This window comes from Hetaerina americana, unplaced genomic scaffold, assembly GCF_022747635.1.
Source record: "Hetaerina americana unplaced genomic scaffold, ioHetAmer1.1.p SCAF_7, whole genome shotgun sequence".
NCBI lineage: Eukaryota > Metazoa > Arthropoda > Insecta > Odonata > Calopterygidae > Hetaerina > Hetaerina americana.
Genome location: NW_027287316.1, coordinates 52,150,126 through 52,294,304, shown reverse-complemented (window position 1 = coordinate 52,294,304; position 144,179 = coordinate 52,150,126). Strand labels below are relative to the sequence as shown.

General features: G+C 35.7%; 4 protein-coding genes across 6 annotated transcripts; all 4 read right to left on the bottom strand.

Moving 5' to 3' along the window:
* Positions 1-25,550: 25,550 nt before the first annotated feature.
* On the bottom strand, positions 25,551-41,416 carry LOC139696465 (FAD synthase-like). Of its 2 annotated transcripts, XM_071595248.1 has the most exons (6): positions 40,149-41,416; positions 39,865-40,073; positions 33,819-33,960; positions 32,627-32,748; positions 30,381-30,519; positions 29,649-29,756 (listed from the first exon to the last, which is right to left on the bottom strand). In XM_071595248.1, the coding sequence occupies exons 1-5, from the start codon at positions 41,070-41,072 to the stop codon at positions 30,384-30,386; spliced, it is 1,533 nt and encodes a 510-aa protein (XP_071451349.1). In that variant the 5' UTR covers positions 41,073-41,416; the 3' UTR covers positions 29,649-29,756; positions 30,381-30,383. The 2 variants fall into 2 exon arrangements, with proteins under 2 accessions (XP_071451348.1, XP_071451349.1); XM_071595247.1 differs by lacking the exons at positions 33,819-33,960; positions 39,865-40,073; positions 40,149-41,416 and having other exon boundaries at positions 25,551-29,756; positions 32,627-32,736.
* A 4,325-nt stretch (positions 41,417-45,741) lies between these two features.
* Positions 45,742-57,894, bottom strand: LOC139696268 (tRNA (guanine(37)-N(1))-methyltransferase-like). The gene is made up of 3 exons (XM_071594961.1): positions 56,506-57,894; positions 51,385-51,561; positions 45,742-46,706 (listed from the first exon to the last, which is right to left on the bottom strand). Exons 1-2 carry the CDS (start codon positions 57,857-57,859, stop codon positions 51,437-51,439), a joined length of 1,479 nt encoding a protein of 492 aa, XP_071451062.1. The 5' UTR covers positions 57,860-57,894; the 3' UTR covers positions 45,742-46,706; positions 51,385-51,436.
* Positions 57,895-61,752: 3,858 nt separating this feature from the next.
* Positions 61,753-64,506, bottom strand: LOC139696774 (glucose-fructose oxidoreductase domain-containing protein 2). 2 transcript variants are annotated; one of them, XM_071595609.1, is made up of 3 exons: positions 64,276-64,506; positions 63,034-64,186; positions 61,753-61,816 (listed from the first exon to the last, which is right to left on the bottom strand). In XM_071595609.1, the coding sequence occupies exons 2-3, from the start codon at positions 64,156-64,158 to the stop codon at positions 61,796-61,798; spliced, it is 1,146 nt and encodes a 381-aa protein (XP_071451710.1). In that variant the 5' UTR covers positions 64,159-64,186; positions 64,276-64,506; the 3' UTR covers positions 61,753-61,795. The 2 variants fall into 2 exon arrangements, with proteins under 2 accessions (XP_071451710.1, XP_071451709.1); XM_071595608.1 differs by having other exon boundaries at positions 61,761-64,186.
* A 5,340-nt stretch (positions 64,507-69,846) lies between these two features.
* mgl (low-density lipoprotein receptor-related protein megalin) lies at positions 69,847-141,711 on the bottom strand. Its single transcript, XM_071595610.1, has 60 exons — positions 141,586-141,711; positions 139,950-140,081; positions 137,822-138,082; positions 136,503-136,757; positions 135,806-135,922; positions 134,754-135,159; positions 133,319-133,549; positions 132,698-132,903; positions 132,320-132,511; positions 131,718-131,864; positions 131,137-131,346; positions 130,639-130,834; positions 129,888-130,141; positions 129,142-129,422; positions 128,665-128,875; positions 125,217-125,476; positions 123,706-123,919; positions 123,473-123,612; positions 123,228-123,364; positions 122,764-122,944; positions 116,013-116,202; positions 115,450-115,652; positions 114,727-114,911; positions 113,454-113,986; positions 112,523-112,713; positions 111,922-112,202; positions 105,203-105,374; positions 104,266-104,491; positions 102,962-103,183; positions 101,127-101,445; positions 100,422-100,721; positions 99,187-99,433; positions 98,214-98,414; positions 97,263-97,567; positions 96,899-97,109; positions 96,550-96,810; positions 95,963-96,146; positions 95,643-95,824; positions 94,637-94,860; positions 94,065-94,288; positions 93,443-93,654; positions 91,905-92,088; positions 90,861-91,083; positions 89,984-90,578; positions 89,077-89,424; positions 88,429-88,706; positions 87,304-87,596; positions 85,895-86,021; positions 85,040-85,225; positions 83,468-83,672; positions 81,065-81,302; positions 80,208-80,462; positions 79,984-80,118; positions 78,549-78,971; positions 77,855-78,081; positions 77,063-77,246; positions 75,639-75,791; positions 74,701-75,166; positions 74,452-74,569; positions 69,847-72,711 (listed from the first exon to the last, which is right to left on the bottom strand). Exons 1-60 carry the CDS (start codon positions 141,680-141,682, stop codon positions 72,376-72,378), a joined length of 14,175 nt encoding a protein of 4,724 aa, XP_071451711.1. The 5' UTR covers positions 141,683-141,711; the 3' UTR covers positions 69,847-72,375.
* Positions 141,712-144,179: the final 2,468 nt, after the last annotated feature.

Genomic DNA, 144,179 nt, shown 5'->3' with positions numbered 1-144,179 from the left:
ATATATATATATATATATATATATATATATATATATATATATATATATATATATATATATATATATATATATATATACATATATATATATATATGTGTGTGTGTGTGTGTTATTATTATAATATTATAAATATCAAGAATCTTTCCAGGTGAACGGCGTTTCACCACTTTCGCACCACCTATCATAACGTGCATTATACCAAAAAATGAATTCTGTATTTCAGAGGCTAAATACATCAGTATTATTATCATATATCACGCAGGGATAGCGTCGGCATAAAATAATATCCCCCAATAGTCATTTGTTGAGTGATGTTTTAAATTCTCTCTGCCCTAGGAGCACGCTTCAGTTACTCGACTTCACTGGTCAGTTTATGGCCCCTAATACTTAAAATTGAACAGAGTAGAGGAGCTATTATGCAAATGGATTTTCCGGAAATTAATTTTACCCAATGCCTCGGTAATAACACTGTTTTCATGCAGGTCGTTCTATGAAATATGTTATACGAGAAAGTGTAGCTTAGTAATGTAGTCAGTAATGATCAATAAATCTTCAGTTAGCCAATTTCTACTATGTTGATGAACGTTTATAATTATTTCTCGTTAATATTGGTTTAAAATCTTATCTTAATTTTTCCTGCGAAAAACTCATTTTTTTCTCCAACGTTACGAATTATCATAGTTTATTGTGCTGAATGTTAACACAAGTAGCCCTTCTGTAATTTGTAAAAAAAACTTTTATACTACTTGAAAGATGGCCAGCACTATCAACAACAAGAAATGATAGTACTTTCTTCGAAACCTCTCAGTTGGCTAAACGGCCATTTTAAGGTAAATTAAAAGATGAACAACTGTGTCACCGACCGTTGCCGCACAGAAGAATGAAAAATTCTCTAAATATATCGTTTTCTGGAAAGTTCTTCAATTGGATTTTTCTTTCTCAATTTTCACTTCCAAAAAAAAAATTAATTTTTTTCGAGATGACGATTGTAAAGCATAGAAAGCTAACCTCACGCGTAGAAGAAAACTTTTATTATAATTACATCCTTTGATGTTTAATATATTCACCAATTTTATTTTAAAATGTAATAATGTAACGGGGTCAATGTCAGCAATATATCCTCTTTGTAGAGTTTGCTCATTTTTAAATCTCTGTTATAATGCCCACCCTTCCGCTCATTGGAAAATATATTCTGTAACCTTTTCCCCAGTGAAATACAGATTTTTTAGCAACTGTCGAGCTTAGACTATAGTTTTTTTCCCTTCGGATTTAGCATTAGGGGCTTCTTAGAGCATATAGGTGTACCTAGATCGAGTGTTGCTATCAAAATAATAATGGATAAATCATTCACTACCATCTAACCTTTGTCCTTTACACCTTTGTTCGTCTCTGCCATCACTAGTTCTCCTGAATACCACAGTTGCGGGAGTGCACTTATCATTTCCCCATCGTCGCTGACAATTACGCAGGAGAAGAAATTTGTTATTTATTCCTTCAAAAGCCACAAAAAACGGAACAAAGAGGTTTTTATTCACTTGCTCCATAATAAATAATATTCAATATTGATGACTGACAAATTAAAATGCATTAAATAATGAAAATACAAATTAACAAGGAAACCTTCACGCGTGGGCTCATTGACTAAATGGCGTTTAAGAAGGGAGCTGAAAAAAGCAGGTGAAAATAAGATATACATGGATGGCAATTGTGTGGCCAAGGAGTATGGTTCATTTGGAGCCGGAAAGTAATTATTATAAAAGCATATGACGATGGTCCCCAGAATATCTGACGGCAACTAAAATCAAGACGCTTAAATAAGTAAACCTGACACTTATAGAAATCATTGCATCCTAAAAAAAGAGGGCAAGCGAGGTATTTAAAGTAACGGAACTTCAGCCCTAATAAAAAGAGCATCAAGGTAAATATACAAAAATAAATACTCACCCACCACCCAAAAGATTTCTTCAATGTACATTTAAAAAAGGATATCAGTAGTTGCTCTTGAGGCTATCATTCCCATTTTTAATTGAGAATAGCGATTTGAGTTGATATCACAGCATTCCTTCTCGAAGTGCATTTCTTTCACACTATCAGTTAATTACGTGCTCCACTGTGTGTGCTCAGTGGAGCAGAAGCCAGGGAAAGAGGAGAAATTACCACCCCACCCCATAATACGGGTTCGCCGAGGGACGGGCGTAGGGAGCGAATGAACTATTTGCTACCTTTCCCAATATTATGAACTGCAGAAAATGAAAATTGGCAATGATTATCATAATTGTCTCACGATTCATATTACGACGTGTACATGAACACAATTGTTAATTGGGAGGCCAACAAACTACAAATTCTGGGCGAGGTAATGAAGCCCTTTATAATAACCAAAGTGTTTTGTATTAGCGATCGCATGTTTCACAAAGCTTCGAGCGAGCTGCAATCCTGTCACTGTCGCAAGTCCACAAACTAATGTTGGAAGTGAGTCATTTCTGTGGCTAATGAATGATTATTCTCTTACCTCAAAAGTCTGCATGCAACATGAAAAAAGTTACATGTAAAGGATTTTGGGGTTTTGTGTATGTATATGAGTATATACTCGTATTTATAAAAGTTAGCACTAGTGGGCCCAGACAAAAACACAGAACTGTCCTGTCCCTCTCTTCCTTGCGAAAGTTGTCTGTGACCACCGACAACCTGGGTGAACATTGGAAACCTAGCGAGTTTATTTTTTTTGTGTTTTATTGTGTGTTACTTGTGTGTGTGTGTATATATATATATATATATATATATATATATATATATATATATATATATATATATATATATATATATATAAGATGCAAGACAGTTCACCCAGATGATAAATTATAGGAGTTCCTCAACTGCCCTGGAACGCCTAGCCATCTTTATGAGAAAGGAGACTTTGATATAAAGGAATCACAGCGAAACCTTTTGAAGCAATGTAGAACAACTATTGTGTCTAATAGGCCAAAAAAGGACACCATGATACATACATATTGTGACAGTGCTACGGGGAATGAACAAAGTAAACTATATATAACATTATCAATAAATATACAAAGGAAAATATGCCTATTAATTAATGTAATTATAAGTACATGTTTACACCAATTAAGATTTTTTATAAAGTCAAACAAATGAACCCACGGAAGTAATTAATTGATTATATACATATAATATATATTATCATATAACCGGCACAGGGAAAGAAACTGGCCCCCCATGCAGTCGAGCTTAGGCCTGGGTGAACTCTACCATCACCTACCAAACCGACCTTCGGGTTGATTTCTGTGTTTTTATATATATATATATATATATATATATATATATATATATATATATATATATACACGCGACACGAAAACCGGCAAATGGCGAACATATACTCATTCACATGGAAATAAATATAAGGAAAAGGGATAGGAACATATAAAAGATGACTACAGGAGAGGTGAGGAAGGAGGTGTGTGTGTGTTTATATATATATATATATATATATATATATATATATATATATATATATATATATGAATCCATTTCAATAGGTTTGAATTATATGATGAATTCCACTTTTTCGCAAGCTAGTCACGTTCATAAAGTGCGCCTCCTGCAGGATACCTTAAGCAGACAGACTCAACGTTTGGGAAAATCTTGTGACCCTAGGCGACACCCGAGTTTTTTGGGGGGAGGGAAGCCAGCTATACGCTCTCCGTCTACCGAAGCAACGCTTGAAAAAACAATAGGGATTAATCTTTTATGGAACCCATTGGCCATATCGTAACTCTTCGCCGATGCCCCTGGAATGCATACTCTTCGTCGGTCAGCAAGTCCCTGGACACGGGCGTCGGAGTTCAATAGGGTTACGGTGGTAATCAATAAGATTTCAAGAGGGGGTGGTGATAGGGAAGCCGTTCACAGGAAGTATAGATTGAGTCGCAGAAGGGAGGATGCGCGACGGCAAGGTATTGGAAGGCAGAGGCTGAACTGTCAGGGTCATCATAGCCATTTCTAAACTTGCTAGGTTTTATTGTGTTTGACCTCATTTTCTTGAGAGCGGAAATGTGTACAGGCTATAGTCAACCAGCGCAGATGCTTGATTGTGGGATACAGCTACAAATGTTGTACCCACCTTAAATCCCAAACAAATTAATATTAAAAACATTAAACATTATATATGTTCTTATTATGCAACATACTTTTCTGCTGAAACGACCTTCGTTTTTCAGGGCATCTAAAAAAATTATAAAATTAACACCCATTGTATAAAATGAACAGGCCGCCCGAAAGATCTCTGTAGATTTATTTTTATCACTGTAATATTACAAGTCCACGAAGTAGCGCTGATTTCTAAACATTTTATTTTCAACCTCTTACGTCATTTTTTTCGCCATCACTTCTCTACGTCGCTACCGCTTCGCTTATCATGAGTGAAAATGCAACTTTTTTTAAAACCAATAATTCCTTAATTGATAACTGCAAATATTAACCATTTTAAATTTTCTTTAGCTTGATGTGATTGTATTATATCAAAAATATAAAAAACAAACATTTCATGCATAAAATTGCCGAATGGATAATAATAATTTTGTTCAGTAATGTTGTGGAAATTCTGCGATCGAGACGTAATATACCAATGTTATTTTAGCTACGTGGAATCAAAAATATAGACATGGGACATAACTTGGCATATTATAATTTTATTATATCTTTCGTATATATTTCCCACCCTACCTATCTTAGCGCTCATCGTAAGTCAAAGTATTGTACAAAGTGCTGTAGTCATGAAAGCCACAAGTAAGGGACCTAATATTATCCATAGAAGATAACCATTAATGAGTCTAATTACCAAACGTATGCCCTAAATTTTATATTTGTAAAATAATAAATATTTCTGAATGAAGAAGTTACTATTTTAACTAGTTTTCTTTGATGAGCAAAACTCTCCACGTAAAATGAGAGAGTCGTAAAAAGCACAACTGTATGACGCTCTTTAAAAAAATACTTTAGAAATAGTGATGAAAAAAACTGGGTGTATGGAATGGACGTAGAAGGCCTCAGAAGAGTCAGTAAAAATAAATATAATACGGAAAAGACAGACAAATAGACAACTAACGCAGGCATTCTAAGAAATAATTATTGAATGAAGACGGTAACAGAAGGAAAAAGAGAGTCTGAACCTAAAAAATAATGGACATTTACCTAGCTCTCTCTCGTATTAAAATTGTACTGGTCAAATGCAGATATAATTTGGAATTTTAAAAGGTATTTTAAACAATAAAGCTATATTTTGGACGTGTCCTAATTACTATTTACTTAGTAAATATATATTTCCTTCTAACTGTCACGAGGGTTTCCTATTTGACCAACTTTATCATATTTCTAGATTCTTCATCGCTTCTGCCTGTTTTAATACTGCCTATAAAGTCTACTCCCTTTCTTCCTCTACCCTGCTAATCTAAAATTTTCCATTCTATCACGCCCTTCAACAACCATACCTTTCAGTGTTTCCTCCATCCACTTTCCTTGTCTTTTTCGGATATCTACCAGTAATAACTCCTCTACGTCCACTGTTTAAAACTCAATCGTTTGTCTCCATCTCTGTTTAATTTCTTTTCTCCAGCCTCCCCACCCACATGTCCTGATCCTCTTGTCGCAAAGGCTAGGTTTTAGATCTGTTACGCACTACGCACCCTATCTTTATTGATATTTTCTTAGCCTCTATACTTAGTGTGTCTGTCATCCATTCTCTTCTTCGTGAAAATTGTTTGCTAATGCAATACTTCTCCTAATATCCCCATAATTATGACCGTTTCTCTCCAAAATATTGCCCAAGTACATGTTAAGCTCAGCTTTCCTACTTCTCGAGAAAATCATTATTTTTATTTTATTGGGGTTTATCTTCATCCCATACCTCTCTCCTAATTCTTAATAATAATTCAACAATAACTGCACCATCGCTGGGTCATCTGCAAACCTGATTTAATAAACTCATCACACACTTTTTATTCCCAGTTCAAGCCCTTCCCATGCTAACCTTAATAATTCCTCAGCATATATTTTGAAATGTACGGGCAGCTCTGCCTCATTCCCCTGCCAATCACTGACCACTGCTATTCCCCCTTACAAGCGCCGTCAGATGCATAGTGTGAAAGTTGACTTGTTTAATTGTATTATTATCATGAACATTAAAAATTTTTACAAATGATACCTGAGACGATATCTTACATTATTTTACCGAGACATCTACATCGATTTTTCTTTGGGAAGGATGGAGGAATTTCATTTCTTAAAGTTCAATAGCAATTAAATGTTTTTCTTAGTAGCATAACTTATGGTAGTCGCCTCTTCAGTTATATAATTGTATTCTCTGTGCCCCAAAAATTGTGTTTTTGTTATTTTGTGCCTTCCCTTGAGTTGGATTTTAAAATACTTCATTTTTCACATAAATAATTAATTTCCATTAATGCCTTATCACAATGGGATCATTTGAACAAGATAATAAATAAATGCTGCGTTCACTAAACCATCGGCTGTACAAGCAAAAATCAATCTAAGTAGGCCAGTATTAGTTGCAGCTTGAATTCGAGGAAAAGTTTTACCACAGTAAAAATCCGTTAAAAATCCAAAGGTATATTTATTCACAATCAAGTATTTTTGAGATAAACTTCGTAAAAACTAGTCAGAAATTGTTTTCTATAACCAATCATAGTTTAATTTTCAGAATACTATCAAGAATTCAATATATCCCATTGCTGCACTACCTACAACAAAATACTCGAATATACGTATGAATAGTAAACATTTTCACTGCCTAAAGTTTGTCCCTGAATTGTCCATATACGCCGTATGGGAGAGGATAAAAATTTCATCCGCGAAAGAGCAGCATCAGTCAAAAATATTTGTGAACTAATGACCGGCAAAATAGTCTACAATTTAGGAAATGATGTTGCAACAGATTCATTTTACCTTTCCTTATTTCCTTTCAATCACTATCATTGACAAGAACAGTCTCCTTGATAACTTCTACTCGACGGTTAGAATGAAGTCTTAGCAGATTTTTCACTTAGTCAAGAGTATCTACTACCGTAGCTACCGGGTAACTACGTCGGTAGCTGACAGCTTTACCCGGTGAAAAACCCATCAAGACTTCACCGAAATATTGCGCGGAGAAAAACCGATTCTTGCAAACTCTAAGACTACTATGACCTTTAGAAAGATCATAAATAAAATGAGTATTTCTGAAGCCCAATAATCCCCGTGGACGTATGTTACCCGTTGTACACATGTTCGTTATGTGCGACGCAGTAGAGCAATACTTAATTTATTTTTTCATTTATTTTAGTGCCTTGCAAGCCGCCGCTAGGGTGTGTGAGAGGGGGTGAATACACACCAGAATAATTTTTACCCGAATATGACCCTACCGCGGTCGAACAATGTTATTATGATCCCTTATCGTTCGTGGAAAAAAATTATCTTAAATCTATCTGTTCTACACTTACGTAATCTTTCTAATTTTACTGACATGATCTCTCCTATCGTAGTACGATGGGGGTAATAATACATTTTCACCATCACTGCTAAAGAGACGTCCTCCCCATTTATGCGAAGGCTTCTATCTGTAATCTTCAATCTGTAAATCTTCAGCCTAGCTGCTCGGCTATATTGGATACGCTACTAAATTTATCATAACAGCGTTTTACAAATCTAACTCCTCTACGCTACAAGCGATCCAAAACGGCAATCAATCCGACTTCGTGAGGATCCCATATACTTGCAGCATATTCTAAATGAGGTCTAAACAGCAAAAGAAAACCTTTCTCTTCGACCTTTTCATCACATTTACCCAGTACTCTTCTATTAAATCCTAATTTTTTGTTAGCTTGTCCTGTGATTCACCCAGGAGAGGTCGTGAGTGAGGGTAACGCATAAGTAGTTCATTGAGTCTTCGCATTCCATTTCGGTGTTCCCGATGCAGTAGACGTTCGGGAGGGAATTGCTCTTTATCCATAAATTTATCAGTGCGCAATTTTTTAAGTTTAATTCTATCGTAATTGCCAAGAGGCACACCAGCGTTGTATAGCATTAAGGTCATCTGATAAAGCTGCTGTACCCTCATGATCACGGATATCACGGTAAACCACTTCACCGTCGGCAACTAGACGTATATTACTGGTGACTACGGAGTCAATGTCGTTAATGTAAAGTAGGACTAGGAGTGGTCCTTCCCTGGGGAACACCTGAAGTAACTTCTACTGCATTTGAGCTAACTCCATCCCGACCCGACCATTCAAAAGGTCTTTAATCCAACTCCGGACATTTTTATCTATGCCATATGTTTCTAGCTTTGCAAGTAGTTTACTACGAGGTACTTTGTCGAAGACTTTCTTAAAATGTTTAAAATTCGCGTCCACTGGAACATTGCTCTCTCCTGAAGTAAAAATATCATGCTCAAGAAGTGCAAGTTGTGTCTCGCAGGATCTACCTTTCCGGAAACTAACGTTTCATTAAAAATTCCTGATTATGGAGGTGTCTCACGATCGAACTAGCAACTATATTTTCCATAACCTTTCACGAAATGGATGTGAGGAAAACAGGTCTGTAATGGCACGGTTGCTCCTTATCTCCGTTTTTAAATATTAGTTATACGTTAGCCGTTTTCCAATCTCTAGGAATCTGGTGATCTTTCAGCGACTTATAAAATATAATTTCTAAATACGACGTAATTTCCAAAGCTAGATCCTTAAATATACGAGCGGGCATTTCATCGGGCCCGGAGGATTTATTAAGTTGGAGATAGTTCGGCAAACGTTCCATACCATTATATGATATCTTAATTTTGGGCATTGGTTGACCGGCACGTTTGGTAAGCTATCGGAGCCATTCGGTGAGATGTTGGTAAAGACGCTTTGGAAGAAGGAATTTAATAAGTTAGTCTTTTCCAAACTGCTGGTAACTCTTTCGCCTATATCATTTTTGAGTGAATAAACAGTTGACTCATTTCCCTGAACCTCTCTTGACGCACGACCAAAATGCTTTCGAATTCTCTTTCAAATATTCAGCTAACCTTTTCCTTTTTAATTCGCTTAACGCTTCTCGAAATTCATTCTTGGCATTCGCCTTAGATGTCTTATAAGCGTAAGTGATCTCGATTCTTTTGTCACTAGAGAGATCATCCCTCATCTTTTTCATCTTGGCGTGGCATAGCCTTTGATGTCGCAATACTTGTCTAACATTCGCGTTGTACCATCTAGATTCCGTGTTATCTTTTATCAATTTACTGGGAATGATCTTGCTGACTGCTAAGCGCGTGATCTCAAGAAAGTGATTCCTTATATCCTCAGTATAATAGAGAAGGGGCTACGACGGGGCTCAAATAATCAAGTGAATCTGTTAACAGAAAGCAATATTTCGCAAAAGAAATACTGGATATTATTATTCACAGAAGCCTACTGGTTAAGATAACTTCTGATGAACTCAAGTTATCCAGCACTATTATATTTATAACCCCAACCTAACATGACACTAAACACGTACTACAGGGATGTAGCTAATTTCTTTTCCTGAAAGCGATGAGGGGTTCAACTGTCCTTAAGCTATAGCTTATCTTATTGTATATGTTTATCTAGATGGAAATTTAAATGAACTATTGCCCATATATTCATCCTTGATCTTGATACACATGTATGCTTTTCGTTGGCACTCTTACCATTTTAAATATTTAAATACACGTACATGACCTCGCGAAGGAAGGGAAAAGTTTTCCCAGTTGGTCTCCTCTGGAGAAATGACTATTTTTGATGAAATGAAAATTTGAACAAAATTATGCGAATTGCCTGGTCATATGCTAAGTATTTAATGTCACATTGTTAATTTACAAGATTAGCCTGTAGGCATGTGATGTGTGTATGTATAGCGCTCCATTTTTATGCCATTTTAAAAAATTCTGCTATGCTTGGTTTTGAGATTCCACCTTTTTTGAAATGCTTATATATGATATTGTGGAAATGATGCATTATTAGTGATATAATCTGATATTTGGCCTCTTGACAACGATAGCATTTTGCACAGGAATAAAAAATATGGAGTATTGGAAGGGAAATATTGGGAAACGATGGATTCAAAATGGAGAACCGCCTCCAAAGAAGGCAAAGATCGTTTCATCTGCAGACAAGGTCATGACGTCGGTTGTTCGCAATACGCGTGGAATAATTTTCATTGACTCTCATAAAAAAGGAAAAACTATCAACGCCCAGTATTATGCGAACTTAATGCAACGTTTGAGCGAAGAAATCAAGCAAAAGCTGCCGCATTTGGCTAAGAAGAAAGTGTTGTTTAATCATGACAATGCACCAGCTCACAAATCCGTTATTGCAATGGCCAAAATTCATGAATTAAAGTTTATATTGCTACCTCATGGACCCTATTCGCCAGATTTAGCTCCCTCAGATTATTTTCTGCCCTCAAACTTGAAAAAATGGGTCGGTGGTCAAAGATTTTCCGATGAAGAAGTGAAGTCGGCAGTTAATTGCTATTTTGACGAGCAAGACAGTTCTTATTATAAAAAGGGTATCGAATTTATTTAACATCGCTGGGAAAAGTTTAAAGAGCTAAAAGGATATTATGCTGAAAAATAAATGCTTTTTTTTCGAAAATTTTTTGTTTGCTTTCTTGGGTCGGGTACTTCTGGGACCACCCTCGTATTTCAGATTCATGTATCTGTATGCTTTGTCCATGCAGCTAATTACGGCTTTTGCCTAATGAATTTGGAAATCCTCAGAATGGGTCTGTCAAGAATGGAAATCATGATGAGACTTGACCAGAGCTCCCAACTCAAAATATCGAATACCCTAGATATTTACACTACGAGTACATTTTCAGCAGATCTCTGCGTTGGGAGAGTATTTATTAATCTTGTTATTACAATTAAAAAAATATATGACGGAATATACTTTTAAAATAGACCTACATAGATTCCACACCAATTAAATCTTTTGATAGCGAAACGTGAGGGATAAACATCAATGATGACTAAATATAGCTATACAACTTTTTATGAAAATTACACATTGGGTTTCAAAAAAACCTTAGGCGATAGAGGAATGAAAAACCGCAAAAGCGAACACCAATTTAGAATGGCATTACTCACTCTGCTGCAATTCTGCAAATGTGACACGAAAAGGATCGAAAATAGCATTGATTTCTTACCTGATTTTACACTAAGTAGAGAAGTGGAGAGAGCAACTCAAGAGGGACAAGGGGAAAATTCTCGCCGATGCCTTCAGAGGACGACGTGTCAGTGAACTTTCCACTCCAATCCTCCTTGATACTTATGTGCTCAGAGGGGTCGCCCTGAGCCTTCGAAAACGCCGGTAACTTTCATTCCCTCTCCTTGAACCCCCTCTATAGACTCCCTTCACCCCACCTACTTCGCCAATGTTATTACTTAGCCACGCGTGAGGAGAGACCGGCTAGCCGTGTGTAACACTCAAGCATTAGATTTTCGTCTCGGTAAACGTAACCGAGCTATAATTTAGTAATGCATTTATCGATGAGTTGGCAAGACAGGCTCCTTGACTGCTTACTCGAAGACCAAGGATTTAAATCCTACCTCATGCATGGCTGTGTTGGTTAGAAAATGATGGAAATACTTTGTGCTTTGTTCCACTTCATAGTTTCATTGATTTCTCGTCATTATCACATCAAAAAATACACATATCTAAAAGGTCTTCCCCAAAAGTAGTAGGACTGAGTCCGAGACGAGAGATACACCCACTCAAGTCATCGAGGCAGCTCCCTTGTGCTTCGATACACCGCTGCCAGCGGGTTTTCCACACCTTTAAAGATCTCTGGAAGGTGGCGTCCGGAATGTTCCCTCGTCACGCCCTGCTGTAACGCTTCCACTGAGCCGTGCTCACTTAATTTCCGCACGGCTTAGAGGCGGGGAAGAGTAAGAAGTCTGGTGAGGCATTATCATAAACATTTGGATCCTCACTCACAAGGTCGAGAAGCTTGAAGAAACGGAGCGCAGCAGGGTCACGTTATAGAGGTTTCGCAAACGATAGATTCGCACTCCGCAAAGGCTGGGAGCCAACTACCACCGGTCTTTAGCCTTTCCTGAGACTCCCCTCCCTCCAACCCAGCCAGAAAAACTGCCGCCCGTCCGTTCATCTATTCGGGAAAAAATGGGTCATACAACTTATGGGACAGACCTTTTATTTACAACGCTTACCCATTTTGTAACTTATAAGCGACGAGCATTGGCTGACAAGTGTCGAAATAATAAGGTGTATAAAAATGAAATTCCAATTTTATCCTAGATGACACGGTACCAACATACTGTACATTTATCCTCCAGATTCATAGCTATCATGTCGATGTCTCTAATTGGGTTTAATTCATGACATTACATGGTCCTAGACCCCAGAGACCAGTATTACTCATTTCGCTAGTGCTCGAACATTATGGCAGTTTTCATGAAATGCTACTTCACCATTTCTTATTGGGTAAATAACACATTTTGACCTGACCAACAATTTTATTTGGAAACATTTATTTTCCTAAGTCAAACCTGATTTAAATAATCCAAAGCAATTCAATTACATTTTTTTAAACTAATGCTAAAGCAAATTCCTTCAAAACTCGTCGAATCTTTTCTCGAATCTAAATATTAAAAAAATGGCGGATTTTTTTCTGAAACGAAATCATAATGTACATATTTTGGTGATAAATGTAATAAGTACTAAACTTCAGTTTCCATTCTAGGCTTTGTGAGATTGTTATCATAAAACTTGAAATGGAAACAATGAAGATGCCAAAACTGTAGATTAACATAGCAATTAATAGAAAACAGCAGGGGATCACACATTAAATGATTAGCAAGAAATTAGTAGTAAGACACATCAGAACCATCGGGCAAAAATGCTGACTCTGTATCAACGATACCCTGAGAGAAATGGAAAAAACAGTCGGCAATCTATAGCAATCTTTCAAGCTCTAAATTCGCAAATTATGAAGCAACACTCCAAAATTACTCTTTAAAAAATTACCTACCCCAATTAAAGAGTTAGATATGGGCTTCATAAATTTTGCATTATTGAAACATACCCGTAATCTAATTAAAATTCGAATATTAATATAACTCTTTAACATTGGGCATTGTAAACGTGAGCAGACTAATTTACCACGTTACTGTGGTCTTAAATGTTAGACATCGGCTCAATCTTCAAGAACTAGTATTCTAAAATTAATTTACCTCAGTGAAGGCGTTTTTCGGTGGGAAAACTTCTCCGAGTTCAAAGTAAAATATTTCAATTTCTTCATTATAAATAAATAAATATATATATATATATAAATAATTATATATATATATATACATATATATATATATATATATATATATACTACCTTGATCAAAAAGTTCCCGGAATAACCACCGTGTGGCGCTCCCATCGTTCCGATTTGAGTTCTGTTTTTTTTTGTTAAATTGGTACATCTGTTGTTGATATTCCCTTTAAATCTTAGTGTCATAACTTGACATTTGCAAAAGTTACGTAGCCAAGAGTACATCTATCTCTGTGTGTGTTGGCGATTTTTTACAATTGCAGAAATGGATTTAAATTTGCAACAACGAACTTGTATTAAATTTTGCGTAAAAAACGGATTTAGTGGCGCACGGACGTTGGAAATGTTGGAAAAGTGTTTCGGCAACGATTCTCTAAAAAAAACGGTCGTTTACCAGTGGCACGAGCGGTTCAGAAGTGGTCGTGAGTCAATCGAAGATGATGAACGCAGTGGCAGACCATCGACATCGAAAGTCGGTGAAAAAATTGATAAAGTAAAAGAAATGTTGGTCAATAACCGCAAATTAACCATCAGAGAAATAGCGGAGGACTTGAACATTGCCTATGGATCCGCCCAAGACATTGTGGTTAATGATTTGGGTTAGCAGCAAAGTTGGTGCCAAAAGACCTCAATTTCATGCAAAAAAGAGACCGTGTTGACGTCGCAAAAGACATGATTTGCGAGGCTGAATCCGATCCCACATTCATCAAAAGGATCATTACTGGAGACAAAGACCATCACAAAGACCAAGAACAAATACCATCCAACAGCCACCGAATTCACCTGATTTGGCTCCCTGTGACTTCTTTCTGTTCAATCGAGTTAAAAAACCATTACGGGGAACGCGTTTTAGCAGCCGAGAGGAAGTAATGGAAAAATCGCAGGAAGCACTGATGGACATACCGAAAACCGACCGTAACTTTTGCAAATGTCAAGTTATGACACTAAGATTTAAAGGGAATATCAACAACAGATGTACCAATTTAACAAAAAAAACAGAACTCAAATCGGAACGATGGGAGCGCCACACGGTGGTTATTCCGGGAACTTTTTGATCAAGGTAGTATATATATATGATGAGTTCATTAAAATAATGTACTGTGCCCATATAAAGTTGTTAAAACTCCCTTCATCAAAAGTTTATTTTTCACTTTTGAAGTAATATAAAATTTTGGAATCAAATTGGGTGAAAAATGAAATTTGACCTTCCCATATCTCCCTATTACGTTTCTTTTGGAAGATCAATGTCCAAATCTTTGTCCATACATTCGCCGTCGTCTTACAAATATCTGACACATTTTATTACACTTTCGTTATCACGTCAACTTAATTTACTTTGTACTCGAAAATATTCACTACACAAAAAACCACGTGTGCACTCAGAAAATTGCTAGGGAAATAATACTAAATAATCCTAAGTACATTAAATACACCATCACCGAAATATTACCAATCACCATTCAAGGTGACTTTTCAATGCAAGCTTCATTGCTCACATTTCTGAAATGTGGTTCTTCATTACTTTCCCCGGTTCAAATAAACATGAATACTTTCGAATTTGGCTGGATAGATTTGAAAGAGCTAACTACCAAACTAAAAAAATCAAAACTGACAAATTTTAACATTAACCACTCTTAAATACGACGTCAAAACGAGGTACAACCAGTGGGTATAAGCAAAGCCTCGTTTATTATTCCGCGGAGTGAGGCGGTGGGTGCTCTAACGCTATCGGGAAATGGATACTAATTTCTCTGTGGGTAAAGCCGAAGTTTCTGCTAGGTCAACCTTTCGAGTGGGGATTTGACTCCAAAGGGGTTGAGGCCAATTACGAAGACTTACGTCTCTAATCCGTCCGCGTACGAATGACAAACATTTCTCTTCAACTTCTACCCTCCAGGGATGAAACTCAATCTTGTTAGTATCGAAGGGGATACCGTCACGAGTCAGGGCCCACAGTCGGCGACACAGTGACACAGTCGCGTGGTGGATTTTCTGCACATGCAGTTTATTGTGACCGTGTTCATTATCTAGGAATTATGAAAATGTGGTTTATCGATGTAGAAAGTATTTCGTGAGCATGACTGGGAATTTGAATCTCCAAATTATATTAGTAACATCTTAAAAGAAAATCAACTTCGGAAAATTCCGGATGAAACATTAACAACATTCGAAATTGCGTGGCTGACTTTCCTGTCATTACGAGCTTAGAATTAATCTCCTATTGCGCATTTCAAAAAAATGGCTGTCGACCGATTGACCGACCACCGAAGTGATCAACCGTAATGGTATCGCATTCCATATTACTATCACCTCAATTTCCATTATAATAATTTTATTACACGAAGGGAGCATGAGATAAAATTATTAGCATATTAACTACGCACTAACACCACAATACGTGATCCAATTCACACTCATTTGTTTGCTGACGCTTGATTGAACCGATCAAGTGGACGTAATGAACGTACATTAAAATGTAAAATATACAAATTAGAGAATATCATGACAACAAATCTGACTCGTGGGATTAGGTTCCGAAATTTTGAGTCCTGTGCGAAGATACGTGAAGGAGTCAATGTCCGACGACTACAAACTGCTGAAAGGCAAGCTTTTGGACTTTTTAAAGAACATTCCAAGGGTCTTGAGGATTTAAGCATGCGAAACCTTTTTAAAACGACTTGTTGGCACTACCAGGACGCTTTAGAAAGCCTCTAAAGTGACGATTAAAACAGGCGGATTTTCCAACAAACTAAGACTGTGAAATTCACGCCCACATGCGCTTTTTACGGACGGGTAGCTTCTATTAAAAGGGGGGATGTATTTACACCTGAAAATACAAGCTCGTTCATCAATTAAAATCTATGCAGACTCAGAGAGGCCATCACATCCATTCTAAATTATCATTGGTCAAAGTGAACCGTTTATCCTTTATTGTACATTGCTCACGGAGGAAGTGATTTAAATGTAGGTAAAAGAGGATGGATTGTACTTCGTTCTGAATTATTCAGTTGAAAATAGTGATCTTATACTTTTTATACGGGATTTTGCATACTCTTTTTTGACGTGAATATTCGTTTGACTTTAATGTAAGTCTGTTGGTGTAGTGAAATGAGATTTGGAATGAGAAATGAGGTGGTAACGAATCTAGTATCACTGATTCAGTAGGTATATTGGTTCATCGAACGGTTTCTTACCCAAAATAAAAATTTATATGACCCTCTCCATTGGTCAGATCTACACCTGCTTCATACTCTGAGCCGCCAGAAGCAGTTGGCGTTTGGTAGTGTCACCGGCCTTTTAATGACGTAATTTTAGAGAATTGGGGATGTTTATCTAGCGTTAGTACGCACCCAATTAAAACGACAATCATTTCAAAATATATATCCTCTCTTTATTCAAATTTATTTTGTCAGGTTTAAAAAAGCTCTGGGAACTATCATGGGAACATCTATATTATGATGTATTGCTACATATACTCCCAAAGAATTTTGGGCGCAAAAACTATGTATATGTATAGATGTAACCCTAAACGGAATACGCGACTTTATTTTGTTAATCCAATAAATATCTAACGAGATGGTAAGGTCTAAGGGGGATGATGTAAATACCCTCCGGGGATTGACGATCGCCCAGGGTAGATAGACTGTCTCTCGGGTGTTCAAATTTCGGAGTGCTAAAACGGCAAATATCGAATGGATAATGTACATTCAAATCGATTATATATAGAGACACTAATTTTTTATGAAGACGTTTATGAAAGATAAATGTATGGCAAAACTACAAATGAAGACATCGGTCGAACAAGGTGCATGGAACTGACAGTAACAGACGAATGCAAGCGAAAATAAGGGAACGAAGAGATTAGCCGACATTATCTGTGAGTAAAGCTGCGACATACTGAACTTAGAAATTAATGAGGAAATATGATAACAAACAATCGGCTTCGTGGAGAGGATGGTGCGCTTATTTCAGCTAATTGCATCCACTTGGAGGAGGCTCAAAAGCAGATGTTTGAATGATTACGACAACAAAACTTAACTTGATCAACCTTTTAAAAAATATCTTTCGAGCAGTAAGCTACATCGGATTAAGTAATTCCGATACGACAACCGATATTTTCACATATTCCACGTGATTTGATTGCAACGACGTGGCTTTGCAATCGAAATAAATCATTCGAAATGACAGGTAATTGAATTACTAACATATATACAAAATCCAGCAGCTAACAGCGATCAGTTGCTTTGACAACGTAATTTAGCGTTTTATATTGCATACATTGACGGGTTCTCAAAAGAAAAATATAACTGTGTTTTGGGCAGGAATGCTTATAAGACACTCCAGATATTGAATTCTAAAATAGGAACCGCGAAAAGAGATGCCAACGATGATTTTCCTTTTCAATGGAATGGCAAGTTTCTTCTATCGCTGGGGGCGAAGACTTACAAGAAAAGTTACCGCGCCGTGTATTGTTAACTCTACAAGAACCCAAGCAATTTCGCTTTCCATTCTCTCGATCTAATCTTCTTTTCGTAGGGATTCCGAATGGGGAACTTAAATAGCTAACAAGCGGGGGAAATTTGTCGCGTGTTCGGCCATTCGTAAAATTCAACTTAAAGAGTAACAACAGGGGTCTTAAGGCATGGGAAAATTACTAATAATCTGGGACGCTACAAACCAAAATGATGGAAATGTAAAAACAAATCAGGAATTTGTGAACAATTACAGAAGAAAAATGCATGATGTTTAAACATATAGCAAACTTGAACCAATCAGAATGTGAAGATTATATACAGGTTATATACACACAGAACATGGCTTAAAATAATCCCATTTTCTTTGGAATCTAGATTATTCAAAAACTCTTCAAAAGAGGAGACAACAGGAAGTCATATCATGAATTGTACAGTAAAGATTTAAACATAATTACATTAATTAAATACTCTGGATTGGAAATTTTAAATAAATTATCTCTAGAGATGATGTGCCATTGTATTCCTGCATGTAAATCATCAATAGATAAACATCTATTCTAGAATTGGAATAACTCAATCAGCAAATTAAAAAGAAATATAGGCATAAAATTTTTAAGAAAATAAGTCTGGCAAATTACCAATGTAAGTACAGTACTTTAAGATTAGAAGACAAACTATTTGTTTCCAATATATAATTGAAAGAAAGTAAGCATTATAATTGATAGTGGAGACTAAAATAGCGTCTGCAAATTTGTGAAAGCTAACAAATCAATATCATGTACTCCAGAACTAAAAAAAATAAAAGAGCATTGGATTGGATCTCAAAAAAAGATTGCTAATGAGGTCAAAGAATACTTTATGCCCACATATGAAAATGAAGAAAATTCCTTCAAAACACAGCTTGTGAGAGATGTGATCTCATTAAGTATTACAAATATCATCATGAATCATGCCAATCTTGATTAAGTACTCAAGGCAATTTAAGGTTTTAAAAAAAAGTCTATAGTTATAATATCATCCCTTTCTAAATAGTAAATTACTTAAGGATCATCGGTTCAATGTATCTTTGAAAAGGAGTATTTCCTACAAACTGAAAACTTCCAAGATATGATCATATATCTTTGGTTTTTAAACAGGAAAAACAAAGTGATGTATACAATTATCATACTGTGAGCACTCTGCCAGTTTCTAAAGAAAATTTTTCGAGTATTATTATTAAATTAAAATTCAGGACATCATTATATTATTCAAAAGATTAATGTAAACAAAACTAAGGTTACGTGGTTTTTGAGAAAGAATAACTTGAATATTAAAATAGGAGTTCATAAACTGAAGGAGGTGAAAAGGTTTAACTACCTTGGAAGTGTTCTGGACCTAAATGCTCATAGTATAGTATAGTAAGAATTGCATTAGGCAAAGAAGCTTTCACAAGCAGGAGTGAATTGATGAAATGGATGTTGCATAAGAATGCTAAGAGAAAGATTTTTAAAACTTTGATATGGTGCGTAGTTTTGTAAGGTACAGAAAAATGGTCACTGAAGCAGGATGTTAGGCATTGATTAGAGGCTGTTGTATGGTAGGAGAGGAGAGACGATTATTGGAAGAAATCCAAACGAGGCAGGAAAGATGGATGCAAACCATTTTGATTTGCAATGGGATGTGGAGGACTGTGATACAGAGGAGAATGTTAGGCAAAGGAGGAAGGGTTAGGAATAGAATAAAGATATTGGGTAGAATGAAGGGAGGAATGTATTATGTGGGATTGAAGAGGGGCTTATTGCAGTGTTGGATGTCAGGTTGCATTTTGTTTGGAGTCAAGGTAATCAATTGTTGTTGTCCCATTGTGTACCTTGTATCCATCCAAAATCTTACTTAACTGGGAGATTACCAATAATATTAAGAAAACATGCCAACTGCAATTTAAAGAATCAACTTCATGACTTTTAACAATGCTTAGTGTCAAATAGATCTGTAACATCTAACTTGACTACAGGGTCCGTACAATAAGTATTTTGACTGGTTCGCTGTAGCCTCAACGGAGAGGTGGATGGGTATCCAACCGGTCGGCTCGGTAGAGGGGTCCCCTTTCACACAGGCGCACCTTAGTTCAGTCGCCTCCGGGCATGCATTGAGACAGGAGGTGGATTTTTGTAACGAGTGATTGCTTGTGGTGTCGTCGTGCCTGTATCTTCACAGATTACACTGATACTAATATGGAAAATGGTTGAAAGGATGATACTATTTTTATTATACATTTTAAAAGACCTTTGGATACTGTCAATCACTTTATTTCAATACGGAAAATTAAAAAAAATAGTATTACTGGTTCCTTGCTAAATTTATAACATTGGTAAAATTTGGTATACAGACATGCATTGGGCATGGATTCCGAAGAAAAATCAGTATATTCCAATGAACCACTGGGCTCAAATTCTTTTTTAAATATTTAATATTGATTTGCCAGAATGTATTCATGAGTAAAAGTATTTAATGCTAGCTAATAATATGCAAGCACACTAAAAAGTAAGTAAGATAAACTTTCACAAATCCAAACAGAGCACAGCTGTGTACTGTGGATGGCTTATTTAGAGGTTATGCAAAGCAGCACTGCTCAGCTTGACCGAAATATACAGTTATCTCGTAAGTTTCTACAAATAGGCTTGAAAATAATTGCAATCTTTCAATAAATATTCTAGCGATACATTTGAGATTATGAATTACTATTGCTACAGGAAATACAATTCTAATGTTCATCTAAACACCAAATCTTTTGCAGGTGCGACACATATTTAAAATAAATAGCTAATTTTTTCCATGCCATTTTGTGAACCTCCATCTACCTAGATATTTATTGATCATTGGATATTTTGGAAGAAAACCTACAGTAACTCTTTACAACATCCCTAAAGAAGAGATGAAGTAAAAGAAAATGCAACTTTGAGCATTAAGCAACCTGAAGTTTCTATAGAAAGTGGATATGGATGATTTTTCAGGGAGATTGGTAAGTAATGTACACAAAATAGTATTGCAACATCACAGAACATCGGCTATAATATTCTTAAATATTTTAGCATTAACAGCCACTTATATCATAGAACATATTTGGATACAAGCTGCTAAAATTTAAGGATGCTGGAGAACAGCAGAGACCGCACATTACATCATTACAACTAAAACATTACAAAGGAAAATTAGTGACATTTTTGGAATATAAGCTCTCCTTTAATTAAATAAAAACTTGATCAAAAAGTTATCTCAAATCTTCAAATAAATCCAATAAATGAAATAATTCCGTTAAGCACTCTTTATCATTGTATTTTTCAAAGATCCTTATAATTTACTACTGACTTCATTTTAAGAGAAAACCAGCGATATAGATTAATTAAAGAAGTTTATTTTCAATTTTTATAGGATCTTCAATAATTTCGGTCTATATTGCATCATATGGCATCCTTAGAAGTCAATGGCAATCAACCATTAATAGAATTTGAAGGTGAAAAAATTCCATCGGCTTACAGACATTAAAAAATGCCTTTACAAAATCTATGAAACAGACAAATACTTCCCATTTGTATGCTATATTCCACTCTATTAGTGACCTCATTACTGCTATGGTGTTCCCCATTCTGAAACTTAACCGGTCGTCATCTAAGTACACATTTGTTTGCCCTCCTCTTTTGATGATCCTGAGAACCGCTTAAGTATGTTGGAAATAAAACTTATGGCTCTATAGTCGTCACATATTGCTGACTTTCCCTTTTTTGGGATAGGAACTAATACTGATCTGACAAAATCTTCTGGTCAAAATTCTCACCCCATAAATGTTATGAATTAGTTCATAAAAATTCTTACTCCAATGTTTTCCTAAACCTTAACGAAGTTTCACAGGAATATTCTGTACCCCCACAGCCTTATTTGATTTCAATTCCATTAATGCTTGTTTTATCTCACCATCAAGTAGGTCTGGACCTAATCTATCCTCATCTGACATATTCTCTTTTCATGTCAATCCTTACCTGGCTAATGTCTTTACCAAATGATTCCTTTACAATTTCCACCCATCTCTCTTGAAACTTTCCGGGTTAAAGTAAAATTTTCTTGATTTATCTTTGACTGTTTGCATAGGTTCTCCCTTCTTATTTCTTGACAGTGCTTCTACCTTCCATTATAGTGCATCAATTGCACTCTTCCTTCGTTAACTTTCCATATCCTCACTATTCATTCCACCATATTTCTTTCGCTCTATTTCTTTTCTGCCTCAATTTATTATTTAAATATTAGTATTTATACAGTCCTTAAACCTTCATATGCTTCTCTGGATTACCACCTTAACATAGTGGAAGGGCTTATGTGTTCCATTGAACCCTAGAGCTGTGCTGGTAGGAGCAATGACAATTGCTCCTGGTAGGGACACCCATGCCAAATAGGTCAAAGGATAGGAGCCAGTCGAAAGATAAGTCTGCGCAACTTCTGTTCCTCAGTGAGGTGGCTGAAAAGGCATCTCACTCCATCTGGCCCCTGATATAAATCCATTTCTGCTACCAGGAATCTTAAAATTAATGGTTCTTTACCTAAATCTGTGCCAAACCATAAAATACCTGATAACTTTATTGAATCCCCAGGGATTTTCCATTTTACCCTTCATCCTACACCTACTCTGGTGTCTTAAACAAGTGCTCCTATGATTAACCCTTTTCTACTGCAGATCTCTTCTCTCCACAGTAATTCTGTGTTCCTAAACCACAGTCCCCTACCTCACGACCATTTCTTCCTTCGTCCACACTCGCATTCCAATCCTGACCGTAATATACAGTATATAGCAGGCAAAAACCACAAAATTATTTCAGACCTGAATAAGCTCACTGAAATGACGGTGGAATTGTAATCCACCAGAATGGATCAACATGGAATTCATAGTTAGTAGACATTGTGCGCTTGTAAATATGTTAGTTTTTACACTTAAGCTTGAAATATTTTGCTTTTGAAAATGAATTTTAATCTTATCTTCTTTGTATGCTAGAAGCAAGCTAGAACATCCTTCAGCCAGGAATCTATTTTATAAAAAGTGTCGCCTTGACTGAAAAAATATTTTTAAGCAATGGCACTTTTTATGCCCAACCATTTGAAAACTACGTTGAATACGACATTATATTTGTTAACATGGGAAAGGTGAATTATTAAGTAGAATTAACAGGCCAGGCCACAATCTTAAATGCAGGCTGCAAGTTTTTTGTTATGATGAATTAATTAACTTTAATTGTAAAAATCACCAATCAACAGAATTAGTTTAACAGATAACAATTATTGAATGGACGTGGACTTGCCTAAAAAAATAATTTTTTGTGAAGAAGCCTGGGGAAAATCTTAAATGCTAACCATATGTACAAGTAAAACAGCTAGATGGATATTGTTGATGTATTGTGCTTAATTTCTGTTCACCTTGTAAGTGTAATTTTGTAGGAAGTATTTTAAAAGCAATTAATAAATAATGTTAACTGTATTGACAGCTGATTTAAAAAATCTTACTAGGAAGGACAATACTGCTACAATGAACATGGTCTTTAAAAATTCGACTCCATTATCAGGTTTCAGTCACCATAGCTTGGATTCAAATGTGGGAAGCTGATGATTTGGACATGAAAATCTGATTACTAGATCATCTGGTAAATATAAAAGCCTCAATTTTCAAAAGAAAAAATGTTTCATCATGAAATGGTCTCTACACTTAATGTATTAAATTCATGTATCAGTTTAAGAGACAAATTTTCTTTGGCACTATTGAACATATGATCAAGTCATGCAATCAATACTGCTACAAGGGAAATTCAATAAAATTTTTGCTTAAAAAAATGTGTGAGGTACAACATCCAATACCTTTTTAAAAATTTTTACAGTGCATTTCCAGATTTTCCTTGAATATATGTTTACATACTATCGTGATGATTCATTAATAAATTTTGAAAATAAAATCATTACCTAATGAGCAATAAAGACATTAATACTACTTTGCCACATAAATAAGTAGCACACAGAATGAAGAAAATTCAGTTTAAAAAATCATGATTAAAGTTACGTAAAAAGAGATACAAATTCCATGACATCCTCCGAATGGCGTCATCCTCAAATTTACTTTTAAAAAAACACTGCACCTATTTACATTCATTTCGTAAATAACCAGTTTTGTTTTAATTAGGCTTCATTCCATGATGAAAGAAACCACCACTGAAAAGCTACAAATTCAATGAAATTACGGTAGAGTGTATTGTAGATATGTTGCTTGTTACTTAGCTAGGTATGGACTTGGTGAAAGTGTGTGAACTTTTGGTTTTAACAAAATATAAAGATGAATTCACTTTAACTGCAATGAACACATACAAGTTGCAGTAGTTGTTTTCCATAGTAATATTACCATTTATTTCATGGAGAACAGTATATCTCATCTTTCTGAAGAAATCCTAAGGTAATATTAATGGACAGGATAAGAAAGTATTCTTCAGACAGGTTATAAAAGGTGAGGAGGCAAAGTATTGTTATTTACCCAATGACAATTCAATGCATTCCAAGTTCAACTGATAACATAACAATAAAGCAGCACAATTGGGTATTTTTCTAAGATGGTTTACTTACTGAGAATACTATTTTACCTTGTAAATAAAAGTAACAATTTAGGAAATAGAAGAGATTAGCAGAAATATTAAACGTTGTATTTTCTCCAGAAATGTGTTAATTAAAAAAAACAAAGTTTCGGCTTTTTGCATTAAAACTCACCTATCACCATTAAATGATCTAAAGGTATCATACCTGGTATCACTGCTGCATTTTTCCAAAATCCAGACAAATTTCTGACACCTAATTCTCCAAATAAACTGAGATTTTCCACAAAATTAGGCTAGATTTCCAAGTGCTCCACTACACTCTCATCTTTAGTTAGTAATTTCAGGCTGCAGGTATTGCAATAAAAATAGAAAAAATTCAGTTTACAGTCAAACGCGATTTTAAAATTGACAAAAATTATATGGAAACAGTATAATAGAAATAAAAGTACCTCCAGTTAAATCCATTTTTTCCTTTTCATTTTAGCAAAAAAACTTCATATAATGTGCGCTAAAACATGAAATTTGATAACATTTCCTTACATTTAAATTTTGGTCCTGATTTTTTAGAAAACATAGACTCCATCGGCTAAGGTAAGCCTTCAATTTATACCAGAGGAAGATGATTCAATCTAGCAAGGCCAGTAGAGAAATGCAAGCACATTCTATTATATATAATTATATTACTCCAAACGATACATGATAATAAAAAAAAATATTGAAATACTTACCATCATCAAGTCTATAGAGTTTGAACTTTTCAAGAAGTCCAATTCAAAACTGCCAATATATTCACATGTGCTCAAGATGCATGAATGCATAGAACTTAAAGTGGAATTGCTACTTCACTGGTACTACTAATAAGTCCATTATATTGGGCCAGCATTGGAAATTGACCGTCTGGCCTGCGAAAAGATGCTCAAATGAGGGTCCTTCACTTAACCTCCCATTGTGCAATAAATATATTTGAGGACTTGATAGGAGGATAAGAAAGGCTTCCAACAAAAATCTTCCTATGCAGCAGTAGAAACTTGCTTCTATTGATAAAAGAATAGTAAATAATAACACTTTTTCAATTGAAGGCACATTTTATCTTCTTCATAAAAGGCTAAATACATATCTCTTATACATTGCAGAACAATAAATATTTATTATTTTAAGATGATAAAAAATATTTTCAATAATTCCTTAATAGTCAGCACATTTTTTCAATTCCAAAGGACAATCTAGCATAAAAAATGTCTTCTTATGTAGCATTAACACCCGTTTATCATTTCAGAGATTCTATTAAACAAAAACCACAGCCAGAAACAAGGAATCTTTGGATAAAAGCTAATTACTAAGTTGAATGTACATCGAAAAATTTGTTAACAAATCATTAAAGTAACTCTCAATGGTATGAATTAGAAGTGCTAAATATTTAAAACAACCGAGCTTCAACATAATAGAACTGAAAAAGTCAACAAAAAGTTTTGATGACAAGAGTGACCTTCAAAAATATTTTAAATTAAACTACTAATCTAGGTGGAATCTTTAACATACAATATATACTATTCACCACAGCTATGCACCTAATTAATGAAAGGGATATTCTAATACTTGATAAAATAAAATATAATCATGTGATATCCAAAATTGGTACACATTTGACTCAGGAAGTATTTTTGCCAACATTTGACAAGCTGCAAAGTTTTTATCACAATTTCATTGGGGTTTCCCGTAACCAGTGCATACTTAAGTACACTTGAAAATGCATCCACATTTTAATGCCTTTAGTGCACATTATATCACTTGGACTTCAATTACAGGGTCCAAAATACTTAAATGATGAAGTATTACGCAGTTAGCATCATTAGTTTTTTAATACAATTCATCATTTCTATTATATAACATCTTAATTTTTTCTTAGCATCAATTAATTAGTTCAGTAATAAATGGAAAACAGGGGTGCAAACAGTAATGCCAATCACTTGAATGTGGTTCCATCCCATCATGTATGAGGGACTAATTGGTGCGGGTGCCCATTGAATCCTCACTTGCCACAAGGTTGCAGAGGGAAGCTCTAATATGTTGAGCATCTCCACTCACGTAAGCAGAATTACCCTCATGAGTGCTAGTAGTTGTATACTAGTACACATTAAGACTTTCATTCTTTTGTGCAATCTATATATTATTTATGCTTTTTGCTTTTCAGTTAATTTCTCAGTGGTCACATGTTTCATTTGAAAAACAATACAGATTAAAATATAAATGTATACAAAATTAACTGAATCAAAATAATTACTTACTAGAATATAGGTACTGCAATGTTATCAAATTTATAAGATGGTTTGGATAGCTGATGATGCGATTGAAAAATGGACTGAAATACATAAAAGGGAACTTTTGTGACTCTGTTCACTGCAGAAAATGGGATTGGGGGGGATTATGTATGTATGTACAATAAAAACTCCATAGATGCCATAGAACACCTTTGTCCATCTACATGCAAAAAATGTTTGACTTCTGAGCTATTCATGACAAGGCCTATGTATGATCACACAATACATTATGTGTATTTGTTTCTCATGACTTAAGTTTTCATTTTATCAAAAGTGCTTATTAGTTCTGGCATACAATTGCTTTGCATCTTTCTCTCTCAAGCATCATCATTCGTCCTAACCATAAATACCATAAATTATTAATATCTTTTATACTAATATTTTTATATTAATACCCAAGGAGATTTTTTCCCCTGACTGTACAACAGAACAGGCATCCAAAATAAAATATATAGGAACATCTATTAATTTCACAAATTGGAAAACAGACATTATATTGGGAAAATCAGAAAATATATATATAATCCAAATCATACCGATAGGTTTATGATCTATTTCAAAATGCATTATAGCATTTTTCCTTAAAAATGAACGGTAATTACCCAAAAATCATGACAAAAAATTCCCCGAAACAAATTGAAATGGTAAATTTTGGAAAACTGAGACAAAATCACTATAAGTACATAAATTCATGTGCATTTTTAAGTATTTACTTTGACAGGAAAAAAAATTGCAATAAATGTCCAGTTTGGGCATTTGAATACATAATGTTCATTTTATCAGCAAAATTTGGACTATATACGTAATAAACAACAGGAAATTAACATTTTATACAACAACAATCAAGATGTGGCTGCCCTAAAGTATATATCCAGTTGCTATACACAAGATAACGTAGTGATGGTGTATATCAGTCTCAAATATGCTAACTAAAATCTTCATGAGAAGGATTTAAGTAGCAAGTGCATTTAGATATGAAAATAGATGCATATTGCCTAAACAGGTGAAACTTCTTTGCATTTCTCACCCAAATGTTTTATATTATTACCTAAACTTGAAACAAACACTAATCATCATCATCATCATCATCACTACTTAGATTTTGGCTTGAACTTAAATTCATTCTTGAAGCAGATTTAGAGATTACCATCACATCAGAAATATTACTAAGTGAAAATGCCACAGATACTGCAAGCTGAACAATTCTCAATCTGTGAGCAATCAGCTCCTTTGATTTACTACTGAAATTCAAAGTAAGAGGTTGACGAGGGTACCTTAACAGCTTGCCTTTGGTTGATAAGGAAATAGGTACTGTAAGTATAGCACGTGTTATTGCTTTTGTAACTTCTCTGTCAATGTATTCGCCACCACCATTTGAAGGTGTCAGCCACCATGCAATCACCATGTCATGCAGGTATATTTCGGCCAACCCTCCAGCGGCTACCACACTCTCCAATGCAGTATGTGACATATGGTTTGGAAGAAGTTTCTCAAAACACAAAGTGGGGTTCAAAGGTAAAATATTTGCAGAATCTGTAGGCTTACTACACTTTTGTGCGGCGATTTGACTTTTACCCCCATTCAATGAATAATTTGAGGCCTCACCTCTGGAACTTGGGTTTGAACTTGGGGCATTTTGGGGAGCAAACAGTTTGATATTTTCGGTGCACCTGTGCCTAAAATGAATGCTGAATTGGTGAATGAGCGAGAGGGCATTTTGACATGAGCGTTTAAGTCCATCCTTCATTCCCATCACTGGAACACTCAACATCAATGACCTTACCCGAGGAACTCCTAACCATACAAGGCCTGAATTCCTTGAGGGGCTTGCTGGCCATGCCCTCACCCAATTCACAAAAAAACAATCAACAACCGTCAGGTGAGAGGATTTCTGGTCATGCATTAGATACCGCAAGAAGTCAACATCATCTGAAGGAACTGAGTGGATGAGTGAGATGTAAGCCAACTGGCCAATTTTAAATTTAATAAAATCTGATGGAGTACATGATGTCACATATAAACAATTGGGTTTGAATTCAAATTGGTCCTGCTTAATTTCAAATGCACTGGTTACTTCATGCTCTGTGATTATCTCTACATTGATACTAATACAGCCATCACAACCGTCGTTACCCCTTTGCCTATTTTCTCCACTGGTACCACAACTATGAATTGAATGCCTACAGGTTTCTTTATGGAAATAATCACTTTTGGATGTAAAAAGATATCCAATCCCATATCCTTGCACCAACACACCGTCCAATACAAAGCAATGGTCCATTGGAAAACCCACATTTACATGACAAAGAGGACTAAAATTATCAACCATAAAATTCAGGTCCCGGCTATCCTTTTCCACACTTTTTATCCAATCACAAAGCAAATTTGGGACAACCTCAACAACATGGGCAGGGAATCGAGTATTAAAGAACATTTTCAGTAGAGTAAGCACTTCAGGATAATGGGCGGAAATAAATTGGGAACTATTTTTCATTAATGCTTCACAGTCCATGGTATTTACATTAAATTCCTCATCAGTTAACTGAGAAAGCTTCTCTTGACATTGCTTACCATCAGCAGGAATTGTTGAACCATATAGATGACATATATCTGAGAATTCACAACTCTTACTCAGGTAATCTAAGGCCTTTCCCAATTCCTTCCTCAACCACCCAGGTCTCCCTACACATTCCAATGCGGAACATTGTCTAAGGAGTTCTGAAGCTATCAACACAAGGCTCTTTACACCATCACCCCACTCATGCTCAAGTATCCTGCATGAGTCTACTAGTGATTTCAATAAGGGATGAATGCTTTTGGCTGAGTTTCTTAACACTAGTATTTCCATCATCTGCAATCCTGTGCGAGATATAATTGGAGATGTCCCAGTGCTGTTTGCAGATGAGCTTTCTCGAGTAAAAAGGACTGCTAACCCATTTGGGCCAAAAGCAGGTGCTATAACCTCTGCCAAGGCAGATGTTAATTCTGCGGCTTGATTAAGTACCGCAGACCTAAAACGACAAGTTTTGAGTTATTTGTTAGCTTACTGTATATGACTTATGAAAAACTCAAACTGACATGAAATAATGATATAGAAGAAATATTACAACAATATATATTTTAAAAAACACAATACAAGGTGCTGGTGACCCTTCAATCAACAACTGATGCAACACTTCAATTCTATAATCAGTTGAGTATTATAATTATGTATTTTATAAAAGTGCATCCCTAACTTAAAATATGAAGTTGATCAACAATTGTAAAATATTTCATTATTCACAATTTCATCCTTTACCTTGCAGAATAATTTGTCAAAATTATTAATACTTTCAAAGAAAAGTATTAAATTCAGCCAAGATTGAAAAAATTTTGTAAAGCGAATTTAGTACAGGGATCCAATGTGTGGGCACAATGAAGTGAGGTAGAATGAATGCAAAGTTGAAGAACAGTTTCCAGTGGTGAGGGGTTTCAGGTTGTGCCTTGTTAGGCACAGATAAGAAATGTAGCAGGGTTCACTCTCCATCCATCCAAAACCTCTTAAACCGTCCATCTTCAATGTTTAACTACTAAATAGTAAAAATCTTGGGCCTCTTTTAAAATATATAAATGATTGAAAATGGAATTATAATTACCTTTTATTGACGGCCACACCTTTCAACAGTTTCATCCTTAAGCATGTAGGCGGGATGGTATTTTGTTTCTCCATCATTTGCTTCCCACCTGAGGGCTGGATTAGGAAATGTATTTTTCTGGTCACCTAATGATGTATACCTATTGAATGAACACAATTCATCAAATAAATAAATGCATCTGCATTGAATTCAACAATTTTTAAGTTACATAAATCAATTACAATAAACTGTAATTGTGACTCTACAGAGGACAATGAGCTCAAAGAACTAATTCCAGCTGTTTTACATTCTTTTGCCAATATTATTCCACTGCAACACAAAAAATAACAAAGCAAGATTTTGGAAAGAGGAACATGCATAAAACAATAAATTGTGAAAAAAATGCCAATATGAATGGTATTAGTGACAAATTAAAAGCTTCGCTATCAGAAACAGTAAATAGAAAAGGAGTGCATTGATTAAATTTTATTTGGCCTTACTTAATGTGATTGTTACTCAAGAGACCTTTTACCTTCATTAGTGGGTATTATGGTGTGTAAAACTCTCCCTTTCCCCGAGGTAATAGGTGCATTTTATGGATTAAAGCTAATACAGATTAAACATACATAATTTTCCCACCAGTTTGTGTACACCTTAATGTGTCCCATAATTACTAACAAAATCCAAGAGATAGCACTCATTGTATCGGAAAAGATACAGTGTTAGTAAGCCTCATTTCTCACTAGATTCCTGTTCAAGTTTCAGCCATATACATTTTGTGATTTAATATTCATAGTCCATTGAAGCAACTTTTGCTATTCATAAAAATTGATACAATATGGTTTTTAATGATCAACAAATCAAAGTTCGCGAAATAGTTGAGGTCACAGACATATCACAAGGTACAGTGTTTTCAATATCGCATGAATAAATGTATGTGAAAAACATATCCGCAAGATGGATGCCGTGCTTGCTTTCAATGGAGAATAAATGCAATCATGTAGCCCATATGGTGGCTTGTTTCAAGCATTTCCGTCGCAATCCAGACAAGTTTCTGTGTCAATGCATAAATGTCGATTGAATATGAACACACACTCCATTCCACTACTACACTCCAGAGGCAAAGGAACAGTGGAAACGGTGGGTTTCTAAAGGTGATCTGGCTCTGAAGGAGGTGAAGACTGTGCAATCAGCCACGAGGTGATGGCCATGGCATTTTGGGATGCCTGTGGATGCATCTCCATTGATTATGTGCAATTGGACAAATGACAAATAGAGAGTAATAGGTATCATTACTACACCGGTCAAGGGAAGGAATCTAAAAAAAAATTCCTCGTTTGGCAAAGTGAATTCTATTCCAACAAGACAATGCATGGGTATACACCTGTACAGTTTTAATGGCAAAAATAATGCAAATAAAGTTTCATTAAAGCATCTACCTTTTTCACCAGATTTGGCCCTCAGTGACTTTTTTTATTTCCAAACTTGAAAAAAATGGCTCAGCAGAAAATGATATATGTCGAATGAAGAGGTCTCACCAACACAGATACCTATTTTAAGAACCTTCTGAAATCTTACTTTTTGGATGGCTTATTAAGCTGGAGAAGTGCTGGGAAAAGCATACCAAGCTAACAGGATATTATGTTAAAAGCTAAAAAAAAATCTATCGAAAACAAATTTTTCCTAAGGACTTATTGAGTGGCTCAAGTACACCCTATCTTAACTTAGTAATAAAAATGTACATGTTTTTTTAACCTTTTCAGTCCACCTTTGAAATCCTCTTTTGATTAAATTTCATTGTGGTGATAGCTACATTGCCAAAAAATTCTTTTTATTAATCACTTTACCACTTAACAACCTCTTTAGCACTTCAAATTTTGTGTCAAATAATTTTAAATACAAGGTTTGTAGCAAGAAATTGGGGAAAGTTGGATCCATTCACAATACCTAATTACTGCAAGCATGTGTCCAGTATGTTTACAAACCCAAGCAGTTTAAAGTTTAAATAATTCTTACACCAATTCATTATCTTACACTGTCCTTGGCATCACAGTTTTTAGACCCAGACAATATGAACGTATTTGAAACTCACATCAATCAGAAACTTGATTTATCAGTGAAAATATATTTTCACTTATCCTTTTATCAAAAGATATTAAAAAAAACTAATTTCATGATATTAAGTTATATAGATCACTCAGGCATGATAACAACTCAATCAGATAAGCAACAAACTAAGCAGCATAACAATATAACATTAAAATTACCCTTTATCATAAAGAGAACAATAAGGAACTGATAGTTGACGTAGAAATGTCCAAACATTTTCATAACTCCAGTCAAGAAGAGGACTGACTCTCATTATCTTTGGCCAATCACCATCAGTCATCTGGGTAAAAAGTAGAGAAAAACAATAATTATAATAATCGTTTAATTGCCCAGTGGATAATTTTTCATACATAAGGCATGTCATACACAAACAGAAAATTGGCAAATACATAAAAAATAGATCATAGGGGCAGCATATTATAAATATTCAAACACAACCTTGGGATCCAGTGCAGTCTTCTTTGTATGAATGCATGTGATATGCATGTCCCTCTCTCAGATCATACCAAGACTATGAATGCTGGAATTCCTTAAATATTCCTGAAGGTTTACACACCCCGTTTACTTGTCCACACATTTTAAACAAATTTTGCTACTGTAAAAGAGATCTATTCGCTCTCATGCTAATACACACCACTATGTAATTTAAGCAAGCCTTTTTTTTATCAGGTATGGAATCATAACTGTACTTAGTTAATATTTCTTCTAAGGCTCTGATTCATGCGAAAGGTAATCAAGAAACTTACCAATTAAGATTTCACATCCATAACTACACCACAAGGGATAAAGCGAATCTAAATAATACTTATCATAGATTGTCATCAACTTACAACGCATTTCATAATGTGAACATTTGACTGTATAACTATCTGCCTACTCAGTTGAAATTGGACTGTATCCACAGTTTCAATGATAGAGTATATACCTGGTAACTTGCTCACCCACTTTACTCATTTGATGAATTCTTTTGTGACAATATTTATCACATTTAAAAACTTATGTTTACATACAAAGTAATATTTATATTGACGACATTCAATATGGTTGCACCATTTTTTAAAGTAAAAAAAGTATTATTATTAAATCAAATATGGCTCTGAGAATAGAAAATATTGCAGCCAAACTACTGAAGGCTTTAGGCAATCATGAAAGGAAGATTTTTTAGTCCAATTCATGGCAGCTATGAGGCAGATGTATGACCAGACGATTTTTCAGATCAGAGTTACTTCCCATCCCATTAAAAGGGAAAGGCAACTGTATATGATAGATACGGAACAACCAACTTTTTGCCAAAATGAAATCCCAATATCCTCTTCCATTCAGTAATGGCTGCTTTAATGAAATTTTTACCTGAAATGGTTGAAGTGATATAGATCTTGGATCTGTGCGTCGAGTCCCAATGAACACTGCTTTCATATCACCATGTTCACTGATAAATCTCGTCAATGCTTCCTTTAGGGGTCCTGATTGAACATGTAGCTGTATATTATACCTATATGGAATAACAAGGTGTCAAGTGTTATAAAGAAATATATAATGATAAGTTGTACAGTAGTCTCCAAATCAGGGATACTCTTTAATAGCCTATTCATTGAGTTATAAATGCCACCATCAGAGTAATAGTGGAATGAGGTCTCTGGATAGATGATGGGGGAAGTTAAAGGTGAGCAATCAGAAGTCAAAGAATGGGTTATCCTGTACTTTGATACAAAATTGTAGAAAGTTAACTGATCGTCCATCAACAGTCTCCTTAGTAAATCCATGTATCTGAGTGAAGGAAGGGGAAGTAATTGAGCATGGAACGGGAAGAATAAGATGAGGAAATGTAAAGAGTTCCATTGAACATGTGGTTAATGTGAGGACTTTATGAGTATTTTCACACCTCTCTTACAATAGTTTAAGAATTATCACAAATAAGGACAACATATAATTAATAATATTGCACTTGAAAAAGCCTATATTCTTTAAATTAACTAAATTTTAATTTCCTGAACTTTATTTTTCTCGCACACGATTGTACTGTTGACTCATAGGTCATATTTTGACCAGACAATATTCAAATGAAGTTTTACAAATGAATTTTCCTAATGCATGACATTAGGAATTAGAAATTATTATGATGTGAAATATTTTGCATAAATGAGACTGCTCAAAAAACAAATGTGATAATGTTACAAATTTAAAAAAAACATTCGTACTAAATATTGGAAAATGATTGCAATACTTTAATCAGAGGAAAAGTATTCTGATACTGATAGCTCCTCTGTTCATTCAGCAGCAATATAGTAGGGATACTCCTGGACTCCTTACTCAAACCAAATCTCTAAGTGAGAATTCATGGTCCCTCTTTCTGAGGGACAAGCAAAGCCCAACACTCCAAGGAAACTAAAGATGGTCTCAGAGAACCACAGGAAAGAACTGACTTGAGTTTAATGGAGCAGATGAAGGGGGTGGGAGGAGTCCTAGTCACAGCCCGAGGAAAATTGGGAAAGGAAGATATTTTTGAGGCAAAAGATATGCTTAGTGCCAAAAATGGTAGACTTGTGCCCAAATTATGGTTTTAATATTCAAGCGCATCAATTACCATTATTTTTATGAGTGAAAAAAGGATTGGTAATCTAAATACATACATGCATGTACTCATGTATGTGTGCTGTACATGTATGTACTATGTGCATACATGTACAGCAAATTTCTCAGTCTACTTACAAGCTTAGCTATTCCCTACACATAGGACTCTTATTCGCTATATTTTCCATCATTATATTCTTGACAATAATAATTGGGGTGGTTTCCGGTTGCCTTCCTCAATAGTGTTTTTAACGTGACGCCATCACTCAATGGCCGTCCCTCTGGGGTCAGACGCCTTTGCAGTCACCTCACTGAGGAGCAGATGCTGCATGGACTACCTTTCGTCTGGCTCTTAACCTTCGACCTATCATGACATCGACATGGGTGACCCTACGAGGAGCAATTATCATTGCTCCCACCAGCACAGCTCTAGGGGTCATCGGAACACACAAGTTCTTCCACCACATCAAGGTTCTAGTCCATGGGAGGGTCCCAGGAAGATATGGTACCCAAAAAATCATATACCTTGGGTGCAGCTGAGGGTGCCCAAAGGCATGCCCAAGAATAGAACCTGGGCTCTTGGATCAGTAGTCCAGTGCTCAACCCCCTGGTCTATCACATACCCACTAGCTAATTTAAGCCACTCAATTCAACCACTTAAATGCGGTATTGAAACAGGATAGAGACGTAAAACACGGCAATAATAGATAAATTATAATCAAATGACATATTTCAGTAATAAAAATGGGTATGAGTAATTATTCAAACAAAATATTCTCTAAAAGCAGCCATTATGTTGTACAACTCCAAGTTTTGCATATCCATCAAATGAAAGAGAGAACGTACTTTTCCACAAAATTTATCTGGTTTGGTAAAATGCATTTCACAATTATACGACATCATTGGGAACAAATTTATCATAAGATTAACGTGGTATATACACAGACACAGTGGATGGGTGGCGGGAGTAAGTTGGGAGCTCAAAAAGAACTAGTTATTTCATGGGAAACAGTAATCGATAGGAAGTAAATTTTAGTAATTCTGAGAGAGGGATGGGAGTGGGGGGACAACAAGAAATCAGGGGGGAAGTAAAACATGGGGAAAGGGGTCGTGATCAATGAGGGGTGGTGGGATAATGAGAAGATTGCAGAGGAGGGGTGATGAAAGGGAAGTGGTAGTTTTTATTGGATTCAAATGAGAAAAGAGTTATGGCAAAAATAGTGCGGAAAAATGTGTTTGTTGCAGAGTTTTATTCATGAGTTTGGATGAAGCTCTTACAATTTCAAACTGTTTGACAGCATACAATTTCAGACCTTCGGTCACTCTACGCCACACTTCTGGAACTGAGTCATTGTTGTGATTGCATTCTTTTAAATAATGCTAAGCAAAGAGGTAGGTGGAGCCAGAATTGTAAAAGCAAGTGAAAAATTCCCTTGAGTCCACTTTTGGATGTTTCTGCCGGCATGACCAATATATATTGTATTGATGTTGTTTCATTTTAATTTATAAACTCATGGTTTTAACAATTTGTCCTGAGCATCTTTACTAATACAGAGAAGTTTGATAAAGGTCAGAGGTGTATAAAAGGGAGATTGGGAAGCAATTTGACAATTTGAAAGAGATGTAGTCAAGAAATGCAAGGGGACACCTTTTATTATCAGTAGGTTTTAGTATGTGAGAGTGGGAGATTTCATTGATGGCTATTTACCTTAGTTTTCTCCTTAATTAATTTTCAGTCAAACTGTCTAACCCTTGTTTGAAACTATGGCTTTTAAGCTTTCATTTTCTATGTTGTAATTATTGGGGGTGAGTGGAAAGTTTAGGAGACAATGGATCATCAAGTGGAGGATGAGAGATGTATTGGAAAAGTGATGGGAGGAGTCATTCGGGATAATATGAACAGTGTAGGTAGATTTTCTGCAAATACCAAATACATATTTTTCTTTAATTAATTGTATTCTTAAATCTAAAAAGTTAATCATGTGTGGTTGATATTTCTCCAAAGAAAAGGAAAAGTTAGGGCTTAAGGAAGGAATCTTGTCAGTTCGTGCCGCTCCAAAGACAAAGAATATCATCTACATATCCAAACCAATAGTCTACACATATAAAGAGTTGAGTACCTGAGTTGAATAATATTTCTTCAAGAGAATGGATGAAGACGCTGGCTAAGGGCCTGAATGACGATAAATGAGATTATTGAAAATAAAATAACTTCACATCACATTGTGTCCATATATATATATCTATATGGACACAATGTGATGTGAAGTTATTTTATTTTCATATATATATATATATATATATATATATATATATATATATATATATATATATATATATATCTATATAATAATATATATCTATATAATAATATCTATATGGACACAATGTGATGTGAAGTTATTTTATTTTCATATATATATATATATATATATATATATATATATATATATATATATATATATATATATGAAAATAAAATAACTTCACATCACATTGTGTCCATATAGATATATATATATATCACACGTATCTTATTACAAATTTTTACCTAATAATGCCATTTTATGGTAAAACTCCTTGTACCTTACCAAATAAATTCTGTAGAAAAGTCCATTCTCCTTTTCATTTGATGTATGTACAAAACTTCCCATGAAGTAAAGCCTGACTCTGTACAGGATTAAGACACTAAAGACTGAAACTGATACCATAAGAGATTAATCCAGAGCTACAGAGAACCAGAAAGTGTGTCAATGATTGGCATAATAGTTGGGTGGGGTAAGAAAGTGGGCTAAATGCAATTTGCAGTGAAAATGATCCAATGAAGATGATATAGGTCGAAGAGGGGCTAGGAGGGTATTCAAAATTAGGAAGGATGAAAACTACAAGCATAGATTTTATATAAAGTAAAGGTACTTATGAGCAATCCATTCTAATTTCGGCTCACAAACTTTAGTTTTATGAGATCAATGGATGAATGGTAGTGCTTAGGGGAGGCGACGAACGGCTGAGGTCATTTACGCCATAGGGGATGGACAGGAAAGAATGAAGGGTGGAGAGAAACCCGGCGTAGGCATTGGCCTGTTCTTTAAGGAAGGCGCCAAGGGGTCCGCAGCTTAACCTCCCATCCGACGGATGGCGTACTCACTCAAAGTGCCTTCTACAAAGCACCTCAAGTAGGGATCGAGATATCACTGAAAGATATTCAACACCATCGGGATTTGAACCCGGGCCTTCTGGGCGAGAAGCCAGTATGATAGCCACCTCACCATCTCGATCCCCCTGGATAAATGTCATAAATGTATCATTGTATTAAGGGAAGGGGAATAAGATGGAATGTAAGCATTACGACGCAATAATCCTTTGGAGTACATCAGGGGAAATGTTAAAGGAAAGAGTCTGGAAGGTAACATTGGACAAAACTGGGGGAGTGCATGTGTTTTAATTCTTGGATGGGGATGCACGGATAATCTTTTAGGTCTTCAGCTAGTAAACCTTTATGGATGTGGATAGGTTATTATGGAATTTGTAATTTGCGTAAGGTATATGTCAGGGTAAATCAAAGAAAATTTTGAAAGGTTTAAGACAATAATAGCAGTTAGGAACACAATAAAAGGGATTCTGATTGTCCCCAACCTTTCTACCTATTACTTCGACCTGACAGACCTCACCAGGGCCATACAACTCTGTGGAGAAACATGTGGCTGCCCAACCTCTTGAGGAGGGAGGATGTAATTGGAAAATGAATTGGAAGGGAAAGAAAAGCCCACACGGAGGAATTAAATAAAGGAATTAAAAATTAAGTTGGCGACATGGTAGATGATTTGAATTCATTGGGTAGGGTGGCCACTAAACTCTGAATTTTCAAGAGAGGCATTGAGCTTCTATAAAAATGTATTTTGTCAGCTAAAACACTGAAAATGGCTAAGTTTTTACTTCTAATCATCTAAAAACCACAAATATAATGAACAAAAATATATTAATAAATCAATAAAAATATATGAACAACAAGAAAACTATGAGCATCATAAATAAATACCTAAGAATATTTGACCGTGAAAAGATACAGTACTCCAAAGTAAACTTGAGTTTTCTAGCAAAACAGCCAACTCCATGCAGTATTTTTGTTTAATTAATAATGTTCACAGTGAATTGTTTATAAATTTTTACTAACTGGACGTATGCCAAGGAGTGATTAAATACATTAAATTAATCCCTCAAGATCAATCATCCACTCTCATAACACTAAGGGTTATGGTAAACTTAATGTGCTCCAATACAGATCAAAGAAGACACATACTCAATTGGGAAATTTAGGTATTCAATTCTTTTTGGCAAGATACCAGAAAAAGCCAAACAACTAGTGTAACTTGATTAAAAAACACAATTCCTTCTGGCTGGTATCTGACCCAGTACACACCATTGAAGAATATTTTGAATGTAACTTCAAGGAAATATTGTTCTGTGGTTTGTCTTATTTGCTTGTAACAATTGCTTTGCGTTTTGATTGTGTAATTTGATGCATGTAACTATGTGTTTATCCATATCTTGGCGACATATGTATTGTGGCTTTGCCATTAAACTGTTGACAGTTATATAATAATATTAATTAGAATTCTTTGCCTGAACTTCTAAATGGACATCAACAGACAAAAAAATAATTCAAATAAGGAAGCATGCATGGATTTTCAATCAAATGAATCCTGATGATTTGAAACTACAATCAGTAAAATGAAAAAGTATCATGCAGAAGCTTCTTGGTAGCCTCTACCTATTACAATGGCTACACATACCACACATTAAATGTTGCCTTCAAAACCCTCACCTTAATGCCGCTTCACGTACAAACTCTTCTAGTTCCGGAAATGGATCAATAGTTTTTATGTAAAGTGCTGTCAGCGGCGGTCCTTTGGGATAGCATTTTGTGTAGAGTGCAAATATTAAATGTAGGAGCACTGTACAATCCTTTCCTCCATTGAAAGAAATAAAGGCACCAGTTCCAGCTCGATAGCGACCAAAACACTCTTCCACAGTCTAAACAATTAAAAAAACCCATGACTCCACAGAAATTAATATATCGACACGGATTACTCCAAGTTAAAAAGTTACCTTTATTGCTTTGTTTAAGGGTTCCAGAAGTGACTTGGGGGTAGTATGGTTTTCTAATAACTGAAAAACTCGCTTACTAACTTCTCGAGAAACAACATAATAATCAATTTTTTCTTCTATCTGATCATCAGATACCTCTTCTGGAAGGGGACGAACTTCTATACCATCTGGCATTTCATTTTTTAAATGCAAATGAGCTCTGGCTGCGAGCAGCTCATCAGGGGAATCGACCACAATTACAGTCTCGTAGGATTTATCAAGAACGGGATAACAACCAAAGCTAACACTTTTTCCAAATAAACCAACTGCCTTATTAAGAGTTTCGATTAACCTATTTTCATTTACTTTATAATAAAGTTTATGGCAATGAAACTTGGAAGCTGGCGCTGATGAATTAGAAGAATCAGTAGGAAATAAATCGGTTGGATTAAGTTCGGAGAGCGCCTTCTCCAAGAGTTGTGGTATTCCGGGAAATATCACGACGTTATGAACGACTACAATAGGATCGCTGAATACATGAGCACTATTACCCTGCAGTATCTTTGCAGACGTCGGCAGATTTGCCATTTTCAGCGAAGGATTTGTAGAAACTGTTGGCCCACCTGGATAAAACGCGAGAATATATTTAGCCATTTCTTGGTTCAATTTTAACTTCTCGCCAAATGCCTTCGCAACACCTTCATATGTCACATCATCATGGGTTGGCCCAATTCCTCCACTGGTGAGAACTAGATCATAATTTTTAGAGAATTCGGAAATTTCGGCAGCTATGGTATCCACTTCGTCTGGGATAACAGAAATCTTTTTCAATTTTATGCCCATTGAATATAATTTTTTACTCATAAATGATGAATTGGTATCCCTTGTCATTCCTTTCAAAATCTCATCCCCAATAACAATAATTCCAGCAGTGCGAGGAGACATGGTTCATGCTTTCAAAGTGCTTGACGTGCAGTTTTGTTTAAAAGTAAAAAGGATTAAAACTCAAACGAAGTTATACATTTAATTTAAACGATAGAAATATACCTGACAAGGTGAAAACAATAGCTACCGCACCCAAATGCTATAAAGGCACAATGGAGCAATCAAATACGTTAATCCAATAGGTACAAACACACGAACATGAATTGAAACAGAAGCACAAACATTTCAAAATAAACTGCGAAATATGATGTTTGCTTTTTCCAAGAACTACCGGATTTTGCCTGTGACCACGGTGGCGCAAGTGTACGTAAGCCCTTCCCACATGGCAGATTAGCCTGGGCCGAATTCACGAAAATAGACCATATTCATAAGGAAAACTGGTAACCGGAACTAAAGGAAATACACCCAGCCAATCACAGACCGGCATATAAGGCTGTTGGTGTTTGAAAGAGATCTTGAATCTCTGGTAGTGTGAAACGAAGAAATCAATGTGCTCGGATACGAAAACTTTAGTTGGGATAGCTAGGAAATAATTTTTCGTACAAAGAGGTAATTAAATCAAATTTGGACCGGTCTGTAACGTCCGTCAATAGATTATCGGCACAAATGACATCTCGGTCGCCCCCCCGAATAACTAATGCCAGCGGCGCTGGAGTTCACATATGAATGTTGTCATTAGGATATTATAAAAGGCGCTATTTCTACTGATGAAATTTAGTAATTAATCCCTGCAGAGCGCCCAAGGCCCACTTAATTTGCATTCTTTAACAATCATCTTAATTATGGCCTCTAAGCCTGGGGTTATGTTCATGATATAGAATCAATCTTCGTTCTAAAAAAGCCACGAATTTAGTTACTCTGCGACGGAACCTTGTCGACGATTAATTATAAGTTTGAATATTCTTACTGTGAATTGCATTTACAAGCATTGAAATATGTTAAACATTACTTACATTGGTTTCCCACAAGACGTGAAGTACATGATTATAACTCCAAAATAAAATAGTCACCTCTCCACGGTGAGGTGCACTCGAATAACTTTAAATTTTGGAATAAAATCATTTAATCAAATGTCGCAGACTGCCAGTAAAACGAGCTCTGCCAAATTAAAAAAAAACTGATTTCATGATTAGCCTCTTAAGCTCAGAACTTGGCGAATGAATTTTTAATTAAAATAAAAGATGTTATTTTCTAATGTGTGTTATGACCCACATGCTGTTTTGTGCGTGTCATACGTCCAATGTGTTGCTTGATGAGGTCTAATGTATACCTACCTTATGACGAATCAAATAATAATCTTGTGCTGTTCCCAACTGATACACTGGAATGGAATGGCTAAGTTCATGAGTCTAACCAAAGGGGGAGAGGGAAAAGAAATAGCCCACAAACAGTCCAGCTATTCTATTGAATGGCTAATGTACTTTTAGTAGGGTGTCCTCTCTCCTCTAACTAAAAAAAATGAAAATGTCTACCGTTAATGGAAACTATCCACAAGGATTCTTACGTAATATTGGCACAATAATCTTGCTCCATTATCTGTCTTCCAACAACCTAGTGATGCATCAATCTTCTAGCTTTAATTTATTACTGACAACAGCACTGGTGGCCTCTATAATTTTTATATTTTCTAATACTTACCAGATATTACTCATTGTGACCATACCAGTTCTATCTAGCATTAACTAAATTGAATGCAAGAGACAGTAGTCGAATTTAGAGACAAATTCAAGAAATAGCTGCAATTTACATGATCATATTGTTTAGTCTGGTTTTCACAAAAATGATGAATGCATTTTTTTGCTTTCGCTTTTGCAAAACTGAGGTACATTTTTAGATTAATGTTTTTAAGTGTGATGATGTTGCCACTCATCCCCTTAGTTCCCCCACTTCCCACCCACAATACCCTCCCCATTGGCTAAGTTCCATCCCAATCCAGCATGGCATACTGCCTGATCCATTTTTTACTGTCCTTCATCAAAATACTTATCCCAAAAATGCACTTCTCTCTCTCGCTTCCATTTACCTTCTCCCCTCCTCTTCAATAACTTAATAATTTCCACCACAGTCAAATTTGTGCACAGTGGAACATATGTAGAATAGATAATATGACAAGTGGACACCCTGGCTGCTTAACCTTGAAATGGTGGATGATAGCGGTAGAAAGCACTAGTGATACATAATAGAATAGTTGATCCCCTCATATGCCAGTACCATGACTCAGTAAATATTTATAATACACAAAATCATGGCAAACAGTGATGAAAGCTGAGAGAATAAAGAGTAGGAAATTTTAATGAGAGGCAGATAACGACAGGAGATAATATTACCTCAGGACTTACAAACTGTTGTCACTTAATCGATTTTTCATATTACAGGGAATTCTTGTAAAACATAGGGATCTCTTTTGGAAACAGTATGGACATAGGGGTAGTTTACTAATTAGGGTCCAAGTGGCAGACCTAGTCAGAAGACAATAACTAAGGAAATAAGGCCAAAGGATGACACAAATATCTTGTCCAAAAGTGTTCTAATGCTTCAGAACCTACGAAAGGATTGGCCCAATTCCATGTGGAGATCCAAATTTAGGAAGGTGCATGAAACATAAGTCATGACATACAACACCAAAAAAACAATTTAAAAAAATATCACTCAATATTTTAAAGCATCACAATAATTAATTGGGTGAGACATGGGCATGCATGTAGAACAGATGCATGATGACATTTCAATTAGTCCAAGAGTCTGGTTATTTCATGGCTTGGTTGAAGTTACAGAGTGATCTGATAACTTGGTAAGGCAATGATTAAAGAGCATCAACATGCATTGGGGAAATAAGTACAGCTTCTGAGAGTACAAAACAGGTAAGTTTCACTGTATATTTTATACTAGGGTAGACTGTCTCCAGTGTAACTTTATTGGACTTGCTACTACTCATTTTGAATAAAACCTAATAATTTGTACATTTCCACAATAATTTTTTATATACTTACAAGACCATGGTTTCGACCATTAACATCCTCTTCACCTGAGGATGCTAATTGTCAAATCCATGGTCGTGTCAGAATTTGAAAGTTATTGTGGAAATATATGAAGTACTAAGTTTTATTCAAAATGAATTCTACTTATTATGCTTTGTGTTTCTTCCAAATATTGCCAAAATATTTGCCTTACTGAGAGCAAGCAAGTTACACGACTAAAATTCATGTGGAATTAGTTTAAATTCACATTTGATGGATAAAATAAACCACATTGAAATAACTTAATAGGCCTCACTTTCACGTGTGGTCCAAAACCAAATGCCCTACTTCTTGACAGGTATATAGTACTTCTTCAGATTGATGGTAATTCCATAATGCCATAAATCAAATGGCAATGTTTTATAATTGACATTTTATACCTTTTCCAATTGGTAACTTTCAGAGAATGAGGTCTGAAATCATGGAGTATTAGACTTTGAAATCGCTTTCTCATTCTGGATTATCTCCCCGGTATTAAGTCCCAAGGTATAGGTAATTGGCAATCAAATTAGGAAGTGTCAGCTCCTTTCCCTCTGTTCTCTTGTGTTTTTCCAGGAAGATCCAGAACCTGAAATATCACACAGCCTGATTATTGCCGAGGATATCCAGAAAGATTTGATCCTGGGTCTAGCAGCCAGAAGCTATATAATTACCCTTAAGGCTCCTGAGTCCTACAAGTAATATGAATGTAATCAAAAAAGGAAGGTCTCCAATTTTTTTAGAAATAGAAAGAAAACAAATTTTCAATTATGGATGCGTCATTTTAAAACTCTAGCATTACTCCATTTTTCTACGTAAAGAGTCATTTTGGTTGATGCATTTTTGTAGGTGCTGGAGCAGTTTCTGTTTGCCCATGCATACCAGCTCACTGCCATGTCGTTTGGGAAACTTCGGACCTTATCTTTTCCCTTGTCAATGTCACTTGTTATAGGTGACAAAACCTGGATGTCCCACTTCATCACTAGTCCAAACAGTAAACAAGTGAGCGTTGGCATTCAACTTTGCCTAAGCCATGGAAATTCTAACAAACACAAGTATGTTGACGAAATCACAGCAACTTTGTTTTGGGATTGAAACTGGATATTGCTGGTCGACTTTATGGCTCCTGGGACCTCAATAAACGCTGGCAATTATTGTGAGACAAACAATTCAGAACTGGAGAGGAAAAGTCTTGAGCATGGAGTAAGCCTTCTTTCTCTGAGATAACACTAGCACCCATTTTACCTGTCAAACCATTGCTCCCATGCACTGTATTTTGGATAGGACATCATCACCCACCAATGCTATAGTCCAGACTTGGCACCCAGTGACTAACACTCATTTCCTAAGTTGAAATAATGTTCAGCCAGAAGGCACATCAGTGTTAATGGCATGGTAAAAGATGAGGTTCAATGCTACCACAATGACCTGATGGTGAGCTGGCATGTACTGGCAACAAAAACTACCCCAGCAATAAAAAATGATTCAATCAAAATGATGACTATGTAGATAAGTAAGTTCAAGCTTTAAAATTATCTATCAATTATTGAAAACAAACGTTTCTATCTATTTCTATAAACATTGAGGACCTTCCTTTGAAATTACCCTCTTACATTTTAGATATGTAATGAGAATTATCATATTCTGTTGTTAATTCAGGAAAATGATTAAGATAATTTTGCACATTGGGTTTACTGTTATTAAAACCACATATAGCCTTGATGAAGCAATCAAAATTACATGCACAATTGGATAACATATATAAACACAACACACTACTTTGACCATTTTAATCATATACAATTATGGAGTTACCTCAAATACACAACAGTCGCAGCAATGGTAAAATAACCAAAACTGAAAACAGAACAAATGATTCCCCGTTCCATGGAAATGCATACATTCAAATAATTTTTTTTGAATCCGCTACATGTTAACTATTTTTTTTAGATTATGTCCTATAAAAACAGTAGAGATCTTGTTAACAAAAAAGGAAAATTGTATATGCTCTCAAAAATTACCATTATCATTTTTAATAGGAAAGTAAGATACTATACCAAGGTGATTATCACCTTTGAGAAAATAATTGGGTAAACATGTCCATATAATGATAAAAGAGAAAAATCTTGAAAACATTTCACAGCATATATCAAACGTTATGTCATTTGGGAACTAATATGTTGTTTTGTTGGAAAATGTAACAACCATAAAAACAATCTCAAAAAATAAATATCTGAAAAAATTCTCACCAAAGACAAATAAATCTGAGAAATACACTATGACATACAATCACCTGCCATTTGTTGTCCAAAACATAATATGCATTTTTGATAAGTGATTTTGTGTCACATACGAAAAAACAACTATCAAAAGTTTTTTACAACACTTAGCCAGCTCATACACTAAATTTCCCGCCATATGATCATAATTCCATGACATCCAGTTTTTGAGCTGTTTCTGCTGTATCACTCTCTTTTAATGGGGGAAGAGGCTCATTTGCTGGCTTCGTTGCGTCTTTCGGACTTTCTCCAGAAGAATTGTTCTCCGTTTTGTTTGAATCACTCTGGAAAAGTTGTTCTTGCAGCAATGACAGCTGTTCATCAACCTCAGCCACCTGATTACGCACAGCTTCATTCAGCTGAAAAAATCAGTGAAGCATATTCAGAGTTTTTTAATACCAATTCAAATAAACTACAGAGTTTTCATATTCAGAAGGAAAAAAAAACTTATTCCTGCCATTTTAATTTTAAATTACCTTTAACCTCCTGTTCATACTCTTGAGAATCCTCATCGTCACATCACACTTACCCAGTGCAAATTTTCCATTCTTTTTCATGAATGATTGTTTTTTTAATAGAAGGTATGCATACTTATTAGCACACAATGACAAGGACAAAGTTACCAAAGCCACTTTAAAAAATGTTGATTTCATTAGCAAGTGTTGTCAAACTTGATAGGTGGGCATGAAATACCAGCTCAGATATTACTCGTATATCATATTCGACTGGTTACATTTAGAATTTGACATACTTGGGACCCATTAGATACATGCTAATAATGGAATATGATCAAGTTCAAAGAAGAACCACTAGATTTGTAAACAAATGTTATAAAAATATATCATGTGCCACTAGGATGTTGGAATATGATCTAGGAGAGAATCCCCTACAGTAATGAAGAGAATAAGGTAGACTTAATGCAATTAAAGAGGTGCCAGGAGTTATAATCCAAAAACTTTGTTTGAAGAGATTTAACATGCAATAGAAATCATGCAGATTTCATCTCAATTATAGATATTCAGTGTTTGTTCTAGGTCATATACAGATGCTTAAATCCGGACAAATTTCAATTTGAATTTCCCGCCATGTTGTAGTTCCACTGGAGGTCGCGACTGATGTTCTTGAAAGCAATAGGCATCTAGTAAACAGTCATAACCTCAAAATGGTTGAGATGTTACGTACAAGTACGGAGTGCAATCGAAGAGCTGCTATTATCGAAAGTGTTCGCACTGGGCTTTATATTTTGATATAGTTCGATTCTGCTGGCACCCCAGATCAACTGTTTACGATGTTATGGCTAAGTATAAGCTTTGGAGAAGGTTTGGGGAAGGTCTGGGGAAGGTTTCCCTAACCAGGTGAGGAAATCTCATTCCAGGATACACGTGCTCTTCTGGATTTAAGAGCCGCACCTTGTACATTACATGGCATAGGTGGCTTACTAAAGTAAGCAAGGAAAAACCTTTGTCTCATGTGTTTTCTTTTTCTCCCATGATATTTGTTGGTATTACCTAGCAGTTATGCTAATTACAATCAGTATCTATTATTATTGGAACAATTAATAATTAGTTTGACAAACAGAAAAATAATTAGAAGTTAGAACATACTTCTATCTGTTTACAAATCTGTTTTGCATACAAATGATATACTGATTGGCTTCTTTTAATATCCTCCTATCATATTTTTCTACCTTCTTCGAAATGTAAACTGTGGCCAAGCTATTTTTAACTATCTTTAACTCAGTAAAATGTTGAAAATTACGACTAATATTTTTGAAAATACCCAAAGCATGATGCAGAAACTCTCCGTAAGTGTAAATGGATTGATTCTTCTGATCTCTATGCTAACAACTGTGGCTATCTCTCTTTTAAATGATAAATGCAGAGAGCTAAAAGTTTAGTATGGCGCAGGGTCAGATCAGAATAAATATGCTCTACATGATGAAAAAGCTGTTTAATAACCTATTATTTAAACTAAAACAACAAAAATGATAATGAGTATAGAGTGACCAACCTTATCCTTATCTAGTTTTTCTACTAGCTTTCTCACTCAACACTTTTGGCCATCATTTTTTTAAATATGTAAGGAACCTGGGTATTTAAACATATTAGTTGCTTCAGATGGCACCTTCATTGTGTTTCGAAATATGTATATACTTCCAGTACCCTGATTTTTTCCATTCATCCTAATGAGCCTTTTTTTGTCATCAGATCCCTCCAGAGTCTTGAACAATCCTAAACTCGTGATAGGAATTGAACACAATATTATGAACAGCGAAAGAATGTAGTGAACAGATTAACCATATTCCATTAATTATTGCCCATTTGCACATGAAGTACTTTCCCTACATTTTCTGTTTGATAATTACGAAAAAAATATTATTAGAAATAGATTATGCATTTTGGAACTTGAGAAACAACCATTTTGCAGTTTCACGAATTTCATTACTTTCAGTTTTTTTCTAAATACGTATCTGCGCATGGAAGTAATGATGTTTTATTGAGCACACCAAGCAGCAAATGTTACCTCAACAGGTAAAAAAGAAACAAATTTCACTTGATTTATAGGAAGCATACAGAAATAAAGATGTGCGATTAAAAGAGTATCAGATTTTGACGAAAATTGGCAGAAAGAAAAATAATTCTAAACTATAGATTTAGGAATAACCGCTTTTAGTGGTTGTTAAACCGATAGTTAAATCAAATTACACCTTTCATTAAATACCACATGAAAAATGATCTTTGAGATGATTGCTAGTAAAAATCATAAATTTGAGTCATCTTGAGTTCAGCTAAGTTGAGACATAGTTGTAGCAGTCATTAGAGGAGGTGATGGAGAGCTGAGGTATTTTGAACCATTAGAAATAGGTGGGTAATTTGAAGGAGGAAGAATTTTCAGGGAATAGGAAAATGGTAGAGAGAAATCCAGCATTAGCCTGATCTTCACAAGGGGTCCACAATTTCATTTCCCATCCAATGGCGGATGTACTTCCCTTGAAGAGCTCTCTATATAGCCCCCCAAATATAGTTTGGGATACCACTGAGAAATCCTATGACCACTGGACATTGTACGCTAGCCACCAAATTTCCATTCAGATATCTGGAGTTCAGAACTAGAGGGTTGCCCTAATAGATTTAAGCAATTTTTCTACACCGGTTACTTTTCTTTGCCTTTATTTCCAAACATTTTCCATTACTTTATGGATTTTACTTTAATATTGAAAAAAGATTTCTATAACACTAAAATTTTGAAGAAATCATTTTACTTTTTTCTTGGAATGGCTCAGACACCTGGCAAAGAGCTCCAAGCAAGCAAGAAATGGCTCCGACAACCAAAGTTACATTACACCACAGGTGAGATACAGCAATTTCACCAGAAGGTACTGATGGCACAGATCAAGAAGATAGATTTTATGTCAGCTGTCTCAGCCATGGGATAATATTGAAATATTCCATATGTAAAATAGTCCCCAAATGGGATCACTGGTTGGGAACTACTGGGAGGGGAAAATCAATCTAAATGGCTACATGGTTGGGATGGCTACAATACATGGTTGGGACAATAAATATGAGAACGTTGGAAGATTGAAAATGCAATCATGAAGGAGGTTTGGTAGGAGTATATTAGGAATTTATAAAGCAAGTGGGCCGGGACAAATTACTCCAGAAGTAGGAATCATGCTGAAGAAAGATATGGGGACAAGAGAGAAAAAAGACTGTTAGTTTGCAATGAGAGGATCCCTGATGTTGAATATAAAAAGCAAGCCTATGGATATAGTGGTGGCAGAGGTCTACTACATGCCAAAGTGCAGTCACACAGAAAAAGAAGAGATGTATGAACAACCAAAAGATGTCTCCAGGGTACTGAAAGCAGCCATTAGGGGGAAGTAGCATAGACAAATTTAGACCCGGAAAACTAAACTAAATGCCAAAGAAGAAAGTCTAGTGAAGATCACATTAGGAAAGATTGGGAAAAGTATTCAAAACGGCAACAAGCGGCCAAACTTTTTGTAGCAGTTACACCAACAGGTTTTATGAAAAGTAGACAGCTATAGCCATACCTACTACAATAAAGTAGCTACTACAGTATTGCATTACTTGTACTTGCAGCAACTATCAAACTATGGATTAAGTATTATTTTATATTTTAAGTATTTGATAAGTGAGAAATAATTTTCCAACAACAATTACAACAATTATTGCCACATTTGTGTCAAGCCGTGTTATGCAAGTAAATAAAATAGGCCTTACAACCAACAGCTAAATAATACTTTCCTTGCGAGCAAGTATGTCTTGAAGCATATGAAAGTTCATTTCAATGGGAAAAAACATGTCACATCAACTAAATAGCAACAAAATTTCTGCATTCTGAGAAATGAATGAAACAGCAAAGTCTCATCCACAAACAAATTGCAGATGAACTTCATGGATCACCACAGGAAATCACCATGCATAAGTGCAACATTTTCCTAGTCCATCTCTAAGCATCTAAGTCTCTCTGAAACCTTGTGCATTTACTTCAACAGAGAAACTGGAGACCTATTTGAATAACCAATTAATAAAATTATGAAATGGAAAAATTGCTTCAAAAACAACATTTAACATAAAAAGGAGGATTTGTAATTGAAATCTTGGCATTTATAAAACCAAATTTTCTTACTAAAATGATGATTGATTTCAAGAAGATACACTGCATGGTTCATCAGGTGGACAAATATTAGTGGCATAAAGTTGAATATTTTCCCAAAGTTATCAGCTAATCAATTTCAGAATCATGCATTTGAAGCCATTGCTGGTTCTCATTAAATCAAAAGTGAAAATAAACTGTGACAATTTTATTCTTCCAACATGCACATCACCAATTTTCACAAAGTGATACCTGTTACCCTCAGTTATACCTCAAAAACCCTGATAATTGAATTAACATGGTTCAATTACTATTTTTTTGATGTGAAATTTGAACGAAAATTGAAAGGAAAGGGGAGTTTCTATGAGATAATTGATGGGATGAGTTTTTGGACCACATACTAGGTTTTCTCACCTTTTTCAACTCGCCTGCCACAGCTTTAGCCTTGGCTCTTGCTTTAAGACTTTTAGCTCCAGCTACTTTGAACACTCCTGGGATTTTGTTGTTCGCTGTTTGCTTCAACTGTTGCTTCATTTTTTGCTTCTTCGTTTTTTGCTTCCCCATGTTTTTCTGATTCTGGCTCTGGAGTCACTGTAAATATGCATCATTAAAGCGTTAGTACAATTTGACTTCAGATCCTTCAATGACTAAGATTATATCATAACATACAAGACACCAGGACACTACAGTTCGTGAAAAACTCATGGAATTCACCAAGAGCAAAATACTTTTGTGAGCCCTTGAGCGTGTAATTATTTACTGCACCAACTTATTCCCCTGATATGGGTTCATGAGGCCAAATGTGAGAGTTCCCACAACCCATTACACTAATAAACCTTGCTTAGAAGAAATAGGAATTCATGGCCTTTGTGAAAGTAGACAGTACAGCAAAAGCCTTTCTACCTGTATCAAGACTGATTATTGCTAAAGCTATGTATTTAATCACAAGTTTCAAGAAACAAAGATTCAAGAATTAAGACAGATATTAAGAACCCTTGAACATTTGAACATGTTTTGAGACATTTCCCCATGCAATCTTTTATCCATATTTAGTTGACTCAATGTATGAGGGTGGCCAGAAAAGTTTCCGACCTAACAAAGATTCAAGACATTTTTTCTGAAATTTTTGAGGCCGGGAACTTTTCAAACCACCCATGTATTTTCTTAAAATAAAACTTAAAAACGAGCCTTCTCAATCTTCATAACCTGAAACATTTAAATTAAAAAGAGACTGTGCTTCTGAAAGATTAGCAAAAAAATTACATGTTAATGTCTCTAAACCTTTTTATATGAATATGTACACATAACCTCATATTATACTGATATAAAACAAAGATATTAGTCTGCCAATGAAGATAGGTAGATAGCTTTAACATCAAGCTAGGGAAGAATATTTGAGCAATTAGTAGAATTTTGTTATCTGAACTGCAGGATCACAAGTGATTTAAGAGACATAAGACAGATTGTAAGCAGATTTACCCATGAATAAAATGTGTTCAACCAGAAGAAACAACTAAAAATAGCATAAACCTTTAGACCAGGCATCTGAAAATGATCCATGAAAACATACATACATAGTTTGAAAGTCAATGGCTTAGACACTCTCATAATAGTAACAACTGAGAGAATGGTACGACTGATGGAAATGTGGTGCCACTGAAGAAGGATGCAAATGAAATGGATGGAATAAATAATTACTATGGAAATTCATTGAAGGGTGGAGAAATGAAGATCCAACAGAGAACTTGACCGGAAAATCAGGAAATAAATTGGATGCAAACTGACTCACAATGGGCTACAACCTTGGCATGGAGGAAAGGTTTACACATTTCTATGGCACAGGAAGTTTTGCTGGCAGGAGGAATGCTAATTGCTCTTTGTTATGGTCGCCCACTCTGTCATTAGGGCCACCCATGCCAGATAGGTCAAAGGGTAGGAGCTATATGAAAGGTAGTTCAAGGTAGATCAGTGATATTGTCAAATAAAAAACACTATTGAGGAAGGAGGCATTTGGAAACCACCTTAATTATTTATCCCAAGGAAATATGATGGAACCAAATATAAAAATGAGTCCTAGCAACTACCTGACTTGGCCCACAGAGCTGAGCGTTTCACTCAACAGTGGAAGACGCAAGGCCTCCGCAATCATCAACTCACAAAATCCTTGCTCTGTCAAGCAGATAGCACCAGAAAAGAAGATACAGAAGAGGAATGCTACCATGAAAATACTGACTTAGAATGTTAGGATGTTGAGGACAGGACGGTTAAAATATATGAAGTAAGAGATGGAGGATAGACATGTTTGGCAGGGTGAGATAGAAAAATAGCAGGGATTATTGGAGCAATAATTATTGATAAATATGTAACAGAGGGGAGCAAGTACCCTTGAGGTAGCCATATTACTGAATAGGAAAATAGGGAAAGGGGTACTGAATGTGGGGTAGATGAATGACAGAATATCATTGGTAAATATCAGAGCAAGACTAGCTAATCTAATGATAATCCAGGTGTACATTCTAATAAGCACTATTAAAGAGGAAGAAGTAGATAGTTTATATTATCAATTAGACAAAACAATTGCGAATATACATGGAAGAAAACATGGTAGATGAAAGATTGAAATATCTCAAACAAAAATATAAAGCAAGTGAAAAAAGGAAAAATAAATAGAAAAATGGTTAGTAAGCCATGGGCACAGAAGATAGGCGAGGGAGAAGGAAATGACAGAGCATAAAAATAGAGTTAGGGAAAATAAGCTCGGCTATAGAATAAACCAGAGAAAGAAACTAATAGGGAAAGTAACCATGGTGGAAAGAGGAGTTTGAGTATATGGAGAGTACATAGACAGGGTGAAATTAGAACACTACACAGAGAGGAGCAGGAACTGACAGGATTTCAGAAAGGGAAATCTATTTACTCTATTAGGGAGACATTGGGTAAAATGTATATGAAAGCAGAAGAGGTTCTGAGAAGAAAGAATATCAGAGATATTAGTACATGGTAAAGATATAGTCAGTGAGTTTGGACATAGAAAGGGAATATGATGTCAATAAAACAGCTTACGATCAAGAGAATCAGACTGTGAAATAGAAAAGGAATTAAAGGAAATGAAATCAAAGGAGGCTGTGAGAACAGATAACATACCTGCACAATTACTCAAGAATTTAGGAAAATGAGGAAAGAAGAGTTTTTATGGGCTCATTTGCAGGATTTATGAGGGGGGAAATTTGGCAAAAGATAAAGATGTGATTATAATCAGTATTGATACCATGCATAAAAGATAAAACCAGCAGTATATGAGGATTATAAATCTACAAGTTTGATTTTACACTGGAGCAGTACTTTGGAACAAAAACTAAAGAATGGAGAAGAGAGAGATAAGAATACAAAAGAAGATCAGTTTGGGTTTTTAAAGGGGATGGATGAACGTGATGCCAACCAATAAAGGTCACTCGTTGAAAGGAACCAAGTAAAACCAGGATGTTTATGCATGCTTCATGGATTTTGAGACTGTGTTTGACAGAGTAAACTAGGCATGTTCAATGAACATTTTGCAAAAGATACAATATGACTTGAGGGTTAGACAAATTATCCAGCACCTGTAAAAAATTCAAGACTGCAGAGATGCAGACAGCAAATGAAATCTAGATAAGCAGCACTAGACAGGTGAAAAAGATGAGGATGTCCATCATCATTTCTCCAATGAAAATGTGGAGGAAATAGTAAGAGAGGCATGGGAAGAGCTGGAGAAATCTACAAATTAGTTAGATTGGCAGATGATCAATCATCAACTGCCTAATAAGCCAATTGGTTACAATTACTGCTTAGCATTTTACAGGGTTAGGTGGAAGAAGGGACTATTAGTCTCAACCTCACCCAATGAAGTCGATAAATAAATAAATAAGAACCAGTTTGATAAATATGGGATGAAAATTAATCATTATAATATAAATGTAATAAGATTTTCAATAAATAGGATGAGTAAAATAAACATTTATGTTTGGGAGACATAAAACTAGCACAGGTAAAACAGTTCAACTAAGTGTTCTGAGGAGGGTGGGTTGAGTAATTGGAGCAATAAACAAAGAAATAAATTATTTAAAAAAGGATTTATTAAGGGGTGGGAGATTATGAAAGGCATCTTATGTAAGGATGTAAAGAAACGATTAGAGAAAACCTTAATATGAAATGTAGTTGATTAAGAATTGGGAACTTGGCCAATAAGGCAAGAAAATAAGTGTTATTTAATGTTTCAGGCTTAACTTTGTGGAAATCCATTATCACTGAAGTAACAATAACAATGTATCTCCACACTCAATTTTATTTGGTACAACTAGTTTTGACTCATCGGCGTCATCCTCAGACCAGCGGAAAATTAGTATAGATTGGAGGCATGAGATATGCAAATATTGAGAAAAGGGAAAAAATAAAGTAGACAGAAAACAATTTTCTATTTAATTATCTTAATAATTTTCTATTTAATTATCCATTTTAATATTTTCTTTTTACTTTTCTATTTAAGAGAGATAGTGCAAGAAATTCAAAGAAAGCAGTGAAATTGGATACATGGGATAGAGAGAGGTAATGGGATGTTGAAGACAGTAACAGAGGGGAGAATGTTGAGGAAGCAAGGTATAGGGATGAATGGAATAGGAAGTTTACTGGAATTAAGGGGGTTGCAAAGCATGCAGAGCTTAAGAAAGAGTTGTGAATGTGGTGCGGGGTTAAAGGAAATTTTGTGCCATGTTACTGAAGGCTTAGAAGTACAGCAATGTATAGTGCCTGGGTCCATCAAAAACTTATCCAATATGGTACACTATTGCTAATAAATAAAAGGTCGGAATTGCCAGGTATTTAAGGGCACATCTTAAGCCATGCATGCAGTGATAAATTATTGAGGTGTACCAACCCATATTCCATCCATTAAATTGATTTTGGCAATAATTAGGAGTAGTACACTATACGAAATGTAGAACCCCTACAACCTATTACAAATGACTCTCAAGAAGTACCTGTAATATACAGCTGAAGAGATTTCAAACACAAAAAAAAACTTCGACCAGCAAATTCCACTTGGAAATAAAGCCAAACATCTACCACGATATTTATGACTTTATCTCATTAAGATGCTTGAGCTTATTATAGTAGGTAATTAGCCTATCTTCATTTCTATGCTAGAACACTATTTTCATGTGTAAGCACATATGTATACTGTAAATAAGAGAATCATTACAAAGTCTCAAATATAACTGATAAAAATCGTCAGGGAGAAATTAACTAGCAAAATTCTCCAATGACACTTACAATTCACACTGTGCTTCATAATTATAAATAACTTTAATTCAAATTGCAATAAAATGAATTATGCTCCACTCAAATACCATTTAATTATTACGATGAAAAAATTTCAATTTATGAAATTACAAGAAAATAATGCATCCACCGATATCTGCCTAACAATAAAGGTTTAATGTGTAGGTTGATTATTTATGTTGAAACGAGATTACTTAGGTATCTATATACACCCTGGCTCACCAGATTTTTCTATGCGAATCCTTTTTGGATGAGGCTGAGCAAGTAGATTTCCTTCTTTAATGAAGAGGACCTCCTTTGGGAGTTCAAATGTAACCCGCAACATCTCTTTACTAGGAGAAACCTTGCGGACAAACGCCACTTCTTTAGCCGTTAATTTAACTCCAATATTCGTTTCAACTAAAGATATCGCTTCATTGTGTGAATTTTCTGTGGCAGTAAAACAATAAACATGAATATTAATTAGATCTCTGCCAGCTATTTCACTAAAAGCTTCCTTCCCATTAAAAAGACCACGGAAAGCTGATAAAAACTCGGTAGCTCTCCCAGGTAGGTTCATCACGACATGCATCCGTCCAATAATTTCTTGTGATGCTCCCACCGCACCATTCCAACGCTTCTCTATCACCTGAGCAACATCTTCGTTTATAAAGTCCCACCCATCCTTATTACAGGCACGAAAACTTTTGGGCGGAACTTTATTCAAAGAAGAGTTGTGTACCAGCCAACGATAAGAATCTGGATTCAAATCATTCGCCAAAACGAATGCACAATGACGAATGCGGGCAGCAGGTATACTGAAAGGTCCTACACCTGCGAACACATCGAAAAGGACATCTCCTTGGGAAATTAAGGTTAGAATTCGTTCATGTTCGGTGCACAAGCGAGGATTCCAATACACGTACGAAAAATCAAATTCAAAGATGCATCTATTTTCGCGAACCTGAGCTTTCAAATCGTTTTCACCACACAAAATTTCCATCTGGAAATTACGATATGTGTTGTCTATGGCATCCGTTTTGTTAACAACGGTACGAGCACCCGGTATCTTATCAAGGAGAACCTGCCCTATAATATACTTATAGGCTAATAAATGTTCTTTAATATTTACATGCACTATGTGCCCAATTATGGAGAAGCTCGTCAAGTTCCCCACGTCCTGAGGTATCACAGACTTTAATATTTCTTCAACTTTCCAGTTGTCGTAGGTTATGTTAATTTCACCACTCTTCAAGTTTTCCCCTGTTATACCAAATTTTTCAAGATAAAGGCGATCACTTTCATGTATGTCTTCATAGGTCTTCACCATATCTGGATTCAGTAGTATTCGTTTCTGATATTGTTTTGAGGCGGAGGGTGATAGGTTTTCAGAGGTTAGAGAATCACCTGAATGAAGCCTAATATCCCCATTTGGTGCAACCTCTATATCCTGCATTGGCTTTAACCGCTGAATCTTTAGAAGGTACTTTTTCAAGCATTTGGAAAACAAGGAAACTTTGGTTTCTAACCCTGAAGGAACAAGAATCCATGGGATAGTTACTAATTTCGAAAACAATTTTCTATCGAGAACCTTCATTCCACAGACCTCTTTTGGAAGGGTTAAAACACTTTGATTGCTCATTTCATTACCACTATTTTTTTCTACCGTTGAAAGAATCCGTTCACAACTTGCAACCTGCCGTAATCGTATGTTCGTAACTTTGTACCGTGTAATGGGACGAACAAAATTTTGGATAAACACCATCAATCGACCAAATAATTACTGTAAATAAAACAAAAAATCAAAATAAAAATCGTGTTTTGATGGATCTATTGGTAACTTACAGAAAATTCCAATACCTTATTGATGACTAAGACTGCATGGATCGGCAACAAGCTAACCCAACTAGTGCGCTTCTCGGGTTTCCGTCATTCATTTGTTTATCGTAGCCCGGTAATCGAATTCGAAGATTTAACTTTTATAATTTATATTATTCCAAAAGCCTCCAATCTACTTCTATCATCCTGCTTCAGTGACCATGTTTGCATAACTATTCTCCATATCAAAGTTTTTACAAGTCTTTTCTTAACATTCTTACCCAAAATCCCTGTCATTGACTCCCACCTATTTATGAAAGCCTCTGTCTAGTACAATTCTTCTCCTTACGTCCCTACTACTTTGACCGTGTTGGTCCAAAACACGTTGACTGTTCTACCTGCTCTAGTTTTTTCCATCCTATTCTACTGCTAAGCTCAGCCTTTCTCTTTCCGGGAGATTGCATAACCTTTGTTTTATTAATATAGATCCTCATTCCGTATCTATCACACTGAATTTCCAATTCACTCAGCAATGCCTGCAACCCCTTGGCTGACTGAAAAACTAAAACTTGGTCATCAGCAAACCTAACTGATTTTACGAATTCCCCTCCAACTTTCATACCTACCTCCAATTCTTCCCATGCCTCTTTAATCATTTCCTCCACATATACCTGTATGTTGAAAAGCAAGGGTGAAAATGGGCAACCCTGCCTTACACCTCTTCCTAACACTGCCCATCCAGACTCCCCGTTCCCCACTCGTACCTGAGCAGTCTGAGACATGTACAGGTTGCAGATAAGCCTCCTGTCCCTCCAATCTATACATATTTTCATCAATATACTCATTAGTTTTTCCCAATTCACTCCATCAAATGCTTTTTCAAAATCTACGGAACAGGCAAATACTACCTGATTGCATTCTATATTCTTCTCGATTAGTGATCTCATTACTGCAATGGCATCACGCGTACCTCTCCCCTTCCTAAACCCAAACTGACCATCCCCTAAGCAATCATTTGCCTTGCTCTCCATCCTTTTGTTGCCATCCTCTCCATCCACTTTGGCCACATGGGAAATCTAACTTATTGTTCTGTTGTCCTCACATGATGTAGCCTTTACCTTTTTCGGAATAGGAACTAGCACTGATCTCACAAAGTCTTCCCGCCAGATTCCTTCCTCATAGATACCATGAATCAGTTCATATAGACTCTTCCTTCCACATTTCCCTAAACCTTCATAGTGCCAAAGGAATGTTGTCTACCCCCATGGGCTTGTTTAATTTCATCTCCCATTATGCCCTTTCTATGTCTAACCTTGTTGGCCTAAGTTCTTTAACATACCGTTCTTCTACATATTTCTTCAATATTTTGTGTCAACTATTATTTTACCCGACTCATCTCATCTGCTAGCACAGATATTCCCTACTCACTTCCCAATAGTGATTTAACCCTGCTGTATTTTACCCCAATTTCACCCTTCCTCTGTAAACTTTCCTTATCCTTGCACTGCATCTTCCAACATGCTTCTTATGCTTTATTTGTTGCCCATCTCAATTTATTATTAACTCTTTGTACATCCTTCTCCCTAGCTGTGTTCACATTGTTACATTTTCATCTACAGAAAATTCTCATCTTTCTTCTACATACAGGAAACCAATCTCTCCGAACATTATCAATCTGGCAGATGTATGCCCTAGTGTTATTCATAATTGTAGTATGACACTTCTTACTCCACAGCATGAACAGTCTTCATCCTTACCTCATCAGAAAACTACCAAAAACTACTCGCTACCAACTACATCATTAATTCAAATAGTTATTCAAAACAATTTACTGAATTGGAAGAGAGCAAAAATGGCCACCTCTGACAGGACTTCCAAGCAAGCTATATACACCAGTGAACAAGAAAAATTCAAGAAAGTGGTGAAAATAATACAGAGTTTCCTTTTGTAACTCTATAACTTGAGGGTGAGTTATAGCCATCCAAAAAAATGCTGAAGTCCCTCCATCAAATAGAGATTATTAAGAGAAGTGTACGAGTGGTGAAACATGTCATACTGACCAGATAAGGAGTAGCTTTAAAATAAGATGTTAACAAGCCTAAAAGATGATTTGACAATGGGTTTAAGAATTTATTATAAGCAATATACCAATAGGATATACCAAACCAGTATTTATTGAATTCTAAAATAAGGAAAAATTGCCAAAAATACCTTTTCAGATTAATTACATCAAAAAGTAAATAGTTTTGGAAACAAAAATAAAACTGGATAGAAACAGCAAACTGAACCAAAAACCAAATACAGAGATGGACATGAGAAAGTATTACAATATACTTGATGTGACTGGTGAGGTGTGGCATGGGTGAAGGAATAAATTAATGGGTGAAAAGCAGAGAGATGAATAATTTAGGGAGTATATAAAATGAAGGCCGAAGGCAGAGTACAACATGGAATTTAAGTGGATCAAGGGAGGTATAGTTTGATAGGAAATTGCCATTGTTATCAATATGGAGGACTGTCCTGAATTTTTCTTTGGACGTATAAGGTTAAAAGCTCAATTATGGCTACACATATATCATTGGATGACTTATAGAAGTGGTGGACAAAGGAGACAAAAATAGGTCAATAATTTCAAGTCAGATGTCATTTGAGTGGCACACATTGGACGGTTTGACATTATGCACAAAGGACATTCTTCACAGGAAAAAATACTGTTACTAAATTACATGTTTCACAAGCATCCCCTTCCATTGCAAAGAAATTCATGGCTAAATTACAAGAAGGCCCCTGAAGTGATAATAGTTTTTTTGAGATTGAGAGAAGTGGGAGTTTTGACATTCCCATCCCTGACTCAACATGTACTCCCACTGCTATTGCTTCATGATGATCATGTTACCAAATCAGTAAACTCATTATTCTTACTGTGAAGTACCTTCCTCTTTATCTGCCAATTCTAAAACCATCAAAATGATATGGAAATTTCCTTTCCATTCAAGTTAAATGATGAAATGCTACCTGTTTGCACCTCCTAATGGCACCAAACATCAACACTTTAAATCACAAATCATTGCATATATTCAAAAAGTCTTCTCATCAAATAGATAAAATGCTTTCAAGAGTCACAGTCAACTTTTACTGTACAAATATTCGACTGTATCAGAGTTCTGTCAACAGCTGGAAAACACACTCTCTTCCATAAATTCTTCACTAAGGTTGCCTATTCAAAATAAAAAAGAATCAGATCGCTCTGAAATAGACCACCCCTGTAACTTTTCTTTGATTTCTACAGACTGAAACAGCCACCCACTATTTTTACAATATATGTAATTTTACGTAGGCATTACAAATATCACATTCTTAATGAGTATTTTTAAAACCAATTAAAATATATGAAATGAATCAAAACTTTTGTATTCATTTAAAGTTGATTGTAGATCAACACAGGTTAACTACAGACACTCAAATTATTCAATAAATATTTAAGCAACAACTTCAATTAAGATAATCAGATGAGTAATATTTTTCAGATGCAGTCAATATGTAATACAAATTAAAAATATCACAATAAGTTTTAAGATATAATATTACCTTTTGAAACAATATGTTGTCGGACATTCTATGAAGGGTCAAGAAATGAAATTACATGAATGAAATTTTATTGATTTATTTGATCTCAAAAAATAAGCAACAGCAAGGTCTTGCTCCAGGAAAATTTTCACCATATTGGATAAGAAATCTGTAATACAAGAAATTTTTCCATCTTGTCACATAATAATGGAACTGGATGCAAGCAGGTCTGTACTTACTATGTTTTTGATAGTGAAATTATAAATACTCGTATCACATTATTATACAATACTGTGCAATCAACAAAAAATTATACCTTTTCAATTTCAGTCTCAAAAATTTTAGAGTGGAATACAAATTCTGGAATGAAAATGTCTTGGTGATTATTCAAATGACAATAATCATTAAATAATTCAATAAATAACTTTTTGAATTCTAGCAAGTTTTGATACAAACATGTGTTATTAAATTTTCATGCAGCAGGGCTCATTATAAAAAATAACAATAAAAAAATGGAATACTTTTCTCGGACATATGTATGCACTCTTCATTTTGGCCACATACAAACTTATTTTGTTAGCATGCGTTTTCCTGCCTGGACTAGGAAGCAAATATAATACTTTGAATGCAATGACAGTGGTTAAGCAAAAATGTTATTTTCTTATATTTCCACACAATATTGGAAATATGGCATCAAAATTAATTTATATGTTAGTTGATACTACATTCCATGACTAGACAACAATTGAGGACATAACAGTTACTCGCATTAAATGATAAAAGTTTAAATTACAAGCTGAAATATAATTACTTCACTATTCCAAGGAGATTGGAACCATTAACAATAGTACCTAGGATAAAAAATTAATATTTATCAACAAGAAACAATCACCTCTTTCGTCTATGACTAAAAATGCATCACGCTACCACCAATTGAAAAAGAAATATAATACAAGTATACGCATATCTTCACTCAAAAATTGAGGTAAAGATATGGCATACTTTAATTAGAAAATATAAAATAACTAAAAAATCCAAATTTACATTAAGTAAAAACATTGTATAAAATCAGAGCTCATCACAACCGTCAATGTGAAGCGATAACTTTTTAATCTCTCTTTTCACACACAAAGGAACATTTCCTTTAGAGATCTAAAAGTACAAAATATCATTAATGGCATACTCCGTAGCGCATGCTGCTGTGAATATAATAATAACGATGCCGCAAACATTAGTAGATAAAAGTTATGAGGCCACTACCAGAGTTAGTCCAGTGAAGGCAATAAATAAGCAATCTACCCAGGCACATCACATGGAAATAGCACTTCTCCTAACAGCCGCACTAAGCAGAGGATTTGGATCGGGTTCTTCAGTGACTATATTCACCTTAACCCATTCACGGTTACGGCTAGAACGCCGTAAGGCATCAATTACTGCTTGGACATACTGGCCGTCTTCAAATGTCGCAGCTAATGCGACCGGCTCCTTCACCCATCCCTTTCTATCTTCCACACTTTGGAATGCTTCTCTCAGGGCCCCTACCATCTTGAAGAGCCCTTTTAAGTAGGGCCGCGGCAACAGCGGGGCACCAGTAGGTGCTTGACCTTCTTGATGCAAGTCCTCAACGTCTAAATATAATACCTCTTCTTTGACGTGGTGGTTGCACTTTCCGGCATCGTTTTCAGGAATTCTCCTCCGACCATGTAGATCACCTCCCCTAACAGTTAACTGGCCTTTCTCCCCACTCACGATGACTTCCTGGGAGAAGGATCCAGGAAGATGAGAGCTACTGCATAGATTTGCTGTGACGAGAGCCCCACCATCCAGTTCCATCTGAAATGCGGCGAAATCTGACGCAGAAATACGACGGATACCCTGGACTCTATCAGTCGCAGGTGAAAACGTTCGGAGCACAGCATGTACTCGAACAGCCCTTTGTCCTGTGAGATGTGCTGCCAGGTCAATGACATGACTACCAACGAGTGTCAAAATTCCCCCACCCATCGCATCATCGCAACGCCAGTCGTATGCGTCAGAAAGAAGGCTACCTGTCTGAACACGAGCATCCAAAATCGTAACAGCGCCAACATAGCCATCTTTAATGGCTCGGCGCATTTGCATGAAGGCTGGTAGAAAGCGCAAACTATGATTCAAAATAGATATTAACGATGGGTAATACTGGGAGGCGTGCACCATTTTCAGGGATTCACTTTGACAGAGACCAGCCGGTTTATCACACAAAACATGCTTACCGATTCCCAGAGCTTTCACGGCAATTTGAGCATGAAGATTGGGTGAGCATATGATAAATATCAAATCAACATCCTTTCTCAACAATACATCATCGATTTTATTGGTGTAAAATGGTATGTTGAGTTCTTTCGCTGCTTCCTCGGCTGTACTTAACGTTCTTCCCCATATTGCTTCCACTTTGAAACCTTTTGCTCTTAAAAATGGGACAATTACTTTCACAACATTACCAGTTCCAAATACACCAATTCCAGGCAGCATATTTCCACTTTCGAATCACGATAATAACCTAAATTAGAAAAGAAGATTCCATTAATAAAACTTACTCCCCTATATTACATTGGGGAACGCTTTTTAAACAACGTCCTCAATAATTACATAATATAAATTTTGGTGCGATGTCTTGCTTCTAATAATGAAATCGCATAATTAATTTAGAACTAGGAAAATCTGATGACGCAAAGGAAAATCTAGACTAGGAATTTATGGTGATCCAGATGCCAAATAGATCTTCAGAAAAACAATCAAGGTAGGTTCACAAAATAATACGGAAAACTTCGAACATATTAATGCCTCGTATGTTTACTTAACAAAAACTTTAAAAAAACATCGGAGAAATGTAGTCAACTGTCACAATTTATAAATCCAGCGAGAGGGCAGCACTAGTATAATGAGCGGCATATATAAACTATTCTTGAAGGGCAACGCGAATTGAACCGCACCTGAAGATACAAAATTACCTACAAGAAAAAGAAAAATGAGATTTTGGGGTAATGCATACTCTAGTATGCCTTGCCCTCTACTCTAGCTAGTATATATTCAACCGCAGAGTCACTATAATATTCATTCACCAGATGAAGACAACTAAATGTTGAAACACATGTCACATGTTATAATAACTTGACAGTAAAAAGCGCGTTACTCATTAATAAATTGCCCACACCAGATAATACTACATTATTATAGTATATTACTGCTTAATTGGAGGAAATAAGGCAGAGTTGCCCATTTTCACCCTTACTTTTCAACATATATGTGGAGGAAAGGATTAAAGAGGCATGGGGAGAACTGGAGGTAGGTATGAAAGTTGGAGGGGAATTCGTAAAATCAGTTAGGTTTGCTGATGACCAAGCTTTAGTTTTTCATTCAGCCAAGGGGTTGCAAGCATTGCTGAGTGAATGGGAAATCCAGTGCGACAGATGTGGGATGAAAATCAATATTAATAAAACAAAGGTTATGCGATTTTCTAGAAAGAGAAAGGCTAAGCTAAACATTAAAATGGGAGGGCAAAAACTAGAGCAGGTAGAACAGTTAACGTAATTTGGACCAATACGGTCAAAGTAGTAGGGACGTAACAAGAAGCATTGTAATTGACAGAGAGGCTTTTGTAAGGAGGAGGGAGTCAATGACAGGGATGTTGAGTAAGAATGTTAAGAAAAGACTTGTCAAAACTTTGATGTGGAGAATAGTTATGTACGGCGCGCAAACATAGTCACTGAAGCAGGATAATAGAAGTATATTGGAGGCTTTTGAAATGTCAGTGTGGAGAAGGTGATATGGACCGAAAGGGAAACAGATGAGGAAGTACTAGGTATGGTGGAAGAGTAGAGGGGTTTCTTGATAGAAACCCTTTGGAGGCAGGAAAAATAGATGAAGGGCGTATTGATCAGCAGTGGAATGTTGAAGCCTGTAATAGAGGGGAGAATGTTAGACAAACGAAGAAGGGGCAGGAAAAGGATAGGAATGTTGGATGAAATGAAGGGAGGAAGAAAGTACACAGAGAGGAAGAGGGACTTGATGTACAGTAGGTTGCTGGATTTTGTGTTTTGTTAGGAGTAAAAAAATATATATTTTGTAGTTGTGTCCATCCAAAACCTACCTTAACTGGTAGATTATTTAATAATAATAATGCTATCTATTATCTAAACATCTATTATTACTACTGAGCAACTGCCACCCTATTTCACCAAGAATGTTTCAGGAAACTATGACCCTGAAAGCAACATAAATGGAAGCAAGATTCCTAGTGAGGACAGCCAAGGCTTGCAAGTTAAATGGCAGGGGAAAACACGGGGCAGTCTGGAATCTCAACCTATAAAAATTCATTTGTTCAGAAACCAGATGATTTACCACAGACAGATATTAAAGCTGCATCCAGACTCATTAGGGGGCATGCTTTTAGGTACCTAAATGTCAGGCGCGTAGTGAAAAGGCAGCTTGAGTTTAGACACCCTACGCAGTAGTACTGCCATCTAAGAATAAGGAACCAACAGATTGTGTCCGAATGTAAATTTTTGATAATCATTTGTGTGTTGTTTCAAAACCGCATAATGGTTGTTGCATTATTCTGAGTTCAGTTTACAATTCATTCAGCAGACTATTATTAAACTTTTCTATTTCTTTCTTTTAATCTAGTAACTTGGGCGATTTTGGTGCTAGTTTCAATTTAATTTTCCCTTATCAGACTATATTTAACTCTTTATAAATTATCCTTTTTTATATTTTGCTTTAATTATTAGTTTATATAGTGTTAAATTTCTAATTTTAATTTTTTAATCCTATTAAATGGTATTTTCCTCCGGGGTAATTTTTCAATCATTATTCCTTGTCAGTATTTGTTTTACAATATAATTTGCTGGGTGTAGTTAATTTATATTTATTGGTAATTTTCTGGCTAAATGTTTCATATTTTTTGTTAAACTTAGTATCAATTAAATATTTATCCTCAATTTCTTTGCCGGGTTTTTTTTCATTTTTGTTGGTTTTGTTACTTTGTGGGCTTACGAAGTGAAATGGTGACTCATTTTGCAAGGCTTGGTAAACGACCTAGGATTACCCTGTTGGATTCATGCAGGCAGCTATATTTTTACTAAGGGCATTACCAAATGCTTACACTCTCCAAACACAACATTACACTTGAAGATTATTTTCCGTTATGTTTATATACCAAAATAAGATTTGACAAGCACACAAACAAGGCATGAATACAAACACATTCTCAGTCGTGAAATTAAGCACCAAACAAAGATATACGTTCTTAACTCTATATTTCAAATATATGCATCCAAAATCTTGATAAAGTTATTACAAGAATTACACTAAATTCATGTGGAGGATGCTAAATTTCTCTTGCCTATAGAAAGTTCCACTTTTTCCGACTATGTGTTAATAAAGCCTTCGGTTTTTCAATGAGTAAGAGTATACTCATAGAAATTGGCAATGTTATTGTGACCAACTTATATGTTACACTCCCACCATTATTATTCTTGGAATAATGGGATTGCAATATTTCAGGTACACTGTGTCCTGAATCCAAGGGCAAAAATAGTTGCCTAAATGTGTTCCCTCTCACTGCCTGAGTTTGGACACCATTTAAGATGGCATCCACCCTTAATCAAGTGATTAAGGTGCCTAAATGATGGGACTAGACACAGCTTAAATGTAAATCGAGGGATAAATGAAACCCAAGATTGTCATAACGATGATGACATGAAATATAAAGATAAAAGTAAATCCTGAGAAAATAAAAAGCACCTGATGAAGTGCTTCAGTATAAAATAGATTTCAATGTACTTCAAGAATTAAAGTTCCAGGGGATAATAACATCATGTCAGAATTGTTAAAATTTGAAGGGAAAATAATAAGCCAGGAACTGTGTAAATTAATAACTAGGACATAAAAATGAGGCTTTTGTTTGAGGTTTTAACCCAAAACCTCAAGAGATTAATGCATTTATGAGCTTTCAGAAGGTAGAACTAATATATTTGGAGTTTCACTGTGAAATAAATGTATATACTTAACAAATAAGCTGTTGTGGACAATAAATAGTAGTAATCAAGAGGATATTTGAGACTATCCTTATGTACATATATGATGGCTACATATTCTACGTAATCCTACAAAGGTGCTGTGATATGCCAAACAATAGGCTGTCAACTACCTGCAGAAGTGGCAGCAGGTCTACATCAAATGAGTAGAGGAGACCATTGTGGTTGGTTGGTAGATTAACACTGGTTTCAGTGCAGGCATGTTGGCAATTACTTTTAACTCTGCAACACTAATATGTAAATGATAACAAGACAGCACCACATTACTACCTTGAGGAGTATTGCTTTACTCAATCCTGTTTTTCACTTTTTCATTTAAATAACTAATGCGATGAAATTCTCTTGTATAAATTGTTTTGGCGGTAAACTGGCTCCCCATTCAGATCTCCAGTTGGAGGCTATTAAAGGAAGCATCAATCACTCAAGACAGCCTGTACCTTCCTGTATCTATCCAATCTCATACATGCATTTAACTAATGGCTAAGCAACTACATTCAGCAACTATATCAGCTCTTTTCAGTATTTCATTGGCATATCCTGACCAATGGAGTCAGGTTAAGGCCTTCATCATAATCCAAATTAAAGTGAGTATTACAACCAAGTTTTACAAAATCCAAGCAAAAGTGCTAAGTACTTAGTAAGTCTTCATTGTGATTGAACACTAAGGTATCAAGTCACAAAACTAATGAAAAGAGCAAAAATAACAATGGCAAATATTGGATTTCATAATAGTCAAGACCTCAAAAATCATCATTGAAGAGTGAAAGAAAATTGTCATAGAGAGAAAATCTCTTTCTGAGCCACCAGTCTCTCTCTCTCAGACTTAGGGGAGAACATGGTAGCATGATGAGCCAACAAGGAGAATTACTAGTGTGGCACACTTATGTATTTGTTTTCAATTTTTGATAAGTTGAACATCATTGCATTCTTACACTAGCCCAAGCAGAGCTGGGTACAATATTAATACACAAATATCATATTCATTTAATGAAAGGAAAAAAATATCATCAATATATAAAAGAAAAAAATATTTACTGAGAGCAGTGAAGGATTGAATCAGCAACAAATTTGTGTAGACTTTTCCAACAGCTTCAATCTCCAAGTGATAAGTTCAATTACATTGGCTTTGCTATGAAATGCCCTTCAGGTTTCATTGCCACCTTGCTTCAATTTCCATATGCTTTTTCACTTTAACTTCTTCATCAGGAATCAACAAAATGTTGAATATATGACTGGCAGGATATACTTAACATAACCCATAGCTCAAATTATTAGTATCCATCAATAATTTCAGGAGAGGGTCTGCAATAAAGTAAATCTCCGCAGAAAAGTGCTCCAAGGGGGTTTAATTATCCCAAAAAAGTCCAATGATCCATGGCAATGATCATTGATTATGGATATCTAAGCATTGGTAAAGATTGGCATATTATACCATTGACCATAAAATATGGATTTGCTTATTAATACATTGTAATGCCATAAGTATTTTTGATTTTAGCCAGAATGAGGCCTGAAGCTCTTTATAAATTGCTCCTCCTAAGCCTCAGGTAATGGTTTCCTATTGACCATAAAAGAATTGGTGCTATGAGATATCCATGCTTTTCCATTGTAATTGTAATAATAAGATCCAACATTATTAAGTGATGACCCTCATCACCAGGAGATTAATAGAATGAAGAATTGTTTTGCAGTTTATTACAAGATTTCAAAAGAAAAATAAAATACTTTGAAAATTTTGTGTTGCATAAGCATGGCATTGTGCTTTGCAAGCTTTTTGGCACTAGTTTCTGAGAGGAAAATTACTTGCTCAATTTGTGCTGTTCATTCTTGAATATTGGTCAAATATCCATGGCTTTAATCAAATAATAATACACACAATAATATTCATAAAAATACTCCTGGTGTCCAGAGACCATATTTGATAGTTTTTATTCATGCATCTACAATTTCCAGATTGGCATTAATTAGGTTCATTTCACTTTTTACCATTTAGATGATAATGCACATGTGAGTTCATCTGTGCTATACTTCTCTTCATTTGCACTTGTTTGAAGTAATGATTGCTGAAGCTTGTTGACCTGTGTTGGATGGACAGAAAGCAGTCAATAATTTGATAAAGTAATTGAGATTCAAATAAATTTATTGATTTAAAAACTGTTTCCTTAATACAATGTAATTGTACAAGGACATTTGATGTGGCTTTCCTGGGTTTTAGTTAGACCACTAAGTACACAATGCAGACAAACTTAACAATTATATATTTGGTTGTGCTCAGATGAAAATGTACAAACACTGACAATGAAAACAGAATCTTCTAGCACAAAAATAATGTTAGTGAGGAAGAGTTTACTTTTACTCTAATTGAAGGATCTAACTAAATCCCGAAAGGTAGGTATTTCATCTCATTGATAGGCCTGCCTTCTTGTTCGCATTTCCTGTGCAGTTTTACGGAAGGAAAAATTCTCAACATAAACTTTTTGAATTTTTATTCCATATATAAGAAGTTCATATGGAATTTTATGGTATTGATGGACGGTATCATTTTGATATATTTTCACATATACTAATTCAGTTTTTTTTTCATGCAATGTTGTATGCACAGTCACAATTAGTCTTCCACTATAGGGTAACAAACTTGTAACCTCTTTGAAACACAAACAAATAAAACCTTTCAAGACATGCTTATAAAACGGCTGCTTACAAAAAAAGATTTTCACCTTGTAATCAGTCATACTGATTTAACTGAAGATAAAATTATGCATATTTGCCAAGCAAATTTTAAGCCCAATTGAAAAATTTCCACAATTTATACCACTCTCTTTGTGCTGAATGACTTCTGAGCAAAAAATTTTAATATGTATAATGTTAAGCAATCCTAACATTTGCAGAATTATTCCTTATAGCTATTAGCAAATAATACTCGTACAAAATGCTTTTTTGAACAGTAGCAGCAGATAAATATATAAAACCAAATCAATCACAAAGCATCTCAACATTCCTTTCTGAGTGAGCATCTCATAAAAACATTTTTACACACAATATTTACATTGGAAATTTTCTGCAAATTATTTTCAGCTTCTCTTTGTTTAGACTCCCAACCAATATAAAAATAACTTTAATATCTGTATCTCCACATATTTTACACAACCTGTCATATTATGTATAAAAATGCCATTAAAATAGGCTGGGATGTCTCCATGAGAATAGTATCAGTAAAAAATGATAGTAACTATAATGAAGTTAATCATTCACATTCTTTTTCTCCTAGAGCAATCTCTTTTTAATAGATTTATATAAACTCTTTATTTTTAGGGAAATCTCACCTTTCAAATCAGAGTAGGGCTAAATCTCGGGTTTTCATTCACATTCATTCGTCATTATATGCAGACTTACTAAATCATGCACTCATTTGATTTGGGACTTGAAAAAAGTTAAGAAGACCTCCAATTCAATTAAGTTTTGAGAGAACCAAATTTATCCTGGAAGAGGTTCAACAAAATCTTGAGCATACATATTTTCTATCCAAATGTTGTTACCTATGCAAAGCAAAGGAAAGTAGTTCTCAAAGATTAAGATGGAAATAACAGAAAATTTACATCACCATTCATTTTTCAGATTTCAGCCTCAGGCATGGCCAATTTCAATTTAATAGCCGTCAGTTTGAAATAATTTACCATTTTATGCATAACTAGTCATTTAAGGTCTATACAATGTCACATGGAGAACACAATAATTTAATGGTAAAGTAAATCACTTGGCACTGGCTTATCATTTGACAAACATGAAATGGTAAACCTGGAATAGTACGATCTTCAGTCCAAGTGAATTTTAAATCATTATGAAGGTTTCTAGAAATGATTTCTGAACGAATGTCATGATGTTCACAATCAACTCCAGCATCTTCTAAATTAACTAATCAAGTTTCCACTCACCTGAAAGGGTCTTCTGTATTACATTTTCGCTTGATTTAAAACTATGGAATGTTAAGCAATACTCACTGAAGTCAACTATGTTCAGGTTAGGAGTGTTCATTGAGAAAACATTAAAGAAAATTAAAAATTTTCTTGAAACAAATCACCACAACTACTGATTATTCCCAGAAAATTCATACAAGGGGATATATGGAATTCTGATTAATAACAAAATAGTCTTTGGGTGAAAGAGCATAAAACTCAGCTGGTATTTAGAGGGAGGAGTAAAGGAATCCACAGCTATAAAATAATGACATTGGAATGTTGCATTTATGCTGTTTTCTGTTTGCTGGAGAATGTAGAAATAAATACCGTCCCCTCATGAGCCATTTCAAGTTGACAAAACAGCTATGGGAGAAAATCACTGCACATTTTCCCTCTCTGCTAGATAAAAATAGATGCATCATCTATTTAGCATTCGTTTAAGATTCCCAGTTCTCATTCAGTGATGTAGTTTTGGACAACTGTTCAGAGCATTGCCTCCTTGCCAACTCTTGATCTGTTTCCTTGGAGACACTGAATGATAAGCCTGGTCTCAGCCTCTCCACCCATGATCTAGCTGGATAGCTAACACCCAGAGTGGAGAGAAGGAAACCACCTTTAGGGGCCACTACGGAGCACCTGCCCGCACAAGCAGTTCTCTTGAGCAGAGAGCCTAGGCGCCTTGGCCTAACCCTCTGCTAGCACTCAGATTTATCTTCCTCCACAAGCTTTTGAGTGTCCTTCCCCGTGTCTGTTGACGTCGGGTCCAGCTCCCTACGACGTAGTTGTGGAGGGGAAGAGCGTTGGATGATACTGGAAGGTGGCAGGACAGCCACTGAGGAAGGACTTATTCCTTTCTTGTTGGCAATAACATCAGCTGGAACCTCGTATGTGGGTGGTGGTGGTGTAGATGATGTTGGATTCACTTCGCTACCATCAGCTGCTCCACTAACAACAGCATCATACATTGGATTACTGAAATCTCTTGTTTTGGAGCTGATGTCACCCATACTGTATTCAACACTGAGTGGTTCCTGCAATTAACCAAGGTACAGATGAAGGACACTGTTTTGTTTTACGACACTATGAAATGAATCATCTAGATGAGGAAAAAGTATCCTCAGTTTTAACTAGATTCTATTTCAAGAAAGAAGATTGACTGTCAATGTTTTAAATTTTTGAGAGAGTATGCCAATGATATTAAGACATTCAGAAGCAACCCAAATAAAGTGAATGCTACCCCACCAAAGAAGATGCATTATCACATTTGACAATAAATTTAAGAGGGACAAGCTAATATGGAGAGACCTTAAAAACTTTTTCAGATGGACAGAGGTGCCCTAAACAATTATTTATAAGTAATTATACTTTATTAAAACTGCGAAGAATCAAGCAAGATGCAACAAAATCTGATATGTATCAGCAAGCTAGTAGAGTTTTCCACATGTTGGTATATCTATCACAGGGTCTATCTAGGAATAGCTGTAATGATTTACATGTAGAAGCAGACCTTGCCTTTTACGCCCTCTCCTTTTCCCCGTTTCAATGTTTAGGAATGCATCATTTGCAATTAAATCAATGACATTTTTAGTTTTATCATTGTCACCAACATTAATCTAAAATAATGTTATCTATGAGCAAAAAAGTACAATTTTATTGATAAGTGAGGTAAACCTTCTTTATTATACTGGAAATAAGAATATTATCCATATTAAAACCTGACTATATAGCTCTTAGATTTTATTCTTTGCTCCCTGCTTAGCTTGATATCAATGTACTTATATATCACTCACAATGTGCATACTGTACACATCACCCACAATTAGAGAAATCCCTAACACCATATTTATTGTTCTTATTAATATAATAGTTACTAGTTGACCGTTAGGTTGGGCGGTAACATGAAGAGGCAAAAAAGAAGTGATACAAATAATACCCATACAGAAAATAAAAAATGTATGCCAAAACATATACAACACTATCACATAAAAATAAATGTTTATTTTCTCAGCCTATTCATAAAAGTCCCAACATTACTTGGGAAGGGCTCTGACATACTTTTTGTTAGAGCATTCCAATCTTCTATCCTGAAGTTTAAAAAGGAATGTTTACCTTCATTAGAAAAATGCCTTTGTAGCTCAATCTTAAACGTATGGTCTTTCCTCCCATGATATTATGGCTTTTCCAACCTTTCTAAAATATATTTCCATGCAGCATCCCAAATGTAAGACTGATATATGCACTTCAGGCATGCTTTCTTCCCCCTTGAGTCGAGCAACTCCCAGCCCAATTTTACAGCATTTCAATTACCCTAGCCTTTCTTATGCAATACTTTTGATCACAAATGAACAGAATGATACTTCTTCCTACTTTGTTCTCAAAGATAAATAGTTTTATAGGTTACCATATCACTGTCTACAACCCTTCATTCTACGTTCTTAGTTACGCAGGCTAAGTTTCAAGTTAGGTTGATTGTGGCATAGTGGTTGATCCAACGAAACAGGATTAGCCACCAAAGGCTGCAAACTTTAAAAAATTAGAGATCTATATGCCATGGTATAGATCAATAACTATACAAGCAACTGCAATACTTTTCAATGTAGTTTCATGATTGTGGTAAACTGCAAGATTTGGATGCCCATTATACTGATTACATCAATAACGAACCTTTGAATATTTTACTATTTAAACCTATAAAACTATCCATAAAAGAAGTCCCTTTACTTCCTTCTGAACAAAAGTCAGTTACAGTCGAATGTAACTATGAAACTCACCCCTCTGACAGGAGGTCCATTTGTTGTGAAGGTCGGAGATCCAAACTCTACGTTTGTTCCCTGACGGAATGACACACTTTGAGAATTGGTTAAGCTTCCAAGTCCACTCATTTTGCCACTGAAACAGAAACAAAATGACACTTTAGTAAAGGAGATAAAGCATTAACCTCAAGAATTATTTTTAAAAATTAATAATATTAAATAATGACTTGGTAAACACTACTGATAAAATACCAATTAGACACTTACAAGGGCCGTTTTCGCAGGAAGAAATAGACTGCTGTAATGCCAGCCAGTAGCAGTAATACAACAATAATGGGAACAACAATAGCAGTGGCACTTGAGCCCGCTCTGTTTCCACTGCCTCCGGGTCCTCGGTTCCTCTGGGTGAAAGAATCACAGAGGCGTCCTTGGAAATCTGGAGGACACTCACAAATTAGACTAGCTTCCTCTCCTTCAATTATTGGCTCTCCTTCTTTGCAAATTCCTCCATTACGGCAAGGGCAAACTCGTGGTTCAGGTCGAGGCCTCTCTGAAGCAGCATCACATAATACTTCACTACCCCCAGGAATGCCACCTCCTAAGCCCATTCGTAGGCCAGAGTTATCAGGGCAGATGCAACGATGTCCTCCAGGTACAATAAGGCAGAGGTGTGAGCATGAATTTTTAGTGCATGGGTCTGGTAGTGTCTTATTGTAGCGGTATGGATGATAAACTGTGGGATTAAAATCAAAGGATAAATAACACTATTGCAAAATTACTCCAAGATATGACTTTATCATTGTTCGGAATCAATGATTAAAATTGTCACTAATGTACTTTATTCTTCAAGACTCCTGAACACATTACGGAAAAATTATCAACTATTAAGAAACCATAACATTTTTGACATTTAACCAATGAGGTGCCATGAGAGCATGAATTATTAGAAGTTGTTCCACTGCACATCAATTATTCCAGTTAGATTTCATTATTTTCAGGCTCATACCTGTGCACCAGACCTAAAGTATACTTACTTAATTACTTCCATAGATAGCTTATAAATGATCATTATAAAGGCATGCCTACTGACACTGATTGCAACTAAGGCAGCTTTTAAAATTTATATCAAGAACCAAACAAAATGGAAAGGAAAACATCCAGTGCATTAAAATTAATAAACATTTTCAAATACAACATTGACATACCTTTGATTGATGATGGATTAACCAAATCTTTAGCCATCACTACGGGTACACCCCTTCCAAATTTATCTTGCCTCATCAGCTCTCCTGTATCTCTAGTTATCCAATAGATACTGCTCTCAAAGACGTCAAGTGATATTGGGTGTTTCAAATATTCTAGATAAAAGAAGAAAAACATTAATAAGGCAAGCTAAATATTTTTTAATGCAAACTTTAATTACATGAACTCATCTCAATTTCTTATGACTGATTAATCATAACCTCATGTCATCAGACTCTGATGTTGTTTGTTAACAGCCCACCCAGTGCAGTATAGTAAACCTGAAGCAAACTTCTTGCATTCATTATTACCATGAATAATCTGACTGGCATAATGGAAGCAGAATACAGAAAATCAAAACAAATAATTACCAGCCTGGAAGTTTTAATGACACCAAACTCACAGCTCATAGGAATTCTCTGAATAAAATGAGTACAGACTTGAACTAACATAGAGTGTCGATTTCTCATTAAACATCGGTAGGTGTTAAAAACTAATTATATCGAGGTGGGTGAAGACAGGGTAAGGAAGTAAAAAATATTATCAGATGGCTTAGAAACCATTATTGTGCAAGAAAGCAAAGTAAGTATTAAAAAATAAATTTTTTAATCCCTTAATTCAACAATATTAACTAGAAAAAATCCCTGACTATGTTAATATGAACTTTACTCTTAATTGTAAAATACACAGTTTAAATTTGGCAGTAATTTCCATGTTTAATACCAATATCTTTGGGAAATAGTATATTACACTTTATTTATATAAGTTAGAGAAATATGTACATTTTCTTCGGCTTTTAAGACTAGCACTATGTGCATACAGGACTTATCAATGCTTTGGCATTCCTGAATTCTGTCAATGTGGTTGTATAAATAAACTAAATAGAATCGGACATTACCATGGATAAATTATGGATATCTATATTTAAAATAAATACAGAGTTATTTTTGATATCCAAAATTAAAATGCACATTTCACACACACATAGCATTAAGATTATTGTTTTTTCCTTTATGAGTATCGTAGCGAGTGAAGCTCTCCCATGAACTCATTTCTGAATGCAAGTTCGCTGTAGAGGAGTCATATTTACAGCTGACATTTTTCCTTTGTACCTAGTGGTAAATATGAATTTTTCACAGTACATAATTTTCTCTACAGCAAAGGAAATGTTGCCAGCCAAATTAACCCAACCAAAATTACTGTAAGAAACTTTCAGTAAGATAATTGAGCTAACCATTTGACACAAAAATACTTGAGGGGCGTTAAATACTTCACTTTGTTAAATAATTTTATTTTTACTACCACTTTGCATAAGAGGAATAAATTCATGGCATCAGAACAAGATTAATATAAATACTTAAAAAAAAAGATGGAAATAAAAACAAACCTCCTCTAAGTACAACAACCCGATTAGTTCCATCAGGTTTCATGACTTCAATGGTATTCAGTTTAGCATCTGCCCAATAGATAGCATGTCCCATTGCATGATCCACAGCTAAACCAGTTGGATGCCTAAGGCCATCTGTGGCTAGAGGTCGACGCCTTGAACCATCCATCCATGATACCTCAACCTATACAAATGGTTTGAATAACAAAATATGGATTAAGTTATGAGAAATTCAATGGAGAAAGATAGAATGTAAAATAAAGAAGAGAAAATGCATGCAGTCAGCCATATCACTATGACAACCCATGCAATTATCTATTGCTTTCAGTAATACTTAAAAATATTTTCAATGACATTGCAAGTAGTTCCCTTAATAATAGTTAACAAAAAAAGCAATTTGTGTCACATAATGGTCAAAAATGTTTTCACTAGTTTTCATGCCAACATAGCTATGTTTTAAAAAGATTTATAAAATTTTAAAGATCTAGGATGTTTTAAAAAGATAATTTATAAGAATAGATTTCATGTCCCTTAGTAAACATATGCAGCAAAGGTACATGCATACATTATCCTTTAAAATAAAATCCATTATAATGAATTCAGGAAAAGCAAAATTTTGGATAAAACATTCTCTAAATTTAAAGAATAATATGTTAAATGAAATTTAAAAATGATAACTTAGAATGTGATATTATACAGCTAACTTAATAATACCTTGAAGCTTTAATTGTAATTTAAACAACTTTCCAAGATTAACTTCTCTATGGATGTATTTTTCTAGCCACATTTTACCTTTGGTGCAGCACCAGCATCAGACCAATAAAGTCTTCCAAGGGCAGGATCAACAGCCACAGCAGTTGGCTGCTCAAGTCCAGTTGAAATGAGAGATCGACGGTAGCGACCATCAGATTTTGCTACAACAACTCTGCCACGAGGCTTCTGACCTGACCTGTCAGTCTCTGCCCAGTAAACATTTCCACTAACCCAATCCACAGCCAGAGCAGTTGGCTTAGAGTTACCTTTAGGGTAAAATCAAAGAGTACATAATTAAACACATTATACTGTATAGAAGTTTGAATACCACAATAAACATACTATATGTAGTTCAAATAAATTTACCAAAAGCAACAGGGATGAGACCTTTGATGGATTAATACTAATACTCTGTTGATGATGATGTAAATTTAATAGTGGTTTGATCAAGGTTCAAAGAGCATACTATGTTAATGTAATTTATATTGGGGAAAATAGTTTTTATTTGAATGAAAAAACTTTACCTTGCCAAATATTCACCAATTTAGGACAAATTCCAAATAAAATTATTCATTTATTGAAAAGTGTAATGAATTTCACTACGCATTGTCTCTCTTCTACATTAATAGCTCCTTAACATCTTTTAAAATGCCTTAACATAGCTACATGCCAATTAAAATTCACATAGGACTATAAGTAAACACAAAAAACTTTCCAAGACTTTATACTTTACCTTTCATCTTCAAATCCTGAGCATATCCTGTTCGAACTTGTCCATTTTTGGCTCCAGGGAGATATGAACGACGAATGGCACGATCATATGAATCAGCCCAGTAAACAACCTGCTGCTTAGGATCATAATCCAATGCCTCTATCCTCTTTTCACCAGCCAAGACATCAGATACCCTTCTCCTTGATGGCACCAATTCTCTGATTTCTGGTCCATTAGCAAACAAAAGAGCCATTGCCATGGCTAGCTGAGCTGCTTCATCATCATCATCAACTGGCTGTTGGAAAGGCAAGTTGTTTGCCTTACAAACTCCACTGAATTGGTCAGATAGTTCAAATCCAGGAAGGCAGGAACAAGCATACGTGCCATTAAGATTTGTACACTGCTGTGAACACTTGTGGTTGAATGTGGCACATTCATCAACATCTGGAGGAAAAAGTTATAAAATAAGTTTCATGCATCAGAAAATTTGGAAAAAAAACAGCAAACAATAAGGAAATTGAAGAGGTACATGAATAAAACTTAATTCATGAGAATAATCTAGGTAAAAACATTTTGTTGTAATGACAAACACATTGACATCACCATGGAGCTTAATTTGTCTTTTCCTCTAATAATACATTGCTGGTAATGACCATATTTTTCATATTGATTCACTTAAATAAAATGGAATGGAGTAGCCATTTGTTTTAAGTTTGAATGGTCACTTTTGAACTCTTAATTCCTCATCATAGACATTGAAGTGATAACTCTCTATATAAATGGAGTATAAGCCCAGATCAAGAAAGCTTAAAATTTAAATTCAGATTTTCTGTCTAAATTAGCCATTTTACATAAAGCATTTAATTACAAATTTAGATATAACTCCTAATTGTGGAACGAACTATGAATTAGTATATTGCGAGAACAAAGGATGTCTTATTAGCTTTGCACAGTGCATAATATTCGCTCAGATTTGACTGCAGATTTCCACCTAAAACAGATTTGGCATGTGATAGGTTTTACCATAGTATTGATATAATCTGGCACTTTGGATGTTCACACTGTCTGGAAAGATAGAAATTGTGCAAAGGAATGCTTGAAAGGTGAGCAGAGTTTATTTTCTGTGCAGTTGTTAATGAATTTACACTTTTATCCACACTAATAGCTGCTTTACATTGCACATTAGCAACTCACCTTTAATCTAAATGTACAATTAAATACCTTGAGTAAAATCACCTTAAGAATACACACCTTTTATATTTGATTTTCACAAGCTTATTTATACACCATTCATTCTTTGTAGACTATAATTGCATTTCAATCATGTCAACAAGGTCTAACGATGATGAGTAATGTAATTTTGAACTATTGCAACAGAACCACTACCAGAGGAATACTGAGGACATAAAATGGATGGCTGAAAACGGAGAACTAAAGCTAAGGTGATATTACTTACCTTCACACTTTTTGCGATTTGTAGAAGATATAATGAAACCAGAGTAGCAAGCGCAGATATATCCTCCATCAGTTATATTCATGCAGTGATGTTCACAGCCACCCTTATTTAATTCAGAACACGTCTTGGAATGATCTAAGAAAAAAATAAATATTACAAGTACCGACTTAAAACTCATAGTAATCAATGAGCATATAGTAGAGAAACATAAAGCAAGTACTTACGACAGCCAAGTTCATCCGAAGAATCTCCACAGTCATCAGCAAAATCACAGACTCTGCTTCGGTCAACACACTTTTTATTGGCACATTGATATTCAGCATACAAATCACAAGGTTTGATGCGGGCAGCACAGAGTGTCATGTTATTTTCATCACTGCCATCCCCACAATTATCAATGCCATCACAAACTTGGTATCTAGGTATACACTTGTGATTTTCGCATTGGAATCTCTTAAGGGCATCACAGTTGAAGTTCTCTGTAAAATTAGAAGTTTATTATTTAGCATAAAACATAGAAGAAGATAATTAATATTTTAATTTTGTGAAGTATGTTATGAAAAGCCATGACAATGATGATTATAGTAGTCATGAGAGTCACAGATAAGTTTCAATGTGAAACATATGAACACACCAATATGTTAATGAACGAATGCAAGTGCAATGTATAAGTCATATTCTTTGGTATAAACTGATGAATTAAGTATTTTTTGTAATAATTCAAGGCAGGTATCTAAATGAGACATATACTTGTAAACTTCACCAAAACTACAGATGACTGGCCTCTGGAGAGATATTAGGCAATTTTAAAATAATTACATTACACTTTACTCGAGTCTGAACCATTCAGCAGCACAGAACTGTTGAGAAATCAATAAAAATCTCAACTAAACGTGCAAGACATTATTGCTGTGATTGAGAAACAGATACATATGCAAACAGACAAAAGTGAATTCATCATATAAATGTTAGGTAGGCTTCCGAATTAAAGGGAATCGAGTGGAGTCCAATTTGGGGATATGCATTTCTTTATTCCAGTAAATTAGGTAGGAAAATGATGGACATATTAAGACTATCTTACTGCAGAGAGCTGGTCTCTCGTCAGAGTTATCGCCACAGTCATCAGTTCCATCACAAAGATCCCCCTGGCTGACACACAGATGATTGTCACATTCAAATTTGGTCTCAGGGCAATATCTTCCTCCTGGGTGTCTAGGTGGGCAGTCCTTCTCATCGCTGAGGTCGCGACAATCTCGGTCTCCATCACAACGGAAATATGAGGCAATACAATGGCCACTTGCACACTGGAATGTTCCATTCTGAAAAAAAAATTTTTCACCAATTGTTATTTGATCAATGATTTTAAGGGACCCAACCTGAAGATGATATAAGACTTCAAAACTTGAGTCATATCTAAATAAAATATTTTGGAATCATAAAGCCATTGTTTTTCATTCTAATATGAATCAATTTAAAAAAGTTATGAATGAAACCAGCAATTTTATCTTCTCTTAGTTTATTCATTACAACATAGTTATTAAGAAACCTCATTTCTGTTTTAAGCCAAGAGGTGTCACTCTTTCTCTTCTTGAATAAGTGTACTAAATGCTGAGCTGCTTGAATCTTACCTTACATATTTCTCTCTCTCTTCGCATGTGTAAACAATTCTTTCACTTCATAAGTTATTTTAAATTTGGGATGAATGAAACATTTAATTACAAATAGATTAAAATTGCACACTAATCTCGCAGATTCTATTCTTCCGATTCTTTACAAAGGTATGAAATCTTTCATTACCTTAACTATTTTAAACTTATGATGAAAAATTAAGCAAATAAATGTTTTGTGTATCTTGCAGATTATATTCCTCTCACTCATTAACGTGTGAAATTATCTTTTACCTCATCTTATTTAAATATAGCATGAAAAGCAAAAATTTAAAAATTTATATACATCCAAAAGCCACAGTTATTTTAAATATTATGGTAGTTAAATCATCAATAAATAAAAGATGAGAAGTTAAATAGGGTCATATTGACCTTGAGTTGATGCCTACCTATATTAATAACATTCACCAAAGTTGAATTTCTGTTGTGTAATACCAGGGTAGCTGTCATTTTCCATATGATATTTCAACTACCACACTAATAACTCAATGCTTCAAAATTTCAAGAGAACAATAAAGTGAGTTTTCGTGGAAAGGCATCTCAGTTTTAACAAAAAACTAATTTTCAGATCACTTGTTCTTTTTAAATTTTTCTTGGGGATGGCAACAGTGTCGCTTCTTAAAAAATGACACAGAGACACGCATATATACTCCCTGTTGTGCTGTAATCAACCTGCTGGCTCAATGTTCACTTTGAAATGGGCATTCAACTGTGACATTTAAATAATAAATTTACATTGGAAATGAGATAATTCATGGAAAATACCCATTTCCTCAAATTCCAGGCTGTTTGGTAAATTCTCAACAAATCCCAGTTTTTCCAGGTTACTTTCAAATTCTCAGGAATATCCCAGTATTTTCATTTCCAGGTTAATATAAATTCTGAGAAATACCATGTCATTAATGGGAGAAAAAAGAAAAGCAAATGGCAAGACAAAAGCCCCAGTAATGGTAATGGCAATAGTAATGCCATAAAGGGCAACAGAAAGGGCACACTGTGGAGGTCAATTTTACAGACTTTCAGATGGGAAAATTAGGGAATCTTCAGATTGAGTTGATCTTAAGTGAGACAAAAAAATTAACAATTGCGAAACACCATTTCAACCAACTGTTTATGCCACTTTTCCTTGAAAGAGGACAACACTGATACTTTACTGTGTCATCACACTTGAAACAAGAGTGATGACACAGTATATAAAGAGACTCTACTATACTATAAAGAGATGAAGGTACTAAAAGCATAATTTTTTAAAGGGGAAACATTAATATTTTTTAAATGAGTCATTTTCTAAGTTTTATCATAAAAATTTTAAAAATCAGTACATTTACAACTTCAACAAATAAAACATGCAAGTTCCATCATGAACAAATCAAGTATAAGTAGTGAGCAATATGCTGATCAGTGGACATTAAGTAACACATGCTGGGCAGGAGAGGGCTGATATATGAATGAAAGTGCACCCAGGTTAAGTTTCATGTGAGGCACTGGGCCAGAAACAGATGAAAGAACTGTCCTGCCACTCCTCTGCTAACACAATTCAATACATATATACTTAGAGTATGCTGATGTGGTCAGCACTGAGAAATGTAGAGTAAATAGGGAGCAGGAAGTTTTGCAGAAGGGCAAGTAACTGCAGAAGATAATACTGTTCCTAAGCATATGATTACCTTTTTGATTTTTGGGACTTTCAGGGAATTTAGCGTAAGTAGGGTCTCTGTGGTGACCTTCATGAAAATAAGTCCTGCATGAGGATTACTAGGGATGGAGTGGCAGTCCAATGGTAACATTTTTCACTTATGGACAAATTTTAGCCTCACCTTACACTTGAAGCCAACACAGTCAGCCTCATCGGAACCATCTCCACAGTCATCATCATGGTCGCATCGCCATCGCCCAGGTACACATTTACCATTCCCACATCTGAACTCTGACTCTGAGCAATCTCTGTATGAGCCCTTGCATAAGTTTTCGTCTTCATCACTGTTGTCACCACAGTCATTTTCAAAGTCACACAGCCACCGTCTAGAAAAAACATGAAGAAAGATACAATTAGAAGGTTGCTACTATGGAGATGAGTTAATAGAAAAATCAGAAGTAATTATAGTGACAGAAATGGCATAAACATTAAAATACTTGACATTGATTTCTAATTATATTCAGCTACTCATTCATCCTTAGTTTTATAAACTATGTATTTTACATTCATACATCAGCATTTAGTATTTTCTGACTGCACGGTAGGGAGTCTTTTTTTCAACCAGCATGCACTGTACTATAGGTGAGTTTATAGACCTCTTTTATTGGGAATCTTATGCATGAAACAAATGGAGGATAATATAATCTCTATTGCTCAATATAGTTAGCCCAATTGAGTACAATAATCACTGAATAAAATTACATGCAAAGAAATTATTGGAAACAGTCAATTCTCACATGAATCCACATACATCAGATAAAATCTAAATATTATTAATAATTTGAGGTTATAAAGCCACAAATGCAATACAATCTACAATTCGATTAATATTAGCATGAGATAGTCATTGCCATAGAAGCTCGTCACTCACTGAGAACAGCAGAGCCGCACCTCTGTGGAGAAGGACCATTTAGAAAAATACATGCATTTAAATGGCAGTGTATCAACTTGGATGAGCCGTGCCTAAAAATGGATTGACTGTTCCACTGGAATAATGAAAAACTTTCCTGGAGAATGTTCTCCTGTTCAACGTGGCATGCTCATTTTGTAAAAAATAATTCTCTTTGAATGCACATTTGCCATGTGGGAAACCCTCAAGTGACACTCCTGAGCTTGACCGATGAACTTATTGTGTTGACCCTTGTGCATGTGCAACCCTTCTACATGAAAGGCATGAAATGCCTAATTTGGTGGGCAGTCTCCAAACCAATCATCAGCTCCACTCAGCTCTGAGCACTGCATCTCAATGATTGACAAGGTTAATAATTTTACCATTACTACTCAATTGAAAAATCAACTTGACTAATGGTTAAAATTACAACTTTGATTGTGATTGCAATATTACATTATTCTAATTACTATGACTGCTGTATTTCTGGGAAAATATTTATAGTTTACTGTTAGAATGTTAGCAATCAGGAGAGCAGCTGGGTTAATAGTAACTATTAGATGAATGAAACAGTCCCTGCTAATAATTTAGGAGTTTTGGGAAAATATTTAAAATTTACAATGAAATCTCTATAGTTGATCACTAAAAACTATTATACTGTAATAGTAGGTCTTCCTAAGGGAAGGATGCATAACTCAATGCCAAAATATATCTTCGTTAGAATTCAATAACTAAAATTTTAGCCGTTCAGGAATTTTTCTCAGAAATAAGGAATCCAAGCGAAATCTGCATACTTAAACTAACCTTGGAATGCAGCGGTTATTTCCACATTGGAAGTCACCAGCCTCTTGGCATTTTGGACAATTCTCTGGAAGTTCATCACTCCCATCACGGCAATCATCCTTTCCATCACAGAACAGCCACTTTGGAATGCATCGGTAATTTGAGCGCCCAGGACATCTCTGCCAGCCATTGGTGCAATTCCTTTGCCTGTGACATTAGGTTAAAAAATATTGAAAATATAAAAATTCTTCTGCATTTGAAATTCAATGGGTTTCATGCGAAATAAACAGCAATGGGTGACATGGCCAGGGAACAACCCCTTTAGGATTCTATCTTTGATATAATTTTTATGTATGCAAAAAAGGTTGGAGGGAATATATCAATCTTAATTACATATTTTAACCTGTGAAGAGTAAAGATTACCATTTACCGATTAGAAATTGAGTTAGAATGGCAACCACAAATGGAACTGTTTTCTTACTCAGAAATTAATATTGAAACACAAGCATTGAATAAATATTGTTGTCAAAATGGTAGAAAATATTGACTAAAAGAAAAGGTAAATGCATAGGCAATGTGTTCACAGATAATTGAGAGTTCACTGAACTAGGAGACTGGAAATGATCAATTCAAAGATGGAAAATTGGTGGAAAAGAGATAAAAATCCAAGCAGTAGAATGTGGTCGCACATTATTTAGCATATTTTTTTACACTTGACAGAACAACAGGACTGACTTAAAATTGATTATTTATCATGAATAGAAAGTAATTATTGAATTGAACTTAGGAGATGAGCAAAATTTTCATGAATATTTGTAAGCGCGAGTTAGAGAGAATGCTTGCAAAGATGGAAAATACATGCAATTAGTACTTTACCTGCACATATATGCTGGCTCATCGGAATCATCACCACAGTCATTGTCAAAGTCACACACCCATAGTTTAGGTATACAACGGCCATTCTTGCAAGAAAACTCTGTGTCAGGGTCACATGCTCGGTGATCTGAAATTGTTCATGGTATTTATTGGTTTTTATGATCAATATAAAATGGACTTTCTCTTTATTATTATTATTAACCCATACATGTTTATGCAATAGTTATTGGATTTTATTTATTTAACAACTTAATTGGGGCAAGATTGAGACATCATAGTCACTTCTTCCACCTAACCCTTGTACATTACATTGAAGACAATTACAAACACCCAAGCCATAGGTGGAGAACCCAACTATGGGATAATTGAATCTGCAACTAAGCAATAAAGCAAGGTAGCATATGCCCAATAGATGTTTCTGAATAATGTTGTCCATTTGAAAATTGTATATATTTTACAGGTGTGGATCACATGTGAAAATGAATCATAATGAAATAGGATGCATCTCTTTACAGTTTTACTTTAATCATCATCAAAGTGAACTTCTTGGCGAATTGAGGATATCATTAAGAGATGTGATTAATCCATTGTTAAACTTTTATAGCAAATTAACTGAAGGGAAAAAACACTAAAATATAGAACTATATATTATTAATACTAATAATTTGTCAATATTACTGATAAAAAAACCAATTCTTTGCCATTAATTAAACACTTTAGCATAAATTAGCTTATATGGTCATTATAACCGGTACACTGTTATCATAAGTATCCATTTAACCAGCATAATTGACCCAAAGGTTGGTGAGTATTCAGCTCACCTAGTACTAAGCCCAAAGGAATACATGAAATCAAAATAAGATATGTAAGATATTTTTCAGAAATCTAGGCACCTACTTAGGGAATCTTATGGGCTGGAAGGGAAATTTAATATCTAGGATCCAGTATTAACATAGGATAAATTTGGGCACTCAAACATTCGGATATGATGTGATCAATTTTATGATACCAAAAGTGTTTAGATGACCTCAAGTCATCAACTGATTCCATTGCATTAAGAACTTATAAATTTGTTCAATAAGACAAGACACTATATTGCATTTCAAATATGTCACCGATCATGCATTTTGTCATAATTACTCCACTTTGTAGAAGTTATCTCATTAAATAAGATTTCAGTTAAGGTTCAATTTGTTATGCTATTTGCCCTCCTGAAATAATTTATCACAAAAATACTGGAAAATTGATTCTTTTGCCTTCTCTTCCCTCTTCTTTTACTCCCATACACAAATTCATTGCTAAGAAGGGACAGATATTTGCTTTTGAATTTACATCTAATTCATTGATATAGGACATGAAACATATCATACTGAAGGATGAAATGCCAAGTTTTGTTGAGAAACACTCACGGCATATGGCAGGGTCTTCATCACTTCCATCTCTGCAGTCAGCATCTCCATCGCAACGCCATGCTCCCAGTACACATCTTCCACTACTACGGCATTTGTATTCCAATTCAGGGCATTCACGGTCGCACTTCTGCTCATCAGAACCATCACCACAATCATCTGCTCCATCACACACCGTGGCTGCAGCAGTGCAATTGCCATTTGCACATTGTAGCATTCCAGGGCGACAGTGTCTTGTTGGACAAGTTGAGGGCTCATCAGATCCATCACCACAGTCTTTTTCTCCATCACATCTGAACATTAAAAAAAAGACATCTGATGAGGACCAGTTGATGTGTGAAGTAGTGCTGTAATTTTGGCATCAATTTTGAACTTATAAAACTAAGCCAATTAGGAAGATAAATGTCCACATGGTTGATGAATATAAAAATTAAATAGAATTTGATGCATCAACTAATATTTTATTATGTGATTTTGCTGAGTAAATCTAAGCTTTGTACTCCTTAAATATAAACAGTGATCTTGTATAAAAGACAAAACGTACCAATAGCAAATAATTCACACATGGGTACCATCAGATTATAATTTTAATTATCTATATTTCCTGAATTTGTTCCTAATGGATCATGAAGAACCCATTATTTCCACTGATATCGTGCTATTGCAGCTTAATTTATGCAGGTGCTTTATGCTATCAGTATTTGCTGAATTGCAAAATTTTTCAGAATAGTAAAAAGAATAGTAAATCCTATTAGTAATCAGAAGGAATATTGCAATACAAGACTTTTTGGAATGCACATTATTAGTTTGTTTTATTTGTATCCTCTTTATAATATGCCAATTGCAAATACCATTTAAGCCCAAGGAATCGATTTCCAATTTATATTTTTCAAGTATATACATGATTTTTGCCTAAGAACTGTATAAATAATTAGTCAACCATGAACAGAACTTTAAAACTGGGAGCTTTTCTTTCATGGTTGCTTCGGCCTCAGACATTGTTGTAAGATGTTAGTCCATAATACAATTGATCACCACATGCAAGTTTGTGGTCCATGATTACAAATACCCAACTCAAGGAGTAATGATGATTAATTAGTATTATCTTAAAATTAAAACACTTACTTCCAGAACCATGGAATGCATTTCTCATCTGGAGGACCACAGCGATGCTGGCCATCAGTGCAGTTGGCTACACATGTTCGATTGTCGGCAAGCAGGTAGAATTGGTTTGGGCAAGCACATGTATAGCTCACATCCCTGGCACCTACATCTTCCAAACGGCTTCCACTAGCAACTCCAACTGCACTATTTCCAGGAGCAATTAAGCATAAATGAGAGCAGCCACCATTGCTACTACCACAGGGGTTATTGTATGGCAACTGGCGCAATGGATGGAACACCTGAAATCCAAAAAGACATGTTATTTCAAAGGTTTCTAATTTTTCCTTGATGAATTCAATTGACAATAGAGATTTTACAATAATTGAATGTTTTCCCTCAAAGCAATCCTCTTCAAAAATTATTTCTTAAAAATGACTTTTACAGGAAGGCTAGGTAACAAATATTTTAATTCATAAGTTGTTCACTTTCTTTAACAAAAATGAACACAAAATATGGAATGAAATATTTTAATTTTAGATTATAAATGCTTTATCACTTGTATTTATGCAGATCTACATATATCTACTGCAAGTTCACTTGGATATTTCCTCCCTGTGAGAGAAAGATTTTACTTCATCAAAAGCTTTACTCATAAGTTTATTAAATTACCTGTATATCATATGGTCTGTGTGTAGTATTTCTGAGAACTTTAAGATTCTCCCCAGTAAATTTGTTTGCACTAGAGATTGCCTTCAAATTCCAATCAGTCCAGAAAATTGTGTCATCAAATACAGTCAAGGCAAAGACATGAGGAACAGCATTAGGACCAGTGATGACCCTCCGCACACCCTTTCCATTCAGGTCAGCAAAAGCAATGTAGTCCAAATGCGCATCAGCCCAGAATATGCGATCAGTGAAGTAATCAATTGTAAGAGCATTTGGCCAGGCAATACCATCATCCCAGTTCAAGATACGAGTCAAATTTGAGCCATCCATACCCAATCTACCAATAAATGCCTGCAAAAGAAATGAAAATTATTATGAATGAATTAAATAAAACAAATATCATACCATATATTTGAACCCAATAACTCAGGAATAAAAAAACATGAATATGAAAAAGTTAACAGAACCAATAATGAACTATGACAAACAAACTCTTGTTTCTTATTATGCCTGAAAACATTTTCTTTAATTGTTTCATTTAAAACTTTGTGTTTAAAAGAACAAGTACATTGAATTTTGCACAATTTTGGATTATTGAAAATTCAACTTCATAAAAATCTCTTAAATAAATAAGACTGCAAATTCTCTTTTGCTACTGCGGCTTTACTTAAACAAAGCTATTGAATTACCAGGCCAAGGAAATGCTAAACTCAACAAATTTCAGTAAAGAATAGCAGTCAAATCTATTTCCTATTTTCCTCTGGTAGGACCGAATTAATGCAAATTTGAGGATTCATTGGTAAAAAAAAATATCAACTACATTTTAGATTCAGCTACTTGGAGATGAGGTTATGATAATTCACCTATGAGGATAAGTTCTACTTTTGTTTGAGAGATGACAATTACTTACTTGTAGTTGCCAGCTGGTAAAATACAAATGACCCGTTCCAGGATGCAAAGCAAGCGCTCGGGGATCTGACACATTAGCCAACAATGTCTTGCGCCAGCGTCCATTCAACTCTGCAACATCCAAATGGCGGCTGTGGCGATCCAGCCAGTAAAGCTTTCTGCCAACCCAGTCAATGGCAAGACCTTCAAGTCCATGACTATCATGTCTAATAACAGGTTCTCTTTTCTCATCTCCAACTGATGCATTCAAGAATGCTCTGTATATAGTCTTCGCTCCGACATCACAATAGTAGACTCGACCATCAGTTAAGTCAAAATCAAGGGCTACTACGTTTGTGAGGTCACGATGCATAAGAGAATATCTAGTACCATCCAAGGACATGTTTCGGACATAGTATTTGTTGGTGAACACCAGCCATGGATCTGGCTTTGGTTCCTTACGTTTGCAAGTATGCTCATCGGGTTCTCTTTCATAATAACTATCAGCACATTTGCAATAGTAAGACCCTGGAGTGTTAGAACATTTCTGTGAGCATACTCCTGGTGTTTCTTTACATTCATCAATGTCAGCACATGCCTTTCCACCACTGAGAAGCCTGTGAAATAGATATTTATTTAGTGAGAATGACTTACAGAATTATTAAAATAGACCACTCAAATTTTTGCACTCCAATTACTTTAAGTGGAAAAAAGCATTTCAGCCAAAGTCAACTTTAGATTCATGCAAATTTATGCAGATTAAAAGAACTCTAAAACATTTTTAGGATGCTGAAAAGTTTTTCACTATTGAAGAGTTCATTAAATAAAAGAGAAATACTATGCATGCATAAAACATCATATCTTACATAGCCTAGCAATACTATTGAATATAAACTTACTTGTATCCATCATTGCATTCACAGTAATAACCAGTGGGAGTGTCAACACACTTATGACCACACTGATGGATTTCAACCTTGGAGCACTCATCTACATTACAGTGAGTTGGTTCATCTGAATCATCTGGGCAGTCAGAAACACGATTGCAAACTAAGCGATGGTCTATGCAAGAGTTATCTGCACATTGGAACTGACCCGTGGGGCAAGTTGGTGTTTCTTTTTCTAAAAAGTAGATAATTTGACATTAAATATACAAACTATTTAGTCAATGCTTTACAAAAATTGGCACTTAAACATAATGAATTTACTAAGAATGATTTCTTCTTGAAAACTTGAAAAAGGTGTGTTTTTTATATTTTTGACCAATGGATGTTATTTTGAAAGGTTTCTAAACAATTTTTGTTGCCACATAGCTATATTATGCTATTTTTAAAGACTTAAAAACACAAAAGTGATGAGAATTAGGGTGGTGTCAGTTCCTGAACAGTCCACCAAATTCTTAGAAAGTTCTTGTACCCATAAAACCATACAATTTTGGTAAAAATGAGTATGCTTCAAGAGATAACATCCAGATATAAACCCAGGAATCTCTGGCCAGTTACCATGCAACCTATTACATTACATCACATTTAAATGTGACTAAATGAAAAATTAACCCTGAGGATGTGTTCTGTACCTTCTGAAATATATGCATAAAGAATATTTTGATAACTAGCTATTTATTACACTGTAAGACTAGTGTTTAACTTTTAAATCCATAGATATATTCCAATCTATGGAAGCACTTTGTCACTTATATGATACATCTGTCCCAAAATTAATGTACAAGTACACAAACATAACAATTTCAGGTTTAACTTTGTGGAATTCCTTCATTATGAGGGAAAAAAAGAAACTTTACTCTTCCACAATAAATATTAAATCTTCCTTGTGGAAGTGTAAAGTTTCTATTTTACCCTCATACAAATACACAAATTTTTGAAAAAAATGCAATGATGTGAGCCAATATTACACAATAAAAATTCAAACTCAATTCAACTTACTGCAACCAGCCTCATCAGAACTATCCCCACAATCATCTTCACCATCACAGCGATACATCTGACGGACACATTTAGAATTCTGGCATTGGAATTCAGCAGAGGTGCAAGCTTTGTATTGGGTATTACAGAATTTTCCTTCATCAGTTCCATCCCCACAGTCATTGTCATGATCACACAACCATCCCTGAAAAGATGATGAAGAAATGAGAAAATTAAAAACTAAAATAATGAAAAATTGCAGTGACATAAGCCTAAATTCTTAATCCTTTAGCAAAAATTATCAAGTTTAAAATGCTAAGGGCAAACACGGATATATGCAACAGGGAATATTTCTAAATACATGAAAAAATATCTAATGCTCATTCTTATAGAGCAATTTTTTGTGGCAAGGATTACCATCACAGTTGGTTTGATTTATATTCTTTTATGAGTAGAAGAGTATCTATCTCTGGAACAACTAATGGTTTCTGTTTTATATAAAACCTCTCTATTTTCTCCACAGGGACATTCCTTCCATAAACTGACCATGACATATTTTCTCAGAAAGCACTTTATATTCTCCAGAATATATCTACATCCATCAAAGATATGTATTCAAAATAAACTCAGAAACCTGGATGCAATTCAGCTAGAACCAACTTCTCCAACAATCACATGCCAATGGATGCCTTAACCTTGACATTTCACTTTCACGGACACAACAAGAATTGATGAAGCAAATATGTTGGCATTAATGGGCATTCTCAATTTTTTGGTGCTTTTTCTGATAAAAGTTTAACAAATTGACTTTTTTTCTTTTTTGATAACTTGGGTTGGGGTTCCACAAGACTAAAAATCAAAGCACTCTATAGAAAGGAACAAGTATTACCTATTGCATCCTTAGCCTAATGATCTACTATATGTCATGTAGATTATTGCTCATCAGTATCCACAAAACTACACTATTCATACACATACTACAAGGAGAGTGAACAATATTCATGCAAATACCCATGGATTAAGACTATTCTAAGTAAGCCGACAGCACTCCTCAAGCAAAATATATAATGCACTTCCTCTATCTATAAGAAGCCTAAATAATTTTAATGACTTTAAAAAATACTAAAGATATTAAATAAATCCAGCTTTTTATTCATCTGAAGAATATCTTGAAAACTGATAAATATTGTCCATAAAGACTGTTCATGATATTGGAAAATTGTTTAGATTGTAATATTACCATACTACACAAAGCTTTGTCTAATACATGCTTAAATGTTATGAGTTCTATGTAGCTAATTATTATGAATAGTAATCCATTCTTATTATTATCAATGCCAATGCATCCATCTTGCTTGGCTGAACTTTGTCAAAAATGTGAAAGAGTGATTTAAACATGATTTATAACTGCCACCATGGAGGTGCTAATAAGTTTTGTAAAGAACAATAGTCTTTTAAAACATAATAACCAGATAGAGAATGCCCTAGAATCACCAATGAGAATTTGTCCCAGAAATAGGCATATAAAATCCAGTCTGTAGGATTAAAACATTTCTTACTTTGTTAATGCATCGTCCATTAGCACAAGTGAATTGGTCATCAGAACATGGTTCAGGGGATGAGCAATGGTGTAAAGTGGAATTTTCATCAGCACCATCAACACAGTCAGGATCTCCATCACATAGCCATTTTCGAGGTATACACTGAGCTCGACTCCACATTTTATTCTCAGTACAGGTAAACTCAGTCTCTTCATCACAACGGCGGTCATCTATAATATCAAATTGAGAAAACAATGAAATAAAAAACTGTGTGAAGTGTTGTTACCAGTTTAACAAAAATGAGAATCAAGTTTTTCCACATTGAAGCCATATTTTAAAAGTGAATTGGGATAATTATTAAATTGAATGAGACTGAAATTTTGAGGATAATAACCACAAGGAAGGATTATACCATTGATCATTATAAATCTCAACTAAACCACTGCAAAATCACTGTTTCATTATCAAGATTCTTAGAAACAAATTTCAAAAATACAACATATTCATTTGAAATATTTTATGGCAGGAATGAGACATCAATATTAATACGGAATACACAAATGCAACTCGTTAGCACTGTAATGGCTTCTTAAGAAGACAAGGAAGGTTCAAAAGGCATAGGAAATAAAATGATACTCACTGCACTGATGCCGATCATCTTCATCTGACCCATCAAGGCAATCATTGTCTCCATCACAGATGTAAATCCTTGGTATGCAGTTGCCATTGTCACAAGTAAACAAATCACCAAAACAAGTTCTACCTTCTGAGCGACAGTATTCAGGTGGTTCATCAGATCCATCACCACAGTCATCATCTCCATCACAGTACCATGTTGCAGGGATACAACGATGATTTGGACACCTGGTGAAACAGATGCAAATTAAAATTTGAAATAATAAAAACTTTATCTAATTTGTAAAACTTGTTTCCAATGATGTAAGAGGATGTCTTTATAACCATTTGATACGTATTTCTTTTCCAAAGACAAGGCTAAGAAAAAATCCTATGTAAGGAAGACGAGCTATTTAAATGACAACTCAGTGTAAAAAACCATCTCCTATTACAAACAAGACCTTAATGTATTTAAAAATACTTCAATTTGTGTAAATTGCATTTCATTCAAAAATTGAGATAAAAAACTTTTAATCTGATGACATGAGTTGTTAATAAATGTTTTTCCCAAGTGTTGAGGTAGCAGTTATTATTTACCTGAAACTATTCTGTGGGCATGTTCGCTGAGCACAGTGCAGCTCATCCTCGTCAGAGTTATCACCGCAGTCATTATCACCATCACAGAGCCAATATGGTTCCACACATATGTTTGTCTTTTCGCACTTGAGATGGTTGGCAGGACAGGTTGTGTTTCTTGGACACCTGTCATGAGTCTCATCTGTCGTACCATTATCCTTGCAATCATTCACTCCATTACACACCTAACATGGTTTAAGAGAATGAAATTCAATAAAGAAGTATTATTAGGAATTTAATAAATGTAATTAATCTTGGAAAATTGGTCAATTTCATTGTGTACCAGTCGGCTTTTTCCAGTGTGTAATAAGCCATCAGATGACCAAAAGTCTGATTAAGGTTTGAATCTAACCCAGGGCACAGCATTTTGTCACTTCTGGTGATTTGACCGCAGCAAAACTTGATGACAGTCAAAAATGGTTTATTAGAGACAAGTTGGCCGGTGATCTACCAGAGATGCCTGTGCAGCAGAATATTGAAGAAAACATGTGGCTCTCTTAATTTTGTATTTATTACGATTCTTTTCATTGACACAAATCTTAGTGCAGAACAAAAATGCCTAATTTATTATGTATGCATGTAAATGAGTAAGGGGCCATGCCAGAAAAAATTGCCTAAAACAATGAAACTTTTTAGAGCAGAGTCAAATATCTTTGTAAAAGTTCTTAAGTCAAGCATGCTTGCTTGAGAATCTCAGAACATAATATTATTTTAATTTTCCCAGTAAATTGTTTCCATTCAAATAGTGAAATTGAAAAAAAACCTTCCTGAAGTGTGCTGTATTTATTAAGATGGTGCCACAAACATTTTACATGGTTCTTTCTTAGTAGTAGTATACCCTATCATTGTATAAATGTTTTATTATCACATGAAATCAATACATAAAATGTTTGACGAGGCAAAAGGTTGATTGAACAGAAAACCATTAATTAAGCACTATTTGGAGATTGAGGTATATCTTATTTACCTGTGCCATTGGAATACAGCGATGATTGGCACATGTAAATTCTCCTTCAGCACATGGTGGATATGTGCATCCTTCCTCATCAGAGTTGTCCTTGCAGTCATTTTCATGGTCACATTTCCATGACCTGAATATACACCGGCCATTATTACACCTGAATTCTGTTGGACTGCATGAGTGATAAGCTGTTATTGGAAGAAAACAAAAGATCACCCTTCAAGGACTGCAGTACTGTTGGAATGTGCATGCCAAAATTACATAAATAAATGATAATATTTGTCATTCTACGTATTCTTAACCTTAAAACTCAAAAAGAAACTTACTACAGTAGTTTTTGTCTTCATCACTACTGTCCCCACAGTCATCATCACCATCACAGGCCCACATTCGAGAAATGCATTTACCATTACGGCAATAAAATTTTCCGTTGTCGCATGTTAAATTTTTGGCCACACACATTCTTCCTTCATTTACAAGTTTGGAACCATCATCACATTTGCATTCAGCCTGTAAAATAGAATTTTTTTAAATTAAGTCATATTTTACAAAATGATAGAAAAGTTAAAAAGTTAGAGCTGGAAGAAGTAGTGCCTATTTGTAATAATTCCAAGGATTTAGGATACCTTGCACAGAAGGAAATGCACTATAGTTTGGATAAAAAAAAGGACATGGAGATAAAAGTGCTCCTCAGTAAGCAGAAGAGATAATTATGAGGGCGATCGAATAAATAATAAAAAATAATATTGAGGTAAAGAAAAAAATAGAATAATGCAGAGGACACTGAGGCAAAGTAAGGTGCAAAAGATCTCCCTAATTGGCAGAAAATATTCATACACACACTTCACATTGAACAATTTTTTTAAGGAAACAATCTCAAGTGACAAGCACATAAAACATTTAAAAATATTACTGTAGAATTGGGTCCTGGATGACAAGATTGGGCGCAGCCTCCATTGTTAAGATGGCATGGGTTGGCCTCACAAGCTTGTCTTTTGGCTGAGAAGACATGTATTCCCCGTGGTGAGTCCTCAAGTCGCTTGACCATCTCAATCATATTAGCACCTGTATGTTTCTCAGCTCTATAAACTCCTCTGAGTTGCAAGTCTGTCCAATATATATGATTCCCATGCACCGTGATGGCAAAAGGATATATTGTTGCAGAGACCAGCACCTGTTTTCATGGCAATTCACATTATGTTACATACATCCAAGACATTTCAATAAAAGAATCTGCAATAAAAGCTATCCACAAAACTTGCCTCCCTATCCATGCCATCTAAAGTTGACCTCTCTATCTTTTCTCTGACAGCATCTGTCCAGTACAGCATTTTCTCTTCGTAGTCAATGGAAAGTCCACTGGGTTGTGATAAGTCTCGGTCAATTATTGCCTTTTTGAAAGAACCAGCCATTGTGGTTCTGAATATTTTTCCTGATGTTCCAAATCGACCCCAATCAGTATAATACAGGTATCTGAAATTTAAAGAGATAACTGTGTTGAAATTTCATATTCAATTTTTTCAAAATATTGGCACAGTAGATGAGAGTTTCTTGAGAGAGGGGTAGTCAGAGGCTTGAGCCAAAATTAATGCACCAAAATTATATTACACCAAAGGAGATACTTACCCACTGCAAGGATCAACAACAATAGCACGTGGTCTTTCAACTCGCACTATCATTACAAGTCCAGTGCCATCAAGGTTAACTGCATAAATACTAGAATTGGTTGAGTCAGTCCAATATATCTTGCGCTGTGTCCAGTCATAAGCAACACCTTCAGGATTAACTCCCTTTGTCAAAATTTCATTTATCTCAGAGCCAGGCTTATCACTAGGTGTCCAGGCCAAGCGTGCCCATGGACGTATTTGGGTGAAAATCAACCTCTTGTCAGCATAGTCGAAGTCCACTCCTACCACATTGGTCATATTTCCCTGTCGAAAAATAAATACATTAGTATTTTTCAGGAAAGAGGCCTAAAAATGAATACTTATAAGGAAGAATGAGATCTTAAAAGAGTACAGTAAAGGGTATCAAAGTATATGATTTACAGGATATCACACTTTGTATGATATGATTTTTCTTCATTCAGATACACAGAAAATACAACCAAAATTCAGCAAAAAAACACCACTTTTGAATGGTTTGATTTCCAGTCACTTTTATAAAATTCAGTAATGAGTTTTACTCATGTATGGATTTATTAATTTGTGTTTTGTACAGTACATGTACTTTAATGATGTTTGTTGGTTCTATGAAAACACTTGTTTACGGCAATTCTGGTCAAATGAAGACAAATACAAAAGTCCTAATTAAGGAAAAGCATTTTCACAATTAATAAGATAGTAATTAACATTTAACAACAATGGAAGAGAACTGTAGATGAGTCAAGAATAATACATTCATAGTAATTAAACAATTGTGAAGAGAGTAAAAATATGGTTTATGTAATTGAGTTTCAATATGGGCATATAAAAAATACAATGGACATGGCAAGGGATATCGAAAGTACTCACTGATGAATTAAAGTAACACATTGATAAATGAAAGTCATGAAAATGAAAAAAAATATGAAATTACCAATGGTTTAAAAGGCACACCAGAAGCCCTTGGATCTAGATGAACACTACGTATTTCAGTTCTTGTAGCAAAAACTAAGTACTCTGACACTGATCCACACTTGGTACGAACACCACCAGAGCCAGTTTCAAGTTCACCTGTGGCACAGTCACACCTGAAGCTTGGACGACTTGTGGGCAGTAATGCAGCAAGTGGAGATGACTGTAAAGGATAAAAATTGAATATGAAATACTAAAAAATGAATAAAAGCACAATTAATATATTTAAATGCAGGAGTCAAAATGCAATGTGACTGATTCATACCCAATGGTTTAATAGAAACCATGCATTGATTAAAAAGAAGTTTTAAATAGAAAGCACAAAACATTGGTTGAAAATAAAACACAAAGAAATACCGAATAAGAGGTCATTGCGGCATAGAAAATTAGCTACATTACAAAACACAATACTCATATAAATTCCATATAATGGTCTGGAGACTAAAGCATTGTCAGTGGCAGGTACTGGATGCATTTAACAAATACAATGGAAAGTAATTTTTTTATTAAGTTATGATTTTAGACAAATGAAACACTGTGTGGTAACACACTGATACAAAGCACAAAAAAAGATTAGTATAAGCTTCTTGTGGGGTCAATAAGGAAAATCCTGAGCTTTTCAGCCTGAAAGTAGTCTATTTTGTCTTTTCTCTTCCAAACTTTTTGTGAAAATAATGAATAAACTATCTCTTTATAAAAAGATACAGGTTACAAGTAATTTATGGACTACAAGTATATTCTGCTGAATATTTAATCAAGAATCCCTAAACAAGCTGCTGTGCTGTTATCCTTTTCTGAAAGCATCCTTTAAACCTTTTGGACTCATTTAAGAAAAAATATAAGCTGAAAGGGAGATCTTAAAAGATTGAATACATCCATTTAAGAGTATGAAGATGATTTTTGATAGAGGATAAATAGTATAAAGGGACACTTACAGTTGTTGTAGATGAACTTGTTGTAGGAGAAGGAGTTGAACGGTAGTAATCAGGAGGGTATGAAAAGCAGAGTTGATCACATCCACCATTTCCAAGTCTTCGACAAGGGTTTGACTCATCTGGTGGCTGGGCAGCAACATCAAAAACAGCTACATCACGTAGTCTGGGAAGGCCTGTTCTCAATGCTTCAGCACGTAGAGTAGGGTCGGTGGCTATGGAGCCAACACCAGCAGGAGCCTTGGAAGATCTGAATTGGAATGAAAGAGAGGAACATAATTATGAAAAACAGCAATTACATTATACGTAATACCCGATTAACATACATTTGATGGCATTGGGCTTGACTATGTGGAAATTCATTTTCAAATGAAAGAAGGATTATTTTCCACAAAAACTTTTTATTTCATCCAACTAATTTCAATGAATAGGCATCATCCACAGGTACAAGTTTTTTTTTGGATGTGGCATAGGTATTTATACACTGGAGGGGTTGAGAGTGGGGTGGGTGAGAGGAGGGGGGTTTGGGGTTGGAAGAGACCTGGCAATATAGTGAAGGAAATTTGCTTTTAAAAACTCTTCCCCTTCTAGAAGCCTCTCTATCCTTATCTGCCTAATGAACAGCCCCATCCCCAAAACCCAATCAATCCCTTCCCCCCTGTGGCCACTACCAGTAATGGCTATGCACCTTCCTTTCTCTTCCTGCTCTAGTCCTCACCATACCATCTCTTCCAACCCCAACCCCCTGGTTTGGGGTTTGAGTTGGAATTTTCTAAAATCAGTAATTCCTCCTTTTCCTCCCCATGCTTTGGTCTAAATGTCTAAAACCAGTCTGTTATGAGTTCTCATGCTTGAAGTTTTTCATTTTCTGATTGGACCTCCTATTGAATAAATATTTTCTTATGGGGAGGAAGCCTAATAAAAGGGAACAGATATTCTTACAGGGTACTTATATAACATGTCACACTATATATTGGGACAGTTAAATGTTATACAATAACTAGAATAACTAAATATGTCAAAAAGAACATTAATTGAAAGAGAATGATGCCATTATTTAAAAAAAACTTATTTAATATTTTATGGGCAACAAGCCTTATTAGGATAAAGGAAAGTTAGGCCCTAAGTCATCACCATAAATAGTACCAGATCATGAAAATACATTTCCAGTGAAATTCATGCATTAGTTTAATTAGAAATTTAATAATTCTAATAATATTTTCTGAAAGGAGGCTTACTTGAAGAGAGTTCCAAGGTTTCTATCAACCCAGAGGAGTCCTGGTGGAGATGGAAGAACAGCAACACCCATGGGATTAGGTAAATTCCTTCGCACAACCATACGATTTCCACCACTAAACGAGACCCTCTGGAGGGTGTCCAGCTTTGAATCAACCCAGTAGACATCATGTGTTGCCACATCAACAGTTAAATCTCTGGGGTTACTTATGCCTGAAGTTACAATTGGAGTCCAATTAGATCCATCCAGGTAAGCCTTTCCAATTCGGGGGTATTGTCCATAATCAATCCAGTAGAGCAGCCTGAAATATAAATACAAATTTTGAGATATCACTCACCAATTAATAGAAGATACCTTACATGAGCAAAGAGTTCTTGAAATTCAATACTTAACAACTCAAATACAATGAAAGTAAAACAATGGAGCAATTTATGCTTGCTAAAACCAAACTATACTGAGGAATTCCATTTTCCTCCTTGAATTACCTCTACTTTCAACCTAACACACTGCCTGTATACGAAAAAGAAGATCACACTAATGCAGCAAATGGTTCAATTAATGCTATACATCCAAGAGTAACTTGTTAATTTTGCAAGGGTGGGTTGCCTGAACCACACTTAACAGCATTCCAATATTTTGGAATCAGAATTAAAAAACCTTTCCGTGTAATGCCCATATGATTTCCGAGTTTTATTTGATGTTTTACCTTTTTATTGGGTTCACAGCAAGCTCTCTTGGAGCATCAGTGGTTGTACGAACAAGCACCTTCCTGTGTGATCCATCAAGCCAGCATACTTCTAGGTAATTTTCATGTGGGAAAATATTGGTGAAATACAGATTGCCAGCAATCCAGTCAACAGCCAAACCACGAATTCCACTTGATCCAATTCCTTCTTTTACAACAGCCTGAAGTTCTGTTCCATTAGGTCGAGCACGGAATATTCCATTCCAAGCCCCTCGGTTGAACTCCACCCAATAGATCCAGTTCGATGCATAGTGTACATCAACATGGAGAATGTGGTGCCCTGCAATAATGGTTTAGGTCATACAACTATTAAATAATAAAAAAAATTAGTTAATTTTTTTATTAAAATTAAGGAAATATTCTATTTTTTCGAATATTTACAATGCAACATTATTATCTGACAGGTTTGCTGAATGGATAATTTACTTTTCTTGGTTTAATCTACGCCATACTGCATGAATTTATCATTTGTTTAATTTTGTAATGTAAATGTATATCATCATTACTTTTCAGGCAAGGAATATGTAAAAGTTAGACATCTATTAATAACGTTTCCTTCTATACATAAGCAACCTCCCAAATTATTTTATTAAATGGGTCATTGTTTATGTATGCAGATGATACAACTCACCTACGCTCCTCCAAGAACCTAAGCCATGAAGTAGTTCAAACTATCATTGGCTATATGAATGAATGGTGAGAAGATTATTTGGTATTTATGAACAACGAGAAAACTACATTTATCCAATTGCATCCCCATCAAAGAAAAAATATAACCTCCCCACTTTTGAGGATTAATGGGTCCTCTCTTAAGACTTCTACTGTGACAAAATTCCTGGGGATGCATATCTATGAGACTATCCTGGGAAACTCTTATTCATAAAATAAGCTATGAAGTTGCTATAGGCTGTTACCTCCCGAGGAAAATTTTGACCCTGGTTGACGATGGTACAGTTTAGCATGCATTTATTCATAGTTGACACAAATATGGAATTGCTGTGTGAGGGCACTCGTATTATTCCATGCAACTCTAGAGGTTGCAAAAATGGGCAGTGAGAATTGAAGGTAAAGTTCCAAGGAAATGTAGTTGTAGACCTTACTTTGAAAAATTGAATGTTTTACTATTCCCTGTATGTATATTTTCCATGCTATTATTATTGCGCAGCATTAAAAAGCCGTGTTCAATTAGATAACCAATGCTAATGTACATAGGCACAGTACAAGAGGGGGTAATGACTTGAGGATAACTACTTATAACTTGGCTATGTTTGCTAAGAACCCTTGTTATTCTGGTGTCAAATTGCTGAAAGCATTACCAAAAAAACTAAAGGAAATAGAAAATTTCTCATATAAATCTAAACTTTATTAATTCCTGTGCGAACATTAATTCTATACTATGGGTGAATTCATGTATTTCTCTGTTGAAAAATAATTTTATTATTATGTAAGCTGTTCCTGTTTACCGTTTTCTTTTTTATTTGTGACTATAATTTGCATTCAAACTCCAATTGCATTTGTGTCTGTCTAGCAGATACATGTCATGCTCTATACGTGTCCCAAAAATGTAATTTATGAACCAATACACATCAATCAATCAATCTTATCAATTTTAGTATTTTGCAAAAACAGTAATGAGTTAACTGTACATTCAATATGTACATCATTAATATTACCACCAATAATATTAATTTATTTTAAAAACTTGATCTTTGACACTTCCATTATTACTTGATACTGAAAAAAATTTACATGTGTTTGCAAAATATATGTATTTGAAATAAAAATATGTAAAATACCTGGACCTCCAATCGGAACCATTGCCTCTGATGAGTCTTGCATACTGTAACCTCGAATGACATCCAACTGTGCCACAACAATGAATGATCTGTATGGTGCACATCCAACTTCATTTTCACGTCTGTAACCGACTGAACAGCCGCAAACCCTTGTTCCTCCAGTAGATGGTATGCATATGTGTTCACAACCTCCATTGTTAGTCATGCAAGGGTGTATGCCTGCTGCTCCAGAAAAATATTACCATTAGTTCATCATTGGTAACACCCTTTAGGGAGGTAAATATTATTTTTTTTCTTAGAGTAAGAGAAGTAATTTATTTTTAATAAAACTGTTTCTGGCGTGACTTGGTGGAAAATCTTCACATTGAAATTGACAAGTAAATAACTTGGCTTTTCCACATAGAAAACCTTTCTATGAGGAAAAGCCAAGTTATTTATTTTTCAATTTCAATAATCTATTTTAAATTTATTCTTTTAAGGCACTATTGCCAAAATAGGAGAGCACCAAACAAAGGCCCTTGCATATATTTTACAGAATCAATATAATTATAAAAGTATAAAATGAAACCAACAACACTCTTATTTGGTGATAACTTAGTCTGGATGATCTTTCACTTCCTGTATCCACCAATTAAAGAATATTCTAGATACCCCATGAAATTCCCCTCCCTCATGGATAACATGTTTACTGTGATGATAACATACATCATAACATAATCTAATGGGAATTATATGAATTTTAATTAATGACATAATGATAACAGCTATCAGAGCATTATAAATCAAATTTAATTTAACCTCTGATGGTTCTGGCTTTACGTGGTGTGAGATGAGCTTTGGAATACTACTCTATACACATATTACAGGTATTGACAGAACAGGCATTATTGGCTACCACTTTCATGGGTTACATGGGCAGATTCTGCAAGTCCTCAACTTATGATACTAATTCAGTACAATAAACACACCACTTGTAAATAATATGAGTAAGACTATTTTTTTTACTGATAAAAGTTTGATAGATAATAAATTTGGATAAAAAATTCTCTCAATTAGTGAATAAGACGTGGTTCGGTGTACCTTCTCATTACGTAAACAATGTTGCCATGATTATTTCTAAAAATGCATGAGGCATTCAATATTTCACTTTGCCATCTAATTAATATATATACAGACCACAAAAAGCATCTGATGCCATAGGAATTTAAACCTAGGTGATAGAACTGGTGAAATTAAAATATTACAGCAATTATAGTTAATACATTTGTTTCACTAATGAAAATTAAAAAGTATGCAAAACTTACTCAATCGCTTTCTGAAAATAGTGAATGTCCGAAGGTCAGCTTGATTGTCCATCAACAATTTTGGATTATCTGCCCGAGGGAGGTCTACCCTTTCAACTTTGTCATAGAGTGGATCTAAATAATACAATCTGCTGTCGAGTACTGCCAGAGCTTTTGGCTGAGAAATGCTGTTAACAGTAGTTAGAAGACTCCTCACATTGGAGCCATCCAAATCCATCACTTTTATCTGAAAGAAAAAATTTGATAGGAAATCAAAGATTCTATCAGTCTTATATTTTCAATAGTTTTACTGATAAAAATAAAAGAGACACTACATTTTCAGCTTCGTGGACTTATTTTAAATTTGGTATTTAATGGGGGCATTACCACAATCCTGGTACCCAATACCAATGTAAAAAGAAAATATAAAATGTATTGAAATCATTTAAAAATATGCTTGGCATAAATACCACTAAAATCAAGGTAGAAAATTGAAAGAAACTACACAAGATAAAAAAATCATAAAACTTGAAAACTTCTTCCAAAAAGATGTTTATTAATGTGTTAGCAGAAAGGCACCCTGATTTAGCAAATTTAATAACTTGATTTCACGATAAATCTTACATAGAAAATCTTGCAAATATATCATTTCATATAGTTGGTTTGAATCGCAAAACTGAACTTTCATATATGCTGGTTAACGTACTTGTCAGTACTAATATGTAAAGCACTTACATTATCTAAATTATACATACACACTGAGACTAGATATTTAATCTAAAGAGTTATATTACTTGAAATTCATTAAGCTCACTCTTTGTGGGTACATGACATATTAAGCCTAAAATTAAAAAAAAATTATTACAAAATGCCACTCTTTCAACATTCTCATATTGTTGAGTGTTGCATGCATTATTCAAAGGGTAAACGAGAAAACTATACAAACAATTCAACTTACAAATGTGGGATATTGTGAACTGAAATATAACTGCCTTTTGTCCAAATCAATGGCAATAGCTTCTGGCCTTTCCACGTCATCCACCAACACTACTGGATTTGTGCCATCCATATTGACTTTTGCAACTTTAGCAGGAACGCCATAGCCTCCGTTATCAATCCAATAGAGTTTACTGCATTTGAAAGAGGAGAAAATACACTAATGAGTCAGTTTTATTTATTTAAAAGGCATTATGTACAGGTGATCCTCCATTGACATAGGAGTTCTGCTCTGTTTCACCAACATTTACATAATTAGAATTCAATTACCTCATCACAAAATACAATAACCGGGCTCAACCGGGTCTGAAAATTATTTCCGGGTATAAATAAAAATTGAATTATATAGGACTGTGACAGATAACTGATATAAGTCCATTAATTAGCTCTTACTAATAAAATTCCAAGTCCTACAAACACAACACACAGGTATTTGCCTAATTAAGGTAACTTTATAAGCAATTTTTATGTTGCTTCAATGAGCATGGAAGTAGAAGTGACAATAGTTTGTTGACACTGTAAACATTAGCAGTAAAATTTGGTAGAAGGGCAAACCTTTGGTTTTAACATATCCTAAATTAAAAATATGCCATATATTTTCATCACTTTACTTAAAATTTATAAAAGGCCTTATAATTTATTTTATTTCAGGCTGTATGCATTGCCATGTTTGCTGAATTATTCATATGAATACTGAGGAACCATTATATACAGTAAATTCCAATGAAAAGAAAATATCTTTCATTTATCACAAAAGAATGAAGTTCATACATAAAGCCTTCAAAATCTAGATCTTCATTGCATTTCTCAATCAACTTGAGTTCCAAATCCAACTTTGAGAAATGATCTTAAAAGAACCTCTCATGTTGAATTGGATCTTTATGCTCCGATGTAAGACAAAATGAAAAATCCTAAAGGAATTAATTTTTGACTAATGCATGGTTTTTCTAATTCTAAACAATCAATATACTAATTCATGACAATCAGAAAAATATTTGAGTTGGCATAGACATGCTCCAGGAAAGGAAAAATATTTTGTGATGTAGATTTAATAAAAATAAACACAGAGCCAATAAATACCAAGAGTAAATGTTATCAACTACATGAGATTTTTCCCAGATAAGAGAAGCAGGCATGGGCTGATGTATTCCCTAAAATCAGAAAATGTTGTGATCTTCTTGCAGCGTGGTGACGAAACAGGATTTAGGATCTTTAGCAATTATTGAGACGACATGTTCAACTTAACGTGGGGCCGGAAGTGACGTTTAAAAAAAAACGACTTCCTACTTTTATTCTACAAAAACAAAAGCAAACACATACAAACATCGCTCAAGCCAGCCCAAAAGAGACAATGTTACCAACCTTGTACAAAACAACAGCAACTTGATTACACATATACAACACCCTCACTTAATCTAGTTGCCCCAGACATTCACATCCTTCATGCAGTTAAAATGTTTTTTCTTAGATAAACTTTTAGTTAGCATATCTGCAGGCATCTCATGTGTTGACTTAAATTTCACAAACACTTTACCATCTGTCACAGCTGTTTTTACAAAATGGAACCTTACATCTATATGCTTAGATCTTTCCTTTACATCAACACAATTGGCATTCTTAACTGCTGACTGATTGTCATTATACATGCACACAGATTCTGTGCCAAATATTTTTCTGCAATCCTGTTTCAAAATTTCCCTCAGGATTCGACACAATATAATAGCTTTCTTGGTACAAGCAGTTAGGCTGACATACTCTGCTTCCGTTGTGGATAAAGCCACACAGGATTGTTTTTTACTTTCCCATGCTACAGCCCCTTTAGCAAATTTAAAAACATACCCTGTACGAGATAGTCTATCAATCTTATCACTGGCAAAATCTGCATCAGCATAGCCCTCAAGGAACCCACCAGATTTTGAGTAGGCAAGGCGATACGTTGATGTGCCCTTTAAATATCTCAAAACCCTTTTTGCCAACTTCCAATGTTCCATATTAAAGCTATTATTAAACTTACTTAATTTTGAAACAGCAAAAGCAATGTCAGGCCTAGTACAGGTCATTGCGTACATTAAACAACCAATTAATCCTTGATAAGGTACATCAGGACATTTATCTGGATCTCCAGGAGCTACATCCAACCCAACTTCCATGGGTGTAGAGGCTGCACAAGCATTAGACATGTTAAACTTAACCAGCATGCTTTTGATGTACTCTTCCTGATCCAGTTCAATTCCCTCACTGGTTCTAGTTAACCTCATCCCTAGAATACTTTTGGCCTCTCCAAGATTTTTCAGCTCAAAATGTTTTTTTAATGATAAAACTAACTTGTTCACAGTGTCACCATTCTTACAAAACACCAAAAAATCATCCACATATACAGCTATTACACAAATATCAAGTCCAATACCCTTAACATAAATACATGATTCTGTTGTCAAATTCTTGAAACCAAGACCTTTAAAAATACTCCGACATTTGTCATACCATGCCTTGGATGCTTGTTTTAAACCATATATTGCCTTATGCAGCAAATACACCTTACTCTCCGCCCCTTCAATTACAAAACCTTCAGGCTGCTCAATGTAAATTGACTCTTTAAGATCACCATTCAAGAAGGCTGCAGTCACATCTAGATGAGTGATATTTAAATCTAGCTCCACAGACAATGCAATCAACAATCTCAAGGCAGAATAACTTACTACAGGAGAGAATGTTTCATGGTAATCAATACCATACTCCTGGGAATAACCCTTTGCTACCAGCCTTGCCTTGAAACGCTCTATTTCCCCAGCTGCATTCACCTTTCGCTTGAAAACCCATTTACATTTTACAACTTTTTTGTTTTCAGGCAAATCAGCTAAAGAAAGGACGCCCTTCCTTGCTAAAGCTTCCCATTCTTCCTGCATGGCCTTCCTCCATTCATCCCCATTTGAAGACAAAGCTTCTTGAACAGTCTGAGGATCACAGTACAAAGACATTGGTTGATTACAGGCTGAATTAATTGATGCCAAAAATAAAACATGATCTGGAAATTCCTTTGGTATTCTATTCCTAACAGGATACCTACTTTCTCCCGGATCAATACTCTCCTCCCTCTGGCTATCATCACCTGAGCTTGAATTTTGCCCACAATAGACACGACCACTTCCTTCAGTCTCAATGTTTGAGGTATCATTATTACCCTCACTACTTGTGCTAGTGTTTTCATTAGTTTCAGCCTGATCATTTATGCTGACCTCTGTCTGGGGCTGGGAGGTGAAACACACGCCCCCCCCTAAAAGTTCAGGCAGAATAATTGTATTCCTCAATGTTTTCCCAGTTAAATGCTCTTCCCTGAAACTGTCCTCAAAAAACACTACATCCCTCGCTTTTGTTACTCGTCCAATGTTTTCAGGATTCGCCAGGAGATAACCTTTGGATTCCTCACAATATCCGACAAAGTAATACCGTTTGGATGTGGCATCTAGCTTTTTTCTCATGGCCTTGGCCACATGAGCATAGGCAATACAACCAAACACCCTCAAATGACTAAGGTCAACCTTATGACCTGTCCATCTCTCCTCAGGTAATTCATTCCCAATTCCCTTAGCTGGTACTCTATTCTTTAAATACACAGCTGTTTTACATGCTTCAACCCAATAGCTCTTAGGTAACTTGCACTCGGATAACATGCATCTAGCCCTCTCTATAATGACGCGATTTGCCCTTTCAGCTAGCCCATTCTGCTCAGGATTATATGGTATCGTTGTCTCATGTTTTATTCCCTTTGCTCTAAGCTCTTCTTGCAGAGCCCGCCCCATGTACTCACTACCATTATCCGTCCGCAAACACTTAATCCTGTTCCCCGTTTCATTTTCTACCCTAGCCTTAAAGGTTACGAAACATTCTAGGATAACATGTGTTTCCTTGCCTTTAATGAAGAAGGCAAAAATTTTTCTAGTGCAATCATCAATAAATGTGAGCATGTACAGTTCTCCCCTATTGCCAGGAGGGTCCATTGGACCACACAGGTCTGAGTGCACCAAACTCAGCTTTTCACTCACCCTTTCCGTTCTCGGTCCCACAGTGAAAGGTTTTTTAACAAGCTTTCCTTCTACACATGCCACACACAGTTGAAGAGGCTTATTACATGGATAATCCAGACCACTGGCACGCCCCCTTAATGTCTGCATATTTTTATGCCCCAAGTGCGCTAACCTTCTGTGCCATAATAGCTGAGAATGATTCCCTTCAGTAGTTGCAGCTAATCCCACAGCACCCTCCCTGACAACATTGTCACCTGAGGTACACTGTTTTAAATCTAGACTGTACAACCCATTCTCCTCTGTTCCCGAGGCTTGAATGACTCCCTTTACATGTAAAGTTTCAGCATCAAATAGTTTGCACCCAGATGAATCAAATAAAACAGCAGTACCCTTTTGCACTAACCTATTTACAGACAACAAATTAGTTGAAAGATCTGGCACATAATTAACATTTGATATGGTGGCAGTACTTCCCTGAATCAAATCCATTGATGCACTACCAATACCTGACACTTTGATTTTGTCATGGTTAGCAACTGTTACTTCGTCACTTGCATCTGGTCGAAAATCTGAAAAGTACTCCGTAGTTCTTGCCATATGGGAATTCGCCCCAGAATCAATGTACCATTTATGACTCCCCACTTCACAACGAAGGGCTGTCAACCAGGCAACTGGATTCCCTTTCTTGGCACCCCCACTTGATTTGCTGTTCCCGCACGACACCTTTGCCCCTTCCTCGGGACAATCGCTCTTGATGTGCCCGATCACTCCGCACTTAAAGCACCTGGCCTTTCTCGGATCGAAGGTGGACTTCTTGTTCTGCTTACCTCTGGCCCCGGACGTACTCGAACTCTGCTCCGAGGACGATGAGCACTCTCCCTGATGCCTCTGGTTCCGCTTGGCATAGAATACAACCTGCTGCTCCTTGGAATCTGTGGCCCATTTGTACCCTTCCTGCAGTAGCCTCTGCTTCACTAGGTCAGACTTGATGACCCCTGTGACTGTATTCTCTAGAGCCATTCGAAACGGTCTGTACTCAACCGTCAGGCCCCGCAGCATCAAAACCGCGAGCAGCTCGTCGTCAATCTTCTTGCCAATGCTTTTTAGTTTCGCATCGACTGTTGTGAAACGTTGAACATAGTCCTCCATATTTGTGCACGTTCCCAAATTGATGTCGAACAGCTGGTCTATAAGGGCGACATGCCTGTTCACACCCTTATCTTCATAGGTGTGCTGCAGCTTGTCCCACATACCTTTGGCCGTCTTGCACTCCATGACTTCCATTTTCGGTCCTTGTTCTAGTAGCAAATATATTTTCGCCCTTGCTCGCTGTGACTGCTTTTGTTCATGAGCTGACGCGTCCATTGCTACTTCACTCTCCACGTAGTCCCAAAGGTCTTCGTGAAGCAAGTACATTTCAACGTCCATTTTCCACTGCTCGTAATTCACCGATCCTCGCAATTTATCAATTTGAGGCAATGAACCTCCGTACGTGATGTTGTTGATGACATTTGATTCCATTGTACTTGTCATCCAAACACGAGGCAACAATTTACGAGTACAGCTCGGTTGACTACAAGGCCGGAATCAGTTTAATTGAACCTAATTATCTCATGCAAACTGATCTCACACTCCTATTTCCACATTCTGGGCCCATAACCTGTTGTGATCTTCTTGCAGCGTGGTGACGAAACAGGATTTAGGATCTTTAGTAATTATTGAGACGACATGTTCAACTTAACGTGGGGCCGGAAGTGACGTTTAAAAAAAACGACTTCCTACTTTTATTCTACAAAAACAAAAGCAAACACATACAAACATCGCTCAAGCCAGCCCAAAAGAGACAATGTTACCAACCTTGTACAAAACAACAGCAACTTGATTACACATATACAACAGAAAAAGCTTGGGGCAAAAAGAACACGTGGAATGGCTAAGGGCTAACATTTTTTGGCGCATTCAAAATATGCTTGAATGCAAACTCTGCAAATTTTCCTTTAATATGCAAAACTGTATGTTTTAAAATATTTTTCATGAAATATTTCGTAAAAATCAACATTTTTACTTTTCCATTGGTCTAAGTTTGAATGTGGTTTCAACAAAAAAGGATGCATTCTGAATTTTGATCAGAACAAGTTGAAGTGATTTGTTATCATCTTACTAACATGCTTGAAAGCTTTTGTGATGTTAATCCAGAGTTAGCATACACCCTTGTATCTAATACATAATACAAGTAGTAATTCCTTGAATTGAGAATTGGAATGCACACCAAGTAAACCATGATTAACCTAGCCAACATCAGCCACATCAACATAAATACTGTAAACATATCTATCCCCTCAGACATAGATGAAATTGTGTCATTTGTGGTCTTAATAACTTTGTAAATTTATGGAATAAAATATTTCTTACTGCTTTATACAATAAAATATGATTGCATATTCCATTTTGATCCCAAAATCAAACATTTTACATGATTAAATAAGAGATTTTTTTTAACATAAATCATATACCTGAATTAATAAATTAATAAGATAAAAGAGATACTTGTATTGAAAAATAGATAAAAGGGTGCACATGCATTTGGTTAAAATTCCTGCAGTCTTTCCTGATATAAATTTCAGCTCTAACTACACTTATTACATAAATGACTTACCCATCACCTGGGTCCAGACATATGGCTTTTGGCTTGGCCACTGATGTTCGGTTTCCATCATTAGCTAAAATAATGAGACGATGCTTTGTTTTACCATCAACTTTAACAACCTCTAGATTGGATGCTAGCCGGTTCCCAATGTACAAATTTCTGCCAAGCCAATCAAAGGCAATGGCATATGGTGCCCCAACAATTCCTCCGACAGAACCCTCTGATCCTGCACCTCCTCCCAGGAATACAGTTTTGTTGCCACCTCCATAGTTTGTTGTGTAAATAGTGCACTGCAATAATAACATTAATTTCAGTGATATTACTGGGTCTAAATACCTCTTTCAAACTCTTCTGTTCATGTTTAAGAAGTATAAAGTAATCAGAAATTATAATCTCTTCTTAAGAATATTTAACCATGACTATATGCAGGGAAACTGAAAAATCTAAGGTCATTTATCCAAAAAATTTTTTCATTAATTCTTGTAAATAATATTTTTTTGTAACTTAAATGACCTTATTCAAATGATTATCTTGTACAAATTGAATTAACTTTCAATTAGTTAGAGATTTAGGTATAGAATAGAGAAGTCAAAGTATTTAAGAAACTTACATTTCCATCATCTTCATCACCTTCTTTTCCTTCAACCCAGTAAATAGTTTCTGTTTTTCTGTCAAAATCTATCTGAATACCATTCTCAACACCAACAACTGGAGTAAGAAAACCGCTCGTCTTGTCTCCAGGGCTTAAACTAACATCTATTATTTGGGATGCTCTCATGACCATGAGGAATGCTGTCTCCTCTGTGTAAAAATACAATGCATTTGATTAAATTGGATGAATGAAATGGAACTGAATAATTAGCATAATAAACAACTGAAAATAAAAAGACTGAAGTACTTATTAGACACTGAAGACTAGAACATTTATGAAACAAAGCAAATGTTTATTAATGCAACGTTTCCCTTTTTCCCTAATAAAGATAAAAGCACAAGTTAATTAATACTAAAATGGCATTGACTGTTGATGAAGCTAATTTACATAAATGCCATAAGTGGAGTTTATACAGTGAAACTTGGAAATGAAGAATTTGGTGTCTCAATGTTTCACGAATTTGCTGGACACATAGTGAGCAGAAACTATACATTCTTCATACTTGTTGGTATTGTGAGATTAAGAGCATTCCTGATTGGGTAAAAATGGAGCTCATTCATATTGTACACAAGATTGAAAATTACTTTGGATTAAATACATTAGAGTGATTATCCACACAATTATTGGCTTGAAATCCTTAAATATCAAGCACATGCAGAATGAATTCTTATAAATGAGAAAAAGAGGTTGAAGAACAGTTTGAGTATCATTGGATCCTTAAGTAAGCACTAAAGTTTCAAATTAAATCCACAAAACTAAGAAGCGGTACATGAATTAAATGGAAAAAAGAGAATGGTTCACCTAATGACATACCCTAATCCCATTTTAAAAAAATATTTACAACCATTAAGTTACCAAGAAGAATTAAATTTATTTGGAGAGGACATACCTTCCATGCATTTTCCATCATCAGCCATTCTGTACCCTGGTCGGCAGCGACATGAATAACCTGATTTTGCACTTGGTGACAATAGGCAGAGGTGTGAGCATGGAGCATTTTCACATGGATTCGGTGAAAGAGGTTGTAATGCTGGGTGATGAGCATGTACAGAGAGAGGCTGGGAAATCAGGTGAGAAACAACAGTTTGATTTTTGCCACGATACTTGTGGGCTGAGAGAACTCTGTTAAGCTGCCTGTCTGTCCAGTAAATAGTGTCCTCAAAGAGAGATAGAGAGTGAGGGTGAAGAAGATAATGCGATCCAGCCAGAACCTGATAACGTCCAGAGCCATCATATGAGCAAAAATCAATAAAGTCGAGTTTGGAATCAGCAAAGTACACTCTCTTTGTAGCCACATCGAGAGTAAGTCCATTTGGCCAGTAGATTTTGGTGTTAATGATGACTTTTCTCTCAGTTCCATCCATTCCCACGCGTTCAATCCTTGGATTTTCACCCCAGTCAGTCCAAAAGAGCCATCGTGCCCTGAAGTAGAATTTATTTGTTTTAATGAAAATGATATTTCTGTGAAGCTAGGTAAATTCGTAAAATAAGAAGAAACTTAGAAAGCTTCAATATCATTATTTCAGTAAGCCAGTGACCCGTAACGGGGAGAGGTAAGGGCTCTTGCTGTCAAGCCCTTACCTTTCCCCATTGCTTGTCACCGGCTGACCAAAATAACACTGTTGAAACTCTCTAAGTTTCTTATTGTTGGCTATAGAAATTTACCTAACTTCAAATTCATAGGCCAATAGCTCACACATCATCTTTATAAAGTTTTTGAATATTACAAAGTTGCAATGAAGTATTTTCATTGAAAATTACAGCTATGCTTGGAATTACAACAGGGAATTGGAGTTCATTCCATGAGTGGCACTATTTCATGTGCCACAAAGCTTTTATGCTATGGGGAACAGATTTCATTTACTTGTATTTGCTCCAGAAAATTAAAAATATCCATTTCAGGATAAAAATTAAAGTCCAATGCATATTTCTGTGACTTATACTTGAAAAAGCTTGGAATAAAAACTTTTGAAGCACTATAAAATTGCATAAATTCTATTTACAAAAGAAATTATTATTTTATATTTCACAAAAAATTGAGCAAATCAGCAAAAGTCAAAGAAAATAAAGTTTAGTTGATATCTGGCAGCAATTTAATTACAATATAAATTTTTGTTTGGTATTATATGCATATGGGATATATATGGGATAAAATGACTCACCCTGGGCTGGGATCAAGTGACATTCCACGGGGCTGAGTTATGTTTTCCTTAAGGAGCACCATTCGACTAGAGCCATTTTCCTTTGCAACCTCAATGGTATTTAGTCTCGAGTCCAACCAGTAAATGTTTTTTCCTACCCAGTCATAAGCAAGACCTTCAACAAGATCCAGTCCAGTGGAAATGATCTACAAAAAAGTTCCATATATTATTACACTGGTAAAATTTTAATTAATCATCATTGAAATATTAAAGGTACAGCAGGCATAAAATAGGAGATGGTTGCTCTTATTAGAATGGGAAACGGCTAACTGAACCTGACTAGGCATTTTGCTGATCAGTGAAAGTTAAAAAGTATGAATGTTCCGAAATCAGAGTCAAATTATTTGAAATTAAATTTAGTCATTTTACTAGTACGTGGTTCACCAGTATGGAATGCCATAATTCCTGACTTAATGAATAAATTTGGCCAAATCTATTTACATGGAGGTATAAAATTATCTTTATGAGATTCAGACTTATATAGATATGGAAGGTAACAATTGCATATACATTCAGAGCAATATTTTTCTCAGCTGCCTATTGTTGAAAGCAAAAGACCAACAAATCCCATGTTTCAGATTTGTAACTGACTGCATTTGTAACTGGATTGAAGAAGCCAAGCACTACTTCACAATATACCAAAAAATTGAAATTTAAAATGTGATGTAGAAAAAGTATTAGTACCTCCACAGGATCACTTCCTTTGTCAAGCTTGGAGATTTTCTTGAGCTTCATATCTGACCAATATATTGTGCCTTTGTGCATGTCAGATGCTGTTGCAACCACATTTTCTACAACAATTGGAACTCTTTCTAGTCCCTGCTCATTTAGATCAGCCACCAAAATCGAATGTCTATTGGAAATGATTAGGAATGCTGCACTGTGATCTGAAAACAAGCAATAGGTAATCAATAATAATGCATAATCACAGGAAAAATAGATTTCTTTCAACATTACCCAAAAATTTAATAATTAAACATTAACCAATTCATGAAGCATTGGTTAACATTGTGGTGTTAACATCAACTAATGTTAAGTTTTGAGAGAAATGAGATGACTTACGGCACAATTCCAAACACATAATTCAAAGTCAACTAATGTTACTAAAATGAAAAACTTTTCGTGGAGAAACATTCGTTGAACTTAAGCCAAATTGCATTCAACAGACATAAAAATATTAAATGGTATGAGATAATACCTAATTCTGCATAGTAATTTAATAACATAAATGATGGTAATTTACTTACTGACAGCTTTACAAGTATGTTTGTCCCCTTCTATTGAGTAACCATCAGCACATGAACAGAGGTAGCTTCCTTTGTTGTTGGTACAAACTTGTGAGCATAGTCCAGGAGGGTTACATTCATCCAAATCATCACATTTAGTTGGATCATCAGCTTTCAACACTTCACCAGGGGGACATGTGCAAATTGCACCCTAAATAAGCAGAAAATTTAGGATAAATATTTAATTTTACATATAAGTATAAAATATTAAGAATGTATTGTTTGTCAAAAATATTACATGCAGTTACTTTGAATTCAATATTTCCTCTTATTAAAACAATGACCAAAACTGTTTGAGGCTATGGCAATCATCAGGATGCTATACAATGGTGATATCAATCAAAAAATGTTTTTAGGACATAGGTTGGCTGGAGCAAAATTTGAATCAGATTTCGCAGTAATACACCACAGCATTAGACATTTAGTCTCACATTTAGTTTTATAATATTTATATGACACTAAATGTCTGCCACAGAAAATTGTATCACTTCCCTTCCATGATTTTTGAAGGCAGAAAGATGAATTACATCAAATTTTTATCTAAGCACCACCAAATTTATTTTAGAAAACAGAGGTAGACACCTGTTTAAATATTAGCTTTAACCTTGAAGATCTTGGGGAAATATGCACAACTACAAATATTTTGTAACATTTTTGGTATGGTCAAGGGTAATGATTTTTGTACTGTAAAAATCTTGCATTTGTGTTCACATCATCAGAAGAATACGCTTACGTTAATTTTGCCAAATCACAGTTTACTTGAACATCATATCAAATTATTGCAGATTTGTTGTGATCTTCTTGCAGCGTGGTGACGAAACAGGATTTAGGATCTTTAGCAATTATTGAGACGACATGTTCAACTTAACGTGGGGCCGGAAGTGACGTTTAAAAAAAACGACTTCCTACTTTTATTCTACAAAAACAAAAGCAAACACATACAAACATCGCTCAAGCCAGCCCAAAAGAGACAATGTTACCAACCTTGTACAAAACAACAGCAACTTGATTACACATATACAACACCCTCACTTAATCTAGTTGCCCCAGACATTCACATCCTTCATGCAGTTAAAATGTTTTTTCTTAGATAAACTTTTAGTTAGCATATCTGCAGGCATCTCATGTGTTGACTTAAATTTCACAAACACTTTACCATCTGTCACAGCTGTTTTTACAAAATGGAACCTTACATCTATATGCTTAGATCTTTCCTTTACATCAACACAATTGGCATTCTTAACTGCTGACTGATTGTCATTATACATGCACACAGATTCTGTGCCAAATATTTTTCTGCAATCCTGTTTCAAAATTTCCCTCAGGATTCGACACAATATAATAGCTTTCTTGGTACAAGCAGTTAGGCTGACATACTCTGCTTCCGTTGTGGATAAAGCCACACAGGATTGTTTTTTACTTTCCCATGCTACAGCCCCTTTAGCAAATTTAAAAACATACCCTGTACGAGATAGTCTATCAATCTTATCACTGGCAAAATCTGCATCAGCATAGCCCTCAAGGAACCCACCAGATTTTGAGTAGGCAAGGCGATACGTTGATGTGCCCTTTAAATATCTCAAAACCCTTTTTGCCAACTTCCAATGTTCCATATTAAAGCTATTATTAAACTTACTTAATTTTGAAACAGCAAAAGCAATGTCAGGCCTAGTACAGGTCATTGCGTACATTAAACAACCAATTAATCCTTGATAAGGTACATCAGGACATTTATCTGGATCTCCAGGAGCTACATCCAACCCAACTTCCATGGGTGTAGAGGCTGCACAAGCATTAGACATGTTAAACTTAACCAGCATGCTTTTGATGTACTCTTCCTGATCCAGTTCAATTCCCTCACTGGTTCTAGTTAACCTCATCCCTAGAATACTTTTGGCCTCTCCAAGATTTTTCAGCTCAAAATGTTTTTTTAATGATAAAACTAACTTGTTCACAGTGTCACCATTCTTACAAAACACCAAAAAATCATCCACATATACAGCTATTACACAAATATCAAGTCCAATACCCTTAACATAAATACATGATTCTGTTGTCAAATTCTTGAAACCAAGACCTTTAAAAATACTCCGACATTTGTCATACCATGCCTTGGATGCTTGTTTTAAACCATATATTGCCTTATGCAGCAAATACACCTTACTCTCCGCCCCTTCAATTACAAAACCTTCAGGCTGCTCAATGTAAATTGACTCTTTAAGATCACCATTCAAGAAGGCTGCAGTCACATCTAGATGAGTGATATTTAAATCTAGCTCCACAGACAATGCAATCAACAATCTCAAGGCAGAATAACTTACTACAGGAGAGAATGTTTCATGGTAATCAATACCATACTCCTGGGAATAACCCTTTGCTACCAGCCTTGCCTTGAAACGCTCTATTTCCCCAGCTGCATTCACCTTTCGCTTGAAAACCCATTTACATTTTACAACTTTTTTGTTTTCAGGCAAATCAGCTAAAGAAAGGACGCCCTTCCTTGCTAAAGCTTCCCATTCTTCCTGCATGGCCTTCCTCCATTCATCCCCATTTGAAGACAAAGCTTCTTGAACAGTCTGAGGATCACAGTACAAAGACATTGGTTGATTACAGGCTGAATTAATTGATGCCAAAAATAAAACATGATCTGGAAATTCCTTTGGTATTCTATTCCTAACAGGATACCTACTTTCTCCCGGATCAATACTCTCCTCCCTCTGGCTATCATCACCTGAGCTTGAATTTTGCCCACAATAGACACGACCACTTCCTTCAGTCTCAATGTTTGAGGTATCATTATTACCCTCACTACTTGTGCTAGTGTTTTCATTAGTTTCAGCCTGATCATTTATGCTGACCTCTGTCTGGGGCTGGGAGGTGAAACACACGCCCCCCCCTAAAAGTTCAGGCAGAATAATTGTATTCCTCAATGTTTTCCCAGTTAAATGCTCTTCCCTGAAACTGTCCTCAAAAAACACTACATCCCTCGCTTTTGTTACTCGTCCAATGTTTTCAGGATTCGCCAGGAGATAACCTTTGGATTCCTCACAATATCCGACAAAGTAATACCGTTTGGATGTGGCATCTAGCTTTTTTCTCATGGCCTTGGCCACATGAGCATAGGCAATACAACCAAACACCCTCAAATGACTAAGGTCAACCTTATGACCTGTCCATCTCTCCTCAGGTAATTCATTCCCAATTCCCTTAGCTGGTACTCTATTCTTTAAATACACAGCTGTTTTACATGCTTCAACCCAATAGCTCTTAGGTAACTTGCACTCGGATAACATGCATCTAGCCCTCTCTATAATGACGCGATTTGCCCTTTCAGCTAGCCCATTCTGCTCAGGATTATATGGTATCGTTGTCTCATGTTTTATTCCCTTTGCTCTAAGCTCTTCTTGCAGAGCCCGCCCCATGTACTCACTACCATTATCCGTCCGCAAACACTTAATCCTGTTCCCCGTTTCATTTTCTACCCTAGCCTTAAAGGTTACGAAACATTCTAGGATAACATGTGTTTCCTTGCCTTTAATGAAGAAGGCAAAAATTTTTCTAGTGCAATCATCAATAAATGTGAGCATGTACAGTTCTCCCCTATTGCCAGGAGGGTCCATTGGACCACACAGGTCTGAGTGCACCAAACTCAGCTTTTCACTCACCCTTTCCGTTCTCGGTCCCACAGTGAAAGGTTTTTTAACAAGCTTTCCTTCTACACATGCCACACACGGTTGAAGAGGCTTATTACATGGATAATCCAGACCACTGGCACGCCCCCTTAATGTCTGCATATTTTTATGCCCCAAGTGCGCTAACCTTCTGTGCCATAATAGCTGAGAATGATTCCCTTCAGTAGTTGCAGCTAATCCCACAGCACCCTCCCTGACAACATTGTCACCTGAGGTACACTGTTTTAAATCTAGACTGTACAACCCATTCTCCTCTGTTCCCGAGGCTTGAATGACTCCCTTTACATGTAAAGTTTCAGCATCAAATAGTTTGCACCCAGATGAATCAAATAAAACAGCAGTACCCTTTTGCACTAACCTATTTACAGACAACAAATTAGTTGAAAGATCTGGCACATAATTAACATTTGATATGGTGGCAGTACTTCCCTGAATCAAATCCATTGATGCACTACCAATACCTGACACTTTGATTTTGTCATGGTTAGCAACTGTTACTTCGTCACTTGCATCTGGTCGAAAATCTGAAAAGTACTCCGTAGTTCTTGCCATATGGGAATTCGCCCCAGAATCAATGTACCATTTATGACTCCCCACTTCACAACGAAGGGCTGTCAACCAGGCAACTGGATTCCCTTTCTTGGCACCCCCACTTGATTTGCTGTTCCCGCACGACACCTTTGCCCCTTCCTCGGGACAATCGCTCTTGATGTGCCCGATCACTCCGCACTTAAAGCACCTGGCCTTTCTCGGATCGAAGGTGGACTTCTTGTTCTGCTTACCTCTGGCCCCGGACGTACTCGAACTCTGCTCCGAGGACGATGAGCACTCTCCCTGATGCCTCTGGTTCCGCTTGGCATAGAATACAACCTGCTGCTCCTTGGAATCTGTGGCCCATTTGTACCCTTCCTGCAGTAGCCTCTGCTTCACTAGGTCAGACTTGATGACCCCTGTGACTGTATTCTCTAGAGCCATTCGAAACGGTCTGTACTCAACCGTCAGGCCCCGCAGCATCAAAACCGCGAGCAGCTCGTCGTCAATCTTCTTGCCAATGCTTTTTAGTTTCGCATCGACTGTTGTGAAACGTTGAACATAGTCCTCCATATTTGTGCACGTTCCCAAATTGATGTCGAACAGCTGGTCTATAAGGGCGACATGCCTGTTCACACCCTTATCTTCATAGGTGTGCTGCAGCTTGTCCCACATACCTTTGGCCGTCTTGCACTCCATGACTTCCATTTTGGTCCTTGTTCTAGTAGCAAATATATTTTCGCCCTTGCTCGCTGTGACTGCTTTCGTTCATGAGCTGACGCGTCCATTGCTACTTCACTCTCCACGTAGTCCCAAAGGTCTTCGTGAAGCAAGTACATTTCCACGTCCATTTTCCACTGCTCGTAATTCACCGATCCTCGCAATTTATCAATTTGAGGCAATGAACCTCCGTATGTGATGTTGTTGATGACATTTGATTCCATTGTACTTGTCATCCAAACACGAGGCAACAATTTACGAGTACAGCTCGGTTGACTACAAGGCCGGAATCAGTTTAATTGAACCTAATTATCTCATGCAAACTGATCTCACACTCCTATTTCCACATTCTGGGCCCATAACCTGTTGTGATCTTCTTGCAGCGTGGTGACGAAACAGGATTTAGGATCTTTAGCAATTATTGAGACGACATGTTCAACTTAATGTGGGGCCGGAAGTGACGTTTAAAAAAAACGACTTCCTACTTTTATTCTACAAAAACAAAAGCAAACACATACAAACATCGCTCAAGCCAGCCCAAAAGAGACAATGTTACCAACCTTGTACAAAACAACAGCAACTTGATTACACATATACAACAAGATTTCAGAGCGCAGATTGTCAGCTAAGTGATATAAAATGTAGAATATGCTCTAGCATTCAAGCAGAAGGTAGACTCAAGCCACTAACTGGGCAAACCCTGAGGACTTTAAATGACACTATTTATTCAAACCTTCTATAAAAGGTGAGAGGACAAAATTCCTGGCATCAGGTTTGTGATGAATTTTACTGCCAACCAGTTCAGGGGTAAACACCATCATTTTTGTGCGTAGGGAAAAAACTTCATACACCAGATCATGCAGAGAATTTACTTGTGTTAAAATTGATAATTCCCCACTGGATACCCAAAGCACCCCTCACAGAAAACCTTTTACTGTGGCCTCACAAGGAACGTTGGGAAAGCATGGGATTAATCAAGATCGATAAAAGACAAATATAGAAAAGGAGGCTGCATTCTGAGAACAAGCCTGAAGGTAGGCTTCAGAGGCTTTTATTTTTCATTTATTTTCATTATTCATATTCATCAAGGCACAGCAGGGCTACATTTAAAAGTTTCTGCCTTTGAAATTGATTCCAACATTTTCCATATTTCATTTTTAATGAAATGTCTCCAAAGTGTTTTCAAATAGCTGCCCCAGATGCTTAAAATGTGATACTTGGCACCCGCCATGCATGCTTTAGGCCTCACATCAGATGAATTAATTTAACAGGATCTGATTTCACATCTATTCAGCATTAAGGTAGGTGTTGTCAACCTAGGGAGAAGACCCTCATTGGATCCCCTGAGGAAGACAAGGAGGTCCTCCCAAAAGCACATCCTTAACCAGCAGACAATATGACCAGAACCTTCTAAGTAGATATTTCTAGCCCCAGTGAGGTAGTATGACTGATTTATATGACTGCTAATGAGGTTATTTATGCATTCCTAAAGGATAGTGTAACATTGAAAATATTACTGGGATTTTAGTAGGTTGACCGTATTACACTGTATTTCTCCTGAACTGCTGTTTGTTTGACACTAGATTAAATCCTTGGTACATAGATGGCAGTTTGCTAGCTTCTCCTGAGTTGAGAAGTGGTATCAGTTTACTGCCACAAGTGTTGTAATAACCTGAGCACACATTATTTCACATTTCCTTTCCATAATGTATTTCACTTTCAGTATTTCAACATCGATATATGGGAAAATTTCAGAAATTATTACTTACACCTGGTGTCTGTTTGCAAGAATTAGAGCACAACCCTCCTTGGTGTCCGCACTCATTGAGATCACAACCTGGTCCTTCATCAGCACCATTTGGACAGTCATGGGGATGTCCATCACAAACAGAAGTGAGGTTCACACATCGACCAGATACCCCAGGGCATAGCCATTCTCCAGCGCCACACCTTTGATCAGATTCATATAACATTAGCCACAAAAATGAATCACACAGATCCCAACATATTTGAACCTATCATTCATCATCACTACCAAGTGTTGGTATTTTTCATTGATTGGAAAGAAACTTAAAAGTGTCCATACATGAATTCCGAGGGTACAGATTTGTTTTTCGTGGGGACTGAACTATTTCAATTTGACCATGACAATGTAAATTGGATTTGGATAAAAATTATAAAAACCAAAGGACTTGATTATTTTGTGGTTCATCTTTCGGTTCAGACTACTCACCTAAATGGAGGGGGACCACATGCATGGCGGAAATCTTCATCAGAGCCATCTCCACAGTCATCACGGCCATCACATATGTATGCTTTGAAAACACAATGCGAGTTGTTGCATTTGAAATATCCATTCTGGCAATCAATCTGCAAGAGAAATGAGATGATTAATGCAAACCAATTACAGATTCTATACTCAAAAGTGATCCCCACATTTTAATTTTCTTCTGGCTCTAGCATAGTCCATTTCAATACCTGTCCGCATGAAGAAGGCTCATCAGATTCATCATCACAGTCAGCTGTACCATCACAATGCCATGCCTTTGGGATGCAAATTCCTGAAGCTACACACTGGAACTGCTTCTCTCTATCGCACTGATTTGGAGCCAACGATGCTGAAAAGTAACAACAAGGACCATTTATAAATATGAGCCAATTTAAATTTTGCCCATGCATACATACATTTCAACATGATTATGAGTACTCACGGCATCCAAGTTCATCACTGCCATCATTACAATCAGGAATACCATCGCACTTGTAAGATTCTTGCACACACTGTCGCAGGTCAGCACATTTAAACTGAGAGGCTGAACAAGTGATTGGTGGGCAACCTTCTTCATCTTGATTATCAAAGCAATCATTGTCTCCATCACAAACCCAAGACTGAGGTATGCAGTGTCCGGATCGTGGGCAGGTGAACTGGATCACGAAAAGAGACTTGAGAATTAGAAGAACCTTCAAAATTTTAAGAGAATTACATCTTAACCAATGCTTGAAGAATTAATTATCTTTCCAGCAAGTTGGCAGGACAAGTTTGGCCAAATTCATGAACGGTCTTATTCAGTTAAAATTGAGAATTGCATCTAGTCTAAAATGCTATAATCATTAAAGTACATTTAGCCCAATATTATATCATAGATTTTTCCAAACTGGTAAGTCATGGAAATTTCTCTGAAAAAGGCAAAGGTAGGTCTGCTGGTAACACATATTGGCCAAATTATATTGGAAAATATGAATAATAACATAGACCAGACACCAAGTTTATTTTGAATTGATACCAATACTTTACTTGCTGATTTCCTATCCTGCTGATAATGGATATTGCAGTTAAATTAATGGTTTAAATAATTACAGTTGTGATTTTTTCACTATTAGAATGTAAAAGTATTACAAAAAAGCATAAAGTTTTGATTAAAATATCAAACAAATGCTTCATCTGTGACAATTTTTGTCGACCAGACTTTTTGCACTACGGTCTCATTTAAAACTGCTGATAAGAAGTGACATAGTTTGGAAGCATAAAGTTATCTTTTTAGTTTTACTGGAAAGAAATAATATTAAAAATGCCTGATGTACATACTGTTATTAGGAAAATATTCCCTGCTCTAAACTATGAGAGGACAAAACTAAAGCAACTGCGAAAAATCACCGGGTTCTAATGCCAAGGCAAATCTTTGTTTTAGAAGTAAATTATGCACATGGATTTCAGTTCACCAGAAGGTTAAACAACCACTTTAAGCTGTACCACTTTGGTGCCAGAGGTTCCTATCTAGGTGGAAATTTTGATTTTTTCTCCTTTCTTAATTTGAACATGAAAAATTCTTAATGATACACTTCTAAATTGGGCATCTAGTTCTCCCATGAGAGCGAAATGAAGCAATGCTTTGCAACCATTGACTTCTAATTGCTTTATCATTTGAACAATGAACAATTTTTCATTCGTAATAAAATCAAAATTAACAAAAAAAAATGAGTGAACACCAAGTTTGGATATGAATTTGTTGACCTTGCGATATTCATCACATAAACAAAGTTTAATGCAACGAAGGACATTTCACAATTCACAGCATAACAGTCTTCATTTGGCACATTGATAATTCATCTTCACAGTGGAAATATAAAAAAGAATGAGTACTGTGTAAGTAGCATACAAAGTGTGAAATTAATTATGATAAATAGCATTATTCCTCATTTGCTAGCATAAAGTCAAGTTTACCTGGAAGTAAGCACAGGTCTTCTCAGCACAGAATTCTCCCTCATCACTTCCATCTCCACAGTCATTTTCTGAGTCACACTTCCAAGTTGTGGGTACACATCGCCCATTGTCACAGAGAAACTGAGAAGGTGCACAGGTTACATTGACACAACCAGTTTCATCAGAATAGTCACCACAATCATTTTCAGAATCACAACGATAGGAGGATGGAATGCAGCGACCGGAACCACATTGAAACTCTTCCGTAGAACAGGTTGGTTCTATAATCAGAAGAAAAAAACTTAAGAATGTTTGCTTGACATTTTTATTAACTAATAGCATATTCTGAATAAATTCTAATCACATGAATCTAAATGAAAATTGAAAAAAAATATTTTCAGAGCGATGAATGACCTGGTCCTAGGAAATCCTTAAATATGGGCAATTTGTAACACATAATTGACCCTTGGATGTAGGAATGCCATAAATGACAAATTTCTTAAATTATTGGGAATCTTACAGTACTTTCTTTCATCAATAACTTATAATCAATATTTTTTCTATTCTTTTCATTCCATTGAAAGTCAATGAGTAGAATTTGAGCAAGAAATACTACCTTGATCAAAAATTTCCCGGAATTTATTCAGAAAATTAAAAATACAAGTTTATTCATCTAAATCTATATTGTCCCCTTCAAAGTAATCCCCATCGACTGCAACACACTTATGCCAGCGCTTGATCCAATCCTCGAAACATTTTTTATATTCGGTTTCCGGTATGTCCATCAGTGCTTCCTGCGATTTTTCCATTACTTCCTCTCGGCTGCTAAAACGCGTTCCCCGTAATGGTTTTTTAACTCGATCGAACAGAAAGAAGTCACAGGGAGCCAAATCAGGTGAATTCGGTGGCTGTTGGATGGTATTTGTTGCATTTTTCGTCAAAAAATTACGAATAATGATAGCACTGTGCGACGGTGCGTTATCATGGTGCAAAATCCACGAGTTTTCTGCCCACATTTCTGGTCTCTTTCGGCGAATTGCTTCACGCAAACGTCTCATAACGCCCAAATAATACTCTTTGTTTACTGTCTGGCCTTCTGGCAAAAATTCATGATGCACTACACCGTTGTAATCCATGAAAACCGTCAGCATTGCCTTCTTTTTTGACTGAAAACGACGTGGTTTTTTTGGTCTCGGCTCATTTGGTGAACGCCATTCACTTGCCTGATGTCTGGATTGCGTGTCGTACTCATAAACCCACGTCTCGTCTCCAGTAATGATCCTTTTGATGAATGTGGGATCGGATTCAGCCTCGCAAATCATGTCTTTTGCGACGTCAACACGGTCTCTTTTTTGCATGAAATTGAGGTCTTTTGGCACAAACTTTGCTGCTACACGACGGAAACCCAAATCATTAACCACAATGTCTTGGGCGGATCCATAGGCAATGTTCAAGTCCTCCGCTATTTCTCTGATGGTTAATTTGCGGTTATTGACCAACATTTCTTTTACTTTATCAATTTTTTCACCGACTTTCGATGTCGATGGTCTGCCACTGCGTTCATCATCTTCGATTGACTCACGACCACTTCTGAACCGCTCGTGCCACTGGTAAACGACCGTTTTTTTTAGAGAATCGTTGCCGAAACACTTTTCCAACATTTCCAACGTCCGTGCGCCACTAAATCCGTTTTTTACGCAAAATTTAATACAAGTTCGTTGTTGCAAATTTAAATCCATTTCTGCAATTGTAAAAAATCGCCAACACACACAGAGATAGATGTACTCTTGGCTACGTAACTTTTGCAAATGTCAAGTTATGACACTAAGATTTAAAGGGAATATCAACAACAGATGTACCAATTTAACAAAAAAAACAGAACTCAAATCGGAACGATGGGAGCGCCACACGGTGGTTATTCCGGGAACTTTTTGATCAAGGTAGTATGCTTAAATATGACTGGCTGCGATAGTGACATTAATAAAATTATGTACACATGAACTAAGAGATCAATGGGGGTTAGAGGGAACGATGGGTTTCTCTATCGAAAGCCACAGCACCAACTGACTATCATCATCAGCAAAACTTTCATAATTTCAAAAGTATTTCCTATGTTAATGATATTCTGGTGTCATGGTTAGCTGCTTTTCAGCTTTGCTGATGTTTGAAGATAAACATAACATATTTTCTGGCCCATATGATACACCAGTGCTTAAGATGCACTCTAATCTTTTAGATTAGAATTCATGAAAAATATTTGGATCAGACAGATGAAGATCAAAATGATTTAATGTTAAAACTTAATAAGAGGAAAATAGAATAATTACATTTAGACATTAGTAGCTACATCAACATTTATTTATCATAGAATCCCAGAAATTCATCATCACTGCTACTTAATCATTTCTGCAGTTATTTTCAATTTCCTCATGTACAAAATAATCTTCTGTTCCATCAAGTGGATTTCTAATTCCACAGTTTTAAACAGACATTATGGTGGTCTCACGTTTAACTTTCTGCCAGGACTTGTACAGACCATTTTCCTTCATGAATCACTCACTCCATAACGTCCCAGAAATCAGCAATAGAAATAGCTATCACCAATTTTCTCTCTTCCATTAAAATCATTTTTGTTGAAACAGTAATTTCATTCTTCTGGGGATTTGATATCCAGTTTTCAACATGTTCCTCAAGGTTTGGAAATTTAGGAGCATATGAACGTAAAGCTTTTTTTATTCTGAGTTTATCGGGAGAGATACAATGCATTAGTATAGGGGCAATTTATTGGAGAATTTTTTTAGGAGCTAATTTCAAGGAAATATTAAAACTTTATTGCTTACTACTGGCTCAAAATCAGTGTTCTGTCAACATTAGTAATGCAGGAAATTCTGATGCAGAAAAAAAATACTTATTAGTGATTTATTTTCCAGAGATTCAGATTGGATATTATAAGTCTAACTTATACCCATATACCCTTGGTCCATAAGATGAAGGCTGATATTGGAACAAAAAAAAGTGCATCTTTGGGCTAGGAAATATGGCATGTAATTTTTATTGTGTTTGTGGCAGAAATTGGTTCTAAGGAATTTCTAGATTATCACTAGTTTGTGTTTGGGGACAGGGGAATCAATCTAGCCATTTCAATCCTCAGTTAAAGTTTTAAAAAATCTTACAGAACATAAAATTGACTTCTCAGCTAGCTTCAATTCCAAACTACCACAAACATAACTTTCTCTTTCCTATTTACTTTTCATTCGTGCTCGGATTAAAAGATTACAGATCCCAGAAAATCAAAGAGACTACCTGTGCTGCAAATGTATTATTAAAAAAGTACATATTCAGAAATTACAAGCTTGTATTCAGAGTGTTCTCCTATCTGTGGAGATACTTAACAAACAAGTAAAATAAAATACTGATAATCTTTCAAGACTGCATTCAAAATGAAGGGAAAACTAAGAAAATGCCTTACTTGTACAGTTCTGCTCTTCATCCGAGTTGTCAAGACAATCGTCATCACCATCACAGACCCATGCCTTAGGCACACAACGCTGGTTGCTACAAGTGAAGTCCCATGCATTTGGACAAGCTGCCAATGGTGGCTCAGCATCAGGATCTGCTGTGCACGTTGTACTATCTTCACCTTCAACTAACCTTTCTCCATATGGACACCCGCACTGGGCCTAGGAATGTCAATAGTAAATGAAAGACAATTTCAGAAGGTATTTTGAGAAATAAACTGGAAATGTTAAGAATATTCAACATGTATGTATTTTATATCAGAAGTTTATCTATGGGCAACATGACTGTTTCAAAAGGGAAAAAACAATAACCATTATACCATTTCATTCAATAGCTTATGGTTTCATATGAAATATTAAATTCTCAATTAAATCTAAATTAAAAATGTTCACAGTCCATGCCTATAACTTTTTTCTATTTATATTACCTTCAGAGAGCTAACAGTCGGTGGAGAAGACTTGGACATGGAAGATGTTGCAGTGGAAGCATTATCATTTCTGGGAATAGCAAAACACATCTTTTGACAACCTCCATTGTTGATTGAACATGGCTGCAGAGGATCAATTGCTTGCACAACTTGACTGAAAACTTTTACACCATATAATCTATTTGATGGCGGTTCTTTGACGACCACCTCTTCTCCAACACCTGTCAACTTGTTCAATTTGATGATTGCATCCAAACGCCAATCGGTAATGTACATCCATTCTGAAAAATTAAATCAATAAACAGGAGACTTCATGAAACATGAAATTTAAAGACAATAATAAACCATTATTCTAACTGAATTACTAATAAATAACATTACAAAATGGCGTGGGAATGTTGAAGAAATTAAAACTGGGTTTATATTAAAGTGAAGACAGATGAAAATACTGTTAGCTCAGAAAATACAGGTAAATATTCCAGAGGTTGATATTTCATCTAAAATATGGATGTTGTTTTGAAGCTTTTCTTATTTAGGCAGTAGTAGTGGTAGTGCTGTATTCAATAACACTAGTATAACTAGCACTCTCTGGGCTTCAGTTATTTTTCTTTTATACATACATGTTATGAGGCAGTTGAAGGCATTTAAAAAAACCTCGATATTAATTCAATTATTAAAAAATTTCACATTCTCTTTTAACAATACAGTAAAGTTAAATAGACAGAAATAACCATTCATGAGCCTACCTCCATGGATTACAATTGAGAATGGATGCCGTATTAGCCTGGCACTCACTGTACGCACATCCTTTCCATCTAGATCTGAATGTTGAACATGATCTAAGAGAGCATCACACCAGTACAAACGATCTGCTAAAAAGTCAACTGAAAGTCCATTTGGCCATCCCAAGGTGAGATTTCGGAAGACCACCAGGCCTGTTCCATCTGTACGAGCTCGGCTGATATTAGCAGGTCTGTCCCATTCAGAGAAGAAGATAAATCTGCAGACAGAAAGGTGTACATGTAGAATTATTACCATTGGAAAAAGTTACAATTATTCTCAAAGTACTTATTATGAAAGGTTGTACCAGCATCTTACATGACCTGTTGAGCCCTAATTATCTAATTATGCCTTATCTATATTTTAACGTAAAATTTAGAATGCATTGGAATATATAAACAAAAACACTTTTGGGCCAACAATTAAGTAAATATTTGATGAAATATTAATTAATTGACAGGCCATTTTGGCATTCATGCATCCAATAGCATAAATAAAAGTGAGATATGGATATGAAACCAATAACCCAAGGATTTTGGTTATCAACTTGAGACAATACTGCATTGACTTCATATAATCTTTACCATAAGGAAACTTTTAAACAATTCATCAGAAATATCTCTGCATAAATGGAAAAGCCCCTTCAGAAAAGTTTATGTATATGCTAAGACATAAAAGGAGTAAATAGTTTTTATCATTATTAATGACTTTTCATACCCTTTGTTTGGATGTACCACGATTGCTCTAGGCCTTTTCAGATTTTTCAGTAGTGTTCGTCTGTATGTAACATTACGGGTGCTAAGTACATTGAGGGTTCCTTTGCGGCTATCAATATAATACAGATTTTTTGCTGCCCAATCTACAGCCAATCCCTCTACACCTTCATTTTGTGATGCAAGTACAATCTCACGTCCTGAAAGAGTAAAAATAATTTTTTATTAGGAGCAATATTTGTTCTGGTGACATTGCTTATCATATTCTTACATGAATAAACCATAATGGAACTTAAAATACAAGGAAGAAATTTGCTAATATTTACAATTATTATAGATTTTAATCCAATTAGATATAATATTATTCTAAATGTTGGAAGTTCCATAATCCAATCAATTACACTTCACTATCCTTACATTCATTGGGAATTTTTACTACAGTAAAATGATTAAAATGGAGGATAAGCCATTAACATCAAATTCTGGCTGAGAAAAAACATACCTGTGCCATTACGGTGTATCCTGTAAATGACATCTTGAAGCACATCAGAGTAGTATATATATTCATCATGAGAATCAAAGTCAAGTCCAACAAATCTTGCTCGTCTTGATACAACAGGAACGATGGCATCAGAAAATCCCCTGGTAACAGAATCTAAAACTCTACCCTTGATGAACCTCTGCTGAGAATACATCAAAAATTCTTCGACCACTGAAAAGAAGAGACATCATTCAAAAGCAAGGAATGGTGATATTTAGGTTATTGTGTTAAAAGGTATACTTTATGATCAAAAAACAGCAATATAAAGGAATTAGCAAATGCAAATGGCAATGCAAAGTCTCTGCTCTTTTATTCATTATACTCTTTAAGGAAGAAGGAGGTATTAAAAAATGGAGAGACTGAAACATGCAAAAAGATGAAAAAAATATCAAATAAAAAGTGTACTGCTTGATCACAGCGAAAATTTCTATAAAATTTGTAACTTCAGAAAAAAAATTAAAAGAGAGAGATAGAACTTCAATTAGGTGAGCCCATCACCGTTCATTTGAGCAGTAATAACACTGATTAAGAACAAATCTTACAGTTGCAATTCCTGCCATCTGATGCTAGTCTCCATCCAATATTGCAAGCACAGCGGTAACCAAGATTTCCCCTTGGCCCTGAGGTAGATGCAGTGACAATGCACATTTGTGCACAATGCCCATTGTTATTTCCACAGGGATTTGATGCTACAATGAAATGGTCAAAGAAATTATAATGAAAATCCATTCCAAAGGAAAAGAAAATACATAAATATAAAATTATAAGACAAATGCTATGAGCTCCAATAATTTAAATTAAACTTTGAATTATTTCTACATAAATTAGCTTTCAAAATACTGTAATTGGTTTCAACAGTGATTAATAAAATAAATGGCATGCTTGTACCCTAAAAATTACAGTTTTACATAATTTTCAAGTGTTTTTTCATTAATAATAAATGACAACTGCAACTATATTTCATACAAAATTATTTTACTGGAAATATAATAAAATAATTTGAACACTATTGATAACGTGGGCTGATTTAGGTGCTTAATGATTTCTCCAAAAACCATTCAAATACTCTTTGTGTCGATGAATTATCACGTCTAATGTATTCCATGGAAGTCTTAGTAAACTGAAATAATTTTTTTCCACTGACCTTTGATTTGAATTAAAGGATGATACACTTTCACAGCTTTTGGTTCTCTTACATCACGCATTCTGTAGACAGCTTGGATTGAGTTGGCTCCTTCAAATTTATCAACACTCATTATTCCTTGTTTTGTGCTATCAGACCAGTATATCCTGTTCTCAAACACAGATAGCCTGGAGGGCGAAGGCACTGACTGACCTGTAAATGATATTATTTTTCTTAGGGTTTGAATTTTTAAAATTAAAATAGAACAACTATCCAAGAGATGTTTAATGGTTAGAAACATTTTTCATTTTCGGAAAATAAAATTTATTACATGAAAAAAGCCGTGGAGCTTCTTCCATACCTGTATATTTCCATTTTCACTCATACATAGATGCTCACCTCTGAGTACCAATATTCTGTTGTTTCCATCATAATCCACTGTTTCGATGTAGTCCAATAATGAATCACACCAAAATACCCTTCGGGCTATTATGTCAACTGTTACTCCAGAAGCCTTGTAAGCAGCTTCAGAGACAATTGCTTTGTCATCAGTACCATCCATATTGGCCCTTAAAACTTGACTGCTATCTGCTATAAACATAAATCTAAAAAGAGGAAAGGGAGGAATTTGAAGGATTTGATTCATAATATCATAATCAATTATTTCGCATTTAAAATTCAATTGGCAAATTCTTTTGTGTAAATAACAGAACGATTCTATATAGTGGAACTATGTCAGAAATTATCCATGCCAAATTTCATGCATTTATTGGTTGTACTTGTAAATTTAGATATTTAAAACAGTTTTTGTTATCATGTCATATTAATATTAAAATTTCTCTGATAATATATATTTCAATAATTGATGTTATACATGTATATATTATAACCTGTATCTTGAGTTTTACAAATTGGGACATGAGCTACAGGGGTCAGTGTGTTATTCATGATTGCTTAGTATTTCAATAGAAGTTTCATTGATGTATCAAAGGTTTTTTTCTGTCTAGAATAATAACCTACCCCACGGTTGGATCCAAGGCTATATCAGCTGGTGAACTGAGGTTTGTTCCTAAGACAATAGCATGCCACCTCCCATCAAGTTCGAGTACATCTATTTTTTCTCCAAGAGAATCTGCTACATATAACTTGTCTCCCACCCAATCTACAGCCAAAGCTACTGGAGACCACCATGTACCAGCTGGGACACCAACATCCACCACCTTTGATGTTAGTGTTGTACTCATGTCGGTCCTGCAGAAATCAAATGAAAAATGTGTTCAAATAAAATAGACACATGATTAATTCAAAAAAGGGCATCACACATTTAATAACCACATCATTTTAAAAGAAAACTATTTTAAAATATGTTGAGATAAAACATTTTGTTTGCAGATCATCTACATCTGAATCACTGAAATTCTATACATGTAGTTGTACTGATCTTGGGTTATATTGTGGGATTTCAGGTTTTGGGGCTCAGATTCACATTATAAGACAGCTGCTCTATAATTAACATCCATAATTTTTTGGTAAATTGTATTTTGTCTACACATCTGAGAACCGTATCAATGTGTCACTACTGAACACACACATCATAGTTTTGCATTCAGTATAAACATAATTGTAAAAAAATCACATTGTTCAATCATGATGGACAAAATGCAAAACTTGAAGAGCACAATGACCTGATGTCAAGCAAAAATTAACCACTAGTTGGATGAATGCTGAGGTCTGAGAGAGGAAATTATAGTCAGGAGTGGGAATCGTGGGCACATCATCCTTCACAAAATTTTGGCACACCATCTGTTAAGTCGGGAGACATCAGTTTGCTGATGGGGCATGACCAAAGAGGAGAGAAGGGGGTTGCTATTAATTGACACACCATGGACAATAAACCCCTCATACAACAGAAGTAACAAACCACAGCTTGTTTTGAGTATGGTTACTATGCATTAATTGCTCATTTTTGTATTAGAAATTTCTTCTAACAGCCTTTGCCGCCCAAGAAAATTACCCAGGCAACAAAACTTCTTATTATGACGAAGAACATCATCATCATCATCACTTAGGTTGGAAAATGACACAACTGAATGAAAGAAATGAGAATGGTTTGGTCTATACTTTGAACATATGAATAATGTGAAAAATAGAAAATGATAAAAATATTAGTTTACTATCATAGAGAATATTAATCAGGGCACATGAGATTAAATAGATCGGCATTTTACCATAAATGACAACCAACCTATTTAATTTTATTCACATTTAGCTATACACTGAGATCCCATTCTGATGAATACAATATGTTGAAAGTTGAAACTTCTATTCTTGCCCAATTAATGTACTAATTCCTGTCACAGCAAAAAACAACTGGTAATGTAATTCTGACTCAACTGATGAAATAATAAAGTCCATATTTTGAGTAAATACTTAATTTTGATTATGCTAAAATTACCTTGAGGAAGAAGTCTCAGTTGGTAGCATCTGAGAATAAACTCTCTTGGTTTTGGTATCCGACCAAAAGAGTAATCCTCTGGCGGCATGGTAATCCAAACCACTGACTCCTCCTGTGCTGCCACCAGATCCAAAGACAATTCCACCAGTGCCTACAATGACAGGGGCACTTGAGGAGCCCATTCCACCGCTGGCATTTGCAACTAATCGAGCACCCTCTCCAGCTGGTCCCATTCTCCAGATTGAACGATCATGGGCAAAGAAAAGTTTCTCGCCGGAAGTAGATGCTGAACATCTTGTACCATCAGCATTCAGAGCATAACCAGCAAGGCAGGAGCACTTGTAGCCTCCCATTGTATTTGAGCAAAGCTGGTCACAATATCCCCATTCAGAACATTCATTACGATCTGTAATAAAATCAATAATATCATTCAATGCACGCTAAAGTACCACAATAAAAATAAAGGTACATACTTCAAGAGAAAAATTATTTATATTATAATAAGGTATTACTAATTATTAACAGTGTCTCAGGACTAATCTGATGGAGCTGAATCATAATGAAAAAAGGGGTATTCACAGTTTTTTCCTTGTAAAATGTTTATTTTGGCCGATTTTGATAATAATTTTAATAGATAAGGATGCAGAAACAAAAATAAAAACCAAAATAAATATTCTCCATGCAGAAGACTGCAAAATATTCCTTTCAAAGTGTTCATTAATCTGGTTCCCAAGGTACCAAGTTATAAGCTGACATTTGGGAAACTCCATAAGTCTTACAAAGTACAAAACTCTGAAAGTATGTATTACAAAAATCAAAAGTGGCTAGAGGAAAATCATGAGAAAAGTTCCAGAAAAATATTAGGAAGGTCCATTACTTCAAATAGGGTTATATTCAAAGAGGAATTTATTCTACAATATAACTACAATTTAACCATTTTAGAATAGTCTCAAAGAATATCAAGAAGACATAATTTTTTTTTGGGAATTCATAATTCCAATTTAAATTTTAAAATCAAGAGAACACTATTTAATAGTTTTCACATAGCTCACCAATGCAAGTCCGGCTGTCATTTGCTACCTGTCTACCTTCTGGACAATAACAGCTTCCTCCTGTTAATGATGCTTGACATTTATATTCACATCCAAGGGTCGGACAACTGCTGGTTGCTGTTTGAAATTAATTAGTTAAACAGATGAGCTATGAATCACTTGCTATGAATTCCTTAATGCTATATAAAAACAAAAAAACCAAACTAAACATTGTGATTAACTTTTCCAAATTCACCATTCCAAAATCTTAAAAAAAATTACATAACATTAGCTATTCAAAAGGAAATGATTTAAAAGAAAAAAATACTTTGGAATTAATAAGACCACTTTTTCTGTTGGTTTCCTAACATAACACATAATTACTCACTGAGTATTCTTTACTCTACATTAGGTCAATGACAAAAAGGGCATGCTTTCTACGGGTACATTGCTATATTAATGGCATTTCTTAGGAGGAATTCTATCTTTATAACTTACCCATTCCAAGAAACTGAGCACTTTTTTGACAAATCATTATGTAATTTCACTATAGTAGGTACTTATCTTGAATATTACAAAGCAAATTTTTAAAATAGGTAACATTTACTGTAAGCTAAGAATGCTAAAACTGTAAGATAAGATTGTAAGATAAGAATGATATGATTCGAGAGATTTTCCATTTAAGTAAATTTGGTAGACCCATGCTAGGGTAACTTACAGCAAGCTGTTTCTTCATCAGCAGAGTCTTCACAATCACGTTTTCCATCACACAGTTGAGACCTACTAATACATCTGGGACTACCATGTGGTCCACCCTTGGGACAGAGGAACTTATTTTCTGGACAAGCCACAGCCGTACAATTGGCTTCATCACTTCCATCCATACAATCCCGATAACCATCACAATGAAAACTGGCTGGAATACAGAGGGCGTTGGCACAACGAAACTGTCCACCATGGCAGGGAGGGAAATCTGGATGGAAAGAAAGACATACATCCTATAATTATTGTTACCTTGAAAATGGGAGATGAAACTTCAGTGATATCTATGGACACAGAGAATGATTATTGAGTCTACCACTGATTACCAGAACTATAGATTATTACTGGATGGCACTTGGACTCTTCAGTAATTTTTTCATAAGCTGTCAAAACAAACAACAAAGTTTAGAACTCGGAATAATAAGTAGAAAATTCTGAGTGACAATTCTATGAAACCTAAAGAGGTAAAAGCTTTTCTAAATTATCAACATTTGAATCTGGAATTTGATGCATAGCCAAATAAAAATAGATATTGGCATTAATACAGGGAAAGGAACCTCCCCCCCCCCCCAAATCTGATGAGTGAATATCACGCTCAATTGGGCTTAAAATTTGGTCGGCTCTCACCTATTAAACCAAACTTTGGGTTAACAACCATAAATTGGCATGATTAATCATATCTCAAGTTCAATTATTCAGTCATTTTTTATGTGAATTTCATTCATTTTACTAGCCAGCCAATGAATTCTTAATCATAAAAAAGATGCTGAAATGCCATTGTAGCTACATAATGACAGCAAATTTTACTTAAAGTTACATGAATAAAATGAACAAAAATATTAGTTAAAAAAGACAAAGAGGAAGAGGAAAAGCACACTACAGATATTGTTCAATTTTGTTGTCAATCAACACTTTTCGGACTTCAAAAAAGGAGAAAATTGATTTCGGAACAATGAAAGGCACCATTTAATTTGCCACCATCTGACAATCAAGGGCAGGGCAAATCCTTTAATTCTGAACTTTGAAAACACCAATGGATTTCATGAAATACGGACCAGTTGATCAAGTTGGGTTATAAATTAGGATTTTGGGATCCTAAGGACAAATGAACAAAAAGGAATTTCTTAAATCATAATTTTCTGAATTTTGGGAGTCTCAACAATTTCAACAGTGACATCTAAGCTGCCAGAATATTTAAAAGGGGTGGGGAATGGGTATGGCAAATATTAGAGTTCACTTCATATCCGAAATTTACACAGGACTACCATTACTCACTGCAGTTTTCCTCGTCGCTTCCGTCATTACAGTCTTTCCGGTGGTTGCACTTCTGCGAGGCGTCGATGCACTTCTGCCCGTTGGAGCAATGGAACTGGTCAAGGCTGCAGGCAACTCCGGGTCTTGCATTACCACCCGTCCCACATCCTTCCTCATCTTTCTTGTTTCGGCAGTCATAATAGCCATCGCACCGCTTCTCTTTTGGCAAACATGGTCCGTTGGGGCTGCAGTGGAAGTCTTCTGACAAGCACTTTCGATATGCTGAAAGACGAGAACGTCAGAACAGAGTTTACATAATGTAGCTAATGACTGTATCAATCCATTAAAAGTTCACTACTATTTCAAATGTATGCGCTATCTCCGGCACATCGATGGAGGGCCACGCACTACGCTACCTGAATGCCAATAAACGAGAGATCGATTATTTAAACATTATAAATCGATTATTTCAAATGAATTCGGTAGATCCGATTGTAGTCGGCAATCAGTTAATTAGTTTTAATTATTCTCCTTAGCTGACTACCATATTGACTAATAATTTAGAATTCTGTAATATAATGCAAATTACAAATAATGGAAGTTTTGTAAAATTGCATAAGTCTTTATGCATAAGTCTCTATCCATTATCCACATGAATATTTATAATAAAAGGTGCCATGTTTAAAGGATGTTCGATGTGAAATGGGATTTCACCTTTTCAGTTAGCGCTCAAGAATATTGTTTGTTTGTGTAACTAATTTTCCAATTAATTTGGTTAGTTATTCTTCAATTGGAAATGATTTGTCTAATACGCACCATCGATAGGATTGATGTAGGCATACGGCTTTCAAAAAAGTCCAACTCATGACCAACTTTTACATTAACTTAATTAGCACCATATTATTGCCAATTCTAGAGAGAGCGTGGTTTTATCGATTTTAATAGATTTAAACGGTTCGATTAAATTTGTTTATGCACTCGATTATTTTGCAATAGTTTGCATTTATTCAACTTAACGATTCCAAATCAAAGAGGGGGAGGAGGATACTTTTCAGCAAGGGCTAGTTATAGTTCTTCTCCTCGGTAATTATGTAGCACAAGAGTCTCGAACTGACATTTCAATCAATAAAACAAAATATTAGCGCATGCTTGACATGTTTTTGGCGGTGTTTTTAAATATGCTCTGTACTAAAAAAATAAATTTAGAGTGTATTAGTATCAGTTACAGCAGTAGAAGAAAGAAATAATGGAAATGCTATTCGATAAAATAAGCTAAATGGGCGACGATAATCATCAACGAATAAGTGCTCCGGAGAAAGGTGTTGAAAGGGGAATTTAGAATATTTGTCCGGAAGAGACAAAATCATAGGGGAATTCTACGTCTAGATTGAATAACGAAGACAATAAGATGGAGATAAAAGGAAAGAAGCATGATAGAACATTTAGAGGAAAAGCAAGGGTACACTTAGAACTATTTTTGGTAAATTGGTTAATGCCTGCCATTTTGCATCTCAATATAATCAATAGAAATCTAAAGCTTGCACAAATTAGGGGAGGCATAGATTAGGCGAAAATCTCACGCTCAGTTTTTATGCATGAAAATTGGTTTTGTTCGCTCATCAGCGGAAGGCCTACAAGTGGTGGGATACGCCCACATAAGTTGTCGGATACCGAAGCTCGACCATGCTCGATCAAAGGAACTATTTACGTGGGAGCAGAAAACTTTTTTTTCAACTACGGCCCGAACTCCGCTCTTGGGTGGCTTTTATTTCAGATGCGAGTCCAATTCCAAATGGAATATACAACGAAAGTGAAAAAAAAACTTTCAAACAAAAAAACTATAATATGAAAAGATAAACGAAATTGAATGGCTTTATCAGCTGGTTTTTATGAAATAAAGAAATGCGTCCAAATATTCGTCTGTCTATTGATAAAAAATTACAAATGATGGATTGGGCTATTGTAATATCATTTTCATTTCAGATAGATTCCACAAAGTAAATTTCAAGAGGAAGGTGTAAATCGTTCCGCTGTTCCAATCGCTTCAAAGAGAAGGGGTAGATGAATTTCACTTCGATCGTTACTCCGGTTTATCTAACGAATACCATGTTTGATCGATTGGGAGACAGGATATCCCAATTTTACTTACTGCAGTCTGCTTCGTCTGTGCCGTCCACACAATCCACCGTCATGTCGCAGCGGTGGTGCGTGGGGATACAGTACGTCTTGTTCCATACGTACTGGCCGCAGGACAGCTGACCTGGATCACAGTCCGGCGGAGCTGAAAACGAAAACAAAAAACATGCAAGAAGGCAACCAACATTGTGAGTTCTGAAAAAGAAATGCAGCAGCCACAGATAGCGGCGATCTACCAAAAAAATGTAGAAGTAAATTTGAGGCAGCCTCTGCACTTAATAATAAAAAATTGTAACTATCAAGAGTGTAAAAACACCATAATAACACGAATAGTCGAGCACGGTGACAAAATGAAGCCAAAATTGATTTTGCATCAACTAAATAAAAAATGCAGTTATCCTGAGAATATTGGGAAAAAAACTAAAACTAATTTTTTTTTCAGTAATGTATATTGCTACATAGTTTACGCGACACTCATGAAGCTCAATTTTGAGCATTATTGCTTCGATTACATATATTACACTTGTATTAATCCCAGATGGACCACGTGTGGAGAGTAGAGTATCCATCACAACTGGAATCGGAAATGCCATAAATTTTCGTTTCCAAGTCCAAAATATTAATTTTCTGAAGTCAACAGCTATTTTTCCAGGTCAGTACTTAAAGAGTGTAAAAATATAATGCCAAACAAATAATTTATACCTTCACTTCTCCCTCGCCATCCACCCAAATAGCATCGGAGCGTATTTAATTAATTATATTAATAAGGTATGAAAAGGTTGGTTGACAAATATGATATATCAAATTCTGACTAAGACAAATTTTATTGCAACACAAACATTAATTCTAAGTTGATCTAATAAAACGGAAACAGCGCAATAGATTTCGATGACAACTTACGCCGACCGCTGCAGATACAATCATTTGCCCAGCATGCGTCCAAAAAACTCACAACGTTAAATAGAGGCCTTATTGATAACAAAGAGCCTAGGAGAAATACTAAGCTAATGGCTTTGCAGAATTTACATTGAATAAACTATTTATGAGATAGCCACGAGTTTGAACAGAAAACAAAAATCGCTTCAAAGTTTTCATTTGGGAAAGAAAACGAGTTGGCATGCAAGTGGACGACGCTGTTGAATCAGTTTTAAATTCCCAACAAGGTTTTTTAAATAAAAATACATTTTTCAAACCGCGGAAAATCTTTGGACCATATTAGATTTCATCCGATCCTAAAGTTTCAAGTACTCCAGATTCCTTGGCCACTCCAAGGTACTCCAAGATGCGACGCTACATCAACAGTTTCAATAAATTTTAAAGCTAATGCTGGAACTAGAAAGTTTCGGACAAAGAGTTTGAGAGGATGAGAGATGGTATGACGGGTAAAAAACTGCGGTTAAGACGTTACTTTACAATGCACCAAGAAGGGAGCAAATCATTGAAAAGCTCTCCCTCGCAAGGTGCAGCAGTACTGACAATTACAAATTACTGGTCGTCGTCGCCCAAGGGAGCGAAGGAAAAAAAACTTCGTCCCCAAGAATTTCTCTTCGCACGAGGGGCGTCCTTTCGGAATTCCCGCACGTAGATGAATAGTAATATGGGGGGGAAATGCCCCCCAAAAAATAAAATAAAATGAAGTAGGTACATACGGCACGCTTGGAATTCGTCCTCGCCCTTTTCGCAATCCCTCAGGTAGTTGCACACCCAAAGCGACGGTATGCACTTGCCCTCTGGACACCGGAACATTCCCGTCGGACATGTTGTGGCTGTGGTGGATTCTGCAATGAAGAAGGATGAGGGAGTTAGAATTTTTCTCCGGCAAATCATGGGAAGAGTTTTCCGACTTACATGAGTACACCCATAAACATTATTTTCCCTAATTCATTGAAAAAATGCTGAATATAAATGTTTTACTCTTTGATACCAATTTGTGGGGGACCCAAACTCATCCCTGAATGAGCAAAATATTCAATCACTCTATTTGGATACAACGGCTTTAGGAGTCAGCCGTATTGTTGGCAGTGTGGGAACTGCGGCAATGCGACGGCAAAATTTATTAGATAAAAGCTGAAAAAGAGATTTCACATGGTACCAGATTAGTGCTTTCTTCTAAATCTTTTGTTTGGCGAGATGGATTATTTTTTTCCTCAAGTGATGTTAGAAGTATTAAGATTTTAGGTGCTGCGAGGCTGCGATCGTATTCATTAAAGTACGTCTCTTGATTACGGCATGAAAAATATATTCATCGCAAAAGGGCTTCTAATCCGTAACATTTGGATTGATGTTGGAGTGAAAAAACTTAACCTAACTAACTAATCTAATAATTACGAATAACTTTGACATATAAGTAACACTCCACGAATTACAGTTTTCTGAAAATCAGTCAATTATGACCACGGACTGCAATTTACAAATATGATGCAGTTTTCGACAGCGTGTATGGCACGTAGAACGGGGATAAACCTTAAATCTCTCGTTAAATATACATTTTCCAGAGCAGAATAATGATTTCTCCTAATTGTATTTACTGGGTCTTCGGCTGCAATTTCCCAGGTTTCATGAGAATATTCAACTCACTCGTAGGAATCCATGAGGGGCACTTAATCCCGTGCTTATGCAGAGAGATACGGGGAGCAAGTACCATTTCGGCCCCGAGACCCTTGTACAAACAGTTGCAGCATTTAAATCGAATTAGTTCCCGAAGAGACGGATGGGAGACGCAGGGATACGGGAGAATGGACTGGCCTGTGTTTTGACGCGACGACGGTAGGCTGGAATGAAGGGGGTGGAGGGAGCGCTGCCATTCCCATCTCTCGCCAAAACCCCTTACCTCCTCCCACACGGAAACCCTTGACGGCGCACGAATTTGAGGGATGGACCATCTCCTCCCCATCCCTTCCTCCCCGCAACGGACCAATCCCATTAATCTCCCCGAACCACCCACGCGCACACACGCCGACACGGACAGACCCGACGTCGGCCACCGGGAGGTGAGATCAAGGGGTCCTCTCTTCGGCCCCACTCCCGATTCCAGAGGGGACTTCTTATCCGCCTTATACCTTTCGTCCCTACGCCCTCACCCCCAAAATACTCCTCCTGTTCTCTCTCCTTCCCTTCTCCCTCTACCCATCCCGTGGTCGCTCGATGCCGCGACGCGTCGAGTTTTCGTCATTAGGCCCGTCGATGTTGCCGAGTCATGCCAAACGATTTTACATTTTCTGTCGAGGTCAACGCACCTCGACATTGTGCGAATGTGCGCTCAAAAAGCAGTCCATGTTAACCAAATTTCTGTTTCTCGGAGGGAGAGACTATATTGGCGGACAACGTCAAGATAAAAAAAACTTCTGAAAGTGATGGATGAAATTAGATACCCATAAATACTTGAACTACCTAGGATTAATGAATATAAAAAAGTGAACTCGTATTTTCGAGGTAGGTATATGCTTGGCCTAAGGTTAGCGTAATTTTGCTCATCCTAATAGGAGAAATCCGCCAAAATATTGACTTCTGTTTCTTTTCGATATTTTATGTCAGTAAATATTTCTGTTTTCACACTCTGTCACGTATTTAATATAACGCTTCACTTATCATAAGTGTTTCGCTCAAAAAAGTAAAATTAAGGGTGAATATTTCATTTGTTCTAAGATCACTCAAATGGCAGTCGATTTGTCAAGGATTCAAATGCACGAATTGTAATGAATCGATTTGAAAGTACACCCTTGAGGTGATTTACGATGATTGTGAATTTTTTTCTAATGTCAAGGCCACGCCTTTCCCACGTAGCCATTACAACAAAATACGGATTTCGTGCTGCGGCAATCAATCATTAAGATATTCTCCAAGTGGAGCCCGGAACGTTAGAATGCATGAGACAATGGTGTTTAAACGAGATTGACAAACAACACGAACTTGGTTTATCGATGCACCGAAGAGTCAGCCCATGGCCGTTGTCAGTCACATTATGGATGACCCGCGGTGATGAACGACGGGAAAGGTTAACCTGAATGGTCAGATGTCGCTATTTTGCGACGCCGCCGCACTTTCGATGATTAAAGCCCATCGAAATTCGATTTTGATAATGGAATCGAAATCCGATGCTTGAGATCGAGAGCTATCGTGAGACCTACACCTTTCTCTGTCGGAGGGAAAAATAAACTGAAAATACCTCTCCCTGGGGGGTTGGAAACGTGGGATGGAAGGATGAGAAGGGCTTCTACATCACGTTCTGGGCTTATCGATTAAG

Bases quoted from the DNA above. Each gene is read 5' to 3' on its own strand.
- LOC139696465 (XM_071595247.1), bottom strand. From the start codon at position 30,457: ATGATGGAGAAACAAAATACCATCCCGCCTACATGCTTAAGGATGAAA. The intron at 29,757-30,380 runs GTAATTATAATT...TTGTCGTTTTAG, and splicing joins GGTGTGGCCGTCAATAAAAG to GTCTGCGGTACTTAATCAAG.
- LOC139696774 (XM_071595608.1), bottom strand. From the start codon at position 64,158: ATGCTGCCTGGAATTGGTGTATTTGGAACTGGTAATGTTGTGAAAGTA.
- mgl (XM_071595610.1), bottom strand. From the start codon at position 141,682: ATGTTCCGGTGTCCAGAGGGCAAGTGCATACCGTCGCTTTGGGTGTGC. The intron at 128,876-129,141 runs GTAATATAAATA...TGACATTCCTAG, and splicing joins CGACTGTTAGCTCTCTGAAG to GCCCAGTGCGGGTGTCCATA. The intron at 78,972-79,983 runs GTAAGTAATATC...TTTTTCCTCCAG, and splicing joins AAATCGCAAAAAGTGTGAAG to ATGTTGATGAATGTGCCACA.
- LOC139696268 (XM_071594961.1), bottom strand. From the start codon at position 57,859: ATGAAGGTTCTCGATAGAAAATTGTTTTCGAAATTAGTAACTATCCCA. The intron at 51,562-56,505 runs GTGAGCCAGGGT...GCATATTTACAG, and splicing joins GATTCGCATAGAAAAATCTG to TGACTCCAGAGCCAGAATCA.